This window comes from Xiphophorus maculatus, chromosome 20 (genome assembly GCF_002775205.1).
Source record: "Xiphophorus maculatus strain JP 163 A chromosome 20, X_maculatus-5.0-male, whole genome shotgun sequence".
Classification (NCBI taxonomy): domain Eukaryota; kingdom Metazoa; phylum Chordata; class Actinopteri; order Cyprinodontiformes; family Poeciliidae; genus Xiphophorus; species Xiphophorus maculatus.
In genome coordinates this window covers 12473182-12617360 of record NC_036462.1, presented here as the reverse complement: position 1 = coordinate 12617360, position 144179 = coordinate 12473182, and the positions used below count along the sequence as shown (strand labels likewise).

Below are 144179 nucleotides of genomic sequence, written 5' to 3'. Positions count from 1 at the left end.
AAAACAGACATTCAACACTAAAGTAAAATCTGATTTATACTTCATCACAGTTCGTTATCAGAAAAAAAAAAAGTTATTTCTTAACACTAAATTTCTAACCGGTAATACTAGAAAATTTCTGAAGAAATTTAAACGGGGCCTGCATTGAAGGGGCCTACTGTGAAGGAGCGGTGCGAGCCGCATTAATGGTGAAAGGAAGCAGCAGTTATTTTGTGATGAAGAATAATAGTGCCTTCCATGCATTGCATGGAGGCATTCAATGCTCTCCTATGCATTGCTATAGCAGGTCCCAATAAGATTCTCAAATGTTCTTGTCAGAACCAAAATCTCTTATATGTGGAAAGAAAACAGATGTAATGGAGCTTTACAGAGCAACCTGATTTACTTAGTTCTTACTTTATGCCATAATGTAAATTGAATCATTCTTAAGCTCAACATGCTGACTTTTAAAAATTAAGATGCTCTCTCTGGCAAGTTTTCTGCTAAACTCTCCCAAGATCTAAATTAATTCTTATTTCCACAGTAATTACTGAGAATTCTAGTTTTTAGCCTTTTGGACCTTTCCTATTGATCAGAGGATCAATCTAGCAATTAATCACCTCATTAATTACTTCAGAAAGTGATTGTGATCAGATCGGAGGTGAAACCAGAGAAAGAAGAGACAACATACACTTTCACTGGACTGTGGCTTTTCCTGAATAAAGGGAAATTTTTAGATTTTCTTTTTAAAAGTTGTTTAGTTTAACAAGCAGCACAACATTGATATGTAGTGGTTTTATTGCATGCATACAGTGCTTTATGTTTTCCACATCTTATGTTACAGGCATATTTTATTAATTTAGTCTCTTTCCTCAGAATTCTACAAATTCCTCAATATGACAATATCAAAAGTTTTTAAGATTTTTTTGCTAGAATGTCAAGAAATCACATTTACCTAAGCCTTTGCTTATTACTTTTTTGATCCACATTCATCAGCACTTACAGCCTCAAGTCAACATGAATATAATGCCATCAGCTTAGCACACTAATCTTTATGTAGTTTCTTTTGCAGTTCTTCTCAAGCCCCATTTGGTGCTGCCATTTTAACATCTCTATATATACGTATGTTCAATCAGATTCAAGTCTGATTGAACAGATTTGAATCTGTTCAAGTCACTGCAGGACATTCACACAGTGGTTCTGTAGCCTTGGGGATCTTGGCCCAGTCCTTTTGGTCATTGTACTGTTGAAAAATGAACCATCTCTCAAGGTCAAGAGTGCTCTGGAGCAGGTTTTCATCCAGCAAGTCTCTGTACATTAAAGTATTCATCTTTCCCGCTATCCTGAGTAGTTTGCTAGATCTTGTTGCTGCAAAACATCCCCATAGCACGCTACTGCTGCTGTAAACTGTAAACTTCTTTTTTCAATAAACTGTAGAAATTTTTCAAGGAGGATCAATGGAAACAGTTCCGTTTTGATCTTCCTGGCAATTGTTGAAGGAATTTTGAGAGGGTTAATTTAATATAATTTGGAATCAGGCTGCAACATAGCAGAATGTGGAAAAAGTGAAGCGCTGTGAATGACTGCACTGTATCCACACATTTATATGTCCAGATAACAAAGCAACCTGTTTAGCATTTATTTAAAATACAAAACAATTAAATATTTTCAGTTCTCTGGTTTTTCATAACTTAAAATATCCCAAACACTCCAAACCTTCTACAAGAAATACACAATTACTCCACAGCTGAATGACCCTTCCTGAGACATGAAAGCTATGATTTTTCTTTCTCTTTATCAGCCTGTTAGGGTTGTGTGGCAGGAAAAACACTTTTGCTTTTGTCATATCTGTTTCAGATATGAACGTTTCACGAGTTTGGATCTTTTGCTCTCACTATCGGAGAGGTCTGATAGTACGAGCTAGAACCGTGTGAGATAAGATCCTGAAGGCTAATACTTCACCTGTCTTCCTTGATAACTCACAGACTGCATCATAACATTACCTCCCGCCTCTTCCCTTTCCTATCACCCTTTTGCAAGAAGACCTCATTGTTTCAATCAGACTCAAACAGCAATCGTTCCCTGTAGGCAGCACTTGATGCTTCTGTAAGTGTTACGCTTGTTGGATACTAATTGCATTCAACCAGCAGGTAATTGAAGTTTTTGCTCTACAACTTGCGGTCAGCACAGAAAAGATGACCTCAGTCGCCAACCTAATCAGAAGGTTGAGCACCAGTGAGAGCACGCAGGCAGCGCGGTGAGTTGTGAGACGCAGCGTGGTTCCCATTAGTGTCAGCCACGCGGGGAAATATGGAGGTTATTTAGCTCCAACAGAGGGACTCAGAGCCGATTCTTAACATTGAACTGTCGTGGTTGAGAGGCTCCCTGCTCTGCAGATGCTGGATACTTCCTGGAAGAAAAACCTTTGATGATAATTCACAAGATTTTCACCTTCTCTGTGAACTCATTAAGTTTGCAGAAGGGGCAGCTTGACCTAGTGTCACTGATTCATGCATCTTCATAATATGCAAAATTTAAATACTGAGTATATAAATCTCTATTCCTAAATAAGGATTCATCGACTGTAAAGCTACCGTTTTCACCAAAGAGAAATAAAATTAGCACTGGGGTGTGATCAGTGTCTGGTAGGATGTCTGTGATTAATTTTAATAATAACATTGGTGAGCAGCTAATTAAATTGTATGACTGCACATGGAGGGGGCTGATTAGGAAAGGTACTCTGAGGGCATGGAGATGACAGCAGGTTGTTATTTAAGCCTTGGGTAGTCTGTTTAGATATTTAGAAATTAGCGAATTTGAAACCATGAGGGGTCGCTCACAAAGTACACACCAGCAGACAAAACATTTTTCACAGGCTGAATATGAAGTTTACTAACTAAATAGTAATATACTGAGACCTTTGACATATCCTTCACATATTGCTACATTTTTATAAAACCTGGGTCAAATGTAGAATAAAAGCATCTTGCTCCAGAAATGAATGAAAGTTCAATAATAAAATTAGTGCACTGTTTTAATGGAGAACAAAATTCATGACAGGTAAACTGACAACACTGTACATTTAGGATGTTTATCACATTTTAAGCAATTTCAAACAGAAAGGAAACTTGTAAAAGTTTTCAAGACCTAATTCCTTAAGTTTAAAAGTCAGAAAATGCTTAAACCTTAGAATAAAACACAATGGAGAATTAATTCTTCCAACTGCTTACATGTAAACATGAGTTGCTCTGTTTTTTTAACGATAAGTCATAATGTGCACTCTTGAAATTGTAACTTCAACGTTATCCAGTTTTTGTGTTTCAAAAAATAACCCAAAACCTAAACAATTTACAAACGAGCCAATATTAAAGTGCAACAAGACTCTAACATAAAAAACTAAGATAAAGAAATGACAACTACTAAATATTAATGTAATAATGCAAAACAAAAATTGAGTCTGTTGAGCTACCCAATCCAAGGATCCGATTTTATTCCTGTATTAATTTTCAAAGTTTTGTTTCATAAAAAAATAACCTAAACAAGTATCTAATTCTGGTTAATGTGTGAAGCGTTAATGATTCTATTTAGATTTATTAAATTGTTTTGTAAGCTGTTGAAATCTGAAAAAAGAAGTTGCATTTTTGTCATATGAGAGCAAAAAACAATTCTGCAGTGTGGACCTTAGTATTCACACTTCATTTATTAGCATGTCACTCCGATTTACAGGATATTTCATCTTTGTTTTTTTATTCTGAACTTTGGGGACTTACACTACAATCACCTACACCACACATCAAAACATCACTTACACCACACATAGCTTTTATGTATTTCTAAAGGAATGTCTCAGTTCAAACATACAGCTAAAAATATCTTCAGCAAGCATGGATCTGGTTCTGCTGAGGATCTTTGCTTGGAGATATTTTCTGAGCTGCTAGGCTAATGTTTCCATATGATTTGAAATGACTTATCACAATATATTTTTGTTTAAACAAATTGCATATTTTTCCACTTCAAAAACTCAACAGTTTGATTTGAACTTTAATATTAATGGCTAGCGTTGCAACCGTGTGCTGCACTGTGCTCATATCTTTGCCACAAGGCTGATGGTAAAGCAATGGCTGACTATGCCCTGCAAATGAGGTGTGAACTGGAACCAGAATGTCTCAATATTCGGTTCAGATTTTTTTGCTTCAAAAGGGCCAGATGTCCTTGTAATAATTTGATAAAGGTTTTGATAAATAGTTCTTGAGGCTTTCTGAAAGATCTTTTACATGTTTTCTTTGTTTGTTCTGTTCTTTGCTGCTCTTTTTCTCAGTTTTTAATCAGTGGCTGTACTTATGGCAGGGACAGTGGGTGCTCTAAGAAGTGAAAAAAGACAAGTGAAGCACTCAAGAACAAATGTCAGAGCTAAAAGAAACATCTCCAGCAGATGAACAGTGTCTGAAAGTCAGGTCTTTGCAAAATAGGAAAAAATGACTTTATATAGATTCTTAGAGAAGCATCAACCTTCAGCTGAAGATCTACTGTGTGTGAAGTTTTCAGCTGATAACGCTTTGGGAATCGCATTCCTGCTGCTAAAACACTACTTCTTTCTGTCAAGCTAAATAATTTTATTTATTCATTTTTTTAGATTTTTCATAGAATGAACAAAAGAAGAGGAACAAGTTATGGCAAAATCACAGAAGCTCTCATTAGTGTGAATGCTGTAGTCATTCATTAGTGGGAATGCTGTAGGAGTTCCACTTTTCTGGTTGCTCCGTAAATTTCGCCGCGCTTCTTCTCCTGCATACTTTGTGCTATTTTCACCATTCAACTTTTATTCTATTCTCCTAATGCTGGCTATATCTGTTGGTAATCATAACCTTCGTACTTTTTACAATATTCAACTTTTTATTGAATAAAAGTTGAATATTGTAACTTGGGGGAGAACCGCTCCCCATGAGGGAAAACGCTCCACCTTGTGACAGAATTGAGAATTACAATATAAAATGTCGTGTTTTACAGTGGATGCTTCAGATCCTGCCTTTTAATGGCAATCAATCATCCAGTTTTCGGGCTGCCATGGGGGAAACAAGGCAGTGGCCATTTTGAAGTTGGGCAGTTTAACAGCTTTTATGCTGTTTAACACCTTTGACATTGCTTTTTTCGTACTGCATGTAGCATGTTTTTTTTGTAGTCACCGTGCTGAACGATTCCTCCTGTTGATATCTCAGGAACCATAAAAGGTTTGGATTTCATTCACTCGCCTTTTTTATCAGAAGGAATAGGGGGACGTTTCTGTCCTTTTAAAATGTTAGGGTTTACATGAGTTTTTTTTAAAATTATTATTTTTTTTTTAACATTTCATGGAATATATTACTGTAACCCAGCATGCTAGTGGTAGCCTATTTGCTATCATTAGTATTTTAGCTAGTTTTCGCTTTTTAGCTAACTTTGGTTTTTATGTAGGTTTTTCACACTGCATGGACTATTTCTTACCTTCAGCAGTTGGCTTCAGACTCTTTTGCCATCTTCACCAAAAGTATTCAGCATTCACACTTGCATTTTCATAGGAAATGCACACTTTATAGTTTAAAGTAGTTTCCTGCAAAGTTTTCTTTTGCGTGTAGATATAAAACTTAGAAACATGACTAAATATGCTTACTAACTAAGAGTTGTATATCTTAAACAAAAGCATTTCTGAAATGAACAAGAGTAGAAAAGTAGTCTATGTCACACAACCTGATAAAATTGACAAACCACTTTCACTATTACAAGAAAGCAAAGCTTTTTGGAGGAATTATGAACAATTGAGGGGTGTTACAGCTTATTCCTACATGGATGCAAATTAAACAAGACACTGATACACAAACATGATCAGTATAAACATTGAAACATTTGCCCTGCAGAATTCAGAAATAACCTTAAATCACCACCATACAAAAATGCAGGGAAGGAAGGATGTGTCACTTCTGATTGTCAGTGGAGGGAGATAAGAGGGGAAAGGATATGATCTTGGTGTTCACTGGATTTTCTGCAGAGAGGCCTGAAAAAGAGAAGAATTGGGGTACTGAGGCAATTCCAATTTGTCGTGAGGGTGTCGCTCGTTGGTCACCGAGAGTTAATGAGGCGAGGACCCGAGCTCTAAGTCATCCTGCCACTGCCGCTGATCCCAGCCCTGATTACTGTAATGAAACGGTCAGGGGATTATTAACCAAACGCAACTATATATATATATATATATATATATATATAGTATATGTACACACACAGGCAGACAAACGTGCACAAAGAGTGAATCTCAAGCCTAACAAACAAGATCAACAAAAGTCAACAGAACAGAACCACTGACACAGAAATGATTACATAAATATGTCTATGCAGAATTAACATAACGCAGTGTAGCTGCTCTGCTTCAGGGGTTTTCTCCAGACTGACAGACTGAAGATAATACAACCAGCTGCTTGTTGTGAACATGTAATAGCGTTGAACTTGTTGGCTTTGGGAAGCTCTTGTTTGCCAGAGAGATTATGCTTACATGCATACAAGTTGATTTGGTTGAGAATTGTAGCACCAAACCCTCCAGATGTAGGTATTTTTTCAAGTAATTAGAAAGAAAAAAAATTGTTAAGCAGGAACAATCACCATTAAACTGGTTGGTGCTTGAATCTTTAATGCCAGTTTAGTGGTAAATTCAGAATAAAAAACATCCACTGGCCTTTACACTCTCTTTGTTGTTTTTCACATCTCTTTTGGCACTCCCTTAAATATTCAGTCTTTCAAAAGAAATAGCCTTCTGTTGATGTTTAACTTGCTTTTATAATTTAGATCTGGGAAAGAAAGTGATTTCTTTTGTGTTAACACAAAAAAATCAACCTTGTTTTGCTCATCCAACAAAATATATATACTGAGGAAAAAGGCAGGAGCCCTTAATCACAATAATTTGTCCATAACCTCCTTCAGTTAAAAAATATTAATAAAATAACTGAGAAGCTTCTTGCAACCTTCTACCAGTGTCTGACATTGGTCTGAGCCACTCCTCACCTTCAGCTCAAAGAGGGACAATGATGCCAAATATGTCTCAAAGACTACATATGAAGACAAATTGGATTTCTTTTTTTATAGATTTAGAAAAATGTGTTGTCCTTAGTCTTAGTATTTCAAACATAAGCTGCCCGGTAAGAGAAATTTGTTACTTTTTCTGTATCCTATAATGTTATTGCTCTCACAGACAGGTTTGATTTACCGTAAATTATTGCCAAACTAAAAATAAAACCTATAAGATTAGATCTTTCCTTAAAAGATAAGTATAACTACACAATTAAACTATCTTTTACTTATTGTGCTTTGAAAGATAAAGCCAATGAACCCAGTTTTTAATCTGAGCAGTAACTCCTCTGTTACACAGATGAGAGCAATCAGTTCGTGCTCGGAGCAGATCGTTCGTCCGTCTGCTGCTCTGCTGCTCCCACAGAGAGCAGTGGTATTTTTCACTGAATTATCTCCCCTTAATGACCACAAGATTCTAATTAAAGGCATGATTAGGAATCGCTCTTAAGCACCTTATTGGAAATTAAGTACAATCCATTCTGCCTGACAGCGTGTTTCGAGAGATACACTTTTGCTGATCACCAGGAACTGCAGGGGGGAAAGATGCTCAGTCTTGCTTTTTTGTTTACACATGCACAGCAGGGCTGTTCTACGGCCAGTTTTCATCCACAGATATATTGTTGGGATGTGTTCCCCAGGATTAATGAGACCTCCTTCTCCCTCTTTCCCTCAGAAGAGATATCAAACACTTTCATTTTTTCTTAATCTCCCTATTATTTCCTTATTATTGACACCTTGTAGAACAAATGACCCCCTTTATCAAGGTCAAAGTAAGACCTGCTGTGGGTTTGCAGGTGGACAGGAATTAGATGGCAGCATATTGTAACAATCTGTCACTTCTAGATTTGCATGCTGACCATTGCAAATATATGGATGAAAAAAACAGTTGATTTTGTCTTGATTTATGTAAGTGTTGTTAGTTGACATGTCAAAACTAACTGCAGATTTTACCAAAGAGGAAGCCCAACTTTGTAGTGCTTTGTAGGCTTGGACCCATTTCTGTAACATTTTAGACAAATTTTGCTTTCTGACAATAAAGGAAAGAAATGTGAACTGAAGGCAGCTTTTTTTTTTGAGAGGATGGCCAGTTAAAAATATTTTTTTTTGTTAGCAAAGAGGACAATAGGAAATTAAACCATCATAACTGGCAAAGGCCAGGTTCCAAATGTTAAACAGTAAAATTACCATTATCCTAATTTGAGCATAATATCATGTATTTCATGAAGAAAGAAAGTTGTGTTGCAATTGTGTAATTAGTTTAAAATGTTATAAGGCGAAATATGAATATGAATGAATTCAGTTTTAACCTGTGAACTGAATTAGTTCTTGGTCAAACTGGCTTCTCTTTAATAAGTTTTAATTTTACCATCTGGGAAATAGTAATTATATATTTTTTTCTTTTTTACTTTCTAATGTATGTAGACTACATGTTGATAGGTACAAAAACACATAACTTCAATAAAAAAAATTATAAGTTTAATATCATGTGTATATAGAAAGCATATATACTTGCATTTTATGAATTTGTCCTCCAGCAGGTTGTAAAATACAATTCATTCTGTAATTTGCACACACATCAAATATAGATGCCATATAGTCACACACAGACAAACGTATACAAACTTACGAACCTCCAGCTACATTATCTACAAAACACACCACAAAAGCAATTCTACTGTATTACAATCTATTGATTTGCTCCTTGCAGCAATAACAGCTGCCGACTATTGATTCCAGTTAATTCAGTTTACAATATTTGGAACACTTTACTGGGGGTCTCGCTATGCTTAAAAGTCGTTATTTTCGACTAAAGTAGGCTTTACCACTGGTACATAATGAGCCTTTTTTTTATAAACTTTTGCATAAAATTTTCTCTTTATCCTACATTCTTTTTTCCTGAAGGTTTAGCATTTGTCATCACAAGTGAGGAGGGAAGCTGCAAAATATTTGTGTCCACCCTTTAGCCAAAACACTTGAATCCATTAGCTCACATTTTAAAGATGTATTTCTTGTGTGCTGCATCCCTCACTATTCTAAGTTTCTTGAAAAGGTCATTTCTATCCTGTTAGAAATGAAAATCCTTTAGGAAGAGATTCTCTACCCTTTTGTAACCTTTACACAAGAAATCCCATTGGGTTGACTCATTGTGCAGCAGAGGGGCTCATAAATCTATATCCTATGGAACGGACATATCTAATCAATGGCTTTCGGTGCTCGTCTCGTCTAATCACCTCGTCCCACCCATTGATCATGACAGTTGGGTCAGAACTATGGATGCAATTACCAATCACAGTGCATTATGTGCATGCTTGAAAGCTTATAGCGGCAGCATTTCTTGCTTTATGTGTTAATTGAGGTGCTGTGGGAGTAAATGGATTGGGGAGTTTAGGCCTTACGAGCTGAAGTGTAAAGCCTGTGCGTGTGTGAGCTTGTGTGTCTTTGACAGGGGGGGGTCAAATGTTCCCTGGGGCCTGCAGCCACTCCTGACCTCCCTGCAACACCAATTTAGCCATCAGTTACTCCGTGCACGGCATGGCGTGGGCCGTCAGTGGCTGTAGACGTGAACAGGTGACATCTTAACTAACTCTGCTTCTATCAATTAGAGTGAGGAGGAAAGAGCCTGTGGCACCAAAGGAAGGCCAGAGGTCAAAGAGGGACACAAAAGAAACAGACTTGTGGACAGAGGAGGCTTAGAGATGCTGTGAATAGGTTGGCTGTTCAGTCAAAGAGTATCTTCAGAGACCTTATGAGAAATTTTAGCCCAATATTTTGAATGAATTTTAATGGCAAACAAATGAAGAAAGTGATGCTCTGGGCTGCTTTAACTCTTCACGTGTGTCACGTGTGTGGAGTACACTAATCAATTATCAAGAAATCCTGGGAGAGGAAATCACACTGTAAGAAAGTGAAGGCTCAGATGTCACTGGATCTTCAAACAGGAAAGTGAAAAAAGTACATATCTTAAAGACCATCAAAGCTTTATTTCTTCAGAAGAAGGCCTGGAATAGAATAACCATCTTAGATCCCTGGCTCAAACTCTTATTGAAACCTCTGATGGGATTTGATAAAAGATAGGTGCAAAATGAGTATGCTTCCAAGTAATGAAGACAGTTATCGTGACTTTTTTTTCCCTACCCTCCAGGGGGGTCTTTTTGTGGGCTCTAGTGTCCCTTATATAAAAGAAGGCTGACAGAAAGGGGTAAAGAGAGAGGGGAAGACATGCGGCAAATGTCGCCGGGTCCGGGAGTCGAACCCGCGCTGGCCGCGTTGAGGACTCAAGGCCTCCAAATATGGGTCACGCTATGCCCTACGCCACCACGGCACTCCCCATTGTGACTTTTACAAGTGGAATTTTGTGTTTAAATTGGAAAAGCCACTTGTAATATTGGTCGCGTTGAGCAATTTACATTAGTTTATTTCAACAGCTTTTTGGTTTATACCCTAATTTGCAGTAAGGTTGAACTGAATTTTGGGTGCAACTCTACCTTTTAACATGAACACTGAAATGTTTGCAAAACACTGCAAAAAAACGTCTATATGGACTAGAATCACATTTCGGCCATTAAATAGAAAAAATCCCGGGGCTCTCTTAAGCCCCACAACCCATGTATGCAGGTGAAACACCATGCAAAGTTTAAGCAGCTTAGTTTATTGTGTTAAATATTACCATGCAAAGTTTAAGCAGCTTAGCTTATTGTGTTAAATATTAAGAAGGGTTTTTTATCATGTAAAAATTGCTTCATGTTTTACCACCAGAAGGTCGTATCATAACCAGTTGAAGAACTTTTTAAAAATGCTTTTAAAAGCGTCTTTTGAGGCTTGAGTTCTGTTTTGCAGGATGTTGTGTGCTTCCTCTCCACCGGTTTCCCTGGAAATGTGGGATTCACCATAGCAACCACAACTCACAATTCTTTTGAAACTTTGGGTGTGTCCAAAGGGACTTCTTCCTTCGAAGGCCACCTTTACAGTTCGATTACGTCAAACTCCTTGGAATGCGGTCCACAGATGCTTCCTTCTTTTCACTGGATTTGAAAGAATACTCTGGTGTTTTTTTTCACAACTTTACCACAAGATCCATGACAGTTTGAATTGGGCATTTTTGCTCTTCTAAAGCCCTGTATACATGACAATGATACAACAAAAATTGAATTTTTGTTCCATTTCTGTTAACACATTTGCATGAAGACATTCTAATTACAATCTACACAGTAACGGTACACATTGAAAAGGTGTAATGCCCCCGCCAAGCCACTGGTTGGTGCTAGGTTCTTTGAAGGTAAGTACGAATGTTTTTTTTTTTTTAAGTTCTACTTGAAGGCAGATACCATTCCACCAGATATTGGGGGGAAAACAAGCACTTTGTGTGTCTGATTAGGGTGCAGTTGGAAAAAAGTGGGATAACATCGCTGACAAACATTGTATGAGCTTTCACGGTGTCCGTAGTTCTCTAGATAAGAGCGCTGAACAAGTGCGCGCTTGTTATGATCACCGAACAAGCACGCGTGTATTTTGCCACCTGGGCGGTGCGGAGCGGTGAAGAGACTCTGGAGAAACCGTATCTGATGGGGGGACACAAATTGTGATAACTCCAGCATTGTCAGCATGTTCAAAAGACCCGTAAATGGTTTAAGTTTGATGTTGAGTACTACTGTTTGTATTACTTGATTTCTGTTCAGCGGTACTTTTGTCCCTTAAGGCATACCGTAGTTAGGGCAGTGATGACGTTAGCACACTGCTGTAACCAACGTTGCTGATATCTGGTTTGCAAGTTCGGTAGCTGAGCCGCTGTGCTAACACGTGGGAGAGATTTGCAAGAGATGTGTGTTTTCCTTAGACGTGTGTCAATGATAAGTAAGTTGCGATATTTGAGTGTTTACTGCAGCTAATTGAGTGATTTGAAGTTTATTCGTTTGCTATTATTTCACCTGTTGCTAAGTCCGAGCTACCTGCTATATGTGTGTATTGTAGAGCGTTGTGCTGAACATACATATCTACTTAGCGGGAGCAGAGGCATGGTTGTTAGTTAACTTGTCTTAGTTAGCTTATTAATAGTGATTTAGAGGTTGAGCTTATTTAGGTTTTATATATTAACTTCTTAGGTCATCTAAGGTATAATAACTTGGTGTAATGTGTAATGATAGGACACTTTGAACTTATTTTCTGTATTTTTGTTTATTCTAGGAAACCACACACACACACCCTCACACAGACACACCGAAACACACATTTATGCCCATCCCTGTTCAATTGGATCAAGATCTGTAACACAGTTTGGAATACAGAACAGTTAAAGGATCCTGCCTCGTGTCTTCATTATTCCATCTGCACCTCATCCTTATGGTCCTGAGCTGAATCCTGGCCTAAGTGGTGTTCTGGCTGACACTCCAGGTTGAGAGCAGTGATAAACACGAACAGTGCCTTACAATCCTTCAACCCTAGAGCAAACTCACCTACACAGCAGTTTCTTCTTCTGTGGATTGTAGGAAGCAACTATGTTTTGCGTCATACTATGCATGAGCTAGGTACTCCCTGACTGAAAAGATCCATTTATTCTGTTTACAAGACAACGGACACCGGTACGTTTTAGAACCATTGCACTCTGGAACCCGTTCTCAAACTGTGCCGTTGTCAGAAGAAACATTTGGTGGTTTCATGTAAATGTAGAGTACAAACGCAACAAAACTTTTCCATTTTCACCAGAAATTGTTGTCGTGTACACAGGGCCTAACAATGGTGACAAAGAGAGAACAGAAGATGAGTACAGTTTTAAATGTTCTCAACTCTTTACTTTTCTTTATCCAACAGATTATTTTGGTGCAGCTTTGACCTTCTTACAATAGCTAAAAAAAAGGAATGGTTAATGTGCTTTTTGGCTACAGGTGCATTGGCAATTATTTCTGTGCTATATTAACCTAACCCTCATTGGATTTTTAACTGCCTTTCTTATTTCTTGTTTTTTGCTAACGTTAGCAATTTCAGGACCAGTTTGCGGCTTGAAAAAAAATATACTCACACTCTGGAGAAGACAAAACATTAATAAATGAAGGTAAATATTAATAAACAGACCAACAGAGATTTTAATATAAAAGTTGACATTCTAATACATACTTGCTGTTTAATAGGTGTTCCATCACACTCAGGCTGAGATGTACAGTAGATGTAGTGAGCTCCGTGTGTTTCAGACAGAGCCTCATCAATCTTAGCAGTGCTGTCCCCACAACCAAAAGGAGAGGAAAGCAAATTGCTGTATTTAATTAATGCACTGCCTCCTTTGTTCCACTGCTGCTCAGCATCTTTCAGTCTGCAGTCGCAGAGAAGAAACAGGAGAAACTCACAAAGCACAAACAGTGTGCAAAAGAGAGGCAAAAACGATGGAGTCAGGCAGAGAGAGAAAGCTGGAGAGGGTCTAAAAAATGAATGGTCGAGCAGAACAAGCTGCATCCATCGGCAAACTTTATAATGAATGTGTAAGTTTGGCAAGCATGATGGATGAGTTGAGAATAGTGTTTGTCACAAATGCAATCTTCTTTGAATCGCTCTGTTGTTTCCAAGTTCAGGACACGAGCTTTTGTGCTGTGCCGAGGTAGACCGAACGGCGCCCTAATCGGGTCATTAACATTTAATGATCTGACAATTAGCTCAACGACTTCAGAGCACATATGTGTAACTAATTCCTCATATCAGTTGTGTAAATGTTAATCTTGGTTGACATTTACATTAACATATTGGACAATTAAGGCAAAGCCACAGCATTCAATTATGTTTTTAAGTGATGTTTTGTAGTTGTGAAGCTGAACTGACATAAAGCTTTGATGATGGTTGTGATGAAGTAAATTTATGTTTTCAAAATCCAGCGGACAAAACAATTTTCACGAACATCTTATCAAATAATTCCTTTAATGTGAGCACTGTAAATGTTAAATAAAGTTTAAATACAGTAATTGTTAAATACAGTTTTTTCAAAAGTTTTTCACAAACTCTGAAACAAAAATTTTGGAGAAATATCCAGGCAACATCCCGAGAAATCAACTAGAAAGTTAAAACGTTGGTGCGTATAGGCCTTTCAAATTAACATTGGTCTTATTGGTATGTTGAAAAAAAGCTACAGCGCCTTAAGGGAAACAAAATGAACTTTTCAGATAAAAGCCCCGATATCAGTCCAATAGAACATCTTTGGACCATACCAAAAAATTGTTCAAAATTAAAGCAAACTTATGAATGGTATCCAAGATGTTTTATTCCAGTTAAAAAAAAGATAATTATACCAAATTCAAGTGAAATATTTTAATTATGAATAGAAACTATGAGAATATGTTTTACTCTTTGTCATTCAGCAAACAGAAAACATTTTAGTCACATAAATGATCTAAAACATCGCTCAGTAATGCTACATGTGTTTTTGCGTGTATGTCATCTGTTTTCAACTGTATCTTTTATGAGAACTATTGTTCTCCTTTTTTCTAAGCAGAAGAGTTTTGTCAGCGACAGTGTTCTTAGTCTGGAGTACGAGAACATTTTTCAGAGATGTGGGCCGGCTGCTCGGCCACCCGTCAATATCATGTTGCAGTGGCCTGCCATGCATGTCCTGTCTGATCCATAACACTGACAGTTTGCTCACCCACGGTAAACCACACATCTTTACTTCCCCCTTCTGAGGGATTAAAGTCAATCTTTTCAACATCATTACCATACATCGCTGTACTGGAACGCCAATCATTTCTTCAGATTCTGCTGCCATGATTAACTCGGAGACACAACAGAACATGTTACGTTCTCAAATAAAAACGAGCTTTGAGAGTATGGCAGTGATGATGACCCAAAATGTATCACCAGACTTTATTTAATGGCTTATATCACAACATATTCATATGTTAGAATAGCCTTGTTAAACCGTATAGCAAAATTTAAACATTTATGGTCAAAGATTTTATCAATCCAGTCTAAAAGAGTCTCTGGGCGTGTGACACTCATGAAGATAAACAAAACACTTGAAGCTATAACTCAGTTGCAAAATATGTTTCAACATCTTCTTGTTCAGCGATTTTTTTGGAATACCACTTAACATTTTTCATTCATTTCCCAATCATGCTCCCAATCAATTTCTGTTGGTCTGTCACATAAATTCCTAATAAAAGAATCAGTAAAGTTTGGGGTTGTAACTTGACATCATGTAAGAAATTAAAGGGGCATGTTTTATGACACAGAACTGCTCAGATACTGAATTTGTCTTCATTTAATGTTTTTTACTTCAAGGAGGCAAGACTTATTTTTTCACCTATTTTTAATGTGGCATTTTTTTGTTCTGTGGCAAACGGAACAAAAAATGAGAAGTGAAGCATTGATCAGGCTGAATCAGTATTTGCTTGATTTTGTCCCTTTGTTTTTGTGTTTTAGAACAACTGATTTTATGCATTGACTCTAGCTATTTCTTGATGTCCAACAGTTTTTGTTTACCTTTTGTGCACATCACATTCAGATACAAGGAACTGGCAGAAATTAAGAGAACATTTTTTTTTTTTAAATAAGCTCTAAAATGCCGGGAACCTTTTAATCAAAACTGCTTGAAAATTTGTCCCAGTTTAAATATCTAATGCAGTTTTAAACTTTGCACAAGACTTGACTGTACGTAAATATTTTAGTAACACCTGTTCTTGTCAGTTATACAGCACATACTGTGCAGCAGATCTACAAAATGTGAAGATCCATGGCATCCTTGTGAATAACAAGAAAACATCCCACATATAGGTCAAAAACAACCAAAGGAGCTGTGCCACACGCTGCAGGTCTCTGTGGAAAAGAGGACATGTGGGATGAAGGGGGAAGAGAAAAAAACAGGAGAGAGAAAGGAGAAGGTGTTCACCTTGAGAGTGCTCATCCATTACAGGAAGGCTGAGGCCCGCTCTGTCACACTGTCACAGTGATGCCACCTCTACACCACCTGAAAGGTCACATAGCAATTCACTGCACTGCTTTAAACACACACACACGCACCCCCGCACACAAGCCACACACTATTCATGCATTTACAGAAAGGCAGATGGACGCACTCCCATCTGTTGCCCCGCCACGGTAAAGTCATGCCTGCAGCCACAAATAAGCATGAGAAAGAGATGATTTTTAACCTGCCTGTTTTAAACTAAACTTAAAAAAAGCAATACCTTTTGAAGCTTAAAAGGAATACACATCATTACAGATTTGTTTTAAAGTCCTCTCCTCAGTAATTAATATATATATACTATATATACTGGACCAGACAACATGCATTTAATAATTATCACAGAGGGAAAAAACTGAACAGGTGGAATTCAGTGTTACATAACATGTTGCATGGGGATTTACAAAGGGAATTATTCAGGTTAACTGGTAGAGATTGCCAAAGAATATTGTGAGGCATCTGTAGTGGCCATGACCCTTTCCATACATGTGGACACATTTGACACTGATGACACTTTTGCAGAGGGCCTTCATCATGACACTAAGCTGAGCCAAAAATAATCTCTCAAATGCAAATGTTCCTAAAATTGTTAAACCCAACAATATTTTTGAACCTGAAACTCTCATTAAGTTTTTTACATGATATTGGCTTCACTCATGATCATTATAACCATGTGATTTTTTTGTACATTTCATGATTATGACTTACAGATAAGGAAAACCCAAATTTGAATGTCTCAGAAAAATAGAATATTGATAAGAAATGGCATATTGAAATCTCTTATCATACCCTAATCAGCTTATTAACTAATTGGTCTCTCAGTCTGAATCAGTAGGCCACACAATTGTGGCGGTGGCCTTACAGATGTCCAAAAGACAAGGAATGACACTGTCCACTAGGCGCGTGAGTCATAATAGGTCAAAGGCAGTGGTGGTGTAATTTAGTTGCTAAACTACATCCCTGAACTATTGCACTGGAGATGTGTGTTCATGTACTCACACTGTTGGGCTTTCTGTTACAGTGCAGCTATTACCTGTACATGTTTTCCCTTAACATAAGCTTTGATGAATACTTCTAATTAAACTGATTTTGTGTCACTAGCTAATAAAATCCAAAAGGTGAAGACCAGATAGTTGACCAGCTGGAGGATCACACTCAACTTTTTAATGACTGAGACTGTCGCACTTATGAACTGATTATTATTATTATAGGTTTCTCCTATGGCGTTAGGTCTCCTATAATGACAAATCACCCCATTAATAACATAGTTCACTATTGGAAAGAAATGTTAATTTCAACACCTGTGATAAAAAAAATGTTCTCATCCGTGATGAACTGTCTGCCAATATTTAGCACAGTTACCTCGACTAGAAAACACACCTGACTATCAAAAGTTTCAGCTTTTGATTAAGAAGTGTAAATGAAGCACATATATGTGCAGTTTCTCCCTGTTAAGTTTAAAATTTGCAAACTCTATATGGAATGTGAGAAGATTGAAAATAGAAGAATAACTGAAAGAGTTGTCAGATTACAACCACAAACTTGTGTTGATGTGTTTTATTGGGTAGTGTGCAATGGCAGAATGGAGGGAAAACTTCTGATGTATTTGATTTCTTTTTCTTTTAGCAATGGTTTTCTACCTCTTGCCACTCTTCCATAAAGTCCAGATTTGTAAAGTGGATTACTGAAGCTGTTCACACATAACCAACCGTTAAAACAACAAAGGCCAACATGGAAATTCCCACAATTAAGGTGATAGTAATAGGAGATATTCTTAGAGGTTGGATGGGTTCTATTTCTGTGCCACTCCCACATACAACAAAAGATGAAATAAAAAAATTCATTAATTAAAAAATTATTACAATACTTAAATAACTTTGTATATTTTAGTCTGAACTATCCTACCACTTTACTTTGTTTCATCACTACTCAATTATGTTTAGTTAGTTGATACTTGTACAATGTTCAATGCTGTTTTGCATTTACATCTATAGTTTTACAAGTAATTTCATTTGTTTTATGTCTTGAAGCCCATGTCAAATCACTGCCTATATTTTCCTTTGGTTGTTGCAAACCGTTTCCAGTTGGGTCGGTGATCGGATCACGCTATCTGACCGCTTAGACAGTCTACAAAGTTCTGAGTCCACTGTCTCCACTCTGAGTCATCCTCACAGGATGAAGATGACTACGACAGATTAACTCTAGGAAAGCACTACCTTGTGATATAATATTAAAGTTTATTAGCAACACTTATCGTGTCAAAAACCAGTCTTAAGAAACATTTCTCTAAGCAATTTGTTTGTCAATGTGAATTTTATCTTTAATTTTTCTCCTATCTGTCATAAATACAGTATATGAGAAAACCATAATTTTCACTCTGTAGAAGAGACTGTAAACTTAAATATCACAACATCAGCTAAATTCTTCCTTGTCAGCATAAACACTTATTTGCTTATCGTTCTACAGGAAGCCCATTCTCACACATTCATATAAAAAAAATGCTGAAATCACAAGAGGAAAAAAACTGAGAGTGAAGTGGAGGGCCGCAAAGGCTGGAGATGGAGTGTTAGTGAGTCAGTGAGGTAAAGCATGTGTGAAGGAGAGTGTGTCGCTTTGTGTCTTTAGGATCTGAAGAGAACAGGTGGTGATATGATTTCAGCACATTGCTTGAGAGTCTGCCTTGCACAAATGTTCATCTAAGCATGCAGTTAGCAGGTACCACAGCATCTGCTTGCAGAGAAGAACCTCACAGCAGGACATGTGAGACCATTAATAACCCAATAAACCTGCAGGATTTCTGCAGCACAGACCTCAGCAGACTGTTTAAAGGATAGCTGATATTAAAATAGTTGGAATTCTGTACGCTGTGATGAATTTTAAGATCTCTTTTCTTGCTTGTCTTAATTGTTCTGTTTTCTTTCATACAGTAAACGTGACTGTAGCTGTTAAAATATTATTTCTAAATAGTTACCTGGAATACTTTCAGATATTGTCTATAGAATTGAAATGTTTTGGTAGAACTCATTTTACCTAAATTATATCTAAAAGTACGTGTTTCAACATGACAATTTTAATTTTCAAATAACTTTATTTTAAAGAGTATTTCTTAAGTTTAATTTTAAATATTTTTATTGACATTTTCAGAAAAGCTCTGTTTCATTCTGTTTTCATTCCACTGAGCCATCTGAGGTTTTGCATCAATAATTTATAATATCCTTCACACAGTGATCAATATGTCTGAAGTGCAGTTTCCCTCAGTGCCATTAATTATCAACGATGAAAGTAAGTGGTTCCAAGGGTATTGCAGGTATTTTTAAGCACTTAACAGCTACACTGTTTTTACAAATCTTTGTGCTTAGACAGAATATCAATGATTAAAAAATGGCATAAGAGCATATAATTCACAACCAAATTTATTTCAAATTTTTATAGAGTGCAGAAAAAAGTAAACCAGCAAATTTACAGTCTTATGTGTTATTACTGTGCTTCATTTTTTAAGCATGTCACAACAGGTGATTTGCACACAATTTTTTTAGTGGGCAAACCAATCTTGATGTTTATGGATAGATTTTAAAGACAACTTTAGGTTCACGTTGTCCTAAGTCCAGAAACATTTGTTCAAAATGTGTGTTCTTAAGATTGTCAGAAGGGGAAAATTGGATTAAAAATCGACATGATTACTTTGCCATGTAAAGCAGACATTCTCACACAGCTGCACCCAGTTTCTAATCAACCATCTGCTCTTTGTTCAGCAATCGACTCTCCAGCTTAAACGTCCCAGTCAGCTCTTTGTCAGGGCATCCTATTGTTTTATTTTAGATTCATACCTCAGCCTTTGTTCTTGTAAATTGATACATTTCTATTTTTAAGCTAAAAACTATTTATCTTCACCTCCCTATTTTCTGTCTTTTTCTTGCATTTGGGTCCTGCTTATCAGTATTTTATGGCATTTCCAGTTACATGTTTATTATCCTACTGTGGTAAGATAGTAGGCACCTTGTGACAGTGTTCTCCAAAATCTTATTTCCTTCGTACCTTCATTTTTCCAAACTGTGATTTCATGTTTGTTCCCATTATAGGACAGGGTCAATATGTCTGATCATCTCAATTATATTACAGATGAAGCAAACAGAAAACACAATACATGCAATAGATTGCTCTAAATATGAAACATGATAGCTATTTTAAGCTATTTTAAACTGTCAAAAAGTGTAAACAACTAGTTTCAGTGCATTACTAGTACAGCAAGCATCACTGTTTATGGGCAAGGCAGCCATGTTTAAACTTGTTTGCCACTTTTCCATCACGACTTTGGGAGTCATTCCAGTTGACTTATGCAGAACTGACTGACTGCACAATGAACAGATGGTGATTTAAATGTAAGAAAATATTGAAGGAGATCATGATTAGAAAAAGATAACAGTATTTATATAATTTTCTAAACAACATTTTAGCATTTAAAGAGCTTTGAATTCATAGAGAAAGTTTCTGCTCCCATTACAACCACTCTTACTGCTGTCCAGAAACACTTGTTTGTTTCTTGTTTTGACATTAAACACATTTGAATGCCCAGATATGTTGTTTAGCTTTTTCATATTGAAGCAATACATAATGTAGGTTGTTGTCTCTGAGAAGACTAGCATTTCTGAGATATTTCTAAAGTTAGACTGTAGGTTATTATTTGCAATAAGTCATTTTAATTACATTTAAGATGTGTTAGCATGCAAGTAGAAGATAATAAGCTCAAAAAGTTGGTATCACAAATATTAAAATAAAATGCTCAGATATTTATAAAAATAACAAGGCTTTGAAAAAGGTTTTACAAACCGAAGCAGCTACTGAGCTGGAGCTTCAGTACATTTTTACAATATGCAACTTTTTAACTGGGACGCTAGATCAAATAATGGAGCATGCATGTATTAAACATAAATTGTGAAACTCGTGCTGTGTGTGAAAACCCCACACATCTCTACACAAACCTGGTGAAGCTGAAATAAATCAGACAAATAAGACAAATAAGTTACAATTTGTACAACAAACTTTTTACAACTCAAGTCAAAGAAATCTACACCACCAGAACCGCAGAGTGAAGGGCCAGATAAGAGATGGAGGTGGGGGAACAAACCTTTGGAGGAAAAGGTTAATTGTAACTAAGAATACGTTTGACTCTTTGCATTTTCAATCATTTGCCAGGACCCATTGAAAAGTTCTCTGACCTTTTATTTGTCGCTGAATGATAAATCGCGAAGAGACACACTCGTCCTTCTCTCCAGCTCCTGTCTGTGTATTTACTGTTACTGGAAGTCCATGCTTCGTCTCTCGCTCTCTCCGGTTTGTCCCTCTCTGTAGTTTCTCTCCACTTTGTAGATAGAGGGTCTGCATTAATAACACTGACACTCCATAAGAGGGTAGATAAAAGAAAACGAAGATGGGAACCAGTGTCTCTCAATATGCGCACTTCATCATATCCCAGACAGCCACAGGAACAAGGGGATGAGGATGCCAGAAGAAAGGAGATGAAGAGAGGGAGATGGTTGAGGTCAAAATCATGGTGGTTGAGCATGATAGAGAAAAGAAGACGAGTAAAGTGAATAATTGTGAGATATAATCTCTTAATATATTCAGAGCAGCTGGGAAGGGACAGACTGAGCTTTTGTGGCTTAATGTAATCAGTGAACACACTGAAAAGAAGTAATAGTAAAAGACAACAAATGCTGGAATTAAAAAGAAATTTCTTCTTCTTGTGCATTTTCATCTAGCTGAGCAAATTTTAAAGTCTAATTTTCATCTTCGTCACCTTATTGAGACAGCAGTGGCTTCTGTATAATTGGCACCATCTTCGGGCTGTCAGCAGATGGTAATGATTAATGGTGGTGTGCTGTTAACAGACTTAAAAATAAACTCCCAGAACCCAACTGAAACTGTATTAATAAGATTTTTACTGAGACTCTCATGATATTAAACACATTGACAGTTTACTTGCAGGCTCTAATTTACATTTTAACTTTATTAAGTGCAGTGGCGTTTCAAAGCTTCTGACTCAATACAATTGTCTCCTCCATGTGTGGATAAATCTGATCAAGAATTTATTGCCAGAAAACACCCTGGGAAAGATAAAGACAACAGTTAAATAAAATGAAATGCTTTTATTGGACTTCAGATTGTCTGAAAACCAGATTGATGCTGGGGGTTCTGCAAACTCATAATGTTTTCAATTATGAGTTTGCATTAAATGTGCTCATTTAATTAATTGTGAATGTTTTCCTCTATATTTCCCAAATTGCTAACCAAACTTTTACCATTTCCACTCTCTCCAGTGTTTATTTGCCTTGTCTACCATATTAGCTAGTAGCCAATAACCCACCACTTGATTCTTACAAATTTTTTACAAAATCTACCCTCATGAAAAAAGTTATTGATAAACAAACTTCCTCTTTATAACAGGTTTTGTTTGATTTCTTGGTCTGATCCTGTCTCTTTCACTTGCTTTGCTTTTCTTTACTTCTCTCTCCATAAAAATGTTGTTAAATTTTCAGTTCTGCTTTTGAACGTAACCGAATAAAATGAAAATTGTAGGTTTTTCTGAGCTTGTAATGGCATAAGTACAGTCTGTACTAACTGAAGAAAACAAAAAGAGAAAGATTTTAGTTGGAGCTTTCCTAAGTCTGAGATTGTGCCATTTAAAGTTGTTACATTTCAAAGAGTAGCCTTGTTGCACAACAGCTCTTGTTATTGCAGAGTGTAGGAAAAGCACAAGTCAATGAGGACTGCATTCTAGTTCTGCAGCTTTGCAGCCCCTCTCCAACTAATTTCAAATCATATTGGTTTTTCTACATCCTAAAACAGAATAGTACAATACTTTTTTGTTCTTCCTGGCTCTCGATCTATTAGCTAGAGATAGGGTAGTTAACTTCCAAAAGACTTTGAATAGCCCTCATTTTTCATTGATTATGCAAGTTCAATGTATATAATATTCAAAGTAACATATCCCATTGATCAATGAATACTATTTTGTAGAAACATAAGGAATTCTAACATAATTAGAATAGCATAGAAATATCATTTTCACATTTGGCACCAAATGCATAAACTTGGATATGCTAAACTTTATTTCTATTAAATGCACCATCAGAATGGGAAGCCAACATAAGCACAATAACTCTTAAAATAACTTCTTCAATAATGTGGGCCAGTTTAATGTGGATTTTCACAGGTACTGTGAGTAAAAAGTGGTCAGTAACAATACAATAAGTTTATTTCCTAACTGTGGTTGTTGTTTTGGTGTTTGTCTAGAAAAGGGTGTTGTGCTTTAAATCGCACGAGTCAAAAGTAACCAGCTAAAAGAAAGTTTGGAAGAAAGTCCTCAGAAATGACTTTTCTTAAAATTATAATTTTGTTGTATTTTGAACAAATGCTTTTATAATTAGACATACCGTAATTTGAGTTTTGTTGCAATGTTTTGCAGAGGGTTTGATATTCTTCAGAAAAACAGAACTCACCACGTCATTTTTTTTTTTTACATTTGTGCTTTAAGAACAGAAGAAATGTATTAAAGTTGAGAGAAAACTTGTTGCAGGACGTGATCAAAGTTGCTATTCTTTTTATCAGTTTAATCACCATCACGTTTCAGCTGCAATCAGAGGGAGGGAGAGTTTTGACAAACAAAAAAATGTAATTCCCTTTTATCTTAGTTTTTGTGTTCTTTACATTAGAGAACACAATGTCCACTTTGTTTCCAGGAGCTGATTGTTCAAAACTCTGGCAGTAATTAAGCAGGGAGACACAGAGATAGAGAGCGTAAACAGAAAGACATCCTCAGTGGTTTTAATTGGAACAACATCTCACACCAAACAGAAGTGTCGTTCCTTTCCCGTCAGCAGCAGCAGACCCTCGGATTGTCTTTGTGCCTGTACTTGCTCCTCTTTTTCCCACTTTGTCACTCTGGTTTTCTTTGTCTTCAATTAGCGCTAGCCAATCAGTTGACCAATTAAGCATTTTCATGACTTCCCGCCTTTCCTCTTCTCTTGCTTATGAACCTTCAACAACTTCCCAATTAGAGAAACATTAATTAAGAATGGTCTGTAGTGTGATGGCTTTTGGAACCTATTTGTTAAAAACTAAAGATATTACTCTTCATAGAGACATCGTAGCAACATCCCAATAGATTCATACTCCATTCAGCAGAATCGATTTGACAGGCCATCAGAAGAGAATCTTGCAGGTCCATCCGCGCCCACTGTTTTCTTTCTGCTGCTGCTTTTTTCAGCTGCGTTCCTTCATAAGCAGAGGGAGGAGAGGCAATGAGTCAAGGCGGCCATGCATGGCCCTGCCGTGCTGCTCCGTGAGCTTTGTTTGAGCTCCAGGATGCTCAATGAGACGCAAAGAGTGTCATTTCTCAGGCCTGTCCCGCAGGCATGCCGAGAGGGCGGAGAGGGGAAAATAGAAGTGTTACAAACAGACTGTTCAATTAGGGGCAGGCTGGTGTGAAATTGCCTCCGAATGATAAGCTTCTATTATAGCTGTGGCTGCGTGTTCGCCTGGTAGGTGAGTCGTTTTCGTATCACTTATCAGTGAGTGTATCTTCATGATAAAACAAACATGACGGCCGTTGTACTTTGTGCTAAAGTCTTATAAATGAAGCCATCAAAGCGACTTAAAAAACAGTTACAAGGTGCATCAAACAAAACCTTCTCCCAGAAATGTTGCCTTTCATGTTCAGCCGTAGAGCCTGTCTATTTCACAGAGAGATGTCTCTTATTTAGCTCCATCTAACTCCACTGATTTTAGGTTGGAAAAATGCCAAGATAGCAGTACAGCTACAATCCTCTACAGAGGATTAAAATTGAATCTAAACACAATTTGAAAAAACTAAATCTCACAAAGTCATGCCAATATTTTCTACATCAAAGTTATTGTTTCCTTACCTGAAATATTTCTATGTAAATTTCAAAGGTAAACATGAAGTAACGTGTGAAAGCAAAAAGAAAAGGAACAGAACAGAAGTTGGGTCTTTTAATTATTTAAAAGCAATTAGAAAGTTAACGGTTCTGTTTATGGCTTCCTTGCCCCCCTTCTGTGCTGTCCTCGACTTCTCTCTGACATTATGGATGCACCGGCCTACAGCCACTCCTCTAAGCTCATATATCACCGGGTAAAGGTTACAGAACAAAACTCTCTTCAGACAATGGCTCAGGAAAGGGCATATGTAAGTTATTCTGTGGAGTTTTTTTCTTTTTTTTCCCTTCTCCTTTCTACAAAAAGTTAAAATTTTAACTTTGCAGAGTAGCATTACTCACAGAGTTGCAGTCACTTTGCAAGCACTTCTAACTTGAGAGGAGCTGATTAAGAGTTGCAGTGGCTGTGGAAATCAGGAGGGGGCACTATGATGATTTCTCTGGCTTCTTTTTCACCTCGTCCCCACCAGATGTGAAGCTTTTAACTGTAAAAAGAGATCTCATGTAAACCGTTGAAGGAAAAATATGCATGAGTCACTTTTTGTTAGTTTAATTAGACTTGTAGCTGAGCAGTTCTTGACCTAAAAAGACATGAACTTGACTTCAGACTTCTTGATGTAAATGCAGCATTAAACATCCCAGTGCACATATAATTAGCTTAGATAATCTACTCACCTGTTCTCTGTCCTTCTGGTATATACAGTATAAACACACAACCCGTAGTTCCATTCTCTGTTGACATTATTGCCCACTGTGGATTTAGTTTTTTTTGTCCTGGATTGCATGTTTTTTGCAGATTTCTATTTTGCATTCACTTTGCCTGACTATTTAATGTACTACCCATTGCAACACACTCGGAATTAATTAAACTTGAAATTCAGAACAGAAAAATAGTTTTAGAAATTATTTTGAACCCTTTATGTAATACATAGACATGGACAGATTAACTCTTCTAATAGTTTTGAGATTTAGATGCTTTGGCAGATTAATTCAAAATTACTAAAAGTTGACAAAACAAAAAGGTGAAATTGAATGATGACATTCAAGTTCAATATCAGTGATTTTTGGCATTCAGGAGGTGCTAAATATTAGAAGACTAAAGAAAAACTAGACATGCATCAAGAGACAAAATATAGAAATTTTAACCTGGTGACGAAAAACAGTGGAAAATTAAAAAAATTACTTTTCAAAAAAACAATAGATCTTTCCACAGTGTCGAGAAGACAACACTAAACAATTCTGCACGTTTTTGAAAAATTTACTATAAACATGCATGTATTTTAAAAAATAATAGAAGCATTAGGTGCAGCCTCTCTGGGGTGACTACTGGCTACAATCAGCATTAAAATTGCTAATCAACAATAAAGTGTGGTGGAAATTGTCAATGACAAATATTTAAAATCGAAGGGAAAAAAGAAGACAAAATCTGGTATTCAACCCCTGATTGTTTACAGGACAGTGCTTGAATTGGAGCACAGGCAGTGGAAGCAGGAGTCTAGAAAAACAGCATAGTAATGATAATGAACTTATATCAAGATTACCAATAATTTTTCAACATCATTTAGAACCTGTTTGTTTGATAAATATGTCTATAAATCTGATCCTGTCGATTATGAAGAACAAATAGGGTTAACATAGTGGTATCTCTGACAGAAAAACATTTTTCAGGCAAATCAAAATTATGTGGCTCTCCACCACAAAATAAATCTTCATCCATTGTGGCTGCAGCAGCCATATTTACTTTTTTTGTACTCAAGCACAGAAAATGATACTTGTGCCTTATTTATTAGTTTATTATCAAAATAACTGTCAAATAGCTAGTTTCTTTTCACGGCCCTTCTATAAAATAGCTATAGAAAAGGTTCAGTATTAATGCTGGCTCACAATAACTTATGCATTCAGTCATGGTGGTTGTTGTCTGGGTTTGACCCGAGTCTTATCTACAAATGTAACGGGGGTCAATGTGCTGTGTCCCCAGTCTGTTAATACCCCAAAGGGATTTTAGCTTCACTGCCCACCACTGCTGCCTAACGCCAGCTGCCAAAACCCACTAAAGAGAATAATTACATTTTTATGGATGGCTTTATCAAGCAGAGTAAAGAGGCTCTCCCACTAACAATGCCATGCAGGTATGATGTTTAAATCCCAATCCTGCTGAAATCAGCAGAGCATACCTGTGCTGTTTTTCCTCAAGCAAGTTCCTGACAATGAAAAATGTCCATATCTGCAACTACAGACTGAGATGTCGGTGTGTGCTCGTGTGGGGGCGTGCATGTGCGCATGTTTGGGGGTGTATGAAAGACACATAACAAACAGCTTTAGAGGGACTGCCAGCAGTGGATAAAGATCATCTTTGTATTTGCATGAGTCTGTAAGCGGCTCAGTATAGAGTTGCAAAGTGAATTTGTTAGTTTAGTTAGCTCCCTGCCTCTGTTATCCTTAATCAGTGGTGTAAAGTAACTCAATGGGTCCCTGTACACTGTGTTCATTACCCTACCAGCTGGCCCTTCCAGCACCCTCCTCAGACAGATAAAAACTCCACCTGTATGCGTGTCTGAGCATCTCAGAGACACATTACAATCCACACCTATAAGACCACACCAGACAGGCTTTTAACAGACCGAGAGGAAGTGATAACCACCCTCACCCCCAAAGCTATTATGCAGTCATTCAATTTGTGAAGAAGTTTGAAGATTTATGGCTGACAGCTTCTGAGTAGGTCTTTTTATGCATTCCCTCACCATTTTTCTTCCTCCTCTTCTTCCTTTTGCTTGCTGCACCTTTTGCTGATCATGCTGACGTAAGCTGAAAAGTCTCGCCGAGATGTTTGGGTCTCTTGCAGCTATGATTAAAAACCCTTCAAGAGAAGGTTGTGACCTCTCCATACAGAGCAGCACCAGATGTCTCAAGGTAATGATGTCTTTAGTGTCAGTAGAAAGATAAGAGGCACAGAAGTTTAAAAAATAGCAAAGTGACGAAGATATTTCCTGTCGGTGATTAACTGTTTGATTCATCCGCCCACCCTCCCTTCTCAGGATTGCCAGATACAGCAGGTGTTCATACACATTTTTTTGAAGCTCATGTTACTGCACGACAAACATGATTAATTAAAAAGTCCAATCTTCTGATTAAATAAATAACAAAGATACTGAGATGTCAGATCATTCATACATGTATAATTATAGTGCAGGTATTTATTAAAAATTTGCTACATTCGCAACACTTCATCAAAATAAATGTATCTTCGGAAGTGAAGGCTTCCAGCACGTATCTTGCCTTGGCTAGATTGTACTACTTTAAGTTCATTTGAACAAGTTCTGCTAAATGTTAATATTAATGTAAATGTTAATATTAGCTTTTCTGAAATATTCTGATTAACATAATTTGTATTCCATTTATTTCAGATAATTTTTTTTAGGGAAACAGATCAAAAAAGGAAACCCAGACACCCAGAGGTAGGAAAAGACCTAGGTTTGATTACATTACCTAACCTGTACAAAATAAGACTCAATAAATTAAATATATTTGACCAAATTAGATCTTTTACTGTTGCTTCTGTTTTCTGGCTACCTTCAAAAATGTATCTAAAGTGACACATTTTGGACATAATCATCAGCTATAATATCATCTGCTTATTAGTGCAGCAAGTATCTTTGGATTCTAGTAGCATGGCATTTCAAAAGAAAAGCTTTGTCTACTTTTTTTGCAATAACGTTTTGTAATACAATAGTTTTTTTACTCTTAAGCAAAAATAAGTTGACATTAACAAAACCTAGGGTTAAGTGATGCTTGTTCAAAAATAATTTTACCTTCCATTCGACTGCTTTCACCTAGAGTGAAGGAGCAAACCAAGAGTTCACTGCAGTTGCAGAAAGAAGCTAATAACACCCATCGCATTTTTGTAAAGTAAGAAATGCAATTGTCATAACTTTCATTAGCAGTTGGATGACAAAGGTGACTTTATGGCATGAAAATGAGCTGGTATATGATGAGAATAAAGGCCATACATTATAATATGAGGCCTATCTTTTTGCCTTATACTGCAGATGATATAGAAGGACATAGCGCTCTGGGTCCAGACCCCCAGGAGCTGAAAGAAGCAGAAAATGATTGTCTATTTCTGTTCATCAGTCTCTTCCGTTTCTCTTTCACCTCCCAGAACTTTTCTAACACTTTTACTCTCGGGCTTTAATTATGCCTCAGGCGCTATCAGCAAGCAGCTCTCTGAGCATAAATACATAAATACGTACGTGACAAAAAATAACATACAGGCAGGTGGACAAAAAGGCAGAAAAAGCTGTGGACCTCAGAGATCCACAGACGCATCATCTGAGCTGCAGTGAACAGCAAATTAATCTACGTCATTGGAATGTAACAAAGAATATGTCAGCTGTGGTTCCTCAATCCAGCTAGACAGTCAGGTGTTGTCTGCACTAAAACCAACTCTGAATATAAAGCAAAGCAGTCATTGTAATATTGTCTGACTCTGTTATTATGGGCTGAGCATCACAAACAGAATACACACATGGGGACTACAGTATGCATGGACCATTAATCAGGTACAGGGCCTGGAATATGATTTGATTTGAATAGGGAGCACAAATCCAATACAGGGATGTAGAACTAAACAATAAATTTCCGTTACCATGTACTGTGCATGCCGGATTTTCTCACTGACAACCAGAGCAAGGAACATTTCAAGACTGCATTAAAATCCCCGATCAGACGCTGGCAGTGTTTCCAGCACCTTCAGACTCCATCATTACCTATTCAGAGCCTATTCCACTGGACTGTCATGGGACTCATTACTCCATCGCTTTGTGAAGCCACAGACAGCTGCAACGCTGTGCGGTGGGTGAGAAAGAGAAGGCGTGCGCTGACCCAGGGCACAGCCGCTGACATGGAGTGTCTATCAAAACACACACCGAGTACACAGGCTTTGACTGCACCAAGGGAGGTTCAGAGGTAAAACAGTGGCACACACAGTCAACCAAATGTTCAGGGGCCTCAGTGGAGTCCTTGTAGGCTTAATGTGAGAAAAAGATGAGATTGTGTGAGGCTTTTGATAATTTGGAATGCAAGTGTTGTTTGCCTCATGCTAACTTATCTACATGCAATGGAAGCAAATGCCTGGTCTAAAATAATTGAACACTACATTATTACTTTAGTAATGCTGTAAACAACTGAAACACATATCTTTTCAAAAGGGACTTGCTTTTTACTTGCATGTTTTATTTTAATGTAGAATAAAAACATACATGATAAAGTAATGGCAAAATTCAGAGCCACATTCTGATATAAGTCATGAAGAACAAAAAAGCTACATGGCACCACTGAAGACAATGTTCCTCCGAGACATTTAGAAACTTATAGTAGTGCAAATTTTTCAATCAGAAGCCACTGTCAGAAGTCTTTTCCTTCTTTCAGTCTGTATCTCCTGCTAAGGAGACTTAAAATTGCTTTAAAACACATTTGCTGGGAGATTTGGTGGCGTAAAGGTAAAGCACAACCCATGTATGGAGGCCTTAGTCAAACCTGTGACACAGCTTGCCCAATCAGTCCCCACTTCCTGTACTAACATCATAACACAGAAAAGAGAAACTCTGTACTTGTTATACATATTTGTGAACAACTTTCAGTAAATTTGCTTTTCCAGTGACCTAAATTGCGATTTTCAATGTGCGTAGTAAAATGAGATGGCTCAGTATTTCATCTTGGCATACATAAACAATGAAAAAAATTGATTTTGTTTCCCAGGACCAGAGGCGCTGGTTAAATCAAAATGAGACGAGTCTGTCATGGGCCTCAGTTGATAACAATGAAACAAATTTTAACTGTAATGAAAAAATTTTAAAGAAACAAAAGTGGCACAAGCCGGTACCCTTTGCACACATCAGCAATTACAGCTAAACATCGAGGGTACACATACGTGCAGCTCAGTGTGCTATGATCCAGAAAGAGTGGGATAATGGAAAAGCCCGAGGGTGTGAGTGGATTGTGTCTTCTCTCTAGCTACAACCCTCCACTGTCGGCTCCCTCACAATCTGTCGGGCCACTCCACTGAAACCCACAGCCAGGCTTCAGAACGCAGCTCATTACAGGAGCTTTGCAACAAAAAGAGCAGGAACCCACACATTGCAGCAAAGCCCATTTGTTAATCTGTCTTATACCTAGGGGGTGGCTACTCAGGCAGTGACTGCTGTGATCATGCTAAACAATGTCTTCTTGTGCTGAATGTGAGTTTAAGGTGAGACGATGCTGATCAAAAAAACTAAGTGTTGTGCACTCAGCCTTCCTGTTTTAACCCTGAGGACTTTAGATTTTAAATTTTAAATACCACTTTCTTATATAGGTCACATTTAATCACACATGGAGGAACGACTACATGGAGGTCTATGTGTCTATGTGTTGCCCTCTGATGAATTCCTGACCTGTCCAGGAAGTATTCTGCCTCTCTACCAATGACTGCTGGAGATTTCAATAGTAGGGTTCCAAGACTGCAGAATCAAGACATGTGAGGCAATAGGTTTTTCTAATAACTACTAAGCCATATATTCCAGCCTCAAAACTTTATATGTCCCTAATTCTTGGATTATTCAGGATCATGTGACATTGATCATGCCTATTTGCTTCTAACTATGTTTTTTGCTACAACGCCACAAAGGCAAAATCTACTTTTTATTACTGCTATTAATTATAAGCTGGCCTTTCTTTCCTATGCAATCTGCTTGATTCCAATCTCTCTTCAGTGCTCCATCTGAACTTTCTCCCATTGACTTGGATGCCATCTGGTAGATTTTCTACCGGGCCAATCAGCGAACAGAAGAAGTTGTGAATGATGACGTAGATTTTTTGCACTGTTTTAGAATTGGAGCCTCCTTGTAAATTTTAGCAATGGCAGCAGATAAAGTGAACACGGTTATTCAGTTCATGTGGGCCATGTTTCCAAATACTGAATTAACGTTAACAGATGCCTTTTTCACCTCGGCACTTCTCTCATCACAGTGGATGATGATTCACAGCGTATTCTCAGTGAGTTTCATGGCATCCAACTGGTGCATGACATATATCATGGACAAATGTTAGCGATTGGTCACAGCAAACAATCGTTTCTCAATAGCCGGTGGTCCAGTTCCTCTGTACTAAGCAACAGAGGTTTTGGGCTTACTTTTACCAGACAAATTATAAACTAGATCAGATTTTGTTAATCTTCTGTAGATATCTGGTTCTGAGTCTGTCATACTGAACCTCCACTTTTGTTCAGTAGGACAGTTCACACTGCTCAATTTGGCCTTCGTCAAGTACAAGGACAGACATTTATTTGTCTTAGAAATCTTTTGTTTTAAACTATTGTTTAAAAATCATCTTTTTATTTCCCCCATTAATTGTGTTATGATGATCTTTAAAGTCAAACTGAGAAGCTGAGCTGCATTAACACTTTTAAAAAAACTTGTTAATAGCTCTTATTTTTTTTCTGTGAAGCATTCTCACACATCTCATTGAACTGATGACACAGCTTTATTAGCAAGAATACCCCTGTGAAACAAAAGGCATAAGTATGGAAAGTTATGTGGTAAATATAACAGAAATTCTGAACTTTTTAACAAACTTTCATTCTATTGTCAAAGTGAAATCTTCTTAGCTATAAAAATATTAGTTTGTTTTTTTTACAAATTTCTCTCAAGGTGGAGTATTTCTGCCAGGGGTGTCCTGCAACTTTTAGACGTGCCTCTGCTGCACCACACCTGAATATAATAATTAGGTCATTAGCAAGGCTCTGGAGAACTTATCTACACAAAGAGGAGGTAATTAAGCCATTTCATTCCAGCGTTTTGTACCTGTGGCACATCTAAAAACTGCAGGACACTGGCCCTTGAAGACTGGAGTTTGACACCTGTGATTTATCCTTTTTTTGGCACAGAAGTTTGCAAGTTTAAGCGGACTTAAACTTTGCTTAAACTCCAATGCAAAGCCACTGCATTGGATCTGCCAGATCAATTAATGAAACATTAAAAATTTAATAGATTTAACAATCTACACAAAAATGTAAAAGAATCATAGTTTGACATTATTGTTTGAACTTTCTTCAAAGCTTTACCAACTCTGTATTGAAAATCTCAGTGCAAGAATAAAGTAGTCACCTACTCTCTATTTTTTAAATGTATAAATGTAATATTTTTTCATAAGTAATGCAAAGAGTTCCTGACTTGTTAATTAGTCAAATGATTTACTTAAAAACAAATTAATTGTAATGCAAGCAGCTTAGATTTTACGTTTCACCTATAAGAGCTGTTCTTTTCCCTGATCTCTTTAATTTTCTTGTTCTATTGTAACATTTTGGGAGACAATATTTAACAAATTAAGGTTTTTCCAAGTTTTCATAATATCCTTTTTTCCTTTTCCTCCTAGGTTAAAATAATTAATTATTTAAGAATTAAAATTTAGAACTAGGCAATAAAATCTTGTTCTTTTCTACTGAAAGATTACATTTTTTCTTTAAATTTAATAACGATGATCAGTAGTAAATAGAGTTTAGTTGATTAATAATACGTTCTTTAAATTTTCATTGTAACTACTTAACTAAAATGTTAGTCACACTTGCACCTAGTTCAAAGAAATTAAAAACTCAAAGAAATTAACAAAAATATCAAAAATCTTCTTTTTTGTGTAATCAAATAGAATGCTGGAAAGGTAATTTTTCAATTTCAAATGTAAGTTTTGATGAGTTATGAGACTAACTGACTTATTAGCAAGGACACAGTAAAATGCAATACTCTAACTGCACATTATTTACTAATGTGGTGCTGTGGTAACCTCCCAAATCAATTTCTCACCAGCCCTGGTTTGCAATGTTTTTTAAGAGGTATTGTTTGCAACTTTTGCTGCATTCATGCTCCACTTGCTGTCATTCTGATCACTCCTAAATATGGCATGCCGTGGATCTGTTCTCCCGGGAATCCAGAGCTATCTTCAGATGACTCCAGGGAAATCTAACTGATCTGAGTGAGGCTAAAAGAGATGGCGGGCCATGAAAAGAAAGAGGTGGTCAGGTCAGGAAGAAACAGGCACGACATAATTTAATTCTATTCAAATATAGAGACAAATAAAGGAATGGGATGGCTGGTGGTAGACAGTTGTTCCAAGGGGATTGCCCCTTAACAAGCTCGCTGGATGTAAGGGTAACTCATCCCATTGATAATGAGAAGACACAAAGGAGCTCATTATGAGCTACAGCCAGTCCCTGCTAACCTGCCCGGTCCTGCTCCATCCACATCTCTAAATGAAGGACAGGACGTGAGCATTGCTTTCTCCTTTGGACAGCGCATGATAATGAAGCTCTGAGCTGATGTTTGATGCTGACGTCTTGGTGTATAATTACTCACAGTAGAAGGCTAAGCTCTTCATGGCTACCATCAAGTGTTTAGATATTTCAAGTGTATTCCTTTTCTCAGGTGGATCATAATAAATTCATGGTCCTTGCAGTGGGAAGCTCTGACAATAACATAGACGGCGCTGCTAGTGGAAGCAGAGAGCTGCTATTCAAAAGCACAACAAAACAAGATTTCATCATTTATTGGAGATGAATAAAAAAAAATAATTATTTTTTATTTCCTAACTAGTTTTTTTCTCTTTTCATGCTTTAGTGTTTTTGTGTCTACAGTTCATGGTGAAAAGAAAAAAAATTCTAATCAAAGGCTTCTTTCCACTTGTGACTTTCAAACACATTTAATTGTGCGCGTTGGATGATGTTAAGGGCTCCAAGCCTTTGTTGTTAATTTTGAAGATGAAACCACTGGACTATTATTAGCTGCATTTTGTGCTGTAAATCTGTACTGGGTGTTTGTTCTGCCTGTCAGCTACAGCACACAAGGTAGCATATTATTGTTTGTGTTATAAGTTATCATGTGGATGCTGCTAATGTTACATGAACTTTCAGATTTACTTCAAATGACTAATTATATGCAACATGCATATGCAACCATTATCTGCCTCTTTAAATCATGTCAATGAAATTTATTCTGGGTCAAGCATGAATTACACCTCTTTTTTATTAACTACCATCTTAAAGTTAAAGACATTTCTTTTTAATTTTTATATTTAGATTTTGAAAGAATAAACAGAAAAGCAACAGTTTAATAAAGATTACAAAAAAAATGATACCACATAGGCTGCATGGTGATGCATTTTGTTTTATGGTTGCCTCACAGCAAGAAAGACCTGGGGTTGAATCTTAGCCTGGGATCTTTCTGCATGGAATTTGCATGTTCTGACTCTTGCAAGCATGTATTCTCTCTGGGTACTCCTTTGATTGCTTATTTAGGAGTAAATAAGCTTATTTAGGACTAAATAAGCTTATTTAGGAGTAAATAAGCAATCAAACTTGGGTTTTCTTGGTTCTTGCATGTGGGCTATCCACTAAACCTCATCAACAAATCAAAAGCAGACTTTTAGAAAATGTCATTGTTTCATATTATCTTGCATAAACAAAGCGATGCAGCATTAGTTTCTAAACATCACAAAAATCAGACTCATTTGGAGAAAGAAGCTGAATTTGATCTCAAGTAGGAATTCATTTTATCACGTAATATAATCTACAAAGTCATTTAAAATGGGGAGAGAAGCAGATTCCTTCTCAAGATAAAGTTCAAGATTGTGTTCACACTACATGTAATAGTTGCACACTAGTGCTAATAAGACACTTTGTGGTGATTAAATTGTGTTAATTGTATTTGATCAAATGTATATATATTATTCATGAAAAAGCCCTTCATATGAACATATTACAATGTTTCTGTGCAAGGTGTTTTACTATGACATATTCATTGTGCTGCACCAAAGATAAAACAAAGACAGTGTATATGTATTTAATAATATACTCTTCTGTTCACATTTGGAAAATAAAAGTAGCATGTTGAGACTAAATTTCACCACGTTAATTTCTTGCAATAGTTGCTCTACAATCAAAGCACAACTTTGAAATTTGATATTTAGACAGTCTTATGTTATTTACAGGAGGAGGGTGACTAAAGACTTTACCAACTTGAGTAAGGAAACTAACTTTTTGTCGACTGTAATGTAAATAATGAGAGAGAACATCTTTAAGACATTCACCTGATTTTCTCCTACAGAAATCTAAGGCTTAAAATAAGACATGATGTCAGAGAAGGCTGAATTATCTCCAGTGTTTTCTATTTAAAGTAATTTTCCAGTTTTAAAATCATTCTACAACCATAGACCTAACCAGAGTCATTTTAAATTTTAAGTAAGTCTTGCATTTATACTTTAGGTATATAAAATAAAAAAAAGTCACCTTTTTTCTCCTGAAGAGCAATAATGAGAACCAGGGTGGCACCCAGATCTGTACTAGCTGGCAGTACATTGAAGGGAGGGAAGTTCACACTAATCAGCCTGGTGTGAAGGTATTATCCTTGTTGGTGTGCTTGAAGTGCCTCATTAAACACCTCACTTGATGGTTATACCACCATCTAGAACTTTATCTTCAGTCTCTCAACTTTGCCTCTCTCTTATACGAGCAGCCAGTGCTTCCAGAGGAAGGAGAGCACCAGCAGAGCTGTCCACTGTTTACAGAGCTGCTTTTGCAAATAAAATGAAAACTAAGAGTCAGGCTGTGATGCTTTAAAGGGATATTTTTCACAGTACAGACACGATCTGGGGTTGTTTTTCCTCCTGCAGATTTACATCTGATACAGTGATGTATTAACCTTCCATCTGTCAAAATAAAACATTTGATGACAAAATTTACAGAGGGAGATTAGCTTATTGTACATTTGCTGTCTAAAACCACCAATAAAACTAACTTATCTCCAATAAAACTAACTTATGTAATAAAAACATCAACATTTTATGGACAACCATAAAAAAGCAGCATGCAAGTAATCTTTGAACCACAGCTTAATCATATAAACATTATGAGGAAATCAATAACTTTCTGTACATCTATATAATTATGAGCTAAAATTCAACACAAATCCTAAAAGTAGACAATGAAGCAAACCATCTAATAAATTTCAATTGAAGAAAAAACAAAAGAATTACAATTGACTCTCCTCTGCCTGCTCTGTGTTTTGGGTCCTACTTCCATCGACAAAACACGATTGTTGCTAATGTTTGAGAGTTCTGTATTTGAACTTTTACTCTTGTATCTATTGAAATTAGCAGCGACTGCTTCCAGTCATTTCCAGCATTGCTTAGATGTCATTTATTGAAAGCTGCTTTATCTGCATTAAAAAGTCTTAAGAGGTATTCGGAAAACCTTTCTGTAAAATGCAACACAACTTACTTAAGATGTAGTCTGTCAGATATATAAAAAAAATAGTATTTGTTCATTTTATTTGGTGTATTTTTGTGTGTGATAAAATCTGCCTTTTAAAAGTATTAGAAATTCAAGAATGCATAGCTCTAGTGAGAGAGGTAAAATATATAGTATTTTCATGTGCATTACAGTTTCTTCCTCCTGTACGTGTGTATTTTAAACTCATTTTCAATTACAATTCATCAAAGTTGTTTTGATGGGCTGTAATATTACCTGCACAGTGGATTTTAGATGTCATTAAACTCAAAGTTTTTAAAGGTTGCAAAAGAAAATCTGTTTTTTTATGATTAGGTGTTTCACAGAAGAGAGGAAATGCAACAGCAGCTGCAGACAAACCTGTTTGAAAAATAGCAAGTGCAGAGAAAACAGGCACTTTTCCTAACCTACCAACCTCCCTGGTGGCTGCTGTGGGCAGCAGCTTATTTGCTTTAACAACACAGTGAATAAGGAGTCAAGTGGTTGGATTAATTTGTTGGAGTGCAGAGGGAGTGCTCAAAGTTAGGAGTGCTGCACGAGAGGACGAGAGGGAATGAGTGTCGGAGGATAAAGAAAGATGGCAGGCTGTAGGAGTTCAGAGGTAGATAAACCTGGAAAGAGAACAGACAAGCAGACTAAAGGCAACACAAGTAGGAAGAGGACAAGTGAGACGGAAAAGAGAGGGTTCAGTTCCCAGAGCTCTCTGGGAACTGGCTCCGACAGCCACTCATCCCCTGAGACCTCTTATCTACAGGGGGCATCTTTGACTTGATAATCCTGCTCTTCGTCACCCGCATCACCCTGAAACCCTTATTCTCTACACACATCTCTAGATCTACACCCCTTCCCAGGAGGGCGAAGCGCTACCTGTCACAGTGCCTATACCTCCAGGCTGCTTGTGGGGCAGGATACTGGGGGAGGTGGGGATGGTAGAGTTGACACTGTGCCCGACTTAGAAGTCACCTTTCTGGGATATGAATCCTAATGAAGGCGACGATGAAGGGGGTGGAGGAGGTGGAAACAAAAAGCATGCTGCTGCTGCTGTTGCAGAATGTGTGTGTTTCTGTGTGTGTGAGACAGATGGGGAGTTGCAGAGTGCTGACAGGCCCTCTATGCTTCCTGGCTGCCAGATTATTTTTGGTAATTTATAACCATTGTTGCTTAAAGGAGCTTTTATTTCCAACGGTTACAGAGGCAGCAGCACTGCAACAACAGCAATGAAACTCACTCCAGCAGATATTGTGCTTCTGCTTTTTGTGTATTTTGTGCAAAAAAATAAATAAATAAATATATAGAAGTACTCTATATAGAAATTCTCTTGTTGTGAGCAAGTAAACAAAAGACCTAAAATTATGTTGCAGCATTGTAAAAATAAAAATAACAAAGAAGCACAGGAGACAGATAATATATCCTCTTTATAGCATGAAAACTTATTTGTTTATTTGCAACCTCTATTTTTAAATAAGGTTGTTTTATTGACACTAATTTGTTCATCTGCGGCTGAGCCCAGAATTATTCATATCCCAAACAAATTTGGCTTTAAAATTATTTTCATTCAATCAGGAAGTTTGTTTCTGGTTGGAAATTATGCAGGTATCTCTCAAAATAAAAAATAAAAATAAAAAAAAATACAAAAGTGTCGACTCTTAGAAAAGTAACATCTGATTTTTTTCTAGAAGAAGTACAAGTGTTTTAAAAAGAGTAATTAATTAATATAATCAGAAAATAAGAAAAGAAATCCTTATGCCAGAGGTAAAACCTAACCATAACATATTCAACCATGTCATTATTTATTAAACGGAGATAAAACCAAAAAGAAACAGAACAATTAAGTAGGTTTAGGATTGAAGCTGTTTAGGAAGACCTCTCAAACCACTTGTCGATTTGCTTTAGACATATATTATTGTATGATTATGTCGATCTGAATTATTTATGTGGCATAAGGCTTAGGTTTCACTGCAAAGATACTTTGTCTAAAGTTGATTAATAAAAGCAGTATAGTATAAAAACTGCTTATCTAGACTTGATTCACGACCACAAATGCCATCCTGGAACTACTGCTGGAGGAAAAGTCATGAGGTTAATGATATGATGCTTCATTCACTGGCCATGATGAATGTCCGCCAACATTTCAGTAATAATCCAACCAAAAAGTTAAGATAATTTTGCATTTAGAAAAACTGACAGGCAACCTGCAGAAGAAACTGAGACTAAGAATCTGTTTTTTAAATGTCTGTACAGCTACAGACTTTCACACTGTGGTCGAGTCAAAATCACTTCAGCCGCAAATTATATCTTGTCCTGTTCTGACAGACGCAATCAAATCCAATTATTCCACTCCTCCATTTGATTCCCATTAGTGTTCATCTCTCATTCTGCTCTCAAATTCCCATCCCGCAACGAAACATTTGAATGACAATGGCACAGTCATAACACCCGCAACATGCTCCCTCCTCAGGCTCAGACTCTTCTTGCCAGCGTTTCTCCCCGTTTCTCTCCTCCCCACACTTCCTCCTTTCTGAAATCGATAAAAAGGAAAACAAAATGACAGGGTTTCATATCACCGCTGTGATATCCCGAGACTACACAGGGAAATGACTATTTCCACACACAAAAGGCTCCATTACTGCCAGGTGACCTCCTGTCTTTGTGTTCCTTAACCTCTGAGTTAGACACCCCAGGATCTGTGCTTCAGCGTATGTGGCAGAAGGGGTGTGTGTGTGTGTGTGTGTGTGTGTGTGTGTGTGTGTGTGTGTGTGTGTGTGTGTGTGTGTGTGTGTGTGTGTGTGTGTGTGTGTGTGTGTGCGTGCGTGTGTGTGAGCAGTGTAATTGTGTCTGTACTGAAGCCTGTCATGCAGTGGAGAGGAATTTATCCTGTCATTCATCCAAATATTTTCCCCTCACATTCCTTTTGCTGTCATGTTTGTGCTGATGACATGTCCTTCTATTTTTAGAGCTTAAACTTCCAGCTATTTAAAGTGTCAGTCTAGTCTGGTTTTCACTTGGAACTCACTCATACTTGTATTAACCTATTATCTGTAAAACAAACACTGTGATGGCCCTTATATATTCTGAAGCTGCTACCCCCACGACCCGACCCCGGATAAAGCGGAAGAAAATGGATGGATGGATAAATATACAGTATATACATATATATATATTTTATGTTATTATGTTTGCTAAAATTAGATGCGTATTTATATTCAAATTGGATTAATTTTATTTATTTTTGACCATGAACTGAGTGGATATTAAATCCAGGCCGGGAATGTCAAAGTCATGCACATTTTTTGGCAGTGTGAAAACTTTATCAAACTAAAACATGGAACACATTTGACATTCTGAACTTTGACTGATAATGTAGTCGACTAACTATGAGTTTCCAACATCTTCAGTTGTTGCATTAATGTAAAAGTAAAAGTTCTATTTGTGTTCCATAAATATAATATTACTGTAGTCTGATTACTTAATCAAAAAAAGTTTTCAAAAGGCAAACTTAAATTTCTCAATGTCTCGTTTGTATTCATCCCTTCCTGTTTTTTCGCTCCCGCCCTCTGCTCCTCCTCTGTCCCCTTCGTCCATCTTTTACCACCGCCATTTTTCTTGGTGATGCACTTTCTATTTCTGCCTCCTTTTTCTTTAATCCTGCTTTTACCTCCTCCATCACACTCTCATCATTGTCCTCCTCCGTTATCCTTCTTTACATTCCCCTCCACCAGCATAGCCAACCCTTCAAAGAGCATTAATGCTAAACTATGTAAACTTCTTCCCACTTAGTCTTTGGTGTAATTCATTCTCTTTAATGATACGTACCTGCTCATTTGTTTGCAAACACAGATGATAAACACAAGCCGCCTTTAGCTCTGCTGTTTTGGAAATGATGAAACTTTCTCTTGACATTTTAGGAGGCAAAAGAGGAATAATGATGCAAGGATGATATTTGTAAAAGTAGATGCACTCGGCTGCTGCTTCAGAGCGTGTTCATTCATTTACCATAACCATGCAGCGACTGAGTGACTCGAAATAGGAGTGTTGCTGCTAAGTGGAACAGAGACGGGGAGCAGCTGGGCGAAATTCACCTGCCACTTCCAATGTGGATCAGAAATTGCGCTCACACCAGCAACCCTCTTCTCCAGCTCTAAGAGAACAAATTTTGGAGAAACAGGAGGACAGAGCGTGCTGTGGCCAAATAAATCACAGACACTAGATTGAACGAGGGTCAGTGATGGAAACGGGAAACGGTCACATTCTTAGAGACCTGCTGTGTTTGATGGAAGGGGTTTCATGGTCCGCTAAAAATGAAGCAATGGCTGTAACACAATGATTTACAGCAGCCCGGAGAGTGACAGGAGCCAAAACACTTCATGGTCACAATTAAGGTAGAATCCAAGTTCAACCCATGTTTTGCCCATTTTTATTGACGGATGGGGAGTATTTTTCTTTTAGTTAAAGAAAGGTGGAGTGAAGTGATCATGCAACATGCTCCATCTGCAAATGAGAAATTTTCACAGTCACACATGCTCTATTACAAGTATTTCAATCGAAATACTAGTTTAGTTCAATGCACTCTGATGTAGTATGTTATGGTTGATCTTCAGAAAACAAAGCACACTGTGTATAAGCAAAGTAATGGTTTAAATGCCATTGCCAGGCATATTTATCAATTCACATAAAAACTGGCCATATTTGACAGTGTTTTAGCTTGTTTGATGTCTCTAAAACCACTTTTAGCAGAGGCTGTACCACTAAGGGCCTTGGTGACTACACACATAGATGGCATAACAATGCTTTCTATACGCAATGGGTCAACAGAAGGGGTTAAAATTGAGTCACCAGTTGAACCAGGCCATCTTACCATCATCCTGATTAGTTATTTAAATATTAGCTGATGTAATATGTGTACTTTTTCAAACATATTTATCCTTTTGTAGTGCATTCATAGTACGGTATGATGTTGAAATTCCAGAGTAAAAGTCTTTATAGGTTGAGCACTGCATAGATTGAAATAGATCACAATGCACTTTGACCTGACTGAGTATCCCCAAAGCAAAGTAATTCCCTTAATATCTGAACTGCTAAACTATTCATTTCTCTGCCTGAGCCACAGAAATTCAAACTCTTTTGAAAACGAGTCAAAAACCATGACAGTAAAATTTAAACACTAAAAAGAAACTGTTAGCACAAACATAAAAAGCCAGATATTTCAGGAATATGTTTGCTTCTGATCTATTTGTACATGTGCTAAGACTTTTTGGTATGAAATATTGTGTATTTTTTGGAATAATGTACATTTCCTGTCCTGACGGTTGTGATATAGTTTTAATTTTTGCATATGTAGACAACAATGCAAAAGTCGTAGTTATCAAAAAAACGGCTGATTACAACTTCATGGTTTTCAGTCAAAAATTGAAAAAAACATAATTTCTATCTTAGCAGATTTGAACAATTTTTATGCTACCATGTGTAATTATAATGTGCTGTTGATTTTTCACTTACAAGGACTCTTTGCTCTCCTGCCCACTTCAGCTGACCAGCTGAATTTATTGATTCAGCCCAAATGAATCCTTAGCTTAGCCCTTAGAATGGTTTACTCAAAATAAGATTATTTCTTGAGAAATTAATAATCTTCTTATCATCCTTCTGTTTTTATTAAAAATATCACAGTTTTTGAGACTACAATAAGTGTTGCAGCAAACTCTAGCTCTTAGGTGCCATATATCCACAGTTATATGTTTTGCCCTCATCTTACTGCCATAGTTTTACAAAAATCTACTCTGGATTTGGTCATCAACTTTTAGATTTCGCTCTGCTTCATCACACTTGGCCCCAATATCACCTCATTAGGAGATCTTGACTATGCTAGTGAGGCAGTTTAGCCTTTTAATTCATTTAATTCAAATATATAGGAAAAGGGACACATTTAAAAGTTGCAGGACTCTGGCCCTCTAGGACAGTGGTATGAGACCACTGGTCTACAGCTGGTCTACATACAGCTTCTTGAATGGCTGCAAGAAGCTGGTACCTTTACTCCTACTCCATGAGTAAAAGGTTTATTTTATATATGGGCTGCACAGTGGCGCAGTTGGTAGCACTGTTGCCTTGCAGCAAGAAGGTCCTAGGTTCGATTCCTGGCCTGGGGTCTTTCTGCACTGAGTTTGCATGTTTGCATGCTCCCTGTGCATGCATGGGTTCTCTCCGGGTACTCCGGCTTCCTCCCACAGTCCAATAACAAACAGGTTTCTCTAAATTCTCCCTAGGTGTGAATGTGTTTGTCCTGTCTGTCTTTGTGTTACCCTGCGACAGACTGTTGACCTGTCCAGAGTGTACCCCGCCTCTCGCTCGGAACATTAGCTGGAGATAGGCACTAGCACCCCTCCTATCCCCACTTTGGACAAGGGTGTTAGAAAATGGATGGATGGATGTTATATAAAAAAAATCCCTCCATGTTTTGATAATAAACAGAGTTTAAGTTATCACCAAAGCAGGTTTATTGTTGGTTAGACTACTTGAGTACTTGTACTGTTTGTGGAACCTAAATTGGATTTTCAGCACATTTGAATATTCAGGTGTTAGTCAGACACTGCAGGGTACACATATTCTCTCATTGTAGCTTGGAAAGTTATTATACAGCTGGACAACTGTTTGACAGACATTTTACTGCAATAGGTACAGTATGTCATTACAATAGGCATAGACATACTAGCATGACAGTCTCTTGCTGGTTTCCCACAGTTGTTCTGATACATTTTGCTGAAAGATCTTGAGTTATTTAAATCTTTCTCGCACTCCATTCCCTCCATTGTGAAAACAGACAGCTCTGTCCACTGAGTCTTTGTGTTTGCCCCTGTGTGCAGTGAGACTTTGGCTCGCATGGAGGCAGTGCTGTGTCATCCACACACTGAAGAGAGTGAGTGAATCATTGCAAAGAGCCGGAGTTCCAAACACTGATCCTGGATTCAGAAGAGAGAGAGAAAAGAGGAAAGGTGGTGTCTCATTTATGAATTGTTCAACATGGTAGATATTGGGAAAGCTCAGACACAGAAGCACATGGAACAACAATAGGACAGAAAGGTATTCAAAGGATATTGCATACAAGAAATTGAGAACGACACTTTCCCTATATAGGCATTATGATGAACTTACTGCACCGAATGTAAAGAAACACTAATTACCCCAAGAGCACCAAGAGCATTCAGGACAAAAGGAAAGTACCAATTTTCCCCCATTGGTCACTTTTGAAAGTGAAGTGATCAGCATTCAGCAGCTGGGACTGAGAGATGTGCGTGGCCTCACATCTCTCAGTCCCATATACAGTATGTCTTTGGTATATATATATATATATATATATATATATGTGTGTGTATGTATAGAGAGAGAGAGAGAGAGAGAGAGAGAGAGAGAGAGATTTTTTTCTTTTGAAGAAATTTTGTTTTTATAATTTGAACCAGTGGCCTCCGTCACAGCAATTTCAAAGAAGGTGAGTCACATTCAGCATTTCTGGGAACTTTTAAGAAATGAGCATAATGTCGGTAATTATGGTTTTCCTTCAAATTTGTAATGGGTACTGAACAAAAGATGAAGAAAATTGCAAACATGGGTGAAAAAAATACAAAAAAGTACTGTAATTCAAGCTATTTGCTTACTTCACTATTTACTGTTGCTGAACCTTAGGTATCGTCTATATATTTCCCATCCATACACTATAAAAAGGAAATTTTATGAATTTGTTTAAAATTAGCCATAGAAATTATGTAAAGGTAAGGCTTTTAAGTCGATACAGGTTGTACTGTGACTGTGTGAACTTGGTAAAAGTTTAAAACTTGTCATAAAACCTCAACTTAAGAAGGTTTGTGCACTGAATCAAGAATGCATATTTGTATCCCACATTAAACAGCTTAGCAAGAGGACTAAAATTTTGGTATTAACTGAGCTTGGCTTCTTCTTTAAGCTTAATCATAGGCAATTCTTATTCTCCAAGATCCAAAAGAGAACAGAATAGAACTTATTGTCTCACAGTGCGGGAGTGTATCACCAACAAATGAAAGGTGAAAACTGAAGAATTGTGATAATTAGTTAGAACAAATTTACTCGTGAATTCCAAAAATGTGTTGGGATATATTGCATTTATTTTTTTACTGTTGTACATATATAATTTCTACAATTTGTACAAAGAACCACTAACCAAATTCTAGTCCAATAAAATATATGCAAATTATTGAACCAAATTAATTAACAGTTTGTTTTATCAGTGTATAAACCTGCTGGTTATATCCTTGATTGAAATAAAAATGTTTCATGAACTCAAGTTTGTCACATGACAAAAAGTTTATTATAAAAGACTTTTATAATAACGCCTTTTATAAAAGCCTTTTTATAAAAAGCTTTTTATAAAAGGCTTTTATAAAAAGGCCTTTTATAACACTTTGGTCTGCCAAAGTGTTGGCAGCACTTTGGCAGACCAAAGTGCTGCCAACACATGAAAAAAAGTTTCTCTGAAGAATATTTCAGAAAATCTTTGTCATAAAAAGTTAGGTTGTCAAAGTTGATTGTATACACACCGACCCATACTTTGCGTTTACATAAGTGATCTTACTTGATTTACTGTGACCAGAAGATAGAACTGTTTGCAGACATCTGCTAAGCTTCTTTTAGTGAAGAAAGTTTATTATTTTAAATTTACTAGTAGCGTAGCATCTTGAAACATTTGAATTTTATGTTCACCTTTGTTCTTAATCTGGGATTTGATGATCTATAGTCATGCTGTGCTGCCTTTGAAGTGACTGTAATTGTTAGTAAATCCATAGAGCTCCTAATTCCCCTCAAACATGCCCCTTGTCATGCTGCAAAACCTATTTAATTGAGGTCAAGTAAAGATTTGAAGACAGTGTTAATTATTTTGGACCTTAAGCAGAATTTCAGCCACTGAGACAGCCACTTATATTTTTCATTGTTTGAGATTGATTGATTGTGTGTTGAGTATTTAACCCCTTACTGCCATGAATCACTCATTAGCAAACAGTTAAATTAATCATATAACAGAAAATGTTTCCTTGACTCTAATTTGTGGTAATATGCACTATTAATTAAATAAATAGCATTTTCAGTTTGGAGGCATTTTCAGGCATACTTCAGGCGTAGTCATTTGGTCTTGTGTGACGTGCGGCTCTTTGATCCTGACTCAGTAAAGTAAGAGTTTGTTTGTGTGGGTTGTAATGAGTATTTTTCTTTCTTTATTTAAAAAAACCTTAAATTTCAGTGTAATTTAATGTAAATGGTTTTTAATTTTGGTATTCAAAACTTTCTTTTTTCTGAAAATGAACACCTATGTGTAATATCAATGTAGTCAAATTATAGAATTTTATATTTTACTAGAAATTATACGTTCTTGAGGGCCCCCTGCTGACCTGGAGGCCCTAAATTGGTCCAGACTTATAAAAATTTGACTCTGATTATAGAAAGTGTAACAGACTAAAATATTAACTGAATTATAGGAAATGATTAACTAATTAAGATGATAAGAAATGAACAGAGACGTTCGTTATTATAACTAAAAATAAATAAATAAAAAATCCAACATTATAAAAAAAACAACATAGATTTGAATATCAGGAAAGGATTCATATGTTTTCCACAACTCACAGTTTTCTGGAAGTTGTCACCTCATTATTTGAACATCGACTAGACAAGCTGCTCCACATGCAGCTGTGGTTAGAGTGGTTTCCAGTTAGAGAAAAATCAGCTGTGCACAGTCAGTTGCACTTGGACGGAGAGAGAGGGTACAGAAGAAACAGAGAGAGCTGCTGTGCGCGACAGATCTCATCTCTCAAAATCAACCAGTCAGTGTCCCAAAACACGAGAAGAGCTTCTGATCATCAAACGAACCAGCTCGCAGACTGACTTCGGTCTCCGCGCAAACTTCGCGCCGAAGCTCCAGCATGTCCAGCGGGGACCAACGCCGCGGATGTGCCACATGAGGCGGACTCGAGAAACTGAAAGCAGTGCTCAAACTTTGCCCACGGAGACCACTGTGACTCTTAACGAAGCGCACACGCAACTTTCAGCGTGTTTTCTGCTCCCGTGACACTTTCCGCCGGTCACCTGGCCCGTCACTTGGGATTGCTGGGATTCAGCGGCGTGTCTCTTTTATGTTCAGCCGAGGAGACGTGTAGTTTTTCAGGGTGGTCCGTTCTAAGGAAGGTGACATGCAGGTTCTCGGTTGGACCACAGTTCTCCTCTGTCAGTGGATCCTACAGAAGGTGAGTTGTACTTATGAATAGGTTAAGAACAAACTGATATTTTTCTTATTTCCTAGAAATCACCTGCTGAAAACTGCACAGGTGTATGCTTTCAATGTTGATTGAACATGTTTACAACACAAGAAACATCCGTAGTTAAATGAAAAATAACTGCGGACAGCCTATAAGACACGAAACAGTCCTGATGTGTCTTTGTTTCTATTGCTTTCTGCATTTTCTTTTTTACGTTTTGACTGGAAAGAAAAAAAACCGCATGTGCGCCTCCGCTTCCAAGCGCGCAGATTTGTGCTGCCTGAGCGCTTCCTTTTCATTCCCACTTAAGCAGCCCTCCTTATCCATTTATCTATTTGCCCTTCCAGCAACTTCCTCTAAAATTTTCTTCAGAAGTTGAATACGCCCGTGGCTTGGTTTATTATCTTCCCATCGCTATGTGGCAAAGAGTTGGTGCGCTCAGTTGTGTTTGCTGAAGCTGCTGCAGTGTGAGCTAAATGTGCACGCTTATACACACACATAAGCGCAAGTGGCTATTTTGGAATCAAAGTTTTCATCAAAACCTCACTTTGACCGTAATGTTGCTCTTGTTCTGTCTTTACTCCCAGGAATAGAAGATTAAGATACACCTGAAGTGAAACGCTGATACACAACGCACCTCTGTCCGTTTCCAGACTAAAGATTATAATTTTAACAATTTTTCTTATCTTTCACCAACTCAGCCTCTAAATATCACACAAACTTTGCTTCCTTTCTGTCTTGTTCATCTCCATCTCTCCATATTGCCACAGCTTAAATGTTATAGCACATACTTTCTTACATTAGTGAATAAAGGAAAGCCCTTAATTTTTTTGTTTTCTCTTCTCTGAAATTGTTTTATATAAGGTGCGCCTTAATAAATTTCAATGTTATCAAGATGTTCATTTATTATAATAATTTAATTTTAAAAATCAAGTAATATATTCTCTAGATTTATTGTTCACAAACTGATATACGTATTTCAGATATTTAATTCTGATTTAAATGATTCTGGCTTACAGCTAATAGACATCCAATATTTAGTTGATCAGATTTTTTTTGTCTTACATCAGAAAAAAAACAACAACTTTTTATGCATGAATGTCATCCAGATGAAATGTCTGCTTATGAAACTGTGTTCCATATATTGTGAGGACCTGGTTGGGGCACCTTTTACGTTATTTGCTGCATCAGTGCAGTGTGGCATAGAGGTGATCAACCTGTAGCTCTGCTGAGATGTTAATGAAGCCCAGATTGCTTTTATAGTGCTTTCAGCTGGTCTGTGTTGTTCGGTCTGGTATCTGAACTTCATTTTGAAAATCATTCATAAACTCTCTATGTAGTTTAGGTCAGGTGAATTTGTGGTCTAGTCAGGCGCAATATCAAAAAATGTGGAAACTTCATATTGAACCTCCAATTTTGTGCTTCTCAATCTTCCTCCAGACTGTGGGACTTTGTTTCCAACTTAAATTCAAAAATCACTTTGAATAAAGGTTCTGTCCTGTTTCAGACCTTTTCTCCTCCAAGAGTGGCTTAACACAGATACTGTTGCAACTAGAGCACAGTTCTTGGAAACATCTTCCTGTGGCTGAAGCTTCAGCCTCAGCCATAGTTTCCCCTAAACTCATGAATGAGCTTTACTTCACAATTCTTTAATAACTGTGGTTGTGCAACATTTATTACCATGCATTTTCCTTACACTCAACTTTTCTTTAATATGCTTGAGCACAGTAAACTGAATAGCAACTTTATTAACAAGGACCTTAGATGACTTATCTTCCTTATTAAGGATGTGAATGACTGTTGCCATGACTACTGTCAGGTCAGTAGTTCTTCCATGGTTATGTATGCCAAATTACTACATTTCTGTATCAAATATACTTTTTAAATCATTCTTATGTAATGCAATGTTCAAAGTTCATAAGAAACAGAATTTTTGATTTTTGTTTTCCTCCTGCCAAAATCCTTAAAATTAATGGAAATAAACTTATGAAATAAATCTCTCTGTACGCAATGGCTCTTCAGTAACACTTAAGAAAATAAATGAACTATGATGGTATTCTAGTTCACTGAGATGCAGGTCAGGGTTCAATGAGCAGCCCTTATGTGTAGAGCAAATCTTATTAACAATCTAATGTCACTTGATTCAAGTGACAAAGTGAAGTGTTATGAACTCACAGAGGTGTGGATGGGTTGGGAATCTTTGCTGCCCACAGATTTGCCTGGTGACAAGAAAACACCAGTGATTTTTTTTTTCCTAAAAAAAATACATACTTGTTCTTTGTTTTTGTTGGATTGTTCACAAATCAGGAGATGGGATGGGGGGTTGTTTTGTGAAAGGTGAGATGCAAGCCTGTTGTCAAGACTGAATGCAAATAGTGTCTCTCGCAGGGGGGAACTACCACAGACAGTTTGGGGTTCAAGTGTTAGGATTGATTCTGTATTAGATTTTATCAGCCAAGCGTTGCAGTCTTTGTGTCTGTTGGTAAAAAAATAATAATAATCACCTCTGTAGAGCTTGAGTAATTTGGCTGACATTGCATGACAAGTTACATCTTTGAGAGCACAATTAGCTTGAGGGACATAAATGTGAGGCGGTAAAATATGCAATAAAAAAAATCTGAACACAGATAAAATAAAAAATGAGAAAAGGAGGTAAACAGCGTGGAGACAACCTAAATTTGATGATTTGTTTAAACTAAACCAACCCAAAGTCATTACTCAAGATCACTTAAAGACATTTTGCAAGAAAAGTGATAAGTGGGTCTCATTGATCTAAATTTACAAAACTGCTTATTTTCAATTAAATTTTAACCATTTTAGTATATTTACACAGTTGACAACATTTTTTGGTAAAGAAAGTAATGAAACTGTAGTTTCCTTATGCATGCACTGCAACATTATAATATATTTCACCTTGTTCTTTGAAATCATATCTCCAGTAACAGCACTACAGACGAAGAAAAGATGTGTGAAAAGCTTCTTTGCTCCTTTATGCTCCCAGGAGAAACAATAGCATTAGCCAGCATCTCAAACTGACGAAATCCTCTTATCTCCCCCCATAAAACAACTATCCGTATACCCCAGGGATATTACGGCAACTGAGTCACTTTAATTTCATTGTATATCGCCCCTCTTCCTTCGCAATCGTGTCTCATATATTCTGCACAGCTTTGCATTTCAGCGGTATCTATGTGTCTTTGTAAAACGTGCATGAGAGATGCACCCGTGCGTTATTCCGTGCCCACATGTTATGATTCCATTCTCAACATGATAGTGGTGGAAAGAAAAAAATGATCAATCAGCAAACAGCGGGATCAGATGTTTTTCCATCATGGATTAATCCAGGTGGTTGGTGCTTTCCCTCCCACTCTTGTCCTTTCGCCCATCTCTTCATCTGTGGATCATTTTGACTGTAAAAACATTCCAGCTTCAGTCAGCATGAGCCACCACTGCTCTGTAATCCGTGTGAATTATATTCTCTATTCACTGATTAGATGTGTAATCTGTTGAATCATGATGACAGAAGCAATCACATTACTGCCATATCTGTTGTCTCTGAAATTGCTCCCAGAGATCAGATACTCCTTTAACCTAAAAAAAACCCAACATGGATTCATACAGTATTTTAATGAATTCTGACATGAATTGTTTGGGATTAACCAACAATTCATTTAATTTAACTTCTTTGCTTCCTTTTTAACAGCACTGTCTCATTTTTGAGCCGCTATTGCTTTTGAAATGAATCATCACGTTTCTTTATGTGGTTAATGTTTAATTTTTTTTGTCATCCTTATAGGAGAGACTATTCCGTGTAAAGACTATATATGGAAAAGAAGTATACATTTTAGCTTAACATAATTTAAAGCATCATGGCTTCTTACAACTGACAAATGAAAGCAAAACCAGAGTCAGGCGTGCGTGCTGCTAGAAGAGCTTCACTGCAGCTCTTGCAATAACACTTTCTGTGAGAAAGAAGAAACAATGGGGGTTTAAGTGGGGCGGAAGAGAGCTGTTCAAAATAACCACCCAGAATCTCTTTTGGTTCACATGTGGTGAATATAAAGGTCTTTGCACGTCATTTTTGTTTTACTCAACAAATCATTCATGAGAATTATTTATAGGTTACGTTGCAACGCTTCTATCGTTGTAGGAATTAGGGACGTACCAATCCATCATGTTTGAAAAATGGCAATTTTCCTTTTTATTAGGTTTTTACCGGTTACTTGCAAGTAAAATAATTTTAATTTTTTTAAGAATCCTCACAATATTCAATTTGTAAACACACCAACGACATTTACTTTTGTGCACTTCAGTTTAGTTTAGCAAACATCAGATAAAGGTTATGGGAATATGCTGTGGTACATGAACAAAAAAATGTTATTGGAACATTTTCTGTTGGGTTCGAAGATACCATTTCCATCAAAGAACCTGGAGTGTATATCTTTTTTTTTGATACATCATGCTTCTAAGAAATAAAATAAGAATCTTACAAAATCAGGATTGGCAGGTCAGACCTCCAAGGTATCGGCCATGAAAACAGGTGGATCACTAACAGAAACATTTCATCATAAATAAAGTTATTTTCTACCAGATTTTGGATTGCTTTACAGTTGGATATTTTCTACAAGAACAATTGGAACTAATTTGAACCAGCAAAAGGAACTGAGAATTCAGAGGTTTCTGCTTTGAGTTTGAAACTGATAAATTCTGCTGAACCCAAACTGCATCATCTCAGACTCGTTTTATAAGTTACATAAACGTTAACGTAACCCATGACCATATTAGAGCAACATAGATCCTAAAGAAGCAACACACCACCACCAACAGCTTTTCTTTTTGTTTAGTTTTTTTCAGAGACATCCTGACATCAAACCTTGATGCTCTCTGTCAGTGGTGTTTAAAAGATGGAAAGTAGAACAATAGCGGCTCAGACAGTGAAGAGGAAAACTCTGAAAACGGACATGACCGAATGTGCAAAAAGTGGCAACTTTTTTGCAAGAACGAGCTCACAGTTAGAAACGTACAGTGAGGTTGATGAAATGGTTAAAATAAACCACTGTTCGGTCATGTCAATGAATTGTGTAATGTTGTGGCATGTATAACATAACATTGCATAATTTAAATCTTTTTATGATGTGCGCACCATAACTGTTTATGGCCCCTCAGTCAGGTGAAAGATACAGTATTTAACACCAGTCATGGTCCAGAGTGGAGGTAGGATTACTCGTATAGTAAATGTTATTAAACCTAATAGAATGAGTATGGTGGAGAACTGCTTTTTATTAGAAGAAGTCTGAGATGCTTAGATGATTTAGCTCATCACAACTTAGCTGAATTGATCAGAGAACTAAGGAAAAACGAGATTTCCATTGAAAATTGTGACCATTTTTAAAATGTGATTTAATGTCATTGTCAAAAGAATTTCTCATATCTCTTGACAATCATTCTGTGATAAAGTCACAGAGACCAACCCACTGCTCAGGTGCATATGAATGCTTTATGTTGTTATGCAGAACAAAAAAGATTATAGGGTCATTAGAAAGTTGTGTCGTACTCTCAATAACAAACTTGCAGAGAATATTACAGTTGTTTTAATGTTTTTAATAATAAGGATCAGATATCCACGAACACTAGAATTCATTTTGGAAAAAAGGAAATTCTGATGTCTTAAAGAATAGTGTTGAAGATTTTCCCTTTATCTTTTATTCTCTTATTTGTAAAACTCTAAGTTGTGAGAGAACTGTTTCCTTGCAGAGAAAAAAGAAATAGTACGTAGTGTTAAGCGAAAGTGCAACAATTGTGTGTGTATATATACAGTATATTCTTTTTTGTTAAAGGGATTTGTAAGGCACAGACATGTCTCTGAATAACAAATAACACAATATTCTGATATTGTTGAAAAGTATGTGTTGTGAAGAATATTGTTGGATATGTGCATTGAGAGTGTTTGTTTGAGTTCATGTTCTTGATTAAGGCCCTTAGAATTAGGCCCTTTGAAAGAAAAATATTTCTAATGACTAGTATGCATGCTTCTGGTGAGGAACAGAAGAGGAAAAATAAGTTAGATTCATTTTCTTAACTTCCATCCATCTACGCTGAATCAGTTGTATGAGGCTTAAATACAGATACATATCAGACCTTTTCAACCATAACAGAAGAGTCGAAGTTGTGTTTGAAGCTTGTTTCAGGGTCAGGTCACTAAACATTTTTAAATCAAGATCTAGATTGGAACTATGTTCCAATTTAGGCTTACTGACCCGTCAAAACAAGCCTGGCTGTGCTGCTTTCAGGATGTAAGATCCAAGGAGATGCTGCTGTACTTTGGAACAGATTCTTTCTTTTTAAATAAACAAAATAAACCCAACCATAACCTTGCTACAAATGATTCAAAACAGTAAAGCTTAATTTAAATGCTGAAAAAAAAATCTAACTCATTCTTATTCTTTGTAAATGCCATGTTTTATTGATACCAGAAGTTGCTACCAAACCAGACTACAAAACACATTAGGACATATAAAATCAGATGTGCTACAATAAGCAGATGAAAACTTGGTTTAAAAGTCTTAAATGGTTGAGCTGCATATAGCAGGTTTTGTCCATCAAGTCAACAAGTTTTATGCTTTATTCCTTTAGAGTGACACAGAGCTCAGCTACATTTGATGCCTCAAACAAGGACTGGCTTTTTTTCATCGTTCATCATTTTGTATTTTACCCCCTCACAGAATAGTTTTTTAAAGACTGCTGAGGTTTCATTTTCTCTTCTAAGTAAGTACTGAAATACTCAAATATTTGTTACCATTTCTACTGGTTTTTAAACACTTTAATGTAAATGTTTGTTTTATGGCCAACAATGTAGCATAAAAGATATTATTTCACTCAGCCAGTAATTTTTCAGTTCCCAAAAAGAGATTTTCCAATTATTATGTTTCTGTTTGGTTTTATATTGTTATATATTAGGTTTTAAGTTATGACAAATAAATGCTAATTACCGGATGCACCAAGTTAAACCTTTTGTTTATCTATGCTCCTGCACTATCACTATAAACTACTAAAGTCTATTTGAACAAGCTGATAAATATGTCTAATGATTGTAGAAACATAAACATCCACAGAGAGAGAAGCAGAATGACCTTTGGGAACTTTGCTGATGTTTTATTGATATTATGAAAAATGAAGTTTTGAATTGTAGAGTGAAGAGTCTGGCAGTTGCACTGACTAGTGATTTTCAACTTATGAATGTGAAAACACTTGATTATACCTTATTTCTAAGGAATACTGCTTGGATTTACTTCAAATAACAGACAAACAAAAGCTTGCCAGATGATGATAACCTTGTTGAAGCAGAATCTTCCTCAACATTTTATCCTAAGAAATGTTTTTCTTTACCCTGACGTCCAGCCCCAAAATACATATACTGCTTCTGTAATGGTACCTGAGTGCATTGGTGCATTATATAGATAATTTTAACAAGCAAACAAATGGCAAGAAGCAGACATAAGTGCTGTATGAAAGACATGACTATAAGTGGCAAAGATTGCCATTAATACAAATACTTTGAGAGAGGGTCTACGCCACTCCAAAAAGACAATCCACAAACACTTTCACCTCTGTATTTAGAGACCAAAGCTGAATCACACCATAGTTGTGAGAACGGTCTTAATGAGTTGTATTAAAAGAGTAATCTTTTCCTTAAATAATTATCATTTTTGTTTGTTTTGGGCAATAAGAATTTTGACTAAATTCTAATCAAATCACATATAAGTGTATCGGATTTGATTTTCTTTGATTATTGAGGCTGAAAATAGGAGGATTTTCAGCCTCAATCTGCTTCTGTTTTCATATTCTTCTTATATTTAACCTAAAGAGGGCGTTTGTAAAGACTGGTAAATAAAAGTTCAGAGCTAAATGGCATTTTAATTTGACTCTTAGATTAGTAAATAGTTTTACAATCCTAGAAGTGACGTTGTAATTGTCAATTTTTGTTTAACAGTTTCATAATTGACTTTCGTAACTTCAGATTTTGTTCCCAAAACCCAAAGTTAAGGGTTTCTTAAATATACAAGTTTGCAATGGTCTGTGTTAATGTACACAGTCTTTCACTCCACAGTACAGATAGATAACAGATCATTTTAGAGAAGGGCAATAAGACAAAGCACATATGAACATCTGCCTATAAACTGCTTCATAAACAAGAAGTTTTTTGAGTATCCTACTCAAAGTCCAGACTTCAAGTTCAATGCTTTGGTATGATATTAGACAGTTGCTGCTGTGGCAAAACCAGTAATTAGACTTGTGGGACAATTATTATTCATCATAGGGCCAAGTTGGTTTGTTCCTTTAATGGGTAAATTAATCATTTTAAACCTGCTTGTTGTATTTACTAATGTTATTGTATGATTTAATAATCAAAAATGTCCTGTGACAAAAGTAGCTAAATCAAAGCAAGTCTGTAATGGGCCAAATACATTTTCAAAGCACTTTAATGAAAAACTATTGAACATTATCTGGGGAAAATGACTCCCTTAGAGGAGCTAGTGGAGGCTGAAAGGAGAAGCTCAGAGGAGACTGAGGAGACCGGCGAAGAAATGACTTGCTTCTATTGTGTTTGTGATAAAACGCAACACAGACGTGAATGTATATAACGTATCGGGAATGACATAAATCATCCCTGAACGTGTTCATAAACATGTTCTGAGCTGAGGGGGGAAAAAAATTAGCAAATGCTTGAAGTACTTTCCTAAATGTCTCCTGTTGTCGTGAGCAACATGGGCACCACAAGGAGATTGTCTTGTCAGAGCATTACCAAATACTTATGAAGCCAGGGAGGGAAGCATAATGATAGAGGTGGGCGTGTTGTTGCCCTGTACAGTCTGACAAGATCAAACATCAATCACTGAACCAGGCCATATGCTGAGCAGAACACCAGAGGGAACTGTTTATCACCTCCCTTGATTAGAACTGATGTTAATATTAAGGAAGATCAATAAATTAGTACATTGTTGAAAATCATTAGGAGTGTTTTATTTTGTGTACAAGTTTCCTAATGTGTAGATATTGACATTATCACTGACTTAATGATTTAATTTATTGTAATTATTATTTAACATTTTTATGTTTGTCAATGAGAAAACAAAGAACTATAGGCTTGGTATGAACAAGTCGTTTTTTTAAACAATCCCATCCCTGCCTAAGAGAAAAATAAAATGGAGATTTTAACCAAAAATGGAGGATTAAGGGATCAAAGTCACCTAAAAGAGCCTGAGGTCACCTGGTATTGAAGCTTGTTAGACATCAGTGTCAGAATCTGAATAAATCTGATAGAAGTAAGGACCAAAAGGTCTGCAGCTATAACTAGCATCCCAGGAGACCACCAGGAGCCTCGCTGCTCAGGAGTTTGTGCGTTGGACATTTTACAACCATTTATCAAGTTAGACTGATTAACTTGATAAATGGTTTCCTAATTTTTTTTTTAATGTTTTTAATTTTACTGTGTTTTAAAACGCTGAATTCCTGATGTAACATGGAACAAGTTAACAACTTAATAAAATATTCTTTACATGTATTAAAAGTAGCATACTCAGATTAAGGAAATGTGTAGGAGTAGGAGAGTGAAGTAATAAATGTCCAAGTGTATTTGTGCATAAAAAATAACAAACCAGTTACAAAATATGGAAAACTTTGCACATAATAGTGGTCTGAGTTTGTTGGAAGCAGTGATGGTAATAAAGTTTAACAGCTGCTGTCTGGAAGTATTTACAGTTATGGTCATAAGTGCGCCTAGGATGCAGCAGTCTGTTAGTAGGAGCTCTGCAGTCCTGCAACAGCCTTATTCATGGGGTGGGAGACATTGTCCAAGAATGATGTTTTTTACGCCAGAGTGCTTCTGTTTCCCACAACCTCCACTGGATCAAGGGGGCATCTTAGGACAGAGCTGGCCTTCCTGATGACCTTATCTAACCTCTTCCATGCAGCTGTAAAAATCTGCTGATCCAACAAACTACACCGCAGAAGATGGCTGATGCCACCGCTAAGTCAAAAAGGCCTCCAGGAATGCCCCCTATAACCTCAAAAAGATCTCAGTCTCCTCAGCAGGAGAAGTCTGCAGCTGACCCTCCTTCAAAGAGCATCAGTGTTGTGATTCCAGTCCAGTTTCTTACAGATGAACACGCTCTTCTCTATTCTGTATGTTAGTGTTGGACATCGTAATTTATAGATGGTCTCAAAAATTATTTTACATTAGATTTTCTTCCTCACCTTCATGGTGACAGACATGCTTTTATTAGAAAACATTCTATATTATTTGCATATTAGTCTCATTCTTACATTTTAACATAAACTTGTGTTTCAGTTCAAGTGCAGTGTTGCTTTTCTTGCAGCTTTAAAAGTGAAGTAAGTATTTTTCAAACATTTTAACACTAAAATGTATGTAATCTCAGTGCGCATCTTTTTGATATTATGTTGGAATTATCATCATCATCTGTCTGAAAATTTCTCTTCACATTGGGTGAAAATGTTATTTGTTTTTCTGAGGTATTTCTTTTTCTGGTAAAAATATGCCACTCTTGTTTTGTCCAATTTTCTTCCAGTTTTGTTTTTGTCCTCTTTTGCATTATTTAATAAAATAAAGCAGCAAAGGGAGGTTATGGGTAAAATGGTCAGCCCTATTTACTTGTGTTGCTCCACTTTGAGAGGTCCCCAGTCATCTTTGTGATATGGGGAGGGTGTAAATCTCCCTTTCCCCCCTCTCTTTTTCCTGGCTGTGAGGAGCACAGTCGAGCTTTGGAAATAGATCACATCAGAAGGGACGGTTGGCTCTCGATGATGGGCACCATGTTTGTTTCATACATGCTTGATGAGTAGCTCAGCTCTCAGAGGGGGCCACCAGTTGTGGCGTAACACCACTGCTGATGGTCAATATGTTGCCGAGTCTCAGCTTCCCCAGGGAGGAAATGCACACTGTGCTTCATACTCTAGCTATCTGATCCACCGGTGTGGCCCTGTGTTTGCTGATGTGAGAAGCATGCATTATAGCTCGACACTAGCTCACATGTTGTACTGAAAGAAAACAATTGAATATACAGCATTGTGTATGCAAGTTTGTAGATATTTTTAAATGACCTTTCCTGTCTTCATTTTCAAATAATATCCTCTTCTGTATTTGTGTGTGTAAAAAAAAAAAAAAGTGTTCTGTTATTTTTTTCTAATGATGGGGCAATCATTCATTATGTCAGTGAATCAACCATTAATCAGTCCCAGTGATCTGCAAGTAAAATTCAGAAATACCCTTTTTTTTAAATTCCTTTTAGTTTATTGCATCAATAAACAACATGTTGATCGATGGAGTCTATTTTGTTAAAGGATGGGAGCATACGCTTTCATGGCTTAATGAGGATAATCCTGCAATTTATTAATTTCTTATCAAATTTAAAGCATCTACCCTTATCAAGGAACCTGTTGCTCCATTTCTCCTTATAAATGTTAATTCATCGTAATGCTTCATCTAAAACAAAATTCTCAGAAATCAGTCTGTATGTGTTTATTGTAGTTAGAAAATTTAAAATAGAAGATAATACCAGTTAACCCTATGCAACGGAACGCCTGCGTGCTGTTTTTCTATTGTATTTTTCGGGAGGGAGGGTTAACTTTCACCCCCGAAAAATACAATAGAAAAACAGCACGCGGGCGTTCCACTGCAGGTTAAGGGGTTAATGTTTGATTGGTGCTTCTTTATTTTGTTTCATACGCATTTAACTTGTGTATGAAACAAATTAAATGCATTGACACGTGAAGCATTTCACGTGTCAATGCTTCAATTCATGTGTTTAGAGTTGAATAAAACTAACGTGTCCACAGGAAAAAGAAAAAGCAAATTAGGTTAGATTTGAACGCCCTGACCTTTTTGGTCTTGATAACAATGGTCGACACAGAATTACTTTGCAGCTACCAACAAAATATTTGAGATTTAAAGTTTGTCACAACATACCCCAAACATGAGGAACATGATAATAAAAACTTAACTTTTTGACCTACAAAGCAAATTACAATGTGTGATGAAATATTAACGTCACCATGAAAACATCATGACCACAGTGAAACATGGTGGTGGCAGGATCATGCCATATGGATGATTTCCTCTAGTTGAAGGGAGGATGGATGGAGTTATGTGCAGGATAAACTACACACAAAACCAGATTGAGGGTGCAAAACATTTGGGACTGAGGCAAGGTTCAATGACGTTAAACATTACAGCCAGGCTGCAATATGATAGATCAGAGCATGTTCATGTGTTAGAATGGGTCAGTCTTAGACGTAAATCTAATTGAGGACCTTTGGCAAGACTACTAAATAATCTAATGTATACCAATCTGACTGAGCTTGAAAGATTTTGGAAAGACAAATGAACAAAATAATACTATGTAGAATAGAAATCATTAGAAAATAGATGGTTTTTTGTGGGTTAAGCACAAAAAGCTCAGAGTTTTCTACTTTTCCTTTGTAAATTCTGTCGACATAGTCACAAAGGTGAGAATTATACTTCAATCAATCAATCAAATTTTATTTGTATAGCACATTTCAGCAGCAAAGCATTTCAAAGTGCCTTACATCATCTCAAACACAGAAACACAATGCAACATAGAATCAACAATCAAAACACGACATTAAGTCAGGTTCCATCAATAAATTTGTAATTGATTACTTTTCAAATACAATCCTAAATAGGTGGATTTTTAGTCGAGTTTGCATCCATAAAAGGCTTACCTGTTACACTCCTACTGTGTTATATGGAACAAAATACCTATTGCTATTTTTATTCCGACTCACGCTCACAATCATACAGTTTAAAACGATGCAGACAGCATTTTAATGGGCTTCTGGCACACGGCTCCGTACACCTCTTTCACGGAATTTCGAGCAGGGACTCCACCGTCCCTCACGGACTTTTGTGCAATTCTATGGTACCTGTTAGTGTCTAGAATTTACAGGGTTTGTGTTACGCGCAGTGGCCCTCAGTCACTCACCGTTTTTCTTCCGGCACTAGGCTCCTTACACCTCTCATGGGAGAGAGTTACTTCTTAACTCTTTCTCATTTATTAAATTCTCACCTTTTGTAATTAATTAACAGGGCTTGCGTTTTTACGTCTAATGAATAATAGTAACTTTCCTGAGGGAGACATAGGACAGGACTTTATTTGAGTAATGAGATATTAAAGTCTAATCCAAGCAACATGTAATATACGTATAACTCATGGTGCAGATGGCGGTGAATGCTCAGGGTCAGATTAGTGTGAGGACCCTGGCCCACACAGGGTGTGGAGGATGGATTATTTTTTTTTAAACATTTTTTTAATATCTCTTATAGAGCTTGTAATGCATTAATTCATACAACCATTGGATATATTTGAAAACTGAAGCAGAATGAGAAGAGGAAACACACACACACGCACACAGCTAGATTGGTGACCTCTTTAGTAAGCTCCACTGACGTTCAGACAAACACACTATCCTAATAAATAAAAGATTCTGTTCATACCAATCCACTGGTGATAAAATCTGGGGGATTTGACGCTGTTGTGTTGTTTTTTAAGAAGACATGTAATAACAGACCCTTGTTTGCATTCCCTTTTAGTCCAGGCAGCACTGCAGGATTTGCGTTGGATGCATTATTAAGATGAAAGCAAGACAATATGATTGTGTTTTTCTTTTGTTCACAGTTTGTTCACTGTAGACTGTTTCGCCAAGTCAAAACTTTCTTTATATATTGTTTCCTGAATTCAGGCGTATTGGAGAGAGGAGATTTCAGTCCAGATCGGGGCACTCAGCAGAACCATTTGGTCACAGATGCCCTGCACATCTCTCAGTCTTTTTCTGTCTTTCTTTTTGGCTTTCATCTTACACCTCTCTCACCTGCCACCTGCCTGTCAAAACCTTCACAATTGAGCTTCTATCCTTTTCTCCATTGCTCTATTTCTCATCCTGCAAGCTGTTCTACCTCCAACCTGCTTTTGTCCAGCCATTCAACTACTTGGCCAGTGTCTTTGATTAAAATGGAAAATTAGAAGAAAAAATATATAAGGATGATATTGTTGTGTTAGTTTCCAGCTTATTTTGCTCTGAAAGTTTTCTACAGTAGAGACAAGATTTTATATTTCCCTTTCGCTCTCCTGGTGGTTTCTGGCTCCAGTCGCTGTGTTTCTCCCTGGGTGTTTCTGAATTAAGACATGGCTCTTCCTACTGCTGAATTATATAAAAATCTCTGCTTGGTTTTTAGTTAATTAGCCAAAGCAGGGAGCAAATGGCTGGGGGGCGAGATGGTTAGGCTCATGGCAAAAGCCGCGTGTGTTTGTGTGTGTGTGTGTTGATGTGGCTAGGATAGACTCTCCCTCCTTTAACTTGGTCCAACTTGGCCGAAAGGAGGCTGCTGGGAAGGGAGACTGGGTCAGAGCTATGGATGAAGAAGAGTCCACAGCAAAATGAACTTGAGGCTGTGTGGGCAGCAGGCAAGATCAGAAAAAAAAACATCTGATGTCTTTAATTCTCACATTTTGGCATTGTGATCCTCATAGATAGCTTAACTGTCATGGTCGTGTGGCATTTATAGGGTTTAAGGTATACCACTGCTTCAAAACCTCATTTTGTCCTGTTGTGCACCATGATATGACCAGATATGACTCTGACGGTTTTAAATGCTTTCCAAACAACATATAACAGAACATGCATGCAGAAATTATGTCAAATTTCTTCACCAGAAAAGTACAAAATTTCACTCAGATAATTCAGGTGTAAGTGTTTAAAAATGAATTTGCCAGCATAGCAGTAAGTCTGATTTTGGCATCTAGGCTTCAAAGTCTTCACTAGTGGTCATGCTGCTCAACATTTCATGGAGTGATGAGCTGACCTCTACCCCCTGAACGTGTCTTTCACACGTCAGGCAAGGGATGTGCTGGGGTGGTGGAGACTCTGAAGAGAACCAAGGAAAACCTGGCAGTAGCACCAGCAGCTCATGAAATGAAATGCAGAGTTCAGCAGGACACTTTGTAGCTTAAATACACCCTACCAATGCAAACACCCTACCAATGTTTGCATTGGTAGGGTGTGTTTAATATTAGGGATGAGCTGATCCAGATATCTGTATCGATATAGGGTACCTTAGGATAACTGCTTACGCCATTTCTCAGGCTTTGCCTCTTTTATTAAAAGATAGGAGAAAAAAAAATATCAGAATCTAAACTAAATAAGTTGATTTGTAACTATGCTGATCCCAAATCATTGATAAAGAAAAAAAAAGCTGGTAGCTTCTCATGTTCAGTGTCTATACCAACAAGTGGAGGAAGTGGTCTGGTCACTCTCAGGGTGCTTCCACACCAGGAGAGTTCATGATTGGGGAGCGGGAATGCCAAAATTCAATGAAGGCCAAAAGACCTTCATTGAATTTTGGTTCTCTTTGAGCCTGTGCTTTAGAAAGCAAACAAAACTGCTTGGACAACATGGTGCAGATACAACAGCTGCTCACTTGGAGCACTAGCACAAGATGTTGCCCGGTATGAGCAGCAGACAAGGTTTTATTTCAGTTAATAAAAACACAAAACTATCAAATTTTTCTATATTTTAGGCTTTTTAACAAGATGCTGGAAAAAGTTATGGATTAGGCAGAGTTATGGCAAACTGTGTGCTTCCCCTCCCCTTATCTTTTACTTTTGCTGCCAGTCAGTTGGCTGACTAAACCATCATTTTCCTTGCTTAGAGGAAGGACACATTTGGCTGTTTTAACAACCAAAATAGTTTTGGTTGTTAAAAACATGTAATTGAAACTAAATAAGCACCAGCCGTCCTACTATGGTAACTCTGTTTTCCTGGTTAAAATCCCAGTTTTACTTTATTAAAAGAAGAACAAAAATAAGGGGTAGTCTGAACAAAAAATAATGGAAATGTACTGCCATATGTAGATGTTATTTATTCTGTTTTGCCCCAGTATCAATAATTAAAATAACAACAAATGCTATTAACAACATAATGTTTGTAATTACCAATATTAATAGCAGCAGGTTTTAAAAAAGTTTTTTATAGGTTTTCACGCAGTGAAAATATAATGCCAACCTATGCCTAGCTTGTTACTGAGATCTCATACATTGCACATGTTGTTAAACCACATATTAGTGAAAATGAAAGTTTATTCTGTTCAACCAGCTTAATTTGGGATTTTTCAGAGATACAGAATATTATTACCACTATCTAGATCATTCTCATTTAAGCAAAATAAAATTAATTCCCTTTAATCCAATCAAATCAAGTGCATTTTGAGATTGTAAGATTTGAATCAGAAAGTTAACTTTCTAATTATTTTTCTTGCTTTACAATGATACATATTGGGAGGGTTCTCTTAGTCACATTAATGGACACAACAGACATTTCTTCAACCCCCTTTTTCTCTTTATGTAGACCTGAATAACAACCTTTTCAAAACAGGATATATGGATGGTCAATAGGCTGGTTTAAAATCAGCCTCAGCAATTATTTTCCTCTCTTAGCAAGAATTATTCACATTGTTAAAAGTTAATTAGCCGTCTATTTAGTAACTCCATTCTGTTCATTTTTAAACCAATTCTCCTGCATCACTGATCCATTGTTGACACTCAGTCAACGTTTTCAGTGTGCTTTTCAAAAAAGACTTGTAGAATCTGGAGACTAAGTATAAAACCATGATGTCCTTACTAATTACTGCATTAAGAAATGTCGATGAAACTTGAATTATCTGATCTCTTCATTATGCCTCATTTTCACAAAGCAGTCACTCTTGAAAACTATGGGTCAACATTCTTGATTGAACCCAGGTGAAGTTACATTTCCCCAACAAGATTTGGACAAACAGAGAACAGAAAACCTTTAAACAGACTGAGTGTCCCGAAGCCTCAGTTCACTCTGCTCAGCAGATGTCACCCTCCCCTCAGCAAAGTCTCAGAATAGACCCTAACCTGCAAGTAGCAACATGACCAGTCAGTGACAGTGACATAATGTGGCACCTAGAGGACCAGTCAGACAGAGAATGAAGGATGAGAGGTGATAGATGGGGAAAGAAATGGAAAACTACCACATATGCTCCAGCAGCGAGAGGCTGGACACCTCTCTGCACAGGACTGTGCTACAGTATGTTCAGCCAAGGAGAGTGTGAACAATGTAAATCAGCCTTTTCAAGAAGGGCAACAGCAGAACAGCTTGATCCCTTAGTGGCCAGCTCTGAGACTCTCCTTATAACTCTGAACTGAGTAGATGTTGGTACACTGCTGAAAATATGTTGCTTGAGTGAGAAGGAGGAAAGGTTAGTGTTACATCATGGCAGTCTTTCCGATGAAACTGATGGGAAAGTTAAAGGAGTGCGTTTGTACAGAATAAAATAATCACTAAAATTCCTCCACATGTAAGGTTGAAGACTTTTTTTCATTGAAAACTTCCAGGAAAAGCAAAATATAAAAAGCACACATTCATTGAAAAAAAAACCTGTACTTTGAATCAGCAAGCAAAGCTCCATTTAGTAAACTGCAGAATAAAGAGGATTACCTACCAACAAAACACCTCTACTGACAATGAGCCAGCAATCCTCATGTCACACCTGAGGTTAGCTGCCAAACAAACCCTACAGGAAGTGGTTGTACTAGCCACAACTCTAATTAGCCAATTAAAAAAGAGCTTCTCTTTTTATGTTATCATCATTATTCTGTTTACATGCTAAACACCACTGTGTTCATAGTCAATACCATTGGCAAAGGAACAGGAAAATGCTACAACCCCTGGCAAAAAGTATGGAATCACCAGTCTTGGATGAGCACTCATTCAGACATTTCATGCTGTAAAACAAACTCAGATCAAAAACATGATACAATATTAAGGTCGTTCCAAAGTGCAACTTGTTGGCCTTCAGGAACACTCAAAGAAATGAAGAGAAAACATTGTGGAAGTCAGTGAATGATACTTTAATTGACCAAACACAGGGAAATAAATATGGAATCACTCAATTCTGAGGAAAAAAGTGTGGAATCATGAAAAACGCATAAACAAAAGACCATTCAAAATACATCACTAGTATTTAGTTGCACCACCTTTGGCTTTTATAACAGCTTTCAGTCTGTGAGGCATGGACTTGATGAGTGACAAACAGTATTCTGCATCAATTTGGTGCCAACTCTCTTTGATAGCAGTTGCCAGATCAGCTTTGCTGGTTGGACCCTTCTTGTGGACCATTTTTTGTTGTAGATTCAAACACGTAGATATTGTTTACACTGCATCCTTATTGCTGATCAACTCAGTGACTTCTTAGTTTCTTTCCAGCCCATTTGGCATTTATTTTTTAAGAATTGCCTGGTGATTATTTTTTTAAGTATTTGAACAAAATCTTGTTTGCCTCAGAGGAACAAATTACAAAACAAGGAGTTTGTCAGTTATTGACTTCAAAATGAAATCACTTACAAAGGCTACAGACTTGACCTTGGCTTGCTAGATAAAGAAAGTTTCTGCAAGAAACAGTCAATCTGACCTTGATTAGTAAACAAACACTCATATTTAGTACTTTTGTACAGCTGAATGTAATATAAAATGCTTTAGAGAAGTTAGGAACAAAGGAAAATCATTCAAACAAAGATTACAGTTATACAATTTGCACTGCATGTAGTGAAATATGCTTTTAAAAAGTTTTGCATGGAAAAGAAATGGTGTGACTTGGTTGTAAGTTTGCGCTAGTGCAGATCAGTAATTTATATTCATATATTTCATTTATAAGGAGCTGGTACTTGCAGAACAATACCTGAGGGCATAAATGACAGCAATTGGACAGGATCTGGGCGATACAGTACAGTCTGACATGACATAGGTGTCCTCATTACCCACCGGATCAAACATCTGATCACTGTCACAGCTATTTAACCATTATGGCAGGCATTTGCAGAACCTGGTGGAGAAGTTTGTGACCGTAATATGACAATTTGACTATAAGACTAGTGGCCAGTTGATCAGAAATTTAAAAAATGCATCTCTTTGCGATCGTTAAAAGTACTACAACTACCACAGCGCTACCCTGTCATCCTGACACAACATTCTTCAATGTGGAAGTAGCTACTGAAGATTGAAATTTAGACATTTTTAGTGTGGCATTTAAACAATAAGACAAAGGCAGCAGAAAGGGAAGCTGTTTAAAAGGAAAGTAGATTACCTAAATGGGAAAATCTGAAGTTCATTAAGTGTAAACATACATACTTGGGGATACTTTATTCCACGGATGTGCATACTCAACTGTACATTTTTACAACTTTGTTCATGTATTTGGTGTCGCACAATAAACTGCTTGGTGGAAAACAAAGATGATAAGGTTGAGAGTCAGTGCAGTCAGTACTAAGGACACCACGTAAGCCAGACTTGAACTTTATGTAGCACTATGGGGTGTGGTGGCTGTCCTGGTGGAGACGAAATGGAGCGAAATGCCTAACTAACTCATCAAATTAATCCGTCCTTTCAGATTATAGGAAATGAAGGACTTTGTCATGAGAAATGAATTCAAATGTTATGTTTGACTATGAAATTTCAGCTGTCCAGGGACAGGACTTTGCAGCTCACACAACACACAGTGAGCCTTAAATTATGAACACTACAGTCATTTAAAGTAATCAATGTTTGCTTCACTTTGCAACTACAGAATATGGAACAATAACACCAGAACCCAGAAGGATACAGAGGGCATGTTCGTTCACAAGACTTGATCTGACCCGTGTTTGGTTGAACAACCTTGCAGAATATTTTGATTTCATCAGATCTCTTGCCAGTGCTCTTAAAAAATGTCCATGCATTGTGTGGAGGAAAAGGAATTACATAAGAGTCGCCACCTTTAAATTGTCAAGAAAACTGGTTTGGTGAATATGTTTATTATGTTAATTTTTTTTTCCTCAAACACATTTAGAAAAAAATAAATAAAAGAAATACTGGTGTTTTGTTATTAATTCCTCTCACTGACTGTCTTTGTTTATATCTCATAGACTTTTGCATTGCTCCAACTTGTCTTGTATTCCAGGTAGTCATATCCTCCTCATTTTTTCTCTGTCACTGTGTGTGGTGTGGTGAGGTGTTTTTGTGCAGTCTAGATAAGGAGGCCAGGGTGAAACTATGTCTTGCTGCATCAAGCAGTGGAGTATTGAGAGGCCAGCTTTGTGTCCCTGCGGCCTGCTGAGACTCATAAATCAAACAAATGCACACACAAGGACAGAAAGAAAGAGATTAAAAAGATATCTGTGAGTGATTGAGCACTATGTTACCTTGCGAAAAAGAAGGGCCAACACAAATACTACTGTAAATATACATATATGTGCAGGAGTGCCTCTGTGAGACCTTGAACGAGTAAACCCTGACATCAGGAGGGACATGTGCTCAAAATTTATGTCTTTTGCGAACATAATTTCTGGGATCGACTTGACGGCTTAACCTTAAAGTAATATCAGAAATGACAAATCCACAAATTTTGCCCCAGTATAATTGTCTGCCTCAAGGTTTATTACATCTAACAGAATCTCATCAGCCAGAGCAATTTCTGCTAACCAGAGGTGCTTTATGCAGAGATTGCCACATCCACTGGATCGAGATTAAAATGAGGCTACAAATGAATGCGCCTGATACATGTTTTGTAGTTTTTAATCCACAAGGCCAGTCTTTTGTATAAACCCCATCACCCATCTAAGCTGACATATTTTTATGTTAACATCAATTTAAATCAACAACAAAAAGGCGCACGTTACAAAAATATTCAAAATCTATTACTTCTATTTTTGTAAACTGCCTCTAATAACTTTGCAGCTCAACTAAACCCGCTATGTTTCTTTATGTCACATACTGATTTCTGTTTTGATTTTCTTCTGTCATAACAAATGCTTTTTTGTTGAGATATGAACCCACCTTCACATTTTCATTCGCTACATCTCTGGTTGCAAAGATTAGATTCAGTTGCAAAATGGCTTGGTTAATGATTTCATTCTTGTCCTGCATTGAGATATCAGACCTCTCTGTCACCTTTTTATTCACATATCCAATGCTGCACAGGCTCTGCTACGTAGGAGGGTAATTGTATGCTCATTTTATACATCAGGTTCAATGTCATGTTGGATAACATGCTGTCACAGTTCATGCTGTTTTATTTCTTTGGAGATGTTTCGGCAACTTTTTCTCAGTTTATCAGTCATGTTTATGTTTTTTTTTCTTGCATGCAGAGTATTATTTTCTTTCCTCAGTGACAGATAACACAGTGATGTGTCACATAAAGAAAAATGTGAGTAGCTGCAAATGCCTTTGATGCAATTTCTAGAAACTTTAAATTTGTTTTATTATAATAAATTCTTCCTGGGAAATGTAGGATTATGCCTATATAATACTTCAGTTAGACTTTTTTAATGTAAATAACTGTCAACTTAAAATGTGGTACCATGGGGGAAAAAAAGCAGTGAATGCATCAATAAAAATCCGACAGCTTTTAAAGCAATACCTTAATGTACTTCTGCTAGTGCTACTACTCTCCGATTAAAGTGGTAGGTTGCATGAGTTAACCTCGATTATAAATACTACAGGCTTGTGATAGCATGGTTTTAAATCTGATGCCGGCTTTGGACCATTAGCATAGACAATAGCTAAAATACATCAGCATTAAATGCACTCAACACTGCAAAGTAAAATGTTAGAAGCAAATGTGCTAGAATGTGCTATATTTTAGCCACGGCATTATTTAAACTGATCACAGTGCAAAGTAAATATTTACATATGTCTTTCTTATATACATGAAAATGAATAATCGTGCAGAACAGCTTGGTTGTATTCATACCTGACATATTTAGTCTTTTTTAAACAGACCAGAGTTTGTTTTACTTGTTGGTCCAGATATCTTGTGCAGGTGTAAATATGCTCAAGTGAATCCTGGTGTGAACCAAACAGCCAGACTGAGACCCACTTTTTTAGGTGGCTTCCGTCTGCTTCTGAATGAATTTACTGCAGTTTACATCTAGTCTGATTACAAATTGACCTTGCTCTGAACAAACTATCGGAAATATACATCTTTTTGGTCTCCATGAGCCACCACTAGTGGGAATTATGGTAAAAATGCTAATGCTATTGTTGAATGCACTGAAATTGCACCTGATTTCTGTGCTTTGTAATCGTGCTTGCAGCATGTTGTGGGTCAGGACATGCAGAACATGTCGTCTCATTTACCCTGCAGCAGCATTTGCCAGCACCATTCCAAAAATAAATATCCCACAACAAAACCGGCATTTTATGAGTTGCTCATCACCTACAGGACCACACCCATTAATTCTATTTTAGTGGCAATAAAAATAATTTTTATATTTCCATTTTAAATAAAAGCTGCTGGATAATGTTTTCCATTTTTTGGCTGTGATTTTCGCTCGGCTTCATTTTTCTTAATGACTTCACGTGAATTCCCAATAATTTTGGCACCAAAAGGAGGGGTTGATATCTGTTTTTTTATTTCCTTGTAATCGAATTTTCTTGAACCAAAGTGAGCAGCTTTAACAAGAACAGAAACAAATGTGTAAATAAAGACCAGGCTGCTGGCTGTATTGACTTTGGAGTGTATTGGCAAACCTAACACAGTGTGCTGGATTGGTTTGTTTATGGGTTAATTGCCCCCTTGACAACAAAGTAACCATAATGAGAGTATCCGAAGCTCTCAGCTGCTTCAAGGCTGCTGGAATGGAGGATGGTTACGATCTGAAAAAGAATAAGAAACTCATAATATTTTGAAGAGAAAATCAATGCCTTCTTTTCACTTCACTTTATAAGGAAGTATTCTTGCAAATATAAGATATTGTTGTTCTTAACACTAATTAACCCCTACCGCACGTAAAGTTTATTAGCAAAGTTGTCCATGTGGTTCCAATAAAAAATACACAAGACCCGTTAAGACCAAAGTTATGAGGATTTTATGTAAATTTAGCACAAATGCTGTCTCAAAATTATTGAATAATTCACATTTGTAAATCAAATTTGCTCCCGGAGATGCATTCAGAAGAATAGCCCACAAGTTTAGAGTAAAAAGACCAGTGGGTATTCCACCTAGATGCAGCAAAAAGAGGAAGCTATCAGAAGTTGCCACCAGAATCTTGAGGAGGTGGGTAGTCAAAAATTTTCTACTGACTGCAAAATACTTACAGCAAGAATTCGGTGGCAGTAGCCACTAAGGTTGAAGTTTCTACAGTATAACATATACTAAACTATGAAGTGCTGCACCTGAATTTCTAGACATCCACCACAACTAATTACCCCAAATCACTAGAAAGGTGGTGTTCAAATTGTTTGAAACTGAATAAACAGGCCAAAGAAGTTTCTGTTTGGTGGCAGCTGGCAGAAGATTCAAAATTGGATCATTTTGTGTCTATGGAGCAGCAGTATACCTGTAGGAGGAAAAATGAAGCATAAAAAAACATCTTTCCTTCAGTGAGACATTGGTGTGGCTCAGTTATTTGCTGTGGCTGCTTTGTTTGCTCTGGAACTGGAAACACGTGGGGAACCAAATGCATTCAATCCTGGGAGAAAATGTCATGCTGTGTGCATCGGACCTTCTAATGAGACAATGATTTGGTCCAAATATCAAAGGTTTGAACTAGAAGCTAGAAGCTAGAAGAACTAGAACTAGAAGCTCTGGAAGACACTACAGTGGTGATCATTGTCAGCTGACTTGAATTCTATTGAACATCTCTGTTTAGTTTAACATACACAGTGCTTGCCTAAAAAGTAAGTAATAACATATGATCTGATTTTGCTTGCATGGTGCTGGATTGAGGTTAATTCATAACCTCAGATGAGATGTTTCCTTTTATCATTTTCCAAGCTTAAAAATACTACAAAATGAGCAGCTTTTAGCAGGAAGACAAATACATTTTTAGACATAATTTCTAATGCTGACTGAATAAAAATTTATTCATCTTAAATATACAGACTGTACAGTTTGGTAACATACAAATAAAACCTTTTTATTTTTTTAATTGGAGTTAAATCTTGATGAACAACTGTTCTTTAATATGACATATCTCTCAAAAGGGCCTTGACAAGCAAAACACATGCACATTTCTATCTAAATTACATGTTTTTCTTAGTGTGGCGAAAAGGTGATATCCAGTTGCCAGGAGTTATTGTTTCCTTTGCTGAAAGCTTCAGAGTGCAAGACGCATAATGTCATTACCGATTCAGTCGGCAGAGGGGATTGTCAGGAAGGTTGCAGGGAAGGAGGAGAAGAGGAGTGAGCAAAAGGGGGGGGAAAAGTCAGCTGAAATTAAAAAAATGCCACAGAATGAAATAAAGATGAGTGCTCCACTGAGCCACAGACTGAATATAAAAGACAATCCTGTGAAATATACATGGCTGGCATGAGAGCTGAGCCGAATGCTAAGCTCCGTTTTCTACCTGTTACCCACAATGCACGCCCTGATCCTGAGCCTGTTGATCACCCCGCAACATTCAGGGATCATCCCAATGGCTCTGATCTCTCCAATGGAGCTGTTTTTTTTATCACACAGATACAAGAGACAGGAAGACATGGAAGAGTAGAGACCAGCTCCCATTTTTAATAAGATTTAATGTTATTTTTCCCTGTCTGTAATGCTTTTATTATTGCAGATCGGCTTAACTGTGAAAGGTATTGATTGTGAGCGAGAGCTCCAACTGGGACTAAAGGAAGGAAGAGATGGGAGGAGAGAGCTGTTAATGGCAGGTGATTTGTTTTTTTATAAAAAAAAACACATTGTTGTTTTTTTCTTTCCCTGCTTCATGTAAGATTTTGTTTTCCAGCATTTTATCCAAAAGAGGAGAGTGCATTTCTGTATTCGAATAAATCATTTCAGTCATTCTTCACTCACTTAAGAATCAGCATCTGGAAGATTCTGACTAACAAGTCCTGACGTGCAGAAACAATCTAACAGCAAGAGTAGGTGTTTGGAGCATGAAAATATGACCAATAAAAAACACATTTGTACTGGCGATGCAGTGTGAGAAACCAAGTGAAAAAGGAAAAAGCGACTTGTAAAATTATTTATGTATCTGGAACTTTTTTGCACTTTGTCACATTAAAACCTATAAAGTTTAATGAATTTTGGGGGGATTTTATGGAACAGACCCAAACACAGTAATGTACAATTGTGAGGTGGAAGGAAAATGATTTTGAGACATTTTTACAAATATAAATCTGAAAATTGTGTCATGCAGCATACACTGACTTAATGTTTTGCAACCTCTTGTCAGTACAATCACAGTTGCAGGGCTTTTATAGTATGTTTTGTCCCATTTTGCAAAAGAATAGGCTTAAATGTTTTCCCATTCTTGCAAAACTGCTCAAGTTCAGTCAGATTGAATCAACATCTGTGAACAGCAATTTTCAAGATCTTTCACAGATTCTCAATTGCATGTAGTTCTGGGTGTGACAAGGCCATTGTAACACATGAATGTGACTTGATCAATGGGCACCACTGTGTTTTACAGCTAGAAAGTGTTGCAGGTCAGACAAATTATTTGGTGCAGTCTAACTAATCAGAGAACCTTCTTCAACAGGTTTGCTGTCTATCAAACTTTGGAATGGACTTCTTAAGACTTTCAACAATGACAAACTTTCTCCTTGACCTTTTTGTGCATTCCTTCATGATTCTCTATATTATTTTCTAAAAAAAATACCTTTGAGTCCTTCGTTGAATAACTTTACATACAATATAAAGGTAGTATACTTGCTGACTGCTTGACTTTTGAATGTCTTTGGTTGCTCTAGATTTGCACTAGACTTGAGTTACTAAATCTAGTGCAAATCTAGAGGTTTTAGAATAAACAGGGCTAGACACACATGAACTTTGCACTTTTCAGATTTGTATTTGTACAAACTTCTGAAAACCATGTATCCTCTTGTTTCCAGTTCACAATTATGCATTAATTAGGGTTGGTCTATTATAAAATCCAAATAAAATACATTGATGTTTGTAGTTGTAAGTCAACAAAATATTGTAATAAATATGTTATGGTGATGAATATGTAAAAGTATTAATACACCTTGCAATACATCTTGTAAACAAAAGTATTAATAACAAAGTGTTATTAATAAATTATTAATAATTGATAAATAAATGGCACTGTTAATAAATTGTGTTGTTTGAATAGAGACAGATTTCTCATTTCCAATGAAATTGTGAGTGCTAATAAATCCATAACTTTATGCTTAACTGACAGGTGGCTGCTCTCTTGTTTTTCAATTACATTTATTAAAGCCCAATTTACGACAGTAATTTATTTAATTATCTTGGCCTTTGAAGTGCACCCTAAGCAGAAAGATTAAATGAAACTAAAAAAAAAAAAAAAACACAAAAGCTGAGCCACACAAAGATGATGAGTGGCGAACCATGTTCCTATTCTCAGCCATGCAGTTGGGAAGCAGGACTAATGATCTTCCTAACCTTAATATGAAGCAGTCAAGGTCAGTTCTTCACTGATGCATTGTGGGCAAGATGTCCTGGACCTGGAGGAGCGCTGCTGTCTGCAGTTGTCTCAGTTGTTTTTTGTGTGTGACATTGCCGCAGAATTGATCTCCGTTCTATGTGAAGGAAAGCAAAAAAGATACAATAAGAGAACAAGCAATTCATCCTGCAGTGCAGCACTTGTCCTGTGAGTTATACACCTGATCTGTCACTGTTTTCACAACTTATACAATGATTATTTTACACCTGCTCCTGGTGGAAAAATAAACGTTGTTTCTTTTGTAAACATTTTTCTCTAGAAAAATGAACCATTGAATAACAATGAAGGCTTAAAAATGATTGTCATTGATTGTGACATGACCACATTACATGATTATTTTTCATGATACTTAGCTTTTGTCCCAGATGAGGACATCATTACATTTTCTGATGATATTGATAAACATGATATATTCCAAATTTGATAGACTCCAAAACAACACAGGTCACTTTTTGTTGACAAATGTGAATATTAGTAAAAGAACTTGAGATTACTTAATGTTTTACAATAACATAATCTTTTATTGGGTAAGTTAGAAAAATCAAGCCTTTAATGAGTGATTTGAGGGGAGACAGGAGTTTTAGATCCTCATGGTCTTGCTGTCTAAGAATGTGAAAATGGAGGTACAAGGGTGTAAAATCCCTTTATTCGCATTGTTAATCATGGCGGAAAATCTGTGATTCTGTGGGTCTGTTTATCTTTTAAGGATCATAGGATCTTTGTTAAAGTGGATGTCATTGTTAACCCCTTGAAATACCAGAAGATTTTAAATGAAATCTGACTTCTTTAGACAGAAAACTGACAGAGTCATGCTTGAGTGTTTCAACAGGATAGTAATCAGAAACATTCTCCAACTTTGCAATATGCCATAGAAAAAAGAGCTTGTACAAAATGTTAACAGTAGAGATGCCAATAAGTATAGCAGAACTGACCTTTTGATGCTTTATATCATGTTGTGCTGTTCACTCATCAAAAACATACCTGAAGCGTTGCTTTTAGTCATTCATACTTGTTTGAGAAATCCTTGAATCTCTAGCAGCAGTTAGTCAAGGGTGCCTTAAGATGTATTTCATTTGTAGTTGGAACTCAGAAATTCTGACTTTCCAGTTATAAAAATCAACTGCAACCTCCGAAGTTGGTTATTTTACACAACACATTTATAAGAGTGCATCTAATATTAATATTACTGTAACTCTAACCTCAACAAATTAAAAATGGATGGAAAATAAAGCTTAAAAAGATGTTCATAAGAGGTATTGTAAACAATGTTTACTTACTCATCACCATGTTGAAATCCTGACTTCTACATTTTGTTTTTAAACCACAGATACTGTGTTGTATCTCTCACCGCATTTAGTGTTAGGGTTCTTTATTTTTTTAAGTATTAGATCAGAAGCTGATTGAAGAATTTCACCTGACTTGAAAGAGCAAAAACAAATGAAAAGGACAAAACATGAAGCTGTGTAAACACTTTAAGGAAAGCTAATGTGGTGGAAGATGGAGCTGAAGGGAGGGTGAAACATTGACTAGAAAGAGGAAGAGTCAGGCTGTCTCTCATGCTTGGATCATTAATTTGTGTTCTAATTAGCAGGAATGCCACAGTTGAAATGTGACGCCTGCATAAGGACGTCCGGGCGTGTGTGAATGTGTCTTTGACCTGCCTGAGCTCTAAGTCTCCTGGCTTGTTAGGAATGACAGATTGACGCTCTCCTGCACCCCTCCATGCAACCCACCCCCCACGCACCAGGCCCGATTCACTCCTCTACCCCACCCACCCATCTGCTCTGGAAATATGCCAGATCTTTAGACCTGTCTTCTGTTTACACCATGTGGGTATTTGTGAGAGTGTGTGTATTTCCGTCAGTTCAGTTTTGTTATTATTGAACTGGTTTCACCAGCAGGGAGAAAAAAAAGAAAAAAAACGTAGTCATGCTTTGGTAGCATCCATCATCGTAGCTGCTGGGATTTTCAAGGCCAGGCTAACTTTATGTGATGTTTTGCTTTTGCATCTCAAAAAAAAAAAATCTGTTTCTTCTCCACAAAATATTATGCCAATGAGATCTACCAATAAATCAGGTTTGTTTGTTCAAGATGAGAAGAATTAGGAGTCCTTGAGTTTAAAGTTTCAAGGGCCCTGCCCAAACATCCCGCTCGGTTCTCTGAGAGAGCTGGAATTGACTGCGTAGGTCACTGTTCATTTCCTGTGTTTCTCATTGTGGATAAACTGCTTTAACCAAGCTTTTCATCAGCTGTCCCCTGACTTTTTTTAAAGACCCAAACCGTGCAGAAAGCATTTGCCTCCCCGGGGCCTGAAACATTAATTTAGATAGTGCCAATATCCAATTTTCCAATACGTTTCTTTTGGACATATCTTTAAGGAAGAGGGCAGAAAAATGTATCAGTGTTGCTATCCTCTGGTCAGTGACATCACATTTATTAAGGCTGAGTGTTTGTGCGCTTAAGGGGGGGTTGTTTGTTTTGTTTGTACGCGCGCGGGCGTGTGCCCGTGTGTGTGTCTATGTGTGTGTGCATTTCAGCTATTTCACAGGAGCGTCTAGCCCAGGGACAGAGCCGAGCTGGTCCTCCCTGTAATTGAACCAGAGATCCTGCCAGACTATTAGTCACATGTCTCGCTCTGTCCAGAACCTTTTATCGTTGTTGAATCAACACAATCTGCGCGAATGAGAGCCGCTCGGTAATACAAATGTAGCTCTCAAAGAATGCGGCGAAACATTTTTCTTTAGACAATTGCTGAACTTTACTCTTTTTGTGCCAGAAAAAATTTAACATTTAAAAGATAACGCAAGCACAGAAAATTCAAAACATTGCATTTTCATTTGGTCAAGTGTTTTGATTTATAAGTTAAGATTAATTTCCTTATTATGATGATAATAATTACTGCCCATCGCTTGTGATTTCTTTTTAGTACTTGTATAGTTATTGGCTATGTTGTATAACACTATAATAAAGTAATGGTTAAAAATGAACAAATTGATGGAAATGAAAAAAGAAAATACACTAGAATCTGTTGTAGTTCAAGCACCTGCATCTTGGATCAGATAACTGATATTAACTTCCGGTATATCTAATACTTTATCCAGGCAATTAAAACACATCAGAACATGAAATCTGAGACAAGAACTTTAGTTTCCCCAGATTTAAGTTACCGGTATACTTGAAAACCAGCTTGAAAATACTTCAGTTTGAACCGAGCCTTTAGAAAGATAGAATATTCATGTAATTTCTTCTGAAAATATTAGTATAGAATGATGCTAAGTGTTGAAAATTCAGTATCTTTGTCAGTTTATATCTAAAAATGTTACTTGAATAGTATCAGAATTAAGAATGTTTGCTATATGTATTCTATTTGAACATGACACTGCGTTTCCAGTCTAGGGTGCACCCCACTCCCCTCTTCACCTCCCAACCTCTACATAACACCCTATTGAGCAAAACTATTTACCTCAATAACTCTATAGAAGCCTGTTAATCATTAATTAGTAGATCACAGTGTTTTGTACCCTGAAAACGCCCAAAACATGCAAGGAAAAGTGTTTCAAGAAAGACACTGAAATAACTATAGAAGGTATTCTTGCTCATGTTCTGTTAAACCGCAGGTATTTTATTTCTTCTTAAGAAACTTCAGCACTTCAGAACATTCAACATTTTGTTAGAACGAGAACAAGATTTGGAGCACTAACTTTAAACTTCTTCATGATAAAGTTATTTAAAAAGCACTTTTCATTGACTTTTGGAGACATTTCTGTAGTCACCAATAATTTTCATGTGCAAGATTAAATGTCAACAGTGACCAAATAATGAGCATCTGTGCACCGCCTGCGAGTCAGATGATCTGAGATGAACCAGATTTGTTTGACTCTGAGTAACAATGTGCTTCTTTTCTCTCCTCATGTAAACTTTAGTCTTGGTTCTTATAATGTAAACCCAAGTTATGTAAATAAATTTCTTAATTAAAGAGAGCAGAACAGATTGGGGGTCATAAGAAATGCTTCAAATCACTTAAACCAGCATTTAACATTTCCTTTTCTTACCGTCTTATCTTGTTATTTTTTTTTGCACTTCAAAATATCCTCACCCCTTCTACCTTTCCATCCGCCGTTAAGATTTTATATGAAGTCCGGTCACGCTAGCCCATCGTGGGATTGATTGGGTTTCTATATGCAGTATATGCTCAACACCCCCCATGTTGCAGTTCATCCTAAGAACAGAACAGAATGAAAGCAGGGCTGCTGGTCAGCACTCTGGTTTTCTGCATCCAGATGGTGAATGTGAAAGATCCCAGTATGGGGTCCCAATGCTGCGTCCTTGAAGCCAGGTGATTTATATACTGGCAAAGGCATCCGAAAGGCAGCAGAGGGGGGAACTGACTATACATTGTGCTCTCAAATAGTACGTGCTGCATCGCATCAGATATTTTTTCTTTCAGTTGTGTGTCATTTTAAATTCTGATAAAATAAATTATCCTTGCAGATTAGAGTTGTGGTGAATCTAATCTTGTGTACTTTGCAATAATAAACAAATGTCAGTTCAGCCTCAGCAGCAGATGTGTGGTGTGTTTGCATAGTGTTGAGGTGAAGAGGGGAATGTTGCAGTTCCCTGCTGCCTGCCTCTCCTCAGGGTTTTATCCTCCAGCACCTCCCACTGTTTCCTCTTCAATTAACCCCAGCCTTGGTTGTGGTTAAAATGGTTCTGCACACCACCAGAGTGCCATGGCTCTCCTCTCAGGCTTAAGTTTGAGTCCTATCCCTGAGCCCCCCACACATGGAGAGCATCTTCCACAGCAGGGGAGGACCAAACATGGAAGCACATAGTCTTTTCATCTTTTATCCCATTACATCCTAAAAGTCAACTGAATCCCAGACCAGGGAACCGAGGCTGGAAGGCTTTTGGTTCTGGCAGAAAGATGAAAGGAAAGTGTAGAAAGAAGCAACAGAAAAGGGAAAGAATTGATGATGAAGAATGAAGGGGTAGGAAAGTAAGAATAGAAAGATAGATTTGTGGAAGAATGGAAAACATTAAGGAAGACAGACAGCACATCACAAAGCATTGATACATTTGGATTGGAGAACTCTGGGTTTCCTCACTAAGCTTTGTAACCAATTTCAATAATAAACATAATTTCACTAACTAGGATCAATTTGAAATTATGCAAATTAATTTAGAATTTAATTGATTCAATAAGTAATAAAATTAGATAACTTTCTTTTCCCCAAGAATTCAAATCAAAGTATGGCTAATGTATTAAACATGTAGATTCGTTCAAGTTTGGTTACATATTTCAAGCATTTGTTTTGGTTAATTTTGTAGTTTTTGCATTAAACCGAACAAAAAGTCTTGATTAAGTTTCTCCTAGGCAACAAATATCTCAGTTTTTGGATGCATCTCTGCATGGTGGATCTTGAACCACAGACTGCTGCTGTTCTTCCCAATTTTTTTAATGCCACTATTCCTTCCACTCAACTTTTCATTAATATGCTTGGACAAAACACTATAAATTTTCTTTCTTCTGTAACAATGGCCTTTAGTTGTATGATTTCCTTGTGAAGGTGACCAGTGACTTTTTTCCGCACAATTGATGAATCAGTAGTCCTACATATGATGGTTCAGTCCGTGGCATTGCAAAAATTTAATTGTCTCATGTCAAATTCTAATTTCTATATTCAGTTTAACGACCAATATGTAAATTCAGTTACAGACATGAGTTATTACAGATGTTCCAATAATATTCTAATCATTGAGATAAATAGTGTTGTGCTTCAGCCATGAGTAGGTTTCTGATTTCTAGGTTTTCCAAAAGTTTTAAGAGGTCACAGTTTTGAAACAACAATTTGGGGTCATAATATTTTTGCACTTCAAAAGTTTTTTTTTATAAGATATCAGAATAGTATGCAGTTCCTCTCTGAGTCTCCCCCAAATGTTGTTGCAGACTGACAGATGTGTATAAAAGGAACCTCCTATGTTTTTTCTCATTTTTGAAAAAAAAGAGAGTAACAAGGAAAAAAAAATGAAACTTTTAATGAAAGTTAAAAATCCAGTCAGTCATAGGTTTATATAAAAATGTATTTAGGTGTGAAGAAAACAGGAAAAGCTAAATCTTTTTTCATGACACAATACTTTTTCCCTCTCTTTTATGTTGCAGTTGTAAGAATTTCAAATTAAATTTTATTTAGTAAATGTAAACATGTATGGTTATAAAAACACATATACACACATCATAACCATGCCCCGGTATTATTTTCTTGTATTTCCCTTCAAATTCAGCAGATTTTTTTTTCTCACCCACCTGACCCTTAAGCAGGATGGAAATCACTTGGGGATCCTGCCAATTTCACCAACTAAATAATGAAGCTTTTGAAATGTATTATTATGATCAACACGGCCGAAGACGGCATTGAGACTAAGCAGAGCTAAAATCAAAGCTCACTGTTATTACTGTTGATCTTGAGGTCGTCATTGACTTTAATTAAAGCAGTTTCTGTGTGATGATTGTCTCTAAAGATCATGTGCTATCCAATATACTCAAATATAAAAATGGATCTTAGGAGAAAATACTGGAATCAAGAAAATGGCAAGGAGGGAAAAGGAAATTTAACAAAATCGCATTACAGCTATAGGTAAAGAGCAAAAAATAAATAAATAAAAAATTAAAAAACAAAGATGGGAGAAGAGAAGACATTAGTAAATAAAGGAATAAGATATAAGGATTGGATGAGAAGCAACTTTTAGGCCATTCCATAATGATTTAATAATGATATTGAAAATAAAGAAAACAAAGACACAGCAAGTCCTGGTCAAGGCTAAAAAAAAATCTGATTAAATTTATTTACAATCTCTGCAATGAACAATTCAGATTAAATATGGATTTAATTTGATTAAATCTCTACAATGATATATATGCTTCAACATCAAACTGATGCAGACCAAATATAGGTTTTATACCACTGATATCTGTTATTTACATTCTACACATACTCGGGGATCATTTTGGAAGCACTTTTCTGCCCTCTAGTGGCCGGTTCTACCCATCTAGCTGGATTTTGCTAATCTCTCTACTAAATACCTTAAAATGAACATTTTACTTAGTATAATTATTTTTTTAATATATATTTGTTTCTATATTCAGGCAGGAAAGGATTAGACAGTATCTTTCTCTTGGAGTTGTATTCATGACTGAAATTACAGTATTTCTGTTTTGGTTTATTTCCTCTTCATTTTTATCACAAGTAAAATTCTCATAATGATTACTATGGAGTAAAAAATAAATGCAATTTTTTTTTTGATTTACTTTCGTTATTCTGAAATTGCCCTTTGTTACCTTTGTAAAAAAAAGTCAATCATTTGAATTTCTCTCTTAGACCACAACCCACTTCTTCCATTATTATTATTATTATTATTATTATTATTATTATTATTATTATTATTATTATTATAGTCACAGTTCTGATTACAGACGCTCTCAGTGAGTGCCAGCTGGTGACATCCTCGAAAGGAAGCGGGTCCAAGTGGAAAACCATTTGGACCAACCCACTGATATAATCTGCATCAGAGGAAGGCCTGAGGCTCCCTCTGTTTGCGGAGGGAGATGTATTAGATGTATTTTTGTCACATCTAAAATTCTCGTAATGATTAATATGGAGTAAAAAAATGAATACAAATAATTTTTTTGATTTATTTTTGTCATTCTGAGGTTGCCCCTTTGTACCTGTGTTATCCATTAAAAGTAAAGATCTTTGTTTAAAGCACATGTTTAGAAATATAATGAATTCCATATTTGTCATATTCAAAGGTTTGGAATTTTTGAAAAAAAAAAAAAAGAACAAAAAAAACATCTACATGTGTCAATTAATCAAAAACACATATCAACAGATTTATTAAAAAATTATTTAAAGAAGCAGCTCTAAAAGATTGCTAAAATCTAAAAGGTCTAAAACTTTGCTAGCCAGATAGTAACAAGATGTTTTATCAAAGGGACAAGATATGTTGTACCATTTGGTTTCTTACAGATGTTCTTTGATTACATCCAACTTGTTTCTCTCCATTCCCTGTGAATCTGAAAATAAGTGAGTTCAGGTCAGCTGGGGTTTTGAGTGTGGAAGTGATAAGTGACCTTTGTGTAAGCATCTGTAAAAATGTGACTTTATTTCCTCTTGAAGCATCTTTCAAGACTGTTTATAAAGATAAACACATGAAGCCTCTGGGCCTTTAAATAAGTCTTGTTGCTGGATATGTGACATTTTCTCTTACTTTGGGTTCCAGTTTGCAGAGTACTCTTATTCCTGATTGCTGTACCTGCTAGTTGTGGTTATTGTTTGAATATGTCTGGAGGTAATAACATTTTACTCAAAAGATGCACCTTACTATGTTTGTACATTTTTAAAATTTGAAAGTATTATTGTGATAATAAACTTCTTTACAGAAATAAATACCAGATTAATACAGTCATATACATACAATCTGGTAAAAAGGTTTTTGTCTAAGGTAACCAATCTGACTAATTTTAGTAATTGACGGTGCAGCAATCCCTCCCCCTAAACAAGTTTGTGATGACAATGGACGGATGATAGTACTGAATTATTAGCTTTGCAGCAATCCCTCATATAGTTCAAGGAAGTCATCGTATAGTGAAAGGAATAATTTATTTATAATAATAACAAAACTCGCTCTGTATGGTCTCTAACATCATGATCTCGGTGTTAGAAAGGAAAGAGCAGAATCACAAAAAACATGGGCCCAACAACGCATCCACCAACACAGTTCTGAGTTTATCTTTAATTTTATGTGCAATTTGAGCTTTTGGACACTTGATAGAAATTACTAAAGTTCATTGCAAATGCACATTCCACTTCTTCGTAATGAGCTTGGTGATCGCATGTGACTTCCATGTTTTTTGTATAATTGCATGAATTTGACTTTAATGCAACTATGTACCAGTTAGGGATGAGTTGGACCTGTACTTGAAACAAATTACTGATATATTTATATACATCTCTGCTTGATGTGCAAATGAATCAAGTGAATTTATGAGCTGGCATGCATTGTCTGTGTATTGTGAACAAAGCGGATCCCATTACAGAATGTTATATTTCATATTTGGGTTCCACTGGGTCTTGTATTGTATTTAAGCAAAGCAAAATGATCAGTAAACACACACTGTCAACATTCACAGATGTTTCCATCACGGTCTACATGGCAGCAATATGTTGTCAGAGTTTCCAGGGCGTGACTTTACAATGCGCAAAGCTTTGCATGTTCTTACTCAGTATGCATTCTTTTGATTAAACCTGTAAACAGTGTAGAGTTATTTCAACAAACTAAATAACTCTATGATGACAAACCTGAACAACTGACAGCTTTATAGATCTTATTCATGCTCACAATGGAGAAAATTGAATAAACAACATTTAGAACAAATAAAGGGAGAGACAAACATTAAAAACTAAATATGAAAATGTTGCACGCTACAGAGAGAAAGCAGGGCAAGACACAACTGAATATAGTTTAAAATGAAATGAAACAAGTTTGCGGTAGCAGAACTGCAGGTGGTTGGAAAAAAGGAAAAACCAACGGAATGAAAAAGAACAGGTCTTTATTACAGCGAGTAACTTTGACACACTCGCGTTGTGCCCAGTGCCAGTCCATCCGTCATTCGGCTCTCCTACTGATGAGCACTGGAAACAAATCTGAGGAAGCCGGGCTTTAGTTTGCCGCCTGGGCGACTTGTCGGAGTTGTCACGAGCCTGCGTGTCCCTGTATCCCTCCCCAGCTGACGTCTCCCAGGCTCAGTTTCACCCGCTGGGAATCTTTTCCTCCCTGCTCCATCCTTCTTTCCATCTCTATCTATTCATTATGCAGATATGGTATTTTTTTCTGTTCCAGTCCCTCTTGTTTATTCGACTCTTTATTTATCTCCAATGTTGCTGCTGTTTATCTGTCGGCAGAGCGTGTGTGAATTTGCGCTTGGTAAGTTGCGAAACACAGGGCATCAATCACTGTCACTTAACTGCTTAACATGTCAGCTGCAGACAGAGCTGTTCTTCCACACTTTTACTGCTTCGTCTAACCTCGATGAATTTTCAACTCCTTCAATACATAAATCTACAAGAAGGGGAATGAGTGAGAGAAGAGGCAGGAGAGCTGGATGAGGACAAGTACTTTTTGTGCTTTTGCAATCTGAGTTGAATATATGTTTACACATTTACAAATGAGAAATCCAGGAGCAGAGTGTCAGATTTCATATTCTGGAAGCCCCTGGCAGCCGGCCTGGCTCTGCAGCCGCTCCTGCAGCAGACTTCTGCAACAGTTATTTAGATGAATGATTAAAGTTAAGCCACAGCTAGCAAGAGTCTCCCCATTCTTATTTAAGGGAAGAATGGGCAAGCTGTCATCTTTTGATGCATTGCCTACCATCCTGCATGCAAACAAGTCATGCTCTGCCTACAATCCCTCTCTTCATTTCATATGTGTCCCTAACGACATTCCTTAATGATTGATCAGGTACTACTGTGGCATCATTGGAGACACATGGGAAGTCTGCCCACCCAGACAACTGGGGGGAAAAAACACCCCAACATGCTGATCTGATCAGTACGAGGAATAAAAGAGGAGTACAGCCCATTGTTAATCCATGTGTGCTAAAGTTTGGCTACTGAAAAGGGCAGTCTAGCAAAGGCTTTAACTAATTGTGTAGAGAGATTTTAAACCAGACTTTGGTAAAAAAAATAATAATAATAATACAGTTATTGGTATTGACATTATGCAGTTGGATTATTTTACATAAACAATTGATTGATAAATTAAGTGAGTAGCCATAACAACATATTTAACCTAATTTTATTTTACTTAGTCTATTTTAGTTAAGCACTATACTTCACAACATTAATTTGAACATTTGTTGGCTGTATCATGACTTTTATTTTCTAAGATAAAAGATAGGCTGGACTGGTAATATTGTGGTATCTCAATAAAAGCATATCAGGTAAATCTAAAGGGTGTCAAAAGATCTCAGAACAAAATTTAAAACACTTCAAGTGTTAAACCTGAAGTTCACACTAAACAAGAAGCTGGTCTAACTTCAGTTCATAGAGGACAAAACTAAGTTCTCTTCATAGTTCACCATTTGTTTTAAATTCACATTCAGAGCATAAACCTGTTGTTGTTCATTTACATTTTTTATTGAATAATGTTAAATTGTATAGAATATGCCATCAGCCACCAGTAAACATATTAAATATGTCATTGCATAGCATTTTCAACATGGCCTTTCCCATCTTATTTACATCTGTTTAATTCTCCTGATTTCATTGCTCACATAAACCTTATTTTAATTTGGGCTACCATTTACATATTTCTGTGTTTTATTTGTCAGAAAGCAATCTTACTAAAATTCTGGTTGGAAAGCGATTCATTAGACTACAATTGTGAATGTAGTCACGTTCAATACTCTGAAGTTAACGTAGATCTGACAAAAAAAAAATCCAAATTCTCTTTAAACATGTCAATGTACAGATATGTCTCTCAATTAAATTTGCAACATGTATTTTTAAATTTCAACAATATTTGAAATAGATGGAGGCCATTTTAAGCTGTGGGTACTTTCTTCAGCTCCACACGGTTGTGTCTGGACTCAGCCTGTGGTACCCAGAAGCATACCAACAACAAAAACAGGATGTAGACACAACCTTACATAATCTATGAATTTTGTTGGTTTGGGCCCTTGCTTTATGTTAAAATTTAAATGAGAGAGAGTCATAGAGGCATATGTTGCCTATAGTGAGTACAAACACAGACGAATATGAGTGCATAACAGCAAAACATGCTCACAGAAGTCACAAAGCTTTGACCCCTGAGAAAAAATATTTTAGCTTGTTTCTCCAAAAAGTAACCACAGTTTACCTAAAAAGTTAAAAGTTCACAGTCCTCATGAACATACTAATCTTAATGACTTTTTTTTCCCAGCAAAAATGACTTGATATTTATGATGTTGTCAGCTGTCCTTGTTATATGGAAATACTTTGGTGACAAAAAATAGCTTTAACATTTAATATGTAAGACAGCCAGCAGTTTTTATTGTTTGCATTCTGCATAGCATCCCAAACGTTTTTAATTACCTCCACTTATTGATCACCATTTCTGTTTTGCTAATAGGCCTATATATATATATATATATATATATAAAAATTCCCTTCTCACCCACCGCGGGTGGTTCTTATCCTCTGAGCTCGGGTCCTCTACCAGAGGCCTGGGAGCTTGAGGGTTCTGCGCAGTATCTTGGCTGTGCCAAGGACTGCACATTTCTGGACTGAGATGTCTGATGTTGTTCCTGGGATCTGTTGTAGCCATTGGTCCAGTTTGGGGGTGACTGCCCCGAGGGCCCCAATGACCACAGGCACCACTGTGGTCTTCACCTTCCAGGCCCTTTCCAGTTCCTCCCTGAGGCCCTGGTATTTCTCTAGTTTCTCGTGCTCCTTTTTCCTGATGTTGCAGTCGCTTGGTATTGCTACATCTACCACAACAGCTTTCCTCTGTTGTTTATCCACTACGACAATGTCTGGTTGGTTCGCCATTACCATTTTGTCTGTCTGGATCTGGAAGTCCGACAGGATCTTAGCTCTGGCGTTCTCCGTCACCTTTGGGGGATGTACCACCAGCAAATAACCCAAGTGGCTGATATCAGTAAATCCTACCAATGGCTGGAAAAAGCTGGACTCAAGGACAGCACAGAGGCCCTCATCCTGGCCGCCCAGGAACAGGCCCTAAACACCAGAGTAATAGAGGCCCAGATCTACCACACCAGACAAGACCCAAGGTGTAGGTTGTGCAAGGAGGCCCCTGAGACAGTCCAGCACATAACAGCAGGGTGCAAGATACTGGCAGGGAAAGCGTACATGGAACGACATAACCAAGTTGCAGGCATAGTGTACAGAAACATCTGTGCAGAATATGGACTGGAAACCCCGAGATCAAAGTGGGAAACACCCCCAAAGGTGACGGAGAACGCCAGAGCTAAGATCCTGTGGGACTTCCAGATCCAGACAGACAAAATGGTAATGGCGAACCAACCAGACATTGTCGTAGTGGATAAACAACAGAGGAAAGCCGTTGTGGTAGATGTAGCAATACCAAGCGACTGCAACATCAGGAAAAAGGAGCACAAGAAACTAGAGAAATACCAGGGCCTCAGGGAGGAACTGGAGAGGGCCTGGAAGGTGAAGACCACAGTGGTGCCTGTGGTCATCGGGGCCCTCGGGGCAGTCACCCCCAAACTGGACCAATGGCTACAACAAATCCCAGGAACAACATCAGACATCTCAGTCCAGAAATGTGCAGTCCTTGGCACAGCCAAGATACTGCGCAGAACCCTCAAGCTCCCAGGCCTCTGGTAGAGGACCCGAGCTCAGAGGATAAGAACCACCCGCGGTGGGTGAGAAGGGAATAGAGGAATATATATATATATATATATATGTTTTATGTATAAATATAGGTATATTTTATGTATAAAATTTAGCATTTAAAAACTACTAAATTGATTTCTGTTTTGTTTAAGATTATTTCTCTGCTGCCATGTAAAAGATATATTTTGTTTAGCTCTTTCACTGTTGAAGCAAATCCACCATTTAAAAGGCTAATGCCAACTTTGATGATAAAGCTGTGGGTTTATTTGGCACAAGGGATTTTTTTTGTCTTGTGTAGCTCTATCTCTCAGTCATTTACAACGGACAGTGTTAAGAAGAGCCTAACACTGATTATGTAATTTCTCAAATCTCTCTAGAAGTACCAACCTTGGTGGATTATCAGTGTGAAAAAGAATGACAATATGTTAACTTTGTTACATTCATGCATTTTGTCAGTTTTCAGACGTGCCTAAAAATGTTTTTAAAACTAATGAGTCACTGGTTGATGGGTACAGGGTTCAGTGTGTAACTTTACAGCTTGGGAGGGCAGATGGGTCTGGTTCAGAATATGAAGCAAAAAGAAAAGCCTAATTTGGAGTAAAATTCAACAACATGAATCCTTATGAGAGATGGTCAAAGGGTGAATGATTTCATAGTTGAGTCATCTTTAGCAGATGCTAATTCAAATTGGCATGAAAAAAGATCTTTTTTAAAAAAAACTTAAATGTGAATGTGTAACTGTGTTATAGTTATATTATAACGACATGTTTGACTACAAATAGAAGACAAAATCTGAGCAAATGAAAATTGTATTCTTATCAGCATGCTAGAGGCAGACACATATGACACACTGTTTTTAGGTTTTAATTGAATTTTGATTGATTAAATATATTGTGAGGATTGTGAACACTGTGAGTTTCATTAGGTTAAACTTTTTCTTTTACGTAAACGTTTTCCACACCATTTTGATGATAAAGTTTAGTCTGTCTGACTTTTCAGAAACTCTTTTCCACTGCTTGATTTCTAATGCAGACTTTATTTTATGACTCATTTTTTGGCCTAATGTGAGGCGCTAAAGAGGTTAGTTGCTGCTTTTATCTCTAAAATAATTCAGTTGTTGCTGTTGTGTTGTTTTAAAAATGAGCTGGTTAAAAAAACAAACAAATAAAATAGTAGGAGGCAGACATGTAAAATAAATTTACAAATATTCCAGATTTCTTTCAAGCCATGATTAAATGAGTGGTTGAGCGTATGAGCACAAATTAAGGACATATACAAATGGCATCTTTAGGACCTAATCTAATCACTTCCCCACATAAATAACAAATTGGCAAAAAGTTGACTGCATTTTACATTTTAATTAATGGGATTTAGGTAAATTTAAAGGCTAAATGTAAAAGCTGCACATTTATATAATATAAAATACAATTTTAACTAAATAATCTTTTGTTTTTTTAAGTTTCTTTACTTTGGCCTATTTATGTTGTTAAAGTTGTTACATTTCCATGATAATACACTTCTATAGTTATGTGCAAAATTATTACTTGAGGTATGATGGCCTCCTTGCTATCACCTTAATCCTTTGCTCCCTTGACAGATTTGCTTACAGACTTTCCATCGGATTCGAGGTGGGACTGTGAACGTGTCATACCAAAATGTAATAGCCAGAAAAAAAACCTATTGGCCAAGTAAAAAGATTTGCTTAAACCTGAATCTGCAAAAGCCATAAATAAAACAAAGAAAAATTAAATAAAATACACTTTCTATCTCACAATACAAAACATATCTGGATATTTGATTTCTTATGCAACCCTAATGGCATGGTTACTTTTAAGTGGACAAGTGGATTAAAAATTACACTTGATGTTTTGAAGTCCTTTTACAGATGGCTGACTCATCCAGAAGTGGGCTAAATATTAAACAAGAGGACACTTCAGCAGTTTGAGCCCATTGAATGTATGAAAGATTAAACTGACATATCCTGCTTAAAAATAACACTCAGGTTCTTTACTTCATTATCAGAGGGAAAATAAAGCCATCCAGATCAATCATGCTTTTCTTCTCCAGGGACAGAGAAGCTGGTAAGAGTTACTGGACAGAGGAGTGAAGCTAAAATCATGGGCAATCCTAAAGGAAAACCTATTGGAGGCTGCAAAAGACTTGAAGTTAACCTTTCAGACTGACAGCAAGTTTTAGCATTCAGCCAGAAATGCAGCTGTGGTTTTATACGGTATTATGGCTTATTTGAGTGTTGGAAAGGGTCAGTTAAAGTTTAAATTTAAATCCAGTTCGAAATATGTGGTAAAGCTTATAAATATGATGGTGTAACCATATATGTTGACTTTTATACACTAAAAGGTGCAGTCCCATTGTGGTAGAATCACATTTTACATTCTAATGTACTTTTTCAGTTTTTTTTTAACATTTAACAGTGAGGTGTGTGCAAAGCTGAGATGAGGTGATTTGTTCCTGACTGGTTGATGAAATTCAAACAGCAGATGGAAAAGCAAGCAGAGGGACATGATGCATCATGATGGTGTGCTTTAAACATCTTCATATCATTTGGTGACTTTTTGTGACTAAACAAATAAGCAAAAGAGTAAAGACAGTTGATTCAAAAGTTTTAGTTTTAATGGCTACAATGGGATTTCTCAACTTTTCTCTTTCTGAAATTATCTTTACTATGACATCTTCTTATTGCACTTGAACTAGAATGTATATTTTTTTTCTCTTTCCTTTTAATCTCATGCCAGATTTTAGTTTTACACAATCATTTCTTCTTTTGTTTCTTTCTTATAAAAACTTAAAAAGAGAAAGTTTTTCTCTTGAGAAAACTTATTAAGTTTTCTCCTAAATTCAAAAAAGAACTTGAGCCTAACTCAAATTATTTCAGAACTGAGGAGGTCTTCTTGAAACAATATTAGAGATATTACTTCTCAAGAAACCTCTGATTATTCTCTTTGGGCTGAAGTGATTCTCATTTTTGTATTATTGCACTCATAATCTCACTGTGTGTCGTATATATATTGTCTTTTTACCTTTTTTTTCTTTCTTTGCACTTTCGCCTCATATTGTCTTACACACCTCTCTTTTCTTTTTTTTCCCCCCTTGGACTTTTATTCTTTTATTCGTTTTCTTTTTCTCTCTTGCTGTGTTATCTGCCTGGGCTCCATTTCCTTGCTCTCTGATACTCCCTGACTCAGTAGCTTTCATTTTCATGATAATCCAGAGACGCCACTGGACTGCGAAATCGCTTTTACTGCCTTTTTTTCTCCTTGCCTTCTTGCCTCTCTTTCCTTCATGCCTTTTTCCTGCTTCTTTCCCTTACTCTGTTTTTCCCCTACAGGTCTGGTTTATCTATTTTCCTCGTGGCTTTATTGTGCTTTTTGTAATTAAATTTAGTTTTAGCACTCCAGTTTTTTTTTTCTTTTTAAGAGGAGTGTTAAAAGTTTGCAAAGTTTTCTGATATTTTTTTTATTTCTTAAACACAGTGAAGTTACTGCTCTGTTTAGTGGTAGATCAGGCTTATTGTGAAAGAACTTTAAACAGTACAAGTTAACATGCTTTTTTTCTGCAAAACATATGCCAGATCAAAATGTAGACATAAGGTCTACTATGACACACTTGCTCATAAAACAATACGGTAGGGGACACAAAATTTACAACAATAATTTGAAATTATATTTTAGCAATGTTTTTCAAAAAAATTACTGCCTGTAGCTGGATGGATGAAATGATAATCAGAACATTGTGTTTTAATCATTTGACAATTTAATGCTTTTAACAAAATAAACCAAAATAGATACCATCTCAGTTTTATAAATTTTTTATATAACTGATAACTCAGGCATAAAAGTCCATGTCATTAAATTTTCACTGCTAAAGATATCCTCTATAAAAACATATGGTGCACTTCAAAACTATTTACTCCAATACAGTATGCACTAATGACTTTAACTGATGAGTTTTCTGAGATGGTATTTGCTAAAAATTGGTTGTCATAAATTATATGTTTTGAACTATAGCATATAGAATCTCCATTTTTATATTACCACAAAGAGTTTACAAGCAAAAACTGGAGTGCAGGTGGTGTTTTTTGAGAAATCTCAAAGTCCTAGAGGTCATCAAATGAAGTTAAAACTTCTTTAAAGAAATGTTCCTTTGATTTAGCTACAGTAAGAAAAACAAAAACAACCTTTTGGTCTGCTGTGTGTATGAATTTTTGTGTTATGTCTGGTCATTAATAGTATGTATGCCTCCCTCATCACTTTACAGTTAACTGAAAGGACTGTAGTGATAATCGCATAACAATCAATGGGTAAAGACTGTGCTGAGTTATATCTGCGGTAGTAACTCACTGGGATCTGCTTCATTCATGGAGTGATTTAAGATGTCTATTCAGAATCACAGCAAAGATCCGCCAATTGCTGGAAAGAATTGTGACTCTGTCATTTCTGGCTTTTCCAACATATTTTTGAAAAGGGCAGAATAGAAGAAATTACAGAATAGAAGAAATTACAGTACAAAATTTACAATATATGTAAATTACAAATATTGTTAGTAATTTACATAAGTGAATATTTACTATTGATCTGACAATCAATAGTAAATGTCATGTTGCTTTGACAGTGGCAATAATTAAAAAGAAAGTCCTAATCCTAATGGTCTACTTTATAACATTTTTAGAGTCTCAATTTGCTTTCTGGAAAGCAAAACAGCAAAATATGACAAGAGAGACTTTTTCTAAAACCACCTGATGTATATTTGAATAAACCTAATAAATGTTACTCTACAAGAAGAAAAAATACCCAAATTCCCTGGAGGACATTTCAGGTCTTGCTCCACTGAACAGAATGAAGAAGTCAAAAATCCAGAAGCAATTTGCAGTGGCCAAAGACCCAGATTCTTCTAGTAAAACGGATCAGTGACGATTGCTTTAGGCAGTTTCAGTGTACCAAACTGTATAGCTTGTCTGTAGAAGCACTGTGCAGATACAGAGATATCTGTGAAACGACTGCAAATACAGTTAGTCTTGAACATGGTAGGGTCCAAAAATGAGTATAGGACATTGGTTTAAAAAGAATAGGAAAAGTTTGTCAGCTGTTGTTATAAACAGAAGCTTCAGGAACATTCACTGTCTTTGAACTGAGAAGTTAAGATCATGGAAATAATTGCAGATTATTTAGTTGATTAAGACTTTCTGATTGCTGTATGGCAATCAGAAAGTTGTAGATTTGATTCCAGCTTTCTCTCCTGCCATGTCACTAAACTCCAGTTGCCTCCCCATCACATTCATAAACTGCATCAGTTTATGAATGTGTGAAGGTGTAAAAGCATTCTAAAGAGTTAATATGCTTTAAGTGGTGATTTTAACTAGAAAAACATGCTATAAATTTACATCCTTTTGTCACGCGTAATTATTTTGCTGCTATGTCAGTCAAATTGTAGCTGGTGTAAGACTGTAGTTTCTCTATTTATCTGTATTTGAGTAATTCAAAAAAGGTAATTTACTCCTTTGCTAAATTATTCCAAGTTCTAACGCTTCAAAGTGTCAATAATGTTTTGGCATTAAGTTGCAACAAGGCCATTTGATGAACATCATTAACCTTCTTAATGCAAAAAGTAATTCATATCAGCAAATTTTCTTCCAAACACATTCATCTTCTGTTAGCACACATTTTCTCACTCATCAGCTTCTGACTCTTAAAGTTTGGTAACGCTCTTGAAACGGGAAAGCAATCTGTAAAATTAGAACCTGTGGTTTGTAGTGTGGTGGGCGTGGAGTTGTACATTTGACTCGTCTGTGTGACAGCGGATCAATGCACCCTGGAGCAAGGGTAGAAATGAATTGATTGTCACCAATAAAATTCCAATTAAACTATGGAGCAGGCCTCAGAGAAAGCTTGGAGACATCAGTTCTCATCTTCCCATCAGTCCTCGGTGGGGTTGGGACTCGGATGTGGGCTGGAGAGCCAGCTTGTTCATTTCCTCTGAATATTTTTGCCATCATGTGTGGAAGTTATAGATGAATGGAAGATTGAGCAAACTGCAGACAGGGGATCAGATAGCTGATAAATAGAGCATGAAAGTAGTGAGAGGAGAGGCAGCGGTGTTAACAATTGATCCAAAGCATTCTTAATGTTAAAAAGAGACCTTAATTGTGGTGATATGTGTGAGATCAGCTTTCAGCAGTCAATTGTGGAGCTCATTTGACCTTATTTAATCAGCAAGGATCTTTTTCTCTCTCTAAGCCAGTCTCTATATTTTCAGTAAGGTGAGTCTTGTTACTTTGGTCTAACTATCTTTGCTGTTCCTGCAGTCTCCTTATTGAACAGACATTTTATTCTTACATGTACTTCCAAGTAAGTTAAAGGCCTTCCATCTAGGCAGCAACTAAGTATGCCTTTTGCTCATATGAAGCTACAAATGAAGTTATAAGATGATTCATGTTCTCCTTTCCAAGAAAATGTACAAGATCTCCTTACCCTCCCCTCTTCTCCGCTCTCTTCTTCACTAATAACATTTTCTTCACTATATCCTTCTATCTCCCAAGCTCAGTAATCTGATTGTTCCTTTTATGATACTGCTGTTATTGAGTTGCCTGCATCATACATATGTATAAGTCTGCCACCATACTTATATCACCTTCTGCTGCTGTTTCCTCTAGGATGCAACCAAACAGGAATATTCACGCTAATGCTGTGTTAAACATGTGTAAAGGAATCTCTCTGTGGGGAGTTCTGCAGATTTCCATCACAGGGGGCTCATGATAATCAATTTGTCTTTTTCTGCTGATGCCCTTTGTGCAGCCTTGTGCAATGCCACACTTAATAAGAACAAGATTAATACTCAGATTACTCAGAAAAATACTGAAATGTAGAACGCTCTAAATTCCAGATAGAAAGTATTATAAGTCAATTTACAGACTCTAAATTTTGGTAGATCTTAATCTTTTAGAAACTATGTTTATTTGCATCTTTGTTTTGTCCTCATTTGCATTTTTTTGTTTGCAAGAATGTTAATTTTTGACACTCAGGACTAAATCTCATACAGTTGTGGCTGTAAAAACACTGTGAGTTTAATATATAATTTCAGAAAAAAATCTGACTTAGCTATGTTTACATACTTGTTGATCAAAGACCAAAGTTACAAACATCAGAATGGTCCACGCTACATCAGCCATGTAAGCACAACTTTACATAAACTGCACATATGATCAAAATTTGATTTTGCATATTTGAAACACTCCATTGACTACACAAGATCCCTCAACGTATGTTGTAGTATTGAGCACTAAGATGATGGTAGTGAATCCTTAGATGCTGTAAATTGTGAGTTGGGGCCTCTATGGATTGGAGTTATAAGTTTAGTTCAACCCACAGATAAGAAATTGAGATCTAGACCAATTTGAAAGCCAAGCCAAAACCTCCAACTCATTATTGTGCTTCCTCAATCTTTATACTTGGGTGTATTACCCAGCTGAAGAAGGTCACAGTCATCTGAAAATACAATTTAAAAAATATATTTATACACATTGTAGGTAGTCTGCAACAATACATATGTATTGTAGTTGTATGTGTCAAATCACTACCTACATTAAAGGCTCAACCCAAGGGTTTATGACAAAACATTGCACAAAGCATCACACTTCTTCTGTTGGCTAGCATGTCTTCATACACCCAATCATTCATGAAATGTAAAGGAAAGTGATTCATCACACCAAGGCACTTTCTTCCAGTTTTGATCGTTCATGTGCCTATACTTGGTTATCTTTGCAGTTCAAAATAAATTTAAATTCAATATTTTAAGGATCCCACAGGGAAATTAAATGCTCTTGTAACTCATAATTTTCTTCAAAGAGTTGTAGATGCTGATGACTGTGGGCAGAAAGGACTTCCTGTAGCAGTCAGTATCACATCAACTTTGAAGAATCCCGACACAAGACAGTGATGTTGTCTGAGATTATGATGAAGAAGATGCTCAGGGTTGTCCACCAGGTTGCTGATTTTATGAAGAGTCGCTCAACAGATGATGGCAGAACAGATTACACTCTTGACAACAGACTTATTAAAGACTGGCAGCATCTTATAGCAAACCTCTAAGGACCTAAATTCAAAACCTTACCTAAAAAGTACGACCTGCAGAAGCGTGCTGTACTTCTTGAGAAAAATCTGAACGGAAACTTACTGCTAAGAGTTCAATATCTAGGTTGCAGAGATGACACTTCACAGTAGCATGTTACTGATGACATGTCATCATGTCATCAGTAACATGATGACACCATTTGTTATTGACAATATTTCCTTTCCTTTTCCTGCTTCTCTTCAATGGATGTGATCTTGCAGCCATGTCTCAGTAGAACAGAGTATCTGAGTTCTTGTCAGGGCTTGGAGTTCATCCAACTTGTTAGCTAACAACCTGACACTGTCCTATTATGACTGATGGAAGAGATGGTTTGAACCTCCTCCTTCTCTCTCTCCCCTCTGCTTCTGCTCTCTGTCCATGCTGCCTCCTTTTCAACTCTACTGGGATTTGTGGTTCCAGACTTCACTCCCCGTCTATCAGATAACCTTGCTTCTTTTGAGAGGCAGCAATGTTCCTTCCTTGAATCAATACTGAGAGAAACTCACCACTGTAGAACATCTCAAAGAGCTGCAGTTTTGTTGATAATTTGACCCAGTTATCCAACCATTGATCCCTTCTCTAAAGCTCTCAGACAAAATATTAACTTTTTGCATGTTATAACCCACCACCATGCTTACCTACATAAATACCTTTTGTGATTCTTTGCTCAAAATACTTCTGCTAAAACTGGTAGCAGTAAAAACTGGGTAACTTAAGTTAATTAGAATGTGCAGTTATATTTTGCATATTATTTTTGTTCAACACAATGTAATATGACCTTATGACCTGGTCAGAAATCTTTTTCCATTAATCTTATTATTTTGAGTTGTTTTGCTGCCAGAAAGTTCTAAAATGATTTGTCTTCAACTTATCGTATTCTTCCCATGCAACAGCAGAGTTAAATAAAGGATATAAAATCCAGCATTGATTATAACTCCTGAGAAAAACGTCTTCAAAAGTTGTCACATTTTGACAACTTTTGTCAAAATGTGACAACTTTTGACAAAAAAGTTGTCAAAAGTTGAAAAATTCTGAAACCTTTGGACCTAATGTAGATTTTATGTCTCGCTTCCTCTCCATATTTCTAACTTTAACTTCAACGAAATATATAATTTGCTGATGTTTCACCAGGCCTTTGAATATCACTTTTTATTTTTGGCTGCAACCTATAAGCCTGAGTTTGATCTTATTGAAAAAATTTTTTTGTCCCTTTATCATGCCAACAGTACCCCTCTGGGTACCACTCTCCAAGTTATTGTAATTTAATTGATTGGCACCTGAAGGTAAAGAAAAGCACAGTGCTTCATTTCCAAACCCTTTCCTGGATGCAACAGCCTGATATGACCTTACAGCAAACATTCCCTGTCTCAAAAAGTCCATAATTTATAGATTTTTATGTCAAGAGAAAATATCAGATATTTCTTCTAACAAACCCTCACCCTTTAAATGGATTTACTGTCAGCCACAAAAAATTTCATATTTATGCTAATGGAAAGTCCATCTGTTTAGTCTCTGCTGGCATTTTATTACTTCCGTGCCACAAATGAAGAGGCCCTTCCTCCACACTCATCTACCCTCCATCTCCATCCTCTTCCCCTTCCGCTGCCTTTGTGTCAATGTTTGTTAAAGTTGCTGACCGTGAACACTCTCATTCTCCATCTTCAGTCAGACTTACGTCAATCTCAGACCCGATCATGAAATCATTTTCTTTTCCAGCTCCATTCAGTTGACCCTGAAGTTTAGGTTGCACTTCACGTTGCGATGTTGCTCCTGAAGATGTTAAGGATTATGATGATTATGCTACTCCGAGCTCTGCGCCATACACCAGAGAAATGATTAGGAGGACTGCACCAGCAGAGTTTTAGCCTGACAGATGGCAACACATGGAGCTAGCTGACAGCACTGCTGACAGAGCGTTCACAGGAAGTACCCATATTGCATGCACTGTGCACACTGTTTGTTGCTGTATATATTCTGATGTTTTTCCTGTCGTCAACCGAGGCTTATTCCCACCTGTCAATGCCAAAGTCGGCTCACGTCGCACATTCGCCGGCTTAAAAATTGCAAGACCTCTGCATGCGCTTTCCGTCATGGCACAAAAGGGAATAAGGGTGTGTTGAAAATCTGCAGTAAGACATTATTCCAGTCACTTGTCATTTATCAAAACCTTTCTTAGTTGGTAATTCATTCCTCCAGCGGTCAATAAACTTTCTGTTATTTTCCCTCCAATCAATCTACTTAGAAATCTGCTCTGCAGCCATGTTAATGAATGGGAAGCAGAAATAAAGAGTTTAATTGAATGACTGAATACATTAGGAGCTGTATTGAGCGCTGTACTTTTACTTCAATGAGTAGCAATATGTGACTGCTATTAGGGTCAGTGATTGATGAAAATGACACTAGCACAAGCCCGATGGTTACTGTGCTCTGGATAGGAGTGATGGAAGACAGAAACTGTCCTCGCATGAGTGCACACAAAGATGCAGTCCTTTCGTCTTGAAACGCTGTTTTTGTCTCAGAAAGTGGTTGTTTATCAGCTAAAAAATAGTTTTTAACTCAATCCAAAAGCATCCTCAGGGGAGGAGCACGTAACCCCTCTCAATAGTTGTAATAATTCTTGCTGTCACTTCATGACAGCTTCGAGCTAGAAGTCTGCATATGTGCAAATGCTGCACTGTGTGTGTATTAGTTCTGTGTTTGTGTGTATGGGTGGAAGTGGCATGGTTGTGATTGATGAGACATAAAAGAGAGCAGACCGAGATTTCCAGTCAATCAGCTCTGCGAATAACCACCCAGGCTGTGGATTAAAGGCAGAAAGCTGTCTGAACAAAGACCCACAACTATTACCTTACACGCAGAGTTGTTTTGCTCTGCCGAACAACTCTGACAACAAAATTAAAGTGTGTTAGCAAAAATAGACGGTTTTGTTTACTTGAATTGAGCAGATGAAATGTAGAGAGATCTAACGACAATGCCCGAGGAGATAAAACTTGTGTGAGGTAAAAAAAGAATAGAAAAGTGTGACCCCAGAAGCATTTTCCAATGAAAGAAATTGTGAGTTCAATGAAAATGGAAACACCAAAAATATCATACATGGTTTATTTTTGGTTGTATGTATATAAAACAAGATTAAACAAGCACTAGTTGCAGCTTCTTTGTATAGTTATCCAGAGTTCAATGTTGTTACAGCGACAAAGAGGGTTGGAATTATTGCCTCTCAACTGATGGAGTAATTAACAAATAAAAGTATGACATAATGTTAGAAATAACATTTGAAGAGTAATTATTGTCTCTTTATAAACATCTGTTTTGACTATGACACCTGAAAACTTTATCTCCTCAAACCTTTCTTCCTGGAACTTTCTTTTACCCTGACCATTTTTGTGAGCATTTCCACTGTGGAGGTCAAAACTGGAACATCAGTGTCAGCAGATGCTAAGGAGATAGCTCCTCTCAATGTAGCAAGGTTATCTGAAGCTTGCTGAGGGACTCTGTGTGTGAGAGAGGTTCACATTGTAAATTAAAAGCTGTCATTTTCATTATATAAGCTACAGTAATGATTCTGTCACAGCCACTACACGTTATAAATTACTAAGAGTCAGACTCCTCATAAGATTTTAACTGTAACAGATCTCAAAGGGATTTTATTAATGTGGACATCAGTATTTTTACACTTTCAGCGTCATAAAATAGAAGAAAAGCTCCAGTGGGATTTAAAACCCCCTCTCTGAGCTACGAACTTGTGGTAATGCCACAATATTTCAGAGGAAGTTTGAGACATTCACAGATATTTACTAAAAACGCCTGAGAGAAATGCCTTAAAGGAACATAAAGTGCATACTTTTGAATAACAATGGCAAAATCTGTTAATTATCCATCTATGGCTGTTCTTAATGCCTCAGAAGATAACTTAGTAAAAGTATTAACAACTACTTTGAATGAATGCCTTACTCCCTATTTCACCTCAGATAGTCTGGAGTTAATGGTTTAATATTGATGACCTTTAGATTTTGCCGTATCTAGATGGATATGGCAAAATAATTATTGTTTCTGGGGTAAATTTGTATTCTGGTCATTTGTTTTGTGACGACCAATTCAGTTGAAATGAAGGGATGCAATAATGTAATAGGAAACCAACCTGGTTTCTGAAAAAAGTAATGGGCACATGCTTTTAATAATGTAATTTAAGTGCTGATTCCAAAAAATACTTAAATGTAATCAACAAATGATAAAATTTCATAACTTTTCAGCAATATGAATTTCGTTTGAACTGAGTTTAAACTTTCTGTGAATTACCACTGTACCTGGGGTAGTTGAAAATGGAAAGTAACATACTAATAAAATGCTCAGACATGGCACATTCAACATGCACATTATGGGCAGGACTTTGCTTGGTCCACCTTAATTACAAACCCAGAAATGTAACAATACTGCCACACTAATTCAATAAGTTTTTGTTTTGTTTTGGGTATTTTTCAAAATGCGAGAAAGGGTGTTTATATTTGTTGCTGGGCTGAAATTTGATCTCATCTGGATTATGTCGGCTTTAGACTGTTGTCTATGCAAACAAAAGACTTTTTCAAAGCATTTCCCCTTTCTTTTAAAGTTTGATATGTCAGAGATCAATATGTTGAACACCAGTCATAGCAATCCCAGTTTGCAAAATCAGAACCAACATCTAATCAAGGTTCAAGATTACCAGTTTCCTATTAGAAACATTTGTTTTGGACGGATGCTGCCTTCCTCTTTGGATTTGAAGAATAATAGGGGAATTAATCCAACAGCTGCACATAATGAGGCCCATTCAAAAGTCAACACTGGCCACATTCTTTCACATTCTTTACAACTTTTCGCTCTTTCTTCCAGTGCTCCTGATGTCGCTACAGCAGTCCTAATTCCTATAAACTCAGTTAATTGAAAATTAACACATTTGAAATGTAAATTCTTTCTATTTTTGTTGTTGTGTAGGAGAGTATGTAAAAAAAAATATAAATTTCAAGAGGCATCTGCATATTAATAAATATTTTCCCGTTTTCTTTTGTCTTTTCAGGTCCAAGGGTTGGAGAAGCAAGTGGACTTCTCAGAGTCGGGCCCTGTTGACTCAGTAATGAAGACTCTTCCTTATGGCATGGGAAGAGGCACCGCTGGAGGAGTTGTCAAGCCTCCATACCCAACAGGCATATTTTCCACAGCCATTGACCAGACGCCCCTGAAGTCCAAGCCGCCCACCTACCCTGTCTACAACCGCTACTACTCAGGCCACAACCAGTCCTTGTTACTGGATCAGGTTGACTACCGCTCCAAGCGCAAGCCATCATTAAAGACAAACATGAAGACCAAGAAGATCTTCGGCTGGGGAAACTTCTATTTCAGCGTTAAGACCATGAAGTTCAGTCTGATGGTGACGGGGAAGATTGTTGATCACATCAATGGTACATTCACCGTTTACTTCCGCCACAACTCGTCCAGCCTTGGGAATGTGTCAGTGAGCATTGTGCCGCCATCAAAAGTGGTAGAGTTTGAAGTTCTACCGCAGCAGCATCTGCACCCCCACACCCAGCAGGACGTCCAGATCCAGGAGACACAACAGGCCACCATTGACCCCAAAGAGGGGAAGACCCTCAACTGTCGGGTGGAGTACGAGAAAACCGACAGGTCGAAGAAATCCAAACCCTGCCTGTATGATCCGTCTCAGACCTGCTTCACAGAGCACACTCAGTCTCATGCTGCCTGGATGTGTGCCAAACCCTTCAAGGTGATCTGCATCTTCATCTCTTTTTTAAGCATCGATTACAAGTTAGTTCAAAAAGTGTGTCCGGACTACAACTTCCAAAGTGAGCGCCCTTATTTTGGATAAATACATTAGACTCAAGCGAGGAGGAGGAAAAAGACAATGTTCATGATCTCAGTGATGAGCAAAAGGATGAATATGGAAATGATACTCATTATGATGAAGAAACAAGGGTTGTTTACCCCTCTGAACTGATGTGAATTGTGGATTTAAATAAATGTATAATCAAAGCTATGGAATGTACAGGAAATGGTGGATTTCTCTGATATATTTTCCAACTTTGTATTTGTTAACCTTCGTTTTTATGTTTTCTTTTCTGTAAATAATGTACTCATCCCCAGCAGACTTTATTGTTTTTAGATCTATGTTTCTCAGTGTTATTACTTTCTGCAGTTGGAGAATTCAGTTAAAAGCAGCCCGAATGGGTATTATTCCCTCTGAGTACAGACTGAGCCTCTCAGGCAGCTGTGCTGTGCCATCACTGTGTGGCAGACATAATGTTATGGTAGACTGACTGTTAATCATTCTCTCAGCTCTACATTTCAATCCATGGATATAAGAGAGTTATATGTATGAGAAATGCTATGCTGGATATGCATACAATATACTGTTTGAACAAGCACATTAAAATCTCTTTAACTGTCTGTCTCTCACTGACTGAATGTTTTCATTTGTTGCTTAAAGCATGATTGGTTAGCACAAGCTGTGCAGAACGTTATCTAACTGTGCAAGGCCACTAATGAATTAAGACATTTCACTCTGATTAGAAACTCATATTCAAGCTTTCTGTGGAGATACACTATTTCACTTTTCTAAAATATATTGGCTGAATCTTGTTATGGGCTGGATTTCCACTTAAAAACCTACCATGACACTGATTTGAGACAATGTTCCTCTTCTTTTGAAATTGCTATTTATGGAAATAAACTCCTATAGAAGGATATGTTATGTCTTTTATTTGCCAATGCAAACTGTGAAGCTTGCAAAAGAAGATGACATATTCTAATTTATCAAACCCCACAAAGGAAGAAAATATTGCAGAAATGGAAACAATACTTTGATGATTCTAAAGGTTTGTTCATTTACAAAGACATGACCAGTATCACTTGGCATGTGTGATTGAACTGAAACAAAATTTTCTTGTAAAGTGCCTTGAGATGATATTTGTTGTAAAATGGCGCTATGTGAATAAACTGAATTGAAACTCAAATTAATTATTTAATTTCTATATCAACTTTATAGGAATGAGCCAAAAATGCTGAAACAATGCATCTCATTAAAACTGTAAATTGATTAATTGAGTAGCATTATCTATTGCTCTGTCAGTAAAATATGATATTTAGCTTGAAAATTAAAAGTTTTTAGAAGACAAGGGCTACATTCACAGATTTCCTTTAGGACTGAGGTTTTTGAGACTGGCAGACATCACAACGGGCTGAACATGATTCTTCTTAAGGGACTTATTTAGTGCTTTAGCAGTGAGTCTCATTTCATTGTCACTGAGAGAATCACCACAACCCATCTTTGGTAAAGTAAGTGAGATAAGGTTTTTTTCCTAGATTTTATTTAATATGGCTCCTTCTTTTAGAACCCTTTATTCAGTGCGCTTTTTCAAATAGTACCAATGTCCAAAAACGATCTTCTTAAGGCACTTTACATCCAATAGATCCAGTACAAATACAGAAATATATGCTAAATTCAGAAATATATGCTAAATATATAGCCAGATTCAAAGTCGAAGCCATGCAGTTTCCTTTATCAAACCAGTTGGTAATCTAAGGAAACACAGGTGATAATACTGAGTGCCTGATTTTCCAACCTCCCATCTGTCCACTTTCCAGCAATATGGAGCATTCATATGGCAATGGCGGAAAAGAAAATTCCCTTTTTACAGGATGAAATCTCCTACAGAACTTGGCTAAGTGTGAGTGTCCATCTACTGGGGGTCTAAGAAGACAAAGCCAGTTTTGGCCAAAACCATTAAGTTGTAGACACATAGACTAAGTGACTCCAAAATCTTCATTATGTTTTTTTCGAATCATTCAAAGGTAGATTTGTTTGTTTGCCTCTGATCATGATCGCTGCATAACGCAAGTGTACTTGAGCTTAAGGTCAGAAACTAAAAGTTGGGCTTTTCAGATAGGGAGCAGAATTCATGGTTTTATTAAATACTTATCGTCTGGTCCCTGAAGTATTAAAGCAGTCCCGACCATCACACTATCTTGTTTGACTGTCAGTGTGATGTTCTTTCTTACTGTTGAGTCATGATCAGTGACTTTGCCTGAGGTAAGTGAGCTGTGCATGCCTAATACATGCCTAACATGCCTAAATACACCCATCTTGTGGGTGTATTGTTATATTTGGAGTAAAAGCTTTTTTTTGTTTTGTATTTGATGGAATGGTTGTGAGTGTTAGAGGGTAATCAATCACACAGCTCACCAATCAGTTGAGAAAGATCTTTGATCAGATTAAGGGACTTTGGAGGGAATGTACCTGTTTACAATGTCCTTGAGGGAGGAAAGAGCACATATTACCATTTTTCCATTATTCCTTTACTATCAACTCACTTTTTATAGTTCAGACTAAAATATTACTTTAAATCAGTGAATTCAAATGGCATTCATCAAGGGCCAGAGTCCTGCAACTTTTAGAAGTGTTCCCTGGCCTACACACTTGAATTAAATGATGAAACTGCCTCACTAAGTTATACAGAGCTTGGCTAATGAGTTAATATTGGAGCCAGGTGTGCTGAAGCAGAGAGACATCTTAAAGCTGTAGGACACTGACCCTTGAGGAATTAAGTTTGAAAACCCTGCTTTAAATGGCTTAATTTCTAACATTGTACAACCCTTTGTTGTAAAATTAACAAAGATTTATGTCTGTGTTAAATCATAAAACTACATTTCTTGCTATTTAAATGTGGTAAAATTAATAAAATATCAACATATCAAAATATTAAATATTTTGGAGAGGTAACTGACTACATTACACGCCTAGAATGTATAATTATGTCATTTATTTTTGACTGCCTACAATACCCATCGACCCTTTCGGTGGAACGAGGGTAACCAGCCGTTGCAGACAGCTTGAAGCTCCCTGTTGGGTCTGTGTCAGGTTTGCTTGTTGCACCGCTTTACCCACCAGCCTCACAGCTGTAAACATGCTGTCATTCGCTTTCAAGCAGCTCACACGGGTAACTATTATTCTCTAAAATATTTCTGTTTGTCATGTTTTCCACCTCGGTGTTTTCTGTTGTGTAACTAAGCTAGCGTTTTTGCACAGAAGACCTGTTAGCTAGCTGCAGTCAGCGTGGATCGTTACTAACTTGGAGTCAAGGGGTATAAGTAGAACACCTTCTGGCAAACAGGGTTTACAGTTACTGCTTTAAAAGTTATCGCGTGTAACAGTATACAGCTAGCTGTCTCCTCTGGCCTGCTCAGTTACTACTTTTTATACATTGGCATTTGCTTTCTATCAAATGGGCTAGCAGGTTAGCTTTTCTAGTTGCAGTACTTACTAGTTACTCCTGAATCTGATGATGCAACCTCCACTGCCTTGTGTCATCATGAGGGGAAAGTGCAAGAACCTAAACACATAATTCAGAAACAGTCCTTGTTATTCGTTAATAATCTAATGGCGAACAAATCAGATAGCTTTTTCTAGGTAGAATAGCTATTATATCTTATTTTTATGCATTTCATAGATTTCTACACATCAGACAGTTTATTTTTAGATTGCATTTTCAGTGAAATCTACTGGACTGACAAAGGAAATTGTATTTAAAGAAGGGGTACACTTCCAAGGTGGATGCAAGTATTTAAAAAATACATTTTATTTATCATTTTGTAAGTTCTCCCAAGCTTTTGAATGAAGTTAAAGGGAGGGTGCATTTAATGTGCTCAGGGCTGGGGTATGGTCATGCGTTTTAACAGACTAAGAAGAGATAAGCTGTTGCCTCTTGCATCTACTATGAACAGACAGAACAACAAAAGTTTTAGCTGATCTGCTCCAAACGTCTTTTGGAAAGACGTTTAAAGCCCAGAAGATCCACCTTGGATTAAATTTATGGTTATTTATTCTTAATTGAGAACTGTTTTAAAATGTTCAGTATAAAATGCTTTATTAATTATGTATGTTTTCCTTTTTAAAAAGTATGTGAATACATTTGTTATTAAATGTGCGAGATGCACACAAGGATATGATTAATTTTCATTAATCACCCTATTTAAGACTTTGCAATACAACAAAACCTTCCCAGTTATTCTTTTTCAATTCACATCTTTGACTGAACTCACTATGTTGAATAAGGTCTATAGTTGTGACATATTTTAGTGAAACTTTCATGTCTTAACAAAAGTATAAGTAAATTCTGTGAAGAAATCAATGGAAGTTGCCTACTTTGTTTATAACTCTGATGTACAGCTGGGTAAAAGCATCTCTAAGTTTAAGTTTGTGAAATGACAACTTAAAGTGTCTTTATGCAATATCTAATTAGTTAAAAGTTCCCAAACCTCAACAAATACTTTATCTGCATAAATAAATATCTATAACAAATTTCTTTTTTATTTCTCAGTGTTTTTGAAAATATATTTATTCCCTCATATTTTTACTTTTTGTTGACTTATCTGTGGAAATAGAGTTGGTGGGTTAGTTATTTGTTTACTGTTGTTTCTTCTACATTTTTTAACATGTAAAACACATTTTAGTTTAAACAAGAATGGGATTTATTAAGTTACAAATGTCTGTTTCTGATAACTTTAATGTAAAGTTGGACTGACCGTAATGTCAAAACTAGATATGACTGGTTCTATTCCAGTACTGTTGAAAGTGCAATAGAGCTTAATATGTTCTCTCAAAGCAGAGAAATGATTAACTTCCTGACATCCTGCTTTGATATTGCTAAGCAGAAGGTTTGGTGTTCAGCATTGGAAGTAGTTGTCAGCAACTTCTTAACTTGTATTAACTAAAATTAGCAGTGTTGGTATGAGTAGCTCTCAGTGCAGTGCAATCGTTTGTTGAATGTACAACTTTTCTAAAATATGCAAATGGATTGGACAAATACAGTTCTTTTTGCATTAATCTATGGCTCTGTCTAATTTTTTAACTTCACACTTCCTTACATTAGCTGCTCAAAATACACAACTGAGCTGTTCTAACTCCACCAGCATAGTAAATTGCATATTATAAGGTTATTTGCTTTTAATTTATGTTGTTTTTTCTTAAAATGACAAACTCTTTTCCTTTTTAGTGTGTGGAAATACTCTCATTTTTAGTTTAGAGAGAGAAGCTTGGAATTTAGTTAGAAATGTCATAGAAGTTAGCTGATTAACTGTATAATTTTGGATCACACAACCTATTTATGGAATATGGCAAATTTCACATTTTTACTCAGAAACAGTCTGTGACAAGTTTGAGCCAAATTTTTGTGGCATGTACTCAGCCCTAGTTTTACAAGTCAGTACTTTTCAGTGCATTTCTTATTAAAGACTTCAGTCAGTTCACATGCATGCATGCTTTTCCTGTTGGTGGAAATTGGTTAAGTACGTTCTGACAGACACAAGATATTTGTACATTTGTGCTCTCTTAGTCGTGTCCTCATGGGACACATATTAGTGAGAGTTTTTCAGTCCATAACTATGGTAGACATCTGATTTTTAGAAGGACAGCAGCAGAATTCATCATAGGTCATTTGTGGTCTTGGAAATATAACTTCAGTGATATGGGTCCTTCAAACGTGTTTTGTTTTTTACCACAGATTATCTGTTTTGCATTATGCTATTAGAATATAGTGACCGTTTTAGCAAATATGTAAAATATATTTTTTATAAACGTTGCCTCCCGCAGTTTTAGAGGCATCAGTCCTGCATATATTTATTTTTATATAACATTACCAACATGTGCTGCATTCCTACAGTATTTAGACTGTAATTTAAGTTTTTTACTAGTGCCTTGAATCTCCAAAATGCTGGTATTATTACACCATTTAAATGCAGTCCGATTGCCACACATTTCCACATGTGATGGGGTCGTGGTGACAGAGTACTAAAGTACAATGTTCTATGAGTAGTGTTATGTGATATTAGGAAATCATACAATTTAAATATCCTGTTGAATATTGCAATGACACTATGATATTTTCCATATCGCTCCCTTTGTCATCTGTCATTATTATTCTTTCAATGTTCTCTGTAACCTTCAGCATCTTGGGCACTATTAGCTGTTTCAGTGTGTTTCAAACAGATTAAATATATTATTGGCATGCATTCATGAATTTATCACTCTTAGAACATGATGACCAACAAAAACTACAATCCAAATATCCCATTGTAGTGGAATAGCAACATGTGCACCATACATGTTTAGGATTGAATGGAGGCGGTCAAGAAAACAAGCTTCTTTAATTACCTCACATTTTTGCTGCATTCAGTATGTCAATATTCCTTAGTCTGCCACTCTTTGGTAGACTAAGGGCAAGCAACCCAGATGCTTTATTTGTATTTTCCTTTTAACATTTTTCTTTATCTCTACAGTTAAGACCAAAATTATTCATATCTTGAGCAGATTTTGATTTATAATTGTTTTTATTCAGCCAATATGAGATGAGGTTGAATCTTAAAGGAGTATAAATGTAAAAGAAAAGTGTTTTGTCCAAAGATTTTTACCCTTCTCATTAAAGCATTGAAAATATTTTTTTAGCTTGAAGCAATCAAACCCTAAGAGTTGCTCACCAGCTTTTTGCATACATTTTCTGTATTTTGATGACTTATCTTTGGTGATGAGCTCCTTGTCAGGCTGAAACGATTCCTCGAAAGATTCAAGTACCTTGATTATTAAAATTCCTCAAGAAAAAATTATCTGATTCGAAGCTTCACTAAATTGTGTTTTATTATGTAGCACACCTTTTCCAGCTGGATGATTATTTGTGGTGGGCAGTGCTCTTACTTGTGCAGGTTGTTGTGAAGTGCTGCTAACACTGGGTTTGGGGTGAGAAACAAGGATTATTGAATTTTGCGGTGCGATGGTTGGACTACAATAGCTTTTGTGGCATCGGAATCACGTCGAGAGAGAGAGAGATCTGATTCCTCGGATAATCGTAAAAATATTCTATAGAGTACTTGATTGCTGAAATATTCTTTTACAACAGCCCTAGCTCCTTGCAATCACCCTAATCTTTAGCTTCATCCACAGATTCTAGGATTGAGGATACTCTGAAACTTGATTACTTTAAGTCAGAAGAAAATGTTCATAAAATTGAAACATTTAAATCAAAATCTACAAGGCCTAATTTTGGGCTTTTTTTTATTGTCTAAGAAGTTTCTGAAAGCATGACCAGCCTTTGATCCGAAAGCAGACGTCCTGGGCTGAGCCTCTGTTCCTTTGTGCCTCTCCACCCCATCCAGATTTCTCAGGCTGGTGTCACCCAGGGCAATTTGTAACAGACAGTTGGACTATTAGTCAGTGACAGGAAAAAGGGGCATCGATGTGTCAGACTGATGGATTTCTGCCCTGTTGACACTTCTTCTCTTCTTTCTTACATATCTTCTTTTTTTCTTTTTTTTTTTTACTGTTCCACCACTATAGACCCGTTTGTTTTTCTTGTGTTGTGGGGTTGATTGTTGTTTTGGTATAGCCACTGAAGGACAGCAGTCATCTGTAAAATTGACTTGCCTTAGGAGTAATGGACAAACAATAATACAAAGCTGGGATTAATTAAATGATTTCCTTTCTTCTGCTTTCATAATTATTGGTACTATTCCTTTCACACACATTTGACAAGAAAAGCAACAAATACGTTCTGGTCATCACAAAGATGAGGTCTGTTATCCCGTTATTAGCATCCAGGTTAATGTGGTCTATTCAACCCTTTTCTCTCTGCAGAGTTCACCTTCAAACAACAGTGTAATCTGTTGTCTAAAAATAGTCCCACTGTGAAATATTTGGTGCTCACATGCTGGCTCTCACTTTTCTTGGATCACTTTATCTTGTGTTTATTAATTAATCTTCTGTAATCATCAGTGCAGAGAAAGGAAGCAGAAGAGAGGCAGATCACAGGGACAACCTGTGAGTTGTCTGTAGAAGCCCAGAGCTATTTTATTTTGGTGCCTAATAAGGGCACCATTTGTGTATTACATACTTGAGTTTGTTTAGCAGCTCCAGCTGACAGGATGGGGACAGGAGGATGAGAAAGGGGGAAGAAAGAAGCTTACAACAAGCAGAGGGACCCTTGTCTACCATACCATACCATACCATACCAACTTTATTTATAAAGCACTTTAAAACAACCACAGCTGATACAAAGTGCTGTACATCAAAACACAACATAACAATAAAAAAAAACATAAAATAAAAACTTACAGTTTAAAAAAAAAAACAAAAAAAAAAAACAAAAAAAAAAACATACAATTTAAAACTAGATCCCGCTAGAGTTAAAAGCCAAATAAAATAGATGGGTTTTAAGACGAGCTTTAAAAGTGGACAGTGAAGGGGCCTCCCTGACCTGCAAAGGCAAGTTGTTCCATAATTTGGGGCCCATGACAGAGAAAGCCCTGTCCCCTCTGAGCTTCCTTCTTGATCTCGGTACCTCCAAAAGCAGCTGATCTGCGGACCTAAGAGACCGATAAGGTATGTATGGGTGAAGAAGCTCAGAGAGGTAAGCCGGGGCAAGATTATGTAGTGATTTAAAAACAAACATAAGAATTTTAAAATGAATTCTAAAATATACCGGCAGCCAGTGAAGTGAGGCCAGGACAGGGGTCACGTGTTCCCTCTTTCGAGTTCCTGTCAGCAGTCGTGCAGCAGCATTCTGTACTAGCTGCAGACGTGAGAGCAGCGACTGACTAACTCCCAGATAAAGTGCGTTACAGTAATCCAATCGAGTTGAAATAAAAGCATGGATCACTGTTTCAAAATGCTGCCTGGAAAGAAAAGATTTCACTGAGATAATGGATGCATCGTTGGCTTATTTTGGGGTCATTTCAGGCATTGACTTTCATTGCTTTTGTTTGCCCCAGTGGAAATGCAAGAGCGCAAATGAGAGTTTCTGTCAGGATTTAATGACCCCTCTGATTTCGTTGTGTGATGTAGATCCTCAGAGGCAACCCTACTTTTCTTTTCCAAAGATCTTTCTTTTCTAAGATTGCCATTGCCACCAGCGGAGGAATGCCGGGTTAGGTTTTGTTTAAAATTGGTAATTAACTTGACAATAATGTTATTTGATCTTCTTGTATAGATTTCTGGGCTATTCTAATTTCTCTATAAAATCCATATTAAAACCTGATTCTGATTAGCTATTTCTGCACTAAACAGTAGTAGAACGTTATGGGATGGCAATTTTATTGGCAGATATTGCACAAACATCTGCTGCAATATATCCACATTTCCTCTTCCTGTTGTTGTCATGCATGTTTCCTGCACACCTTATGACCTCTAGCATCTCAGATATGCTAAAGTTCATAGACAGGCTATTAGTCCGTGGATATGTACTGCAGTAAGACTCTGTCCAAGTTGTTGAATGTCTTACTGGTAACAGTACTGAAATATTTGCCAAAAGCTATTGGCTAACATTTGTGATATTAATCTGAGTTTGTTTTGTAATCTGTGATTTTCTGGTTTGAATACCTGCGCCGTCCTTTCCGAGTAATGAATCTCACAAAACTGTTAAGTTTTGCGCTCTCTCGCTCTTTCACAGCCTGAATAAGTCACAAATGTATCGTAGATATGTCGTAGAAAATTCAGTTTCTTGTTAATAAGCTTCTCACGTGTTTGTGCTTCCTCAGATTACATTTCTAAACCTTGAATTCATCCTGGTAATTAACTTTTGAGTCTGTTTTACTTAAAAAAAAGCTTCCACACTCTAGGCTGCTGACCTCAATTCTTCGCATATCATTCTTTCCACACTTATGTAGAATTTGTGGATTGGACTGGATTTCTTTAGATTACCATTAAGGGACCACTGGTCATGCCAATCAAGTTGCAAATTCTAATCAAAGGACAACTTCTCAATGCATCTCCACTGTAGTCCCTCTCCTATCTTGCACTATTCAACCTTTCTTTTCTTGAAACTATCAAGTAAAACTTTTAAATCTTTTTTTTGTTCTTTTTGCACCTTAAATGTAGAAAAAGGCCTCTTTGAAAGGTAAAATGCCCTCAACTTTTTGCCGCATTTGAGAAGAGGATAATAGCTCTTGTTAAATGAATGTCCTTAGTTGGTCCTGAGCATTGTGTTAATTGCTTTTTAATGGTGCTATTAAAGGGAGGCTGTCCCTCACACCCTAGCCCACCTGTACAGATGATAACTACAGGTTAGATGTGGAGCGATTGATCGAAGCACAGTTATAATCATGTTGTTGATTAAATGTCAGGAAGAAGCCAGTTTATTCTGCATGTAATCAACCAATCATGGGTTTAATTTAACCCCCAAAGTGTTCTCTCACAAAGCACCATTTTTTAAAAACTAATAGTTTCTCATATCTATTTATGTAAACCGTTGTCTTTTTTTCTGCTTGAAAGTTTTTTGGCTGTCCAAGCAGTATGTGGATAAAAAAACTGAGGAGTGGAGGCAGAATTCAACCTAGTGGGAGGATTCATATTTTAAAAAGGACTTGTTAAATTTTTAGTCTCTGCACTCTTGTGCGATCCGGCATTCCAGCGGCAGCAGCAGAACTTGCCAGCCCTAGTCCAGATTAGATAAGCAGGAAGTGCTGAATCTGTTCTCTCTATACATCCCTTCTGGTACATTGAGGCAGTAAGTCAGTCGCTCAGTTTGTAGAACTGCTGATGGAAACATAATTGAATAACTGTGCTGATTATTGATATCGTGCAAACACAATCTTCTAATTGTACCAGACTATGCATTGAAGTGAAAGAGAAAATGAGCTGAGAAAAAGTCTTGGGGGAAAAAAAAAATATTATTAAAAAAAATCTGGCTCTTGCTTTGAAATGTGAAGTATTCAAGTCTGAGACATTATGTTCTGTGTAAGTTGCCTGCATCCCTTAGAATGGTTAAAAATGTTCACTGAAGCTGATAACAGAAGTACTTCCTCTCTCCTTCCAGCCCCCAATACTTCTATAATTTGTGTTGGCCTTTATGAACCACAACCTACTTTGAGCCCAATAATCCAGTTTCAGAAAATGTGTTTCTAAAACTGACAAACTTTAATTTCAACATTTTCCATCTGTGTTACTTCGGTCATCCTCGCTCTGTTCTTGCCCCCAGCCCTTGTGCCAGCAGCCCTCCATTCGTCTCAGTGTACGGTTCCAGCAGTCCCATGCAGCCACCCGAACGGTGGATGAAGATGGATCCTGGACCGGACAGGAGAGTCTGGCTGAGGACGACCCAGAAATGTGGGCTCTGCTGCGGAAGGAGAAGGACAGACAGTGCCGTGGTTTGGAGCTCATTGCGTCTGAGGTATTTAAAAATCAACAGTAAGAATTAATCATTTTCATCTTTATGTTTATGGTTATGATCATCTTTATGCAGTTTTAAAATGTATTTGGCATTTTTTTATTATTTTCTGAGTATGGGGGGAAAAAGGTAAACTGAATCAGGAAAAATGTTTGTGCTTCTGCACTGTATTCCATTATCTGGAAGATAAAATCTGAATTTGTATTAAATAAAGACCTTTTCACACTGATTTATGTTTAGATGACTTGCCACATCAAATTTTTTGTTCAACTCACTAATTTTGTTTTTGAGTTAATAAGATAAAACCACTGATTACCACAGAAACTCATTCAGAAGTGGAAAAATTACAACTTCAGTTATTTGGTCTCTTTGTCTGAAATTAGAGTTTTCAACTGGACATCTGGTTTGTAAGCTGGGTCTAGTTTAGGTGCCAAGCAAACTAAAATTTTGTTCAATTGTATTTTTTACTACAAAGTAAAGAGGCATTAGAAATGAAAAACGAATTTAACTACTATGTTTACTATAGATAACCTGTTTCAAATGTTAAACTCTTGTTTGTCCTATCTAGAAATTTGTCCTATTTAGTACAGTAACAAAAAAAAACAGTAAAATAGTTATTTTCCACACTGCAGCTTTTGGAAGGTAACCAGGGCATATGGATAATAAAATCCAACTATTTAAATACCTTCAATATTCAAAAAACTTATGTAAAAATTCCTAACCTGTAGTGTGAAAACATATTTCAGTTCAGCAGAGCAGCTTTTAGTAGTACAGCTTTAGGAAAAATAATGAATACTGGAGGAAGCAAGAAGCTACGTTCTTTTATCTGACTCATGATTTAGCTGTTGTAATCTGCAGATTAAAATTTCCTAGATATGATAAATGATGAGTTGAACATTTTTAAGATATAAAACTCTTAATGTGTCAATGACATAAATCTCCAGTCTTCTAATATATTTTTATTTCCACCATAAATTTTGCTCTGATTGTGACCTGATCTGTTTACATTAAGTTTATGTCTTTCCTATGGAAATGTAGTTTGCTCTAAACACATTATCATTCTACTCATATGCACCTCCTGGAGAGGTAATGATTACTATTTTTCTGTTCTGAAGTGCAAACCGAGATATTCTTTTTTTTTTTTTTTTTTCTTTTCTCTTGACCTGCACCAAACAGAAGCTTCAGTTCAATAATTTTGCACGCTGACATAAAAGCTAGCAGAACAACAAACTCACCAGTACAAATTTTTCATTTTAGCTTGTACATGCCCTCCACATTAGACTTTTCTGAGTGCTGTGCTACATTGACATCACTTCCGGTCTCCATCACTGGTGCAAACGGCAGAAAGGCGTGTCTGAACACTCTGTGTAGTAGACTGCATTTGGTAACACACATACAGGCTAATTCCTCACTAATAACATGCCCTGATAGTATATGTTTACAACCAGTCCTTTCAAGATAAAGTATTTATTTGTACGTGTATGCAGTTTTTCATGTCAATTATTTCATCTCTTTTTATAAACCCATATTTACTACATACACATGTATGTATTCCACACAAGATTTATTTATTCTATTTAAAAGAGGCTCTTTTTACCTCTGGATTACACATATCAAATTCACTTCAGTGTAATATTTAGTTTTGTCAAATTCACTTTATTTTAATTCAGACCAGTACAGTCAGATAGCTGAAGGTTATTCCACTCCATCATTTAGATTGTGTACAAACTCCTGCCAGAGAGTGACGAACCTGGTTGGGAAACAGTGGCCCTTTTAGTCTTTAAATTTTGAATGACATTCAGAGTTTTTGTCTAACTGTGGTTCCAATTCATAGCTGTCCCATTTTGTTTGTACTTTTACTGAATTTTTCTTCCTTGGACCAGTCCAAATAATTTTTTTTACTCACTCAATGTTTTCTCAGTTCATTGTGCCAAATCACAACACTTTGCCCAATTCCCCTGCCCCCCATGTCCAATTTTATTGTAATTGCGAGAGACCTTGTTTCTAAAGCGTACGATGATGTAACACTTCACACAAAGCCTAACAAGAACCAAGGAATGTTAGGAATTCATTGGCAGGCTGTATAGCTATTAAATATAATCTTTTTTATATAAAATTGCTCAGAGAAAGCTTTACTCATTATAAGATGGAATATCTGAATACTCCCTAGAGCCAAAATTTGTCATTCTTTTTGTTTTTATTCCAGAGCCTTATAATGTGAAATGGAGACTGTTACTATTCAGAAGAGCAGTGTTTTATCTTCTGTTGTTCTTTCTCTCTTCCCTTGTTTCTTTTTTGCCACAGTAGTTGTTCAGTGAAGTATATCAGCCTCTTCTCAGCACAAAGCCTGACCGCTCTAGTGTGAGATAAAGCTGAGATCTTCATCCTGCTTCCTCTCTAACTCACTCTGCATGGCTCATCAGAGCAACAGTCAGGGAGACACACCTTGAAAGAAAAGACATACATTTTGACACACGTTACCAACCCACCCACCCAACACACACACCTCAAAGCGACTGCTTTTCCTTTGCTAATACATGCACATTTATTTTCATGACAGACGGGTGCAACAGAAAGCTGTTACTGGAGCTGTTATCTTCCTTGATCTCCTCTTTCCTCTTCTGATAAGCATTAACATAACCACTCACACATGATACACCAGCACCACCCAATCAAAACAGAGGGTGGGGAACGCATTTTTCTATGTCTGCCTAGATAGACTGTACAGTTTAAAAAGTATTCACACTGGGTCTGCAAAATATATTCTTGTTGCAATATCTGTTTTTAAATTATTATTATTACTATTATTGGATGGAGTCTCATTGCCGTAGATGCCCAAACTTGACATACACAGTCGTACCAGAAATACTAAAGGTTACAAAGGGTTGCACCACATTGGTGGGCATGAAAGAAAGAAAAACATATTCATTACAGTATTTAACAATATCAACGTTGCAAGATTTTCAAATGTCAAACAACCTTAATTTATAGAAAATTAACTTTTTGGCATTTTAACACAAAAAAAACACTAGCATTGTATTTCACTAGGATTTTGTGTGATGCATAATATTTGAATTTAAATTTTTTGTTCTTTTTTTACCTTTTATTTCACAAAAAAAGGTTTCCTGTGTATTTGTATTAAGCCCCCAGACTCAATAATTTTTTCTGCATTTGCAGGTGCAAGTAATTTGATTATGGATCTACCAGCATCTAGAGGACTTTGTTAGAAAAGAAGTTAAAACTCAGTCGGATTGAATGTCGAGCATCCTTTAACTCTATATGTCCTCAAATGGATTTAGGTCTGGACTTTGACTGGGCCATTCTGAAAAGGGAATATCTTTCAAATCTAAACTATTGTATGTTTGGGATTGTTGTCCTGTGGGAAGTAAACCTCTCAACCCTTAAATAAGGTATTTTGCTTGTATCTTGCTCCATCCATTTTTCACATCAACTTCCCTGTATCTGCTGAAAAGACAAATTTTTACAAAGCGCTGTATTACAGACCAGTGTTATAAAATACACTAGCTTTGCTGCAGAGGTTAAACTGGAAAACCTAAGTTAGATGTCAGGGTATCTGACGTTTACTCACAGATAAGTTTAGTTGTTTATTCCATCTATTGACTGTACAAATATAAGGTACCTGATAAGGACCAAAGTCTTATCATTTCACTACTGTTTGTCTTTTACTGTGATTACACAACAATCATTTGCATTTCATGAAATGTGAATGACATGTGAGGCATGATTAAAAGAGTAACAGCTCAGGTTTTAGTCCAAATCTGAGATGTTATTTAACTTGAGGATGGAGTCTTTAACATAATGTCAGAGGTTTGTACCTATTTTTCAGCTGAACATACTAACAATACTTTATCTATGAAAGCACATTTCAACATAGGACATAAAAATGGGCCACATGAATATACCTCAACATGTGCACAAACATTTATCACATTATCGTGTGTCCTCCAGCAGTGTAGAGATAAACACTCAGAAGTGTTGAGTGTTAGTCTATGGCCGACCACAGGTTCAATACTGTAATGATTGCTTCTAGCCAAAGGGGGATTTCTCACTATCACTTAACAGACTTTAATTTGCCATCCTTGTCCCTTCTATCCTCTCATGTCATTGATCTGAGTGTGTGTGTGTGTGTTGTCATCACAGAATTTCTGCAGCCGAGCAGCTCTGGAAGCTCAGGGCTCCTGTCTGAACAACAAATATTCTGAAGGCTATCCAGGGAGAAGGTGAGTGTTTATTCAGCCACACCTCAGCTTATTAACAGTGCTGATACTTTGGGCTTTGGGACATTTGCTGCAGATCTACAAAAATAAAGGAATACATGCATGCATACTGATTTATGCTGGGTTCTGCGTGTTGCATACCCTAATTATGTTACTAATCCACCGCCCCTAGGTTGCTGACGAAGATTCCCAATGGGGAACATTGGATATATTTACAGTCGTTTCTAATTGAGTTTTCATTTATTTTAGTGTGATAATTTTTAAAATTGATTATTCTGTTTGAATAATTCACATATCAGCAATAAAATTAAAGCTTTAATACTGTGAAACACTCATCGTTTGATGTCTTAAATAAAAGCCTTATAAGCCCCCTTTCTATTGTATTTGGTGTTAGTTTTGAACCCTCTGCCCACATTTGCCCTCTCTGCTGTTTTACACTTTAGTGTAATGAAACAAAGCATAATCTGATTCTTTTTAAAGATTTGTGCTGCGGCAGTCAGTCTCTTTTTCATCTGCAATTCCGCTGAAACGTTTTCAGTATTTTCAGCCTGAAATGCCCTCAGCTTGTCGTAACACATTTGGGTCAAAGATGGGAGAAGCTTTTTTTCAACTAATGATTCCATTTTTGATTAATGCTTTTGGAAGTGATAAAACATTTTGATGACATGGATTTTGATGTTATGCTTTGTATAACAAAACAATTCATGCAAATGAATATACACTTTTGCTGGGTTTTCAGTGCAGTTTACTTGATTACTTACTTCATACATCAGGAGTTGTATGAAGTAATGGTTGTAAAGAAGCAACCATTTTTGCTGATCCTGATGGATTCTAAATGTAATGGACTATTTTAACAGGAGGGTAATAATGAAGGACACAAACTTGCAAGTCTGAATTAATATGAATGAATAAGGTAACAAATGTTTTGCATATTATGGTATTTTTTCCTGAACCTTTAACCCCTCAGAACTTATTTAAAACCCCTAATCTCTTTGGGATTGTTTGTTGCAAGGGTTTCCAATGAACCGTGCTGTTAATGCAAATAATATCCTCTGACTCGTAAAACTGATAAAAACGAAAAATCATAAAATTGAGAGATGCTTTCTGAAAATTATATATTGCCTATATCCAGGCGATCCAGGTTAACTTCTAGTTGTAGAGCAGGAATGCTTGTTTGCAGCACAATATCTAAACCCTCTTATTTAACCAATTTTAATAAGCTGGGGAAATGTCCTTTTGATCTGCAATCGGAGAGATATTGTCACAACGTCACAGAGCTTCAGCTTCATTTAAAATCTTAAATTTCACAGTTGTTCATTAATTGCTTCTAGCATCAACTTTCATCAAGCTGATTGATGGTAGTTTAAGAATTAAAATCTGAAACTTTCTTGTAACATTGTCACCTACCAGCATCATCAAGTGAGTGTTTGTATTTGTAGTTTTACAAATTCTAATGCCTGAGGGAGAAAAAGAAGCTTCCCGTAAGAAACTGAAACAGGAGAATACATTTGATTTTAAAGCCATAAGCTTTATTTCAGTTGCATAATCTTTATAACTTAAGTAAAGTTATTTCAACTACTGCAAAAGTAAAAAATTCTGATGAGTCGCACATTAACATATAAAAAAACAAAATTTTTGAGCTTGCTGCATTTGTTGCACAGGAAAGAGAAACTGCACTCAGGATACCAACCTGGTGTTTTACAGCAACAGACATAAACTTCTGACTTTTCATAGCAGTTACTCTCTGAAAAATACTGTTTCTTGCCTCCTAAGGACCAAAAAAGTGTCTTTCATGTTTTGACTGTTGAAATTAAGGCCAAATAAAGATTTGCCGGTTGAGTACATCTTGTTCGTTCTTTTTCTTGTTGACAATTATATTTTTTCCTGCTTTTTTTTCTTTGGCCTTAGATACTACGGTGGAGCAGAAGTGGTTGACCAAATCGAGCTTCTGTGTCAGAAGCGAGCTTTGGAGGCCTTTGACCTGGACCCAGAGAAGTGGGGCGTCAACGTCCAGCCATACTCGGGTTCTCCTGCTAACTTTGCTGCCTACACAGCTGTACTCAAGCCGCATGACCGCATCATGGGCCTGGACCTGCCCGATGGTGGACAGTCAGTATCCACTGCTGCTTTTTATTTTGTTCTCCCCTTTGGGGCTTTTTTTGTTCTTATTCTCTTTCTTTTCAAAGCTGCCCCAGTTTCTTTGTTGACCAAGACTAGTGTGTCACTTTGAGGCTTGAATAACCAACACCATCATTCATTAATTCTTTTTTTATATGCTTTCTATTATTAAAGCTATTTATTGTTATTGCATAAAGTTGTCAGAGTTGCACATTCAATTTTTTTTTTTCCGCAGTCTGACCCATGGCTACATGTCAGATGTGAAGAGGATCTCTGCAACATCAATCTACTTTGAGTCCATGCCTTATAAGCTAAACGTAAGCAGATGCCTCCAGCATACATTTCAAAATACACCAAAGAAACATAAGCCTGATGTGGTTAAAAAAAATGTAATGCGATAAAATTTTACACATTTCAAAAACAGAATTTTCAAATTTCTTCAAATTTCTTAATTTAGAATCTTTTTCTGCTTAAGGGGAACCTTGGCAGCACTGCTGTCTTTTTCCAGTGGCTGTTCTGATGCCTTTTCACCTACTTCAACTCTGAAGTAATGAAAAACTGTCAGTAGCACTTCCAGGCTTTAAAAATTATAACATGTTCCAAGTTTTTGTTTTATATAAGAATAAAGCATTTATGCATTTCTTGCATTTACGTATTAGCGCTATTTTGATCCCTGTCAATTTGCAATGCTTGCACTGTAGCAACACTTAATTGGATTTCCATAACTGCTCTTATAATGGGAACAATTAGACATGTTTCTATAAAAGCATTAAGCCACTTAAACATATGTGCATAATTGTGATTTACAATAAACTAAAGCTGTGCAACCATTTAATAAAATTACAACAAACGTCAAACAAATGTGTGAGCACAAAGGTAATGTTGTGGAAACTGACCAGCTCAGTAAACACAAGAATGCCTGAAATGATTTGTTGGACTGATTTGAATGTATGTGAAAAAGTTTGGAAATTACACTCATTCTAATAGCCCCTCAAAAACATTATGAGCCATTCATAGATTCAAATACACTGTGACGTTTGCTTTTCAATAAACAATCAAATTTGTTTGTGGAAAAATGTTGAGGCAATTTATTCTTCTTTCCGAATTGTAACATAATGCCATTCATGTGTATTTACTTACTGAAAGGTCAGGAGCTTCCTGCTGACTGACTTTTTGCCAGTTTGTATCCAGATTTTATGCCCATATGTTGCAATTGAATACACTATATTTCTTTAAATAAACTGGATTTGCTTGTTTTGCTTTGTGCTTTGAGATGGCAATTGTTGCTAGTAGGGATTCTAATAATAAACTAAATTTAACTGAACTTACTTTCTTGTTAGTTTCATAACTGATTAATTATGGAGATGAATAATTTAAAAATGCAGAAAGCGTGTATAATTTTACCTTATTGTATATTAATTTCCGAAATCTTAAAAGTTTTAAGATTTTAGATCATTTTAGATGATTATTATTCATGTTGGACCAGCTCACTGACCGCTGATCAAATCTCTTTAGAGCTCTCTTTGACTTATTGAGTGTTTTTTGTTTGTGTAATGTATATTCCTTTTATATGTTGGCTCTGATTTGAGTGACTACTACTATGGGAACTCTCCCTTGTAAAAGTAATTTCTCATCTCAGTTGACTGGATGCTCTTCCCAGATTTAGCAAGTCATGTAACCCACCATTTTCAGATATTTTCCATTCCTCATTTCTTTTTCCTCTTTGGGAAATTTACCGACAACAATTTTAAACCAGTGTTGTAATGCCACATTATTGTTAAGTTCCTATACTGATAAAGATGTCATTATAGCAGCAGCTCAGGTGAATTTTTTGCCCCCAATAGGTCAAAGGTTGCTGAAATTTAAACACTAATCTGTTTAAAATACAAACATCTCACTATAGTTTGCAGGTTTATAAAATGTTGCCATTCTTTATAGAGCCTATGAAACAGGACCTTCTGGCAATATGTGTTTTTTTTCTTTTTCTTCAAAACAGAGTCAAATTTAAACCACACACCCTAGTCTGTTTTGTTTTATAATAAATGTCTAAATGACTTCACTTTAATGATGAACATTATGGCACTTTGATATTTTATAATCTCTTGGCATCCACTACAATATTATACAAACTTAATGTGTAATGGGCAACTAACAAAACAGCTGTTTATCACAAAGTGCTGTCTGAACACAGAGATCCGCTTATTGTGCCCTGACAGTGAGTTTTGGCAGAAGGAAGAGTGTGTGTCACACTGAAACCTTTGGCTGATCTTATCGCGGTCTTGGGAGAGCTTCACTTGTTGCTCTGACCTGCAGTCACCACTCATTTTTGGCCAGATTGTGTAGCAGCTGTTAATGATTAAGACCGTGGTTTATTGCAAAGTCTGGAAGTAGTTGTAGTTTTCTAATACCTGTTTTTACTCTTCCTAATTCGTTTCAGCACTTTGAACTGCCTTGTTGCTGAAAATGTGCTATATAAATAAAGTTACCTTTGCCTTCTAGACAAGTCAATAAAATAGAAGAATAGTGGGGAAATTCAGGTAAAAAAAAGTCATGCAGGTAGTCTATGAATGTCATTTTATTGGAAATTTACTGTAATGAAGGATGGAAAAATTGTGAAAAAAAATATAATTTCAGACTTTATTCCCACCATTTACCAAGTGTCCAAGGAATCCTTCCCTTTATACTTTCTTCTTCCTTTCCTTCTTTTCTTCCTACAATTTATCCTTGTATTTGTCCTTGCACTTTTCCTTCCTTTGGTGGGGTCCTTCCACCCTCTTTTCTTGTGCATCGTCCCTTCCTACCTTCCTTCTTTTTTTATGCATCCCCCTTTTTGTCCTCTCTTCCTTCCTTGTTGTTCCTTCTCTCTCTGGATTTTATATTTAAAGCACAACAAGTGTAAAAATAGTTGCTACAAATTGGTGAACTGCCAATCTGCATGTTTTATATTTTACAACAAACATAAATAACTGTGAACTCTGGAAAGTAAAGCCTAGAATTGTAAGGATAAAAAATGTGGAGGAGTCCTTGATTTAAAACATTTATTTACTTGTTGACTTAAATTGTGATCTGCAAAAATCTGTGTCCCCCAAACATAACAGTATTTATATCCAACAGATATGATCACTCCTCAGAATGTTTAATGTATTTTCTACTGAGGGATCGTGATTGTATGGTAGTGTTGGTAGCAGCTGATGGATGGCGATGAGGCTCTGCTTGTCCAGACCTGCTGATGTATGGGCAGGCAGGACCCCTCTGCGAGAGAGATAATGGGAAATCGACAGGCTGGCCAGCACCACTGGTTCCGTCCTCACAATGAGCAGGTTGATGGAGTGAGGAGGGCATCCATAGATGTGCTCTTGAGATGGGAGATTATCAGGTTGTCTAAATAAAGCTTTCTCTCCTCTTTTCTGTTCTCTTTTTTTCTTGTCTCCTAGTCCCTTCTTCTCCAATGTGTCTGTCTCCCACTTTGTTTTTCTCTTTCATCCAGCTGTCCTCCCAGCTTTGTCTCTCCTCCAAAGCTGGGAGGAAGATCAGATGGGTAAAGCTGTAGGTTAAAGACGCAGAAAGGCTGGTCAGTTCACGTCTCCTTTAACTCTGTCCTGAGTGAAACAGATTAACTACCATGTTTCCTAAATTGCCCAGTTTATTGAAAAGGAGCGGGGAGAATCTTAAAACCAGCATGATCCGTTCAGCCTCATCTCACCAGTTTAGGAGGCCCCTGAAAGGCTGAATTAGGATAAGTAGTGGTGCATTACTGCAATTGCTCCATCTTCCTGCATGATATGATTGGTGTAAATGTCTTCCTTAGATACATTCCTTCCTCTTTTAAAAGTGCCCAAAGTACTTCAATTGCAGCTGCTTCAAATGAGCTTCAAATGGAAAAATCTCTTCTTCGTGTTGATATGCCCGCTCTTGATCTTCAAATATCTAACAGGTTTTTTTTTTTTCATCCTCTCATTTTCTCTTTTTTTTCCCCCTTCTGACCCTTATGCTCCCTTTTATATTCTGATATTCCTCCCCTACTTCTTCTTCTATCAATATTTCTTTTCTCTCCTCTCAACCTGTCTGTTTTTACGCAGCCTGGAACGGGACTCATAGACTATGAGCAGATGGAAATGACAGCCAAGCTGTTCCGGCCCAGGCTCATCATCGCTGGCACCAGCGCCTACGCTCGCCTCATTGACTATGCCCGCATCAAGAAGGTGAACTGAGCTCACTAATATTCAAACCTCACCCTTCTTTCACCCTACCTGTTTGCTCCACCACTTGCTGTGTTAAGAAGTTCAGAGTATCTTTGTCCTTAATGTAAAACTCAGTCAACCTTTTTCATTTAGATGTCAAACCCACCCATCTGCTGTAAGAATAGGTCAGACCTTGCCAGACTTTACTAACTTCTATTCAGCTTTAGAAATTGCATAGCTCTAAATCCAGTAGCCCTCATTTTTCAGATATTTTGTGTAAAAACATTTGAAAACACTTTTCATGCACATACAGATGCTTTCATCATTTGTTGCCTCACAGCAGCAACTTTTAAACACACACTTCACTGTCCTCTTTGATGGTGCACAAGGGGGCCCTTTATCTGTTTTTGTTATACCAACCAGCTAATTTACTTTATTCACTCCATGACTGGTTGCCTTTGTGGCAGAGCTCCACTTTAGATAGCACCATCAGATGGAGTGTCCTACCATTATGGAGCTGTGTTTTTATCAACCACTAGACTTTGACAGTCATGCTACCTTCATTTTCTTCCACTGTTGGCATTCTGACACTCTTTGCCCCTGATTTTTTTCCATCAAACATACATCCAGTTTATGTATTAAAGGAAGGGAATGTTACTATGATGCATATTAATTGTAATGCAGTTTACTGTTCTGATCCCATGCCAGAGATTCATTTACATTTTACCAAGCTATTTATTATTTGTGTCTTTTTCAATAAATGTTGGCAAGTGAAAGCATAGATTTATTGAATGTTGCCTTCATATTTCAGGCCTCTTACGACTGCCAATGAGAGTGTAATTACACATCTTGAAATATCTTGCCTCTGAGAAGACGGGTAACGTCTGCAGATGTAGAGTTAGTTATCAAATCTTAATCATGCAGAGAAAATGCTAATGCACAACAGCTGAGACTCTGCTTCCTTAACGTAACTTTCAACAAAGGCAGCTGAACAAAGTACGCTTTACCCTTGATTTACAAATAATTAAGTTAGATGTTAAAGCAATTTCTTTGTTTTAATAATAACTTACTATACCAAAAAATTTAACATTTAAACATTTGTTTATTCAATCCTTCTCCTCACAGCTATGCACAGGTATTAATGCCTACTTGCTCGCGGACATGGCTCATATTAGTGGTCTGGTAGCTGCAAAGGCAGTGCCTTCACCGTTTGAACATGCTGACCTGGTCACTTCCACCACACACAAGTCCCTCAGAGGATCCAGGTAACGACACTTATTGTTCCTTATTGTTCCATAAAGCATAAAGATTCCTACCCCGAGAACCTTTTTTTTTTTTTTTTTTTTTTTTTTTTTTACATATTATCATGTTACAAGCACAAACTTTGATGTGTTTTAAATGGATATTCCAATGTAAGGTAACATACAATTATGAAGTAGAAGAAAGTGATGCTAGGTTTTCTTTGACCAGTTTCTAAAAGTGCTTTGATCTAACCATTTGATTGAAAGGCTTAGATTCAGACACAGCAAACTATGCTATGGCTGTATATTTTGGTTTTCTTTCAGAATTACCTTTCATTTACCTCTATCCAGTAGAGAATAAAAATGTTCCGACAGCATGATGATGTTTCCACCATCTTGTTTCTCTATGATGCTTGTTTTTCTGCATTTTTTTATTTCTTTATTTGTCTTATTTTGAAAATAAGACACAAAACCATTCATTATTTTCTTTCCACTGCTCCATTCTACACTATTTTTGGTCTATGAAACTACATATTTGTGAAAGACATTGACATTTGCTGTTGTAACAACCTGAAAAAAAGTGTGTGTGAATATGTTTGCACGGCTTGTAGAAAATAACAAATCATTAAATCAAGAATAATGTTCAGAGTTGTGAGTTTTCAGCTGTAAATTTGTAATTGCAGCAGTGTTTTATTGGGGAATGACTTTGTTCTGTTTAGGGCTGGCCTTATCTTTTACCGTAAGGGTGTCCACTCAGTGGACAAGAAAGGAAAAGAAATCATGTACGACCTGGAAGACAAAGTCAACTTTGCAGTGTTTCCCTCCCTGCAGGGTGGACCTCACAACCACGCCATTGCTGGAGTAGCAGTGGCTCTTAAACAGGTCAGTTTAACAAAAAAATGCTTAGTGGAAATGTGAATACAAAGTTTTGATTTGTATGGAAAGCAGACCTGTTATTGCTGTTATCTACCAGAAAAGAGTAAATCTGAATCTTGTTGATCTATGTTCTTGCAAAGTGATTTAATCTTTTCTGTTTATCTTCCCCTATTTTTTTTATTAACTGTATAAATTTTGATGCTGTCTTCAGTTCTAGCAAAGACAGTAAAATACTTGGTCTTGGCATCATAGTTCTCTAAGGCTAATCCCACTGTTTCTTTGTTTGTGTGTCCAGGCTCAGTCTCCTATGTTCAGGGAGTATATAGCCCAGATACTAAAGAATGCAAAGGCTATGGCTGCAGCTCTTCTCAGCAAAGGCTACACTCTGGTATCAGGTAATCATACATGTTTTACACTTGACTTTTATTTAACCTGCAGATAAGACACTGATTCATCTAACAGTGCTGAAACAAACTCACGAGAACCCCTTGTCACAAAAATGCAAATTACACAGCAGGAGAAAAAAACAAAGGTGCATTTAAATTCATGATGTGTAAATGGACTAATGCCAATAAGGCTGCCTTGTCAGTCAGAAAAATCAAATCTGATGAACGTGTTCGCTCTGTGATTGTGAACAAATGCTTGACTCTTGTTTAGCATTTAATATGCTGGCCTCAGCTCCTTTTTGATCTATGGCCCTAAGTTGATACTTTTTTTAAAAAATGTTTTGTGCTTACACTGCAGCATGTAATTCCTTTTGTCGTGTAAGTAAAATAAAAAGAAAAAAGATTTTCTGTTGCTAAAATGGAAATTTAATTCAGTTTGCCAAAAGCTACCACCTGAAGGTCTTGGTACAACATGAATATATTTTAAATCAACTGGGGTCTAATCCATCACTGCCTCAATGTATTGGAATAATTAACAACATGGAAAAGAATCTGATAAATTAAATGATGGAATTAAATAAAACAAAGATATTCAATGGTTTTCTTATTTTGAGGATGATGATCTGCAGTACCTAGACAGCTTTCTTTAGTCCATAAAATCTGACTCATGAATCTTTAGGGAATAATAAAACCTCAAAATGTAGCATTAAATGTAGCAACTGAGAAAGCTTCTTAATTGTATTTATGCACTTAGATTCTTATTAGTTTTAGAAAACACTTTCTTGTGTGTCTCAAATATATCAAAATTCATGTGAAGGAGAGATATTGAGTTATAAACTAAAGCAACTCTCCAGATTACCAAGACCTGGATGACTGACAATCTATACCAACATCTGAAGGAGCAAATAATTTTTCTTATTCAGATGGTATGGAAATGTTTACAAACATTTTAAAACTAATTATTCTCAAAATTTTAATATCAACACTTCAGATAAAATTGAGTGTATATATATTGGAACCAATCTCTCACTGATCACACTGGTTTATCTGAACAATTAAAGCAAGGAAAGATAAACATAGCAAAAAACATGAACTCTAACCACTTACAGATAATTTCCAAAGAAAGTTACATTTACATTCAGACTTTTAATGAAACAGTGAAGGTCTGACTTTATTAAAATGCATTGTTAATGTCTCTTTCTCTAAAACTCGGACTACAATTTTTGCAGTTACCAGGGATCTCCAGATACCCAACATGACTTTAAAGTAAAGATTTAAAGGGTAAAGAGGAATGAGATCCAGGTGAGCTTCCCTTGGTCCATTACCTCCAATCACAATAAAACTGATAAATACCTAACTTCAGTTTGACCTCACCTCTGTCTGGACACTGAATCTGGACCTCAGCAGGTGTGGTTCCCACACTCCTCTCCCCAGTGCAGGCAAAACTGAACGTCTTTAGAAAAACATTGTTGTCAGAGCGGAAAGGTCACCCTCAGGCCTGCTGGCCTGCTCTCTCCAGGGACTGACCTCTGAATGTCTCCATGAGATCCTCACTTGAAGGGATCACTCTTACCTCGACTGTGGAATGAGCATCTCTCTTTGTCCATTGTCAAGCAGACAAACAAGCTTTTCCTTAAGATCTTTTAAAATATTCCTTTTCCATGATACCAATGTTTATAATCAATGGCGTCATGTAGTTCCTTTTTTAAAAACCATGTTTTTTGTGTGTTTTTATGTAATCTTTCTGAATAATGTGGATTCTCTAGTAGAGGGCTAAAACAATCAAATTAATTGTGATTAATGGATTATTGAAATAATTGTAAACTAATTTAGTAATTGATTAATCATTAACTGGAGTGCACTGACTCAAAAAGAACACAGAGCAGTAAGCCGAAATTGTACAAAAAATGCATTTTGCATTTAAAACCTTTGATGTAAATATGTTCTTTACAGAACTCCTGAATGGGAGTTTTGGCTTCACCCGGTTCAAATGCTGCACAAACGAGTTAAAATAAATAATAATTCTCTTTAAGGTGCTCCTTTTTAAAATAAGAAATTCATTTTTCTTATTTAAAAAAGGAATTGTTTGCTTATTTATGTATCTTAATGTATTTCTAATACTGTGTAAAAAGTGGTTCAATAAAAAATTTACAGAATATGCCAATTTTTTGTCCAATTAATAAACAGAATAAACAATTACTGAAATAATTAGTAGTCGCAAGACCTAAACAGAACTAAGCTTGCTAAAACTCATCATTAGAAATGTGGAGGCAGTTCCACAACAAAGCTATTGTTGTGAATAGCCCTGTCACAAAAACAATAAATCAATTAATCACCAAGTTCAATAATTTACATTTGCATGATTTACTGTTTTTCTCTTTTCTCTCTCTTTCTACAAAAAAATGGTCTTCATTCTGGTGCACTACTAGTCTTTTTTTGTTAATAATTCATAAATGTATAAGACTTTTAAAAAAAAATTTGTTGTATGTGTAGTTTTCTTTATTTATTTTTTATATTTTAAATGTCTCCCAGTCCCAGTGTTAAATGTTCATTTGAATTTAATTTTTATTGATCTTTGAGAATGTGTTCTTGCATTACTATGTATTACCATTATATTACTTGAAAGTGTTCTCAAAACAACATTATTGGTTATTGCAATAACTTCTGAGTCAATTTATCATCCAGCAAAATTTATCATGACAGGTCTAGTTGTGGAACTGGTAAGCTGTAGGCGGCTTTTACTAATGGGCATTAAAAAAAGAGAGTGTGGATTCATTTTGACATTTAACTGATAGTGATTTAATTGTGGATCATTTCAAAAGCTTGTTGAGTTCCGAACTAGCAGAATAAAGTCATTCAACTTTGACAGATAACTGCACATGTATTTACAGGCATCTAAATAAACCTTTAATCACAGTGGCTTCAGAGATGTACGCATAACATGTTGAAGGATTCAGCATTAGCTCATCAAATTAGCTCAATCTAATGTCACAATGACTATATTTTTTCCCAATTCTGTTTGAGGGAAATAGATGTGCAGTCTGATTTCTTCAGGTTTCTAATGCGGTATTTACACGTACCAAGCTAAGTTAGAGATGCACTGCCAGCCTTTTCTAAGTCTCTGTACGCTAGCTTCAACTGAGGTGCAACAAGCCTGTGTTGAAATATACCACCTGCACTATAATTAATTTGTAATGTATTTAATAACCCCCTTGTAGTAATTAATTGTCTTGTATAATAAAAAGTCAATTAATTGTAAAGTTTTGTACATGCAAACTGTATATGACCAAGTTTCAGAAGACGAAAATTAACCAGATTACTAAATGAAAAAGGTTTTTATAACGATATAGCTTTAAAATGAAATTAAAAAAAATACTGAGTTTACAGTGTTTAAACTGTTTAAAATAGATCATGGTGAAAGAGAAACATCTATAAACCTAAGAAATTCAGAGAATTAGTACTCAAAAAACACTTTTGAACAGTTTTCAACCTTGGCTACTTTAAAGAATATATGTTAAAAAAATGTAAAACAAATAATATGAAAATACTAATGAAGTATGGTTTATTGCATGTTTTTAAAATGAATCTAAACAATAATTGTGTCAAATTAGACTTAAGATATACAGGATGCAACCCTAAGTCCAGGTGTTTGAAGCATGTCTGCATCTAGTCCGTATGGATTGAACTCCCTCTATCCTGCCTCAACTTGAATCTGATTTGGTGAAAAATACCTACATTTATTTAATGGCACCTTTTTGATAACTGTGATTAGTTAGATTTTTAATAGTTTTCAGTCCTGCTCTTTCTTCCTGGAGGTTCAGAGCACATCTGCAAGTAGATGTATCTGTTTATGAGATATCTGCTGGGTGTGGAGTCTGGGAAGATTAGTGGCTACTGAGGGTGCGGAAGCTATTCAAATATATGAACTATTCATTTATCACTTTGATTAGATAAGTTTCTCTGTACACTGCATGTCAAGTGGGAACATTTAGTTCTGTAGCATCTGTCAGATGTTTTGTACAAGGCGAGCGTTAATTAAAACATCTTGAGGTCAGTTTTGGAAGGCTGCATATGGACATTTTTCATTTAAAGGTAAAAATAATGAGGAAAGCAATTAGTTTAAAAGCATTTCTGAGAAGGAATGTGATTAGATTTAGTCATACAGCTGTCGATGATATGTTGGATTAAAATGTTTCAGGTGGAACTGACAACCACCTGGTTCTGGTGGACCTGCGGCCAAAAGGTATTGACGGCGCTCGAGCTGAAAGAGTGCTGGAGCTCGTGTCGATCACGGCCAATAAGAATACGTGTCCTGGAGACAAGAGCGCATTGACCCCTGGAGGCCTCAGGCTGGGTAAGGATCGCTTTCACTATATAGTAAAATAATAGGCTTGTCGTATCTCAGTTTATGATCAGAAGCCTAGATTAGAAAAAGAGAAACCAACATATTCTGTCTTATTAGTTTACTCTTTTGCAGAAATATGTTTTAATTTTGCGAGTTCATTATCTGTTGAAGATCTTGCCTAAAATGCCTTCACTGTTTGTGTTTCTGTACAGCATGATGGATAATAATTAGATCTTTAACAATCAGACATTTTCTTTCTCCAATTTATTCTAAGAAATGTATCAGCAGGAAAAAAAGGGTTCTGCATATTCTTTAATGAAGGTTGTAGTTTATAATCCACCAGAAAGTGAAAGAGTTGTAAGATAATCCCCTTTTATTCATGCATGTATATCTTCTGTTAGCTGTATTTTTTGTTGCTTTTTGCTTGTATTCAAGAGCAGACTGGTGGTTGATGTGTTCATAGACTGTAAAAATGTTTTATACTGTTAACAATTTTTTCATCAGTTTTTGATCGACTGATAAAAGAAAAATTGATCCATTCAGATCTGTGGTCAGTGCTTCTACAACACCTGAGTATTTATAGGTTAAAGATTTTTTTGATCATATAACATTTTAACCACAAAGTATATAAAGTATCTTCTCATTTACTCCATTCATTCAAATAAAAATCTGAATTTCTGTGTTCTGGAAAGGTTCTGGTTAAAAAGCACTATTTTGGATTGTTATGCCTTTCTGAACTTCACCTACAGCACACAAGGTGAAAAAGTATATAAAAATACCTCAAACTTTTCATTGGACTTTTCACTTCCATATCTATTCAAGGTTATTTCTTTAAATACACAGATAAAAACAGGAAGCACTTATTTTTTATTGTTTTGACTGAAAGTAGTGAAAGTGGCATACTTCCAGATCTACTGTTTTAATGAGATTTTCCACCAAGTAGGTCTAAACTGCTAAGAAGCATTTCTTTCTGAAACACAAAAATATGTGCTCCCAAGCAAAAAAAAAGTTTTTCCTAGAAAGTACAGTTAAAGGCACAATCTTTGAGCTGCAGTGCAATGTTTTGCAGATATTACTTTATGTTTTGAACAATTTTCACTGTACAATTGCATCAACTGTCTTAATTTGTTATTTTTGACACACCGACGTAGTGTTCAGATTAACTGACAATTCAAAAAGCATATTTTCACTATAGTCTGCAAAGCTGAGAGACAAAAAGAAAGTCTAGGAGAAATTACAAAAGCATGAAAGAAAATGTAAGTAATTAGATTTTATTTTTTATCTTAGGTGCTCCAGCTTTGACTTCCAGACAGTTCAAAGAAGACGACTTTGTGCAGGTTGTCGAGTTTATGGATGAGGGATTTAAGATCGCTTTGGATGTCAAGAAAAAGACAGGTAAGCCTGTTTGAAAAGAGGTAAATTAAGTCTGTAACTCAGTGGTTGCTGTGAACATATTTATGTGTGCGTTAGTGAGTTAAATCAGAAAGTCGGATGAGAGGAGACAATTTTCTAGCTGGTGGGAACACAAAAAGAAGCAACTAAATCATAGTATTTTACTGTTTTCTACTGCAGCAAAGCTCCAGGACTTCAAGAACTTCCTCCTCCAGGACCCGGAGACGGTGGCGCGCATTGCAGATCTGCGACACCGGGTGGAGGCTTTTGCCAGGCCGTTCCCCATGCCTGGCTTCTGCGACCATTAGGCGGAGTCACAGGTCTGTAACAGCCAGGTGGCAGACAGCTGGCTGGGCAGAAGTGTGCAGGGAGAAAATGAAAAAATGTCATAGTAGTGAAATGTGGTTGGTGCCTGAGAATTAGGATGACTTTAGTTCATTTTTTTGTCTTTTTGCAATCAGACTTGCAGAGACACATTTTCTGTTCATACTACTTTGCTGTCATTCATTGATGTATTTAAAAAAAAAAAAAACAGGCTTTCAATTGAAGAAAATAATCTGGAAAAAAAAACTGACATTTTTTTTGTATCACAGAAGAAGCTGCTCTTCGTGGCGCGTGAGAAGATTATTCTCAGCTGTCTTCACACAGTTCTAGTGCAAGTGTGAAAGGAAAAAACTTGTCAAATCAAAGCTACACAAACACTTTTCAGTCTGACTTTACACAAACTTGTATCTTCAGGACACAGTCCAAGTCTTAATTTTTTAAAGGTTCCTATAATGTGCATCACCTATATTATTTTCACAATAAGATTTTTTTTTTTACAGTTTTGTGGCATCATTTGCTTTTTTGAAAAGTCTTAATTTCTCTCTGAAAAGATGCAATTCTACTTAAGATGTCAGAATATTATTTTTTGAAATGCAATTTAAAAATATTTTGAGCCGAAGTTATATGAAACTATATATTTCAACATGATGTAGTTTATTACAACACTACAAATTATGACCAGCATATTTTTGACTCACTTAACCTATGTTTTCTTGTTTCTTTGTTTACACAACAGGAGCATGTTGTAGATTTCAGATTTTAATTGTTCTGTGCTTTGCTATGAAATCAGTATTATAATTAATCAATTCAGTTGTACGGATGTCGACTAATCATGCCAACCTCTCATGTAATTTGTTTACAAAGAGTATATACTTTTCTATTCATGGTTTTTAAAAACGTAAATACAGAATTCCCATCATTTGACCATTTAAAGAGTTTTGAAAAGATTTCATAACTGTTCTTTCTGTCATGTCTTATTTATCTAATTTTTCATCATATTCTTCTTAACTTAAAACAGTAAGGAAATATAGGCCTAATAAAACATGTTTGAGTGTTTTGTAGTCTTAGCTGGTTCACAGTGTAGTGCTGTTGTCATGGTCACTGCATCAGTGATAAAGTGGGATTTCTGTTTGTGAAATGATGTTAAAAAAGCATAATGAGGAAATACTTCTTAACTCTGAGATTGTTTCTTACTTTGCACAAAGCACAAAATTCAAAGTAAATTGATTTCAAAACATTTTTTCCATATATTACAGCTTTTGAGCTAAGCATTTGCCAAAATATACCAGGAAGTATTTTTGCTAACATGTTTATTCATCAACTGTTGGTCTATGAATCATCTGAGACGCTGTCATTGTACACTGAAACCTTTCGCAGCTTTGTTTTACAGAATATTTTTTAGTAATTTTGTTTGTATAATGCTAATAAAATAAATCATACAAAGGTAAGCTGTATGTGGGGTGATTTATTTTATACAAAAAAATTGTTTAATTAGGGCCTGATTAATCTTTATGTCGATGTAAGCATGGACAAACAAACCTACTCCAAAAGTAGAGGCTCGTGAGTTTTTTATGTTTGGATTAGTGTCAAACAGGGAACATAAAACACTTTTTAGCATTCTGAGACGTATTGTTTTAAAGATCATAAGTTTTTTATAATCTTTCATTAAAAGGTACTAATCAGGCCCAAGTCATCTTTTACAAGTTTCAAGTTATAAAAATAAAACGGTCTTGTAAATTTTAATTCTGACTTGGAAAGTTAAATATTCTACATAACTGTTGCACATATAAAAAAATTGTGAAAGATGCAGGAATATAAGATGTTTATGTGCAGTTCTGGCTATTTGTGTCCCATGAAACCAGTAACGTGTAGGTTTATTGTTTGAGTCCATAGAATAGGGAGTAATGCATTACTTAGCTGTATTTCTAAATTTCTTTAGGTCTTTGTGGTTTTATTTTGTGTGTGTGTGTGCGTGCACGCGCATTTGTTTTTGTTTTTTGCTGTTGAATCCAGCTGTATGTGGTTGAAGGTTACACTTTCTGGTTGAACCTGGGCTGATTTTCTTTTTCTCCAGAATTTGTACACAATGAGTGACACACACTTACACATCATTACATTGATATGCATTGTTTTTAGGATTCTGGAGTTCAGTCGCTTGCCCAAGGCCACTCCGACATGTGGCGGGGGTTAACTGAAAGTAAACTCACAATCTCCAGATTGTCAGACCGCTACTCTACTCCTCTGCACCTCAGCTGCCCCTGTTCTGCCTGAAAACCAAATATGGACCATAGAGCTAATCAAAGGTCCAGATTCTTTAAGAGAAATGGCTCCTCACGACAGAATGAAATCTGAAGTTACAAACTAGATTTCAACTTGGTTTGGAGAGTTATGTTGCAGCTCACTGTCAAAATGTGAGAGGAAAACTTTCCTTTGGGATTTCATGGCTGCTTTTTTATTTTTTCAACACCTTCTATTCACTTTATCTTTGTGTCGCTGGCTTCAGGATTCGCCTGGGCAATAAAAAGGTTTAGCATTATTTGACTGTATTTCTGTGAATTTTGTTTTTCTGTCACCCTTTGCCTGTCACATTTTTACCTGAGGCTTGACTGCTACAAAGGATATATAATGTGGTTTTAGGATGCTTGAATTCCTGATTATCTGCTGCAATGTTTTGGCCACTGTTGCGATATCAGGCAGGTTGCTGTTTGTTCAGGTTACTTTTACTCATTTTAGTAGTGAGATGTGGGGAAGCATTTCCATTCTAGGTTGTTCTCTAGGGTTTGTTAATGAAAGCTGGCACAGGACTCAGTCCTTAATGGGCTTCTGTGGTAGTCGGTTTTTTGGCATGTGCAATGAAGCTTAAACTACTCATACAGGACTTATTTTAATGTTTTGTTTTCTTTGTCTGTTGAGGATTTTTTGCTATTACACCCAGTTGAGTAGTTTATGTAAAACGTGTATTAACCATGTGACAGCAAAACACTTTTAAGAACCTGAAGTGCATTTATTTTGTTTTATATTTTTTGTGGTTAATAAGCAATAAAAATCTCAAAATGTTTAGAGAATTTCAGGTCTTGGTCAAAGGTTAGGTTAGATGTGGGTTAGAGTTTCATACTAATTACCTGCATAAAAATGAACCCAGTTTCAGCCATATGGGATGTGTTTATAAAACCTTTTCATTTTAAAACAGTTTCACATTTTCTGTCCCTCAAAACCTGAGTGCCCCAGATCACCCCAACAACCCTATGAACACTCGGTTTGCTCTTTTTTCAGATGAAATTGAAAATAAGTTGAAAAAGACACAGACCCCTGGCCATCTTACGGCCAGTATGCCAAAAACAGAAGAAAATAAAGCAAATGTTCTTTGAAATTGAAATGCATTTGTGAGGCAGGTAATCCAAGGCTGGCATCATGTGGAAACAGAAGTGAATAAAGTTTTCAGGACGACAGGCTGCCTGCGGAGAATACTTTGCTTTGGGGATTACCGGGCAGGAACGGCTGATCCTCTCTAACACAGTGGCTTGACTGCCAAATGAGACAGTTTCTGTGTATATTCTTAGTCACTCAATTATTTTAATTCTGAGAGCATAAAATGAAGCTAACTAAATTAATATCATTGGTTTAAAGATAACTATCAAGTGTCTTTAGCTCAAAATGATGGCAGTCATTTATACTTGTATATATACACACAGTGTTGTCTTCTAATAAATTATAGATAAAAGTGGAAAGTTCGCCCAACATTTTTTTTTTTTTGAGAAATATGGGGAAAAGTTTGTGTTCCCGTTATCCTTGGAACCCTCCCATGGATGCCATTTTGCCCAGACTCTATTGTTATTAAACCATGAACACTGGCCTTGACCGAGATAAATGTGGTCTGCTTTTCTTTAGATGTTCTTTTAAGCCATTTTCTGACTGGATGAGTCATTGATATGCTCTTAGGATAATTTTGTAGCCAGGCCACTCCTGGGAAAATTCACTCCTGCTCCAGGTTTCTCCATTTTGCGACAATACCAATTGTGTTTCCGTGGAGTCCCAAAGCCTCAGACATACTGCTAAAGTGTTAAATGTCACATTTTTTTCATTCATGCTTATATTTTGTAGTATTTTATAATGTTTTTTGTTGTTTTTTTTTTTTAGTCTTATTTCATGTTGTTACACAGGGTTGACTCAAGTTATTTCTTGATTCTAGCAGTTAACAAGCCATTAAAATTAAAGTCAACTTTAACCCCCTAAAGTTTGGCTAATCAAAGTAAATTTATGATTTCCCAAGGGGAATGTTTGCCTTTGCTCAAATTATTTTTGTCTGACTTTAAAATGATTAAAATCAGAAGCATTTAGGTGTGACCAAATAAATCAAAAGCAGGCTAAATTTGAGGAGGAAACACTTTATCCCAGCACTATATGAGGGTGTAATAACACACTTTAGTATGTAAGTGACACTTGTTTACCAACAAGTTTTTCTTCACTTAAGCTGATTTATATTAAAAACAGAGGCTTAAATTGTAAAATAATCTGGAGCTGATTAATATCTATAAACAATATTACAAAACAATCTAACCTAAAATACAGTTCATTTCTTAAATTATTCTGGTTGCACATTTGAAGAATATCATGATTTTGGAAAAATAAGAAATGCTGAACTAAAAAGCAAAAATGATTTTATTTAATAGAGGAGGATGCCTGCTGCGGCTGGATAAAGAACGTTAATTTCTACATCTTTTTAAAAATAACTACCTCTTGCTTGAGTCAAGGCTCTGATTGACAAGTTGCTTCTCAGCGGGAGGCCTTCGTCTCTGCTTCTCAGGCAAACCCACTCCTCTCTCAGCTTCCGGACTTAAAGCAAGCAGTAGAACAGTGAAGCCCAAAAACACTCAGTCTATACCTTTAAAATGACTTAGACATGTGATGTCATCGTTTTTGGTTCATACGAGTTACGTGAGGCTTTCAAATTGCAAGTCTGATATTATAATTCTATTAAAAACACAGATTGTTTAGCTGCCCTGTCCTTAAAATAGGTAGATAAATTACTGCATTCAAATCCCCAAGGTAGAGAAAACATGTACAAATATTATTATTATTTTAGTGTAGTCATCAACTGAATCAGCAGCAGGTGGATTATACAGGGATTAGGATTACTACCTTCACCTAACTCAAACTGAAGCGATGCCCTCACACTCTCAGGACCACTTGTCTTTCATTAGGAGATAATTACATAGCATTAGTGTGGCTTTAATGTATAAATATGACTTGGAAAACCATTACGTTGGACAGACATCTCTCCTGGTCTGTTTTCTTTAACCGGTCATATCAACTTCTGGCATATTTAATTACGACAGGTAATGAAGTGACAGAGATGCATCTATGCAAACTGTCTGTGCACTCAACTTATCTTTACACAGACATGACGGGCTGAAGACACATTTCTAATTAATTGCTGACAGTGTCATTTATCCCTCTCCTCATTAAATAGATGTGATTTATTGTCAGATCAGCCAACGGGGGGATTTAATTTGATCATCTCTCCATTTGAGACTCTGCCTGCATGAATGTGTTTTTGTACAGCGGCAGAGGGCAGATCAGAGGGAGTTTTAGGCCTTTGATAGATGACCAACATTACAGGGAAATGTACCAGATGGGCGATACTGTCTACTATTATTACCATTACAACTGAGGAGTACTTTTTCATTGCACTTTCATGTTTATGAATCTATTCATTTTACCAAATGGTTTTAGAGTCTCCACTGCTAGAATATATCACCAAAGTTACAGTTTACTTTTCATAAAATAAACATAGAAGCATTACCTGCTTTCAATGTAGTGAATATGTCAGTGGGAAGACAAATATCAAAACTGGGATTGTATGCAATATGTTATGGAGATCATTTGGCAAACGGTCAGTAAATAATTTAAATGCATGTAGCAAAAGTGTTTTACTTTCACAATATGGCCGTCCGTTGATTCCCGTGGATGTGTGGATCAGTTTCAGAATGTGTTCAGGTTTGTTAATGGGGCAAAAGTGGAACATTCTGCTTAAAATCCATTCCTTTACATCTAACACAACATTTCAGAAAACAGCATGTCAATCAAGAATGGCGGTAGTGTGATGCCATGCTTTGGTTCACTCGGTTTAGCATCACTGTTTTTTGTTTGTTTTTTCACACCTGCAGCCAGAGACTACTCTTTTTGTTCTACTGCTGCCACACTGCAAACTTTTCTTGCTCCTGCTGACAGTTCAGCAGAAATTTTTGTCCTGCTTTCCATATGCTGCAAGCTATTTTCATGCCATTATTTTTGTGGACCCGCCTGTGGTTTAAGTCAGTGTTTCCCAACCCTGGTCCTCAAGGCACACTGTCCTACATGTTTTTAGGTTTCCCTGCTTTAATGTACCTGATTCAACTGTTTGCAGTTCAACAAACACCTGTTAATCAATCATCAATTGAAATCAGCTGGACTGAAGCAAGGAAATACCTAAAACATGCAGGGCAGTGTGGCTTGAGGACCAGGGTTGGGAAACACTGGTTTAAGTCACTTGGGGATGATGATTCCTGTAGGGTTTTTTTTGCATTTTGTGGTGGGTCATGCAGTTTTCTTTTCTTTGCAGGTCTGTTCATAAATGGTCAACTTGCATTGTTGCAAAACATTTGAATACTGCAAGTACACATTTGTTGTTGTTAAGCCAGGACCAAAAAAACATTGCATTTACTAACCTAACAATTTGGATACCACATCAATACAATGTATTCTTTCAAAGCATCTTCTGACTGCCACAGTAAAAAACACACTCTCCTTTGTCCAAGTAGTTTTATTTAACTTTGCTCCAACAACTTTATCAAAAGAAATTACAATTCTCCAAAATGGGGCTCAAGCTTTCAAAGTCACTCCATTTTTGTTAATGAGGAATGTAAAACTAATAGGGGGAAAAAGTTTAAATAAGGCCTGTCCTGGATTGTAGCATAGAGTTGTGGACAAACCCAGGATTGATGTTCCCACTCTGGGAGAAAATGTTAAGTGATGAAAAGCTTTGCTATCTTGGCCAGATCAATGGATCTGCCCAAGGCCTCGCAACATCCACACACGAACGCTGCCACCGTCGCCTCCTGTTTTCAGGCATGTCCTATTTACTTATTTATTCAAACCCTCTTCCACTCACAACTTACTTCTTATCTTGCCCATTAAAATTAATCCTCATCTAAAAATATCTACTCTCTCTCATCAGAGAGGATGGAACCAGGGTGGAGGTGGCCTTTATCAGTTTCCCTCCTGCCTCTCTCATGTAGAGATTTGTTGTTGTTGTCTTCTGAGGAGAAAATTTTAAGAAAATGCAGCATTTGTGGAACAACCTTTATCAGACATTTCCCAATTTATTTCTCGCAGAAGTCTGATTGCAAGCTGTTTGAAATAAAGTTTTTGAAAAAAAAAAAAGGTTAACATTGTGATTAGGTCTATAGTAATTCATCCCCTATATTTCTTCAGTACAGTTGCTCTGAGTTGGGAAAAACAATCAAAAGTTATAATAAGAAGCTCTGTATTAGATAAATTTTTCCTAAAACAAAATACAATACTATGTACAAGTGTAAAAATAGAGATTAAGAAAAGTTGTGACAGTAACATAGACTTATAAAGCAGTGTGTTATTTTGTGTGAAGCTATTTTCAGAGCTATTCTGATCTTCCTTCCCATACCGAGTACTACTGACTCAGTGTTCCTGTATTTAGCTGTATTTCTTTAGACAGCCATTGATTTTTATTTTATTTTTTTCAAAGAACATACTGTTTCCTTTCTGTCCTCCCTAAGCTTAGTGGTTCTGTTTCATAGTTCATCTTTTTAATGTTGATCTGTGAGTAACTGGATCTGTTTCTGACTTTGCTTCATCAAGTTGAATAAATCTGATTCATTTCAAATTGAAACAAAATTAAGATCCATATAACTGGATAGAAATGTGTCTGTTTTTTTGTTGTTTGAGATAAAATTAGCAGTGAATTGGTGAAAACAGCATTGATCTGGTATTTATTTCTCATAAATACCAAGGGAAGGGGATATCTGGGAAAATATTGAGAAATAACAATTAAATAAATTTGGTTTATGGTTCAAGTGATGATGCAAGAATCCAAAATGTCTTGGGTGTAAAAATGGTTTCTAAAATGTCATAAAGGTTGGGAAACTGTCCACTGTGACCCAACACAAACTACTGGACTTGACTGTAACAAAAACAAAGCAATAAAATGAAGTGCTGATTATAATCAGGAAGCTGGTGTGGTTGAGCCTGAAGTGCTCTCTGTACCGTTTTACATTAGCAGAAGCAACACAATCACAGTTACTAGTGTAGCTGTTCAGGCAGGATAACTGTAGTGTGGGTGTGTGCATGTGTGTGTGACCTTGCTATTATGCCCTGGTGTGATGCTTTGGCGTGGCTGATTACCTGTCAGCAGGTTTTCTGTATCTGACATAAGCGAATACACACACCTACACGTACGCACACAATAACAGACCGTACCCACTGGGCAGGTCACTACACTTTTGGATGAAGCATATTGCTGTTAAAAAAGTGCACACACAGACACACATGGAGCCCTAAATGGGCCCATGCAGGGTCTGGAACATAGATTGTCTATTAAGCAGTGTATTAGCAGAGCCCAGGGGCCTGACATTGAGACAGTTTGTGTGCCATTAGGGAAGGATTTTATGCTGTCTGCTGTCTATTGATGCTAACTGAAGGAACACACATACAGTTGTGTTCGAAATAATAGCAGTGCCTTTAGAAAAATGAGTAAATGTCAAAATTCTTCAAAGAAATTGTACTTTAATGAACACAGATACATTGGGGACACAGTACATTCTATTCCAAAGCAAAACAATTGCGCAAAGTCATCAAAACTTAAATGATAATAATAATATTTCAAATAAAGTAAGAAATGGCATGTTCAAAAGAATAGCAGTGTTGCCATCTTTCCTTGGAAACTCAAAAATGTACTGTACAAACAAAGAAATTCTTGATAAGTGAACCTAGCTGAGTATCCTAAACTAATATTTTGTTGCAAAACCACGGTTTCCGATGACTGCTACACATCTGTGGTGCATGGAGTCAACCAACTTCTGGCATCGTTCCACAGGTATTGCAGCCCAGGATAATTGCACTGTATTCCACAATTCCTCAGCGTTTCTTGGTTTTGCCTCATGCACTGCACTTTTTATGTCAGCCCACAAGTTTTCGATGGGATTAAGGTCCGGGGATTGTGCTGGCCACTCCATCAGTTGAATCTTGTTCATCTGGAACCATGCTTTTGCTCGCTTGCTGGTGTGTTTGGGGTCATTATCCTGTTGAAAGGTCCACCTCAAAGGCATTTCCTCCTCAGCATATGGCAGCATGACCTCTTCCAGGATCCTGATGTACTGGAACTGATCCATGATCCCTTGTATGCGGTGAATCGGACCAACACCATAGTATGAAAAACATCCCCATATCATGATGCTTGCACCACCATGCTTAATGGTCTTCAGTGAGTACTGTGGCTTGAATTCTGTGTTTGCAGGGCGTCTGACATACTGCCTGTGACCCTTAGACCCAAAAAGAACAATCTTGCTTTCATCTGTCCACAAGATATTATGCCATTTCTTTTCAGGCCAGTCAATGTGCTCTTTGGCAAATTGTAAACGCTTCTGCACATGTCTTTTTCTCAGCAGTGGGACTTTGCGGGGGCTTCTTGCTGGAAGGTTAACCTCAGTAAGACGTCTTCTGATTGTCACAGTACTCACTGTCAACTGAAGGTCTTGCTTGATCCTCTTGGATCCCATCATTGGCTGAGTCTTCGCCAGTTTGGCTATTCTTCTGTCCATTCGAGGGGTTGGCTTTCTTTTTCTTCCTCGTTTTTCAGTTTTTTGCTCCCATTTCAGGGCATTTGAGATCATTTTAGCTGAACAGCCAATGATTTTCTGCACCTCTTTGTATGTTTTCCCTTCTTTAATCAATTTTTTTATTAGGAAACGCTCATCTTCAGAACAGTGTCTGGAACGACCCATTTTCATTGTTTTTTCAGGAGAAATGCACAGCCAGCATGCCAGTTGTCTTGATCCTTAAATACGGATCACCTGTTAACACCCTTTTTTCCCAGAATACCCTCCCTAATTGATGCCCTCTCTAATTGGACTCACCACTGCTATTTTTTTGAACACACCCTTTTCAGTTAATCATTCAATTTCACAGAATCCACAGTATGCATGGCTGTCCTGTTGGGTTTGTTGGTTTTCTATACCTTTATTTTACCCCCCAGAAACTTATCTGGGGTATAGAGTTTGAAATGTTAATAAAACCAGTGATTTTCTTGCTGCTGTTGAGGCACTGCTATTATTTCGAACACAACTGTAGGAGCTCACACAGACAAAACTTCATCATCCCATGATTCCTCCAGCAGGGGAGAATTATGCTACCAAGAGACACATATTTGCAGAAAGTACCGATTCATTTCTCTTACTCAGTTCCAGATTGAAAATGATATTTTATGCTCGGCATCTGAAAATGTCTAAAAATGTTCTCTGACCCACACAAGCCTTCTCCTCTCATGATTGATTTCTATTTTGGTCCTTTTTATCTGCAACTTCACATCTCAGCATGCATGCATGTGTGACTTACTTATCCCAGCAGTGCTGGATTTATGAAGTGATTAGCTGAGTAAATAATGTTCTTATTCTGAAAATTATAAGCAATCCTCTGAGCTCAGTAGAGCACAGTCTGATACGGAAGTTAGCTAAGCAGCAGTGCTGTGCTTTGCTTTTTGTTCATTGCCCAAAGTTAATTTGCAGATAAAATGTTTTCCTACCTTGAACTTTAACGTGCCAAGCTTTTGCGAAGGTGTTGGAGTATTAGCACATTCCCCACCACCACCAGACAACCTAATTGTCAATCTCATTTTCATCTAAAGTGGAAACCCAGATGTCTACTTTCACAGCAACACTAGCTGATTCTGGCGGATCCCAAGGTGTTCCCAGGCTAGAGGGGATGTATTGCTTATTTAATTACTTTTTCTAGGAGAGAAGGTTCAACACAGAAAGACAGAATCAAGCGTATAATATATCAAAAGAGAACATAAATTCTAAATTGAGCTAAATTGAGATGCCAGACCAGGTGTCACACAGAGAAAGAGAACATAAAGTTAATGGCAGCAATAGCTGCAGACAATGCGTAAATGGAGCATAGCAGGCAATAGTAGCAAAGTGAAGAACAGTGTCCAGTTTGTCCATCAGTGATCAAGGCCCGCAACATTATTACTATAGGGAATCTAGTTATCAAAAGAAAAGTTTTATTCATAGTCGTAAAAGTAGACAGGGTGTCTGAGACCTGACACCCCAAGAGAGGAATCAGATAACTAAAAGATCTGTCTCCCATTCTAGAAACAACCCAGTCAAGTTCAGAGTATCTACTGTATATTCTCTTCAGCAGCTCCTGAATCTGCACTGCAGTCTCCGCCTTGTAGGATGGATTCAGAAATTCACCAAAGGCCCATAAAAACTTGATTGAAGGTTTTATTTTTGCTCTCTTAGATGTTTGAAGCCATGAGTAAAGAAAAAAAAAGAAAGAATGATTGATCACCTGATTCATTCAACTCATTTTTCTTTTCTTTGAACACAAAATCAAAATTTGTGCATAATGATGCAGAGAAATATCTTTGCCTGTATTCTCTGAAAATAGAATATAAACCAAATGTGTCATAATGTGAGCAGTTTACCTTCCTCTTTTATTATTTAATAGTAAATGTATAAAAAGGATCAGACCTTTACTTTGGGTTTATTCTGATACATTTGTAGTGTAAAGATGAGAAATAATCAATAATAGTAAAAAGTCATCAAAATAAAATAAAAAAATTAAACTTTTACCTTAAAGCTTCTATTTTGTTATACATCTATTTATGACTTGGGGAGTGTCGTGAAGGTCAGTGGTAGAGCTGGTGCTCCATATGCTCAGGCCACAGTTTTCCATGCAGCGGTCCCGAGTTCAAATCTCGTCCCTGGGCGTTCACTGCATCTTTCTCTGTCCTACTTTCTGTCCAGCTTTCAAAGAACAAAGGCCACTAGTCTTTGTAAAGTTATGGCCAAAAATTAACCACGAGATTCATATTTTTATTTATTCAAATTAGAATTTTATTTAAAATTTACAAGTAAAATTAAAATTTAAAAAAAATGTTCATATTGAAACTAAAAATAGCAAGTCAAATTATTTCTTAATAATCAATAAAAACATCTTTGATGGCATTACATCAAACATTGCGATCAAACTCCGCTTAGTTGAATCT

The 144179-nt window shown here is 36.7% G+C and overlaps 2 protein-coding genes across 3 annotated transcripts; both read left to right on the top strand.

The window, feature by feature from the left end:
* The first annotated feature begins 46983 nt into the window (after positions 1–46983).
* Positions 46984–102035, top strand: nxph4 (neurexophilin 4). The gene is made up of 2 exons (XM_014471096.2): positions 46984–47526; positions 100651–102035. Exons 1-2 carry the CDS (start codon positions 47473–47475, stop codon positions 101455–101457), a joined length of 861 nt encoding a protein of 286 aa, XP_014326582.1. The 5' UTR covers positions 46984–47472; the 3' UTR covers positions 101458–102035.
* Positions 102036–104450: 2415 nt separating this feature from the next.
* Positions 104451–133335, top strand: LOC102217529 (serine hydroxymethyltransferase, mitochondrial-like). 2 transcript variants are annotated; one of them, XM_023324963.1, is made up of 13 exons: positions 104451–104584; positions 112607–112798; positions 116957–117036; positions 118942–119142; positions 119387–119468; positions 123231–123353; positions 124458–124597; positions 125293–125455; positions 125745–125844; positions 130034–130189; positions 131468–131575; positions 131753–131892; positions 132166–133335. In XM_023324963.1, exons 1-12 carry the CDS (start codon positions 104552–104554, stop codon positions 131878–131880), a joined length of 1506 nt encoding a protein of 501 aa, XP_023180731.1. In that variant the 5' UTR covers positions 104451–104551; the 3' UTR covers positions 131881–131892; positions 132166–133335. The 2 variants fall into 2 exon arrangements, with proteins under 2 accessions (XP_023180731.1, XP_005805324.1); XM_005805267.2 differs by lacking the exon at positions 132166–133335 and having other exon boundaries at positions 131753–132109.
* Positions 133336–144179: the final 10844 nt, after the last annotated feature.

Bases quoted from the DNA above. Each gene is read 5' to 3' on its own strand.
- nxph4 (XM_014471096.2), top strand. From the start codon at position 47,473: ATGCAGGTTCTCGGTTGGACCACAGTTCTCCTCTGTCAGTGGATCCTA. The intron at 47,527-100,650 runs GTGAGTTGTACT...TTGTCTTTTCAG, and splicing joins GTCAGTGGATCCTACAGAAG to GTCCAAGGGTTGGAGAAGCA.
- LOC102217529 (XM_023324963.1), top strand. From the start codon at position 104,552: ATGCTGTCATTCGCTTTCAAGCAGCTCACACGG. The intron at 119,143-119,386 runs GTCAGTATCCAC...TTTTTTCCGCAG, and splicing joins GACCTGCCCGATGGTGGACA to TCTGACCCATGGCTACATGT. The intron at 131,576-131,752 runs GTAAGCCTGTTT...TTTCTACTGCAG, and splicing joins GGATGTCAAGAAAAAGACAG to CAAAGCTCCAGGACTTCAAG.